The 144,179-nt window shown below is 40.9% G+C and overlaps 3 protein-coding genes, 1 long non-coding RNA gene and 1 pseudogene across 5 annotated transcripts; 2 read left to right on the forward strand and 3 right to left on the reverse strand.

Moving 5' to 3' along the window:
- Positions 1-11,923: 11,923 nt before the first annotated feature.
- Positions 11,924-13,695, reverse strand: LOC146256945 (uncharacterized; annotated as a pseudogene).
- Positions 13,696-19,318: 5,623 nt separating this feature from the next.
- LOC146256946 (nucleotidyltransferase MB21D2) lies at positions 19,319-58,662 on the forward strand. Of its 2 annotated transcripts, XM_084675202.1 has the most exons (4): positions 19,440-19,574; positions 43,316-43,376; positions 43,562-43,615; positions 56,201-58,662. In XM_084675202.1, the coding sequence occupies exon 4, from the start codon at positions 56,203-56,205 to the stop codon at positions 57,463-57,465; it is 1,263 nt and encodes a 420-aa protein (XP_084531328.1). In that variant the 5' UTR covers positions 19,440-19,574; positions 43,316-43,376; positions 43,562-43,615; positions 56,201-56,202; the 3' UTR covers positions 57,466-58,662. The 2 variants fall into 2 exon arrangements, with proteins under 2 accessions (XP_084531327.1, XP_084531328.1); XM_084675201.1 differs by lacking the exons at positions 43,316-43,376; positions 43,562-43,615 and having other exon boundaries at positions 19,319-19,574.
- Positions 58,663-64,049: 5,387 nt separating this feature from the next.
- On the reverse strand, positions 64,050-67,550 carry LOC146256947 (ventricular zone-expressed PH domain-containing protein-like). Its single transcript, XM_084674668.1, has 5 exons — positions 67,547-67,550; positions 67,003-67,139; positions 65,347-65,400; positions 64,984-65,162; positions 64,050-64,789 (listed from the first exon to the last, which is right to left on the reverse strand). Exons 1-5 carry the CDS (start codon positions 67,548-67,550, stop codon positions 64,786-64,788), a joined length of 378 nt encoding a protein of 125 aa, XP_084530794.1. The 3' UTR covers positions 64,050-64,785.
- A 14,655-nt stretch (positions 67,551-82,205) lies between these two features.
- On the reverse strand, positions 82,206-83,003 carry LOC146256948 (uncharacterized). The gene is made up of 3 exons (XR_014730006.1): positions 82,866-83,003; positions 82,589-82,705; positions 82,206-82,507 (listed from the first exon to the last, which is right to left on the reverse strand). It is a non-coding gene; the product is annotated as an uncharacterized LOC146256948 (long non-coding RNA).
- A 31,606-nt stretch (positions 83,004-114,609) lies between these two features.
- Positions 114,610-118,887, forward strand: LOC146256949 (uncharacterized). The gene is made up of 4 exons (XM_084674962.1): positions 114,610-116,528; positions 117,869-118,019; positions 118,176-118,311; positions 118,424-118,887. The coding sequence occupies exons 1-4, from the start codon at positions 116,396-116,398 to the stop codon at positions 118,865-118,867; spliced, it is 864 nt and encodes a 287-aa protein (XP_084531088.1). The 5' UTR covers positions 114,610-116,395; the 3' UTR covers positions 118,868-118,887.
- Positions 118,888-144,179: the final 25,292 nt, after the last annotated feature.

Consider the following 144,179-nt stretch of genomic DNA (forward strand, 5'->3'; position numbering starts at 1 on the left):
TTAGCTCCTGAATAGTGTTTTTGATGTATTTACAATGTTTGGCATGTAACTTCTGGGTGAATGGTTTTCTTGATGTTTTAACTGTTATAACATGTTTCTGTGGGTGTTTATACATGGGAAAAGTGTTTTGTGAAGATGTTAAGCCATCGGAGCCCATTTTGGAGACTTTCAGTTTTTTATTGCTTTAAAGTGCTTTTCAGCTCCTGAATAGCGTTTTTGATGCATTTACAATGTTTGGCATGTAACTTCTGGCTGAATGGTTTTCTTGATGTTTTAACTGTTATAACATGTTTCTCTGGGTGTTTATACATGGTAGAGGTGTTTTGTGAAGATGTTTAGCCTTTAGAGCCCATTTTGGAGACTGTCAGTTTTTTATTGCTTTAAAGTGCTTTTCAGCTCCTGAATAGCTTTTTTGATGCATTTACAATGTTTGGCATGTAACTTCTGGCTGAATGGTTTTCTTGATGTTTTAACTGTTATAACATGTTTCTGTGGGTGTTTATACATGGGAAAAGTGTTTTTTTCTGAAGATGTTAAGCCATCAGAGCCCTTTTTGGAGACTTTCTGTTTTTTATTGCTCTAAAGTGCTTTTTAGCTCCTGAATAGTGTTTTTGATGTATTTACAATGTTTGGCATGTAACTTCTGGGTGATAGTTTTCTTGATGTTTTAACTGTTATAACATGTTTCTGTGGGTGTTTATACATGGGAAAAGTGTTTTGTGAAGATGTTAAGCCATCGGAGCCCATTTTGGAGACTTTCAGTTTTTTATTGCTTTAAAGTGCTTTTCAGCTCCTGAATAGCGTTTTTGATGCATTTACAATGTTTGGCATGTAACTTCTGGCTGAATGTTCTTCTTGATGTTTTAACTGTTATAACATGTTTCTCTGGGTGTTTATACATGGTAGAGGTGTTTTGTGAAGATGTTTAGCCTTTAGAGCCCATTTTGGAGACTGTCAGTTTTTTATTGCTTTAAAGTGCTTTTCAGCTCCTGAATAGTGTTTTTGATGCATTTACAATGTTTGGCATGTAACTTCTGGGTGAATGGTTTTCTTGATGTTTTAAGTGTTATAACATGTTTCTCTGGGTGTTTACACATGGTAGAGGTGTTTGGTGAAGATGTTTTGCCTTTAGAGCCCATTTTGGAGACTTTCCGTTTTTTAGTGTTTTAGAGTGCTTTTCAGCTCCTGAATAGCGTTTTTGATGCATTTGCAATGTTTGGCATGTAACTTCTGGGTGAATGGTTTTCTTGATGTTTTAACTGTTATAACATGTTTCTGTGGGTGTTTATACATGGGAAAAGTGTTTTGTGAAGATGTTAAGCCATTAGAGCCCATTTTGGAGACTTTCAGTTTTGTATTGCTTTAAAGTGCTTTTCAGCTCCTGAATAGCGTTTTTGATGCATTTACAATGTTTGGCATGTAACTTCTGACTAAATGTTTTTTTTGATGTTTTAACTGTTATAACATGTTTCTGTGGGTGTTTATACATGGGAAAAGTGTTTTGTGAAGATGTTAAGCTATCAGAGCCCATTTTGGAGACTTTCAGTTTTTTATTGCTTTAAAGTGCTTTTCAGCTCCTGAATAGCGTTTTTGATGCATTTACAATGTTTGGCATGTAACTTCTGGGTGAATGGTTTTCTTGATGTTTTAACTGTTATAACATGTTTCTGTGGGTGTTTATACATGGTAGAGGTGTTTTGTGAAGATGCTTAGCCTTTAGAGCCCATTTTGGAGACTGTCAGTTTTTTATTGCTTTAAAGTGCTTTTCAGCTCCTGAATAGCGTTTTTGATGCATTTACAATGTTTGGCATGTGACTTCTGGCTGAATGGTTTACTTAATGTTTTAACTGTTATAACATGTTTCTCTGGGTGTTTACACATGGTAGAGGTGTTTGTTGAAGATGTTTTGCCTTTAGAGCCCATTTTGGAGACTTTCCGTTTTTTAGTGTTTTAGAGTGCTTTTCAGCTCCTGAATAGCGTTTTTGATGCATTTGCAATGTTTGGCATGTAACTTCTGGGTGAATGGTTTTCTTGATGTTTTAACTGTTATAACATGTTTCTGTGGGTGTTTATACATGGGAAAAGTGTTTTGTGAAGATGTTAAGCCATTAGAGCCCATTTTGGAGACTTTCAGTTTTGTATTGCTTTAAAGTGCTTTTCAGCTCCTGAATAGCGTTTTTGATGCATTTACAATGTTTGGCATGTAACTTCTGACTAAATGTTTTTTTTGATGTTTTAACTGTTATAACATGTTTCTGTGGGTGTTTATACATGGGAAAAGTGTTTTTTGAAGATGTTAAGCTATCAGAGCCCATTTTGGAGACTTTCAGTTTTTTATTGCTTTAAAGTGCTTTTCAGCTCCTGAATAGCGTTTTTGATGCATTTACAATGTTTGGCATGTAACTTCTGGGTGAATGGTTTTCTTGATGTTTTAACTGTTATAACATGTTTCTGTGGGTGTTTATACATGGTAGAGGTGTTTTGTGAAGATGCTTAGCCTTTAGAGCCCATTTTGGAGACTGTCAGTTTTTTATTGCTTTAAAGTGCTTTTCAGCTCCTGAATAGCGTTTTTGATGCATTTACAATGTTTGGCATGTGACTTCTGGCTGAATGGTTTACTTAATGTTTTAACTGTTATAACATGTTTCTCTGGGTGTTTACACATGGTAGAGGTGTTTGTTGAAGATGTTTTGCCTTTAGAGCCCATTTTGGAGACTTTCCGTTTTTTAGTGTTTTAGAGTGCTTTTCAGCTCCTGAATAGCGTTTTTGATGCATTTGCAATGTTTGGCATGTAACTTCTGGGTGAATGGTTTTCTTGATGTTTTAACTGTTATAACATGTTTCTGTGGGTGTTTATACATGGGAAAAGTGTTTTGTGAAGATGTTAAGCCATTAGAGCCCATTTTGGAGACTTTCAGTTTTGTATTGCTTTAAAGTGCTTTTCAGCTCCTGAATAGCGTTTTTGATGCATTTACAATGTTTGGCATGTAACTTCTGACTAAATGTTTTTTTTGATGTTTTAACTGTTATAACATGTTTCTGTGGGTGTTTATACATGGGAAAAGTGTTTTTTGAAGATGTTAAGCTATCAGAGCCCATTTTGGAGACTTTCAGTTTTTTATTGCTTTAAAGTGCTTTTCAGCTCCTGAATAGCGTTTTTGATGCATTTACAATGTTTGGCATGTAACTTCTGGGTGAATGGTTTTCTTGATGTTTTAACTGTTATAACATGTTTCTGTGGGTGTTTATACATGGTAGAGGTGTTTTGTGAAGATGCTTAGCCTTTAGAGCCCATTTTGGAGACTGTCAGTTTTTTATTGCTTTAAAGTGCTTTTCAGCTCCTGAATAGCGTTTTTGATGCATTTACAATGTTTGGCATGTGACTTCTGGCTGAATGGTTTACTTAATGTTTTAACTGTTATAACATGTTTCTCTGGGTGTTTATACATGGTAGAGGTGTTTTGTGAAGATGTTTAGCCTTTAGAGCCCATTTTGGAGACTGTCAGTTTTTTATTGCTTTAAAGTGCTTTTCAGCTCCTGAATAGCGTTTTTGATGCATTTACAATGTTTGGCATGTAACTTCTGACTTAATGTTTTTTTTGATGTTTTAACTGTTATAACATGTTTCTGTGGGTGTTTATACATGGGAAAAGTGTTTTGTGAAGATGTTAAGCCATTAGAGCCCATTTTGGAGACTTTCAGTTTTTTATTGCTTTAAAGTGCTTTTCAGCTCCTGAATAGCGTTGTTGATGCATTTACAATGTTTGGCATGTAACTTCTGACTAAATGTTTTTTTTGATGTTTTAACTGTTATAACATGTTTCTGTGGGTGTTTATACATGGGAAAAGTGTTTTGTGAAGATGTTAAGCCATCAGAGCCCATTTTGGAGACTTTCTGTTTTTTATTGCTCTAAAGTGCTTTTTAGCTCCTGAATAGTGTTTTTGATGTATTTACAATGTTTGGCATGTAACTTCTGGGTGAATGGTTTTCTTGATGTTTTAACTGTTATAACATGTTTCTGTGGGTGTTTATACATGGGAAAAGTGTTTTGTGAAGATGTTAAGCCATCGGAGCCCATTTTGGAGACTTTCAGTTTTTTATTGCTTTAAAGTGCTTTTCAGCTCCTGAATAGCGTTTTTGATGCATTTACAATGTTTGGCATGTAACTTCTGGCTGAATGTTCTTCTTGATGTTTTAACTGTTATAACATGTTTCTCTGGGTGTTTATACATGGTAGAGGTGTTTTGTGAAGATGTTTAGCCTTTAGAGCCCATTTTGGAGACTGTCAGTTTTTTATTGCTTTAAAGTGCTTTTCAGCTCCTGAATAGCGTTTTTGATGCATTTACAATGTTTGGCATGTAACTTCTGGCTGAATGGTTTTCTTGATGTTTTAACTGTTATAACATGTTTTTCTGGGAGTATATACATGGTAAAGTTGTTTTGTGAAGATGTTTAGCCTTTAGAGACCATTTTGGAGACTGTCAGTTTTTTATTGCTTTAAAGTGCTTTTCAGCTCCTGAATAGCGTTTTTGATGCATTTACAATGTTTGGCATTTAACTTCTGGCTGAATGCTTTTCTTGACGTTTTAACTGTTATAACATGTTTCTCTGGGTGTTTATACATGGTAGAGGTGTTTGGTGAAGATGTTTTGCCTTTAGAGCCCATTTTGGAGACTTTCAGTTTTTTAGTGTTTTAGAGTGCTTTTCAGCTCCTGATTAGCGTTTTTGATGCATTTGCAATGTTTGGCATGTAACTTCTGGGTGAATGGTTTTCTTGATGTTTTAACTGTTATAACATGTTTCTGTGGGTGTTTATACATGGGAAAAGTGTTTTGTGAAGATGTTAAGCCATCGGAGCCCATTTTGGAGACTTTCAGTTTTTTATCGCTTTAAAGTGCTTTTCAGCTCCTGAATAGCGTTTTTGATGCATTTACAATGTTTGGCATGTAACTTCTGGCTGAATGTTCTTCCTGATGTTTTAACTGTTATAACATGTTTCTCTGGGTATTTATACATGGTAGAGGTGTTTTGTGAAGATGTTTAGCCTTTAGAGCCCATTTTGGAGACTGTCAGTTTTTTATTGCTTTAAAGTGCTTTTCAGCTCCTGAATAGCGTTTTTGATGCATTTACAATGTTTGGCATGTGACTTCTGGCTGAATGGTTTACTTAATGTTTTAACTGTTATAACATGTTTCTCTGGGTGTTTATACATGGTAGAGGTGTTTTGTGAAGATGGTTAGCCTTTAGAGCCCATTTTGGAGACTGTCAGTTTTTTATTGCTTTAAAGTGCTTTTCAGCTCCTGAATAGCGTTTTTGATGCATTTACAATGTTTGGCATGTAACTTCTGACTAAATGTTTTTTTTGATGTTTTAACTGTTATAACATGTTTCTGTGGGTGTTTATACATGGGAAAAGTGTTTTGTGAAGATGTTAAGCCATTAGAGCCCATTTTGGAGACTTTCAGTTTTTTATTGCTTTAAAGTGCTTTTCAGCTCCTGAATAGCGTTGTTGATGCATTTACAATGTTTGGCATGTAACTTCTGACTAAATGTTTTTTTTGATGTTTTAACTGTTATAACATGTTTCTGTGGGTGTTTATACATGGGAAAAGTGTTTTGTGAAGATGTTAAGCCATCAGAGCCCTTTTTGGAGACTTTCAGTTTTTTATTGCTTTAAAGTGCTTTTCAGCTCCTGAATAGCGTTTTTGATGCATTTGCAATGTTTGGCATGTAACTTCTGGGTGAATGGTTTTCTTGATGTTTTAACTGTTATAACATGTTTCTGTGGGTGTTTATACATGGGAAAAGTGTTTTGTGAAGATGTTAAGCCATTAGAGCCCATTTTGGAGACTTTCAGTTTTTTATTGCTTTAAAGTGCTTTTCAGCTCCTGAATAGCGTTTTTGATGCATTTACAATGTTTGGCATGTAACTTCTGGCTGAATGTTCTTCTTGATGTTTTAACTGTTATAACATGTTTCTCTGGGTGTTTATACATGGTAGAGGTGTTTTTGTGAAGATGTTTAGCCTTTAGAGCCCATTTTGGAGACTGTCAGTTTTTTATTGCTTTAAAGTGCTTTTCAGCTCCTGAATAGCGTTTTTGATGCATTTACAATGTTTGGCATGTAACTTCTGGCTGAATGCTTTTCTTGACGTTTTAACTGTTATAACATGTTTCTCTGGGTGTTTATACATGGTAGAGGTGTTTGGTGAAGATGTTTTGCCTTTAGAGCCCATTTTGGAGACTTTCAGTTTTTTAGTGTTTTAGAGTGCTTTTCAGCTCCTGATTAGCGTTTTTGATGCATTTGCAATGTTTGGCATGTAACTTCTGGGTGAATGGTTTTCTTGATGTTTTAACTGTTATAACATGTTTCTGTGGGTGTTTATACTGGGAAAAGTGTTTTGTGAAGATGTTAAGCCATCGGAGCCCATTTTGGAGACTTTCAGTTTTTTATTGCTTTAAAGTGCTTTTCAGCTCCTGAATAGCGTTTTTGATGCATTTACAATGTTTGGCATGTAACTTCTGGCTGAATGTTCTTCCTGATGTTTTAACTGTTATAACATGTTTCTCTGGGTATTTATACATGGTAGAGGTGTTTTGTGAAGATGTTTAGCCTTTAGAGCCCATTTTGGAGACTGTCAGTTTTTTATTGCTTTAAAGTGCTTTTCAGCTCCTGAATAGCGTTTTTGATGCATTTACAATGTTTGGCATGTGACTTCTGGCTGAATGGTTTACTTAATGTTTTAACTGTTATAACATGTTTCTCTGGGTGTTTATACATGGTAGAGGTGTTTTGTGAAGATGTTTAGCCTTTAGAGCCCATTTTGGAGACTGTCAGTTTTTTATTGCTTTAAAGTGCTTTTCAGCTCCTGAATAGCGTTTTTGATGCATTTACAATGTTTGGCATGTAACTTCTGACTAAATGTTTTTTTTGATGTTTTAACTGTTATAACATGTTTCTGTGGGTGTTTATACATGGGAAAAGTGTTTTGTGAAGATGTTAAGCCATTAGAGCCCATTTTCGAGACTTTCAGTTTTTTATTGCTTTAAAGTGCTTTTCAGCTCCTGAATAGCGTTGTTGATGCATTTACAATGTTTGGCATGTAACTTCTGACTAAATGTTTTTTTTGATGTTTTAACTGTTATAACATGTTTCTGTGGGTGTTTATACATGGGAAAAGTGTTTTGTGAAGATGTTAAGCCATCAGAGCCCTTTTTGGAGACTTTCAGTTTTTTATTGCTTTAAAGTGCTTTTCAGCTCCTGAATAGCGTTTTTGATGCATTTGCAATGTTTGGCATGTAACTTCTGGGTGAATGGTTTTCTTGATGTTTTAACTGTTATAACATGTTTCTGTGGGTGTTTATACATGGGAAAAGTGTTTTGTGAAGATGTTAAGCCATTAGAGCCCATTTTGGAGACTTTCAGTTTTTTATTGCTTTAAAGTGCTTTTCAGCTCCTGAATAGCTTTTTTTGATGCATTTACAATGTTTGGCATGTAACTTCTGGCTGAACGGTTTTCTTGATGTTTTAACTGTTATAACATGTTTCTCTGGGAGTTTATACATGGTAGAGGTGTTTTGTGAAGATGTTTAGCCTTTAGAGACCATTTTGGAGACTGTCAGTTTTTTATTGCTTTAAAGTGCTTTTCAGCTCCTGAATAGCGTTTTTGATGCATTTACAATGTTTGGCATGTAACTTCTGGCTGAATGCTTTTCTTGACGTTTTAACTGTTATAACATGTTTCTCTGGGTGTTTATACATGGTAGAGGTGTTTGGTGAAGATGTTTTGCCTTTAGAGCCCATTTTGGAGACTTTCAGTTTTTTAGTGTTTTAGAGTGCTTTTCAGCTCCTGATTAGCGTTTTTGATGCATTTGCAATGTTTGGCATGTAACTTCTGGGTGAATGGTTTTCTTGATGTTTTAACTGTTATAACATGTTTCTGTGGGTGTTTATACATGGGAAAAGTGTTTTGTGAAGATGTTAAGCCATCGGAGCCCATTTTGGAGACTTTCAGTTTTTTATTGCTTTAAAGTGCTTTTCAGCTCCTGAATAGCGTTTTTGATGCATTTACAATGTTTGGCATGTAACTTCTGGCTGAATGTTCTTCCTGATGTTTTAACTGTTATAACATGTTTCTCTGGGTATTTATACATGGTAGAGGTGTTTTGTGAAGATGTTTAGCCTTTAGAGCCCATTTTGGAGACTGTCAGTTTTTTATTGCTTTAAAGTGCTTTTAAGCTCCTGAATAGCGTTTTTGATGCATTTACAATGTTTGGCATGTAACTTCTGGCTGAATGGTTTTCTTGATGTTTTAACTGTTACAACATGTTTCTCTGGGTGTTTGTACATGGTAGAGGTATTTTGTGAAGATGTTTAGCCATCAGAGCCCATTTTGGAGACTGTCAGTTTTTTATTGCTTTAAAGTGCTTTTCAGCACCTGAGTAGCGTTTTTGATGCATTTACAATGTTTGGCATGTAACTTCTGGCTGAACGGTTTTCTTGATGTTTTAACTATTATAACATGTTTCGCTGGGTGTTTATACATGGTAGAGGTGTTTTGTGAAGATGTTTAGTCTTTAGAGCCCATTTTGGAGACTTTCAGTTTTTTATTGCTTTAGAGTGCTTTTCAGCTCCTGAATAGCGTTTTTGATGCATTTACAATGTTTGGCATATAACTTCTGGGTGAATGGTTTCCTTGATGTTTTAACTGTTATAACATGTTTCTCTGGGTGTTTATACATGGTAGAGGTGTTTTGTGAAGATGGTTAGCCTTTAGAGCCCATTTTGGAGACTGTAAGTTTTTTATTGCTTTAAAGTGCTTTTAAGCTCCTGAATAGCGTTTTTGATGCATTTACAATGTTTGGCATGTAACTTCTGGCTGAATGCTTTTCTTGACGTTTTAACTGTTATAACATGTTTCTGTGGGTGTTTATACATGGGAAAGTTGTTTTTTGAAGATGTTTAGCCATGAAAGCCTATTTTGGAGACTTTCAGTTTTTTATTGCTTTAAACTGCTTTTCAGCCCCTGAATAGCGTTTTTGATGCATTTATAATCTTTGGCATTTAACTTCTGGCTGAATGCTTTTCTTAAAGTGATTTTCAGCTCTTGAATAGCGTTTTCAATGCTCATACAATATTTTGCATGTCACTTCTGGCTAAATGGTTTTCATGTTCTTTTAACTGATAGAATATGTTTATGTGTCTGTTTATACATGGTAAAGGTGTTTTGTGAAGGTATTTATCCTTTAGATTCTGTTTTTGAGTCTTTCATTCCTTTACTCCTTTAAAGTGCTTTTCAGGTCTTGAATTGTATTTTACAATGTTTTCCATGTAACTTCTGGCTGAATGTTTTTTGTTGTTGATTTAACTGTTATAACATGTTTCTGTGTCTGTTTATACATGATAAACGTGTTTTGTGAAGGTGTTTAGCCCTTAGATTCTGTTTTTGAGACTTTCATTCCTTTACTGCTTTAAAGTGCTTTTCATGTCTTGAATTGTGTTTTCAATGCTCATACAATACTTTGCATATAACTTCTGGCTGAATGGTTTTCATGTTGTTTTAACTGATAGAACATGTTTCTGGGGCTGTTTATACATGGTAAAGGTGTTTTGTGAAGGTATTTAGCCCATAGATTCTGTTTTTGAGACTTTCATTCCTTTACTGCTTTAAAGTGCTTTTCAGGTCTTGAATTGTGTTTTCAATGTTCATACAATATTTTGCATGTAACTTCTGGCTGAATGGTTTTCATGTTGTTTTAACTGATAGAACATGTTTCTGGGGCTGTTTATACATGGTAAAGGTGTTTTGTGAAGGTATTTAGCCATTAGATTCTCTTTTTGAGACTTTCATTCCCTTACTGCTTCAAAGTGCTTTTCAGGTCTTGAATAGTGCTTTACAATTTTTTCCTTTTAACTTCTGGCTGAAAGGTTTTCTTGTTGTTTTAACTGTAATAACATGTTTCTGTGTCTGTTTATACATGGTAAAGGTGTTTAGTGAAGGTATTGAGCCATTAGATTCCGTTTTCGAGACTTTCATTCCTTTACTGCTTCAAAGTAATTTTCAGCTCTTGAATAGCGTTTTCAATGCTCATACAATATTTTGCATGTCACTTCTGGCTGAAAGGTTTTCATGTTGTTTTAACTGATAAAACATGTTTCTGGGGCTGTTTATACATGGTAAAAGTGTTTTGTGAAGGTATTTAGCCATTAGATTCTGTTTTTGAGACTTTCATTCCTTTACTGCTCTAAAGTGCTTTTCAGGTCTTGAATTGTGTTTTACAATGTTTTCATTATAACTTCTGGCTGAATGGTTTTCTTATTGTTTTAACTGTAAATACATGTTTCTGTGGCTGTTAATACATGGGAAAGGTGTTTTCTGAAGGTTTTTAGCCAATAGATTCAGTTTTCGAGAATTTCATTCCTTTACCGCTTTAAAGTGATTTTCAGCTCTTGAATAGCGTTTTCAATGCTCATACAATATTTTGCATGTAACTTCTGGCTGAATGGTTTTCATGTTGTTTTAACTGATATAACATGTTTCTGGGGCTGTTTATACATGGTAAAGGTGTTCTGTGAAGGTATTGAGCCATTAGATTCCGTTTTTGAGACTTTAATTTCTTTACTGCATTAGAGTGCTTTTCAGGTCTTGAATTGCACTTTCAATGCTTTTACAATGTTTTGCATGTAACTTCTGGCTGAATAATTTTATTGTTGTTTTAAAGCAGTAAAGGAATGAAAGTCTCGAAAACGGAATCTAATGGCTCAATACCTTCACAAAACACCTTTACCATGTATAAACGGCCCCAGAAACATGTTATATCAGTTAAAACAACAAGAAAACCATTCAGCCAGAAGTTACATGCACTCAAAAAAATGATTCTTTAAACTAACTTAATTCAATTATGGACAGTGGTTCCACTCAAGCAAATTGCTTTTTATTAACATAAATTGAATGTTTTGAATCAATGTAAACTCCTTGTGTTGGGACAACACAGCTGAATGGGGTAGAATCTACGTGAAATAGTAATCTCGAACCAAATCAATGGAATTGCTTACCTGTAACTTAAATCGGTTAAGTTAAGTGAACATGCAGTAGTTTATTTAAAACTGTCCAAATAGGTTTTGTTCAACGAACACAGGATTTGTTTCAAATAACTCATTTAAATTAAGGACAGTGGTTCCATCCTATTATTTCTTGTTACTTTAACTCAATAGTATCTATTTAAAGTTACTCCTTTCAAAGCAGCATTGCTTGTAGAGTCATAAAAAGACAACATATGTAACACATTATCAAACTGTATTTGTTAAACAGTTGCAATAAACAGTTTTAAACAGCCTGCTCAGTCCTTACATCCAAGTCTTTAAACTTGTGCAAATATTACAGATATATAAATATATAATCAGCAAAAATTACTTTTACACATTTTTCAAAAAAAGTCAAAATACTTCTGCAAAACTCTATAACTGGGTAAAAGAAATACAAGATTATTTTTTTTTTAATACAAATTTACACAATGCAATAATGATAAAAACTAAAATAATCCTCCATGCAACCAAAGGCAATGTGTCTAAATTATCAATTGACATAACTTCTCAAATGTACTAGACATATTTCACAGAAAATAACAGATGCATGAGCACCAAATAGGCAGTTTGCAACTAAGTTCAACAATTTTGAACAGTGATAAAACAACAAGGTCACCATGCTGGTGCGCAGCGTGGGTCTGGTGCTGAGATGGTGTACTGCAAGGGATGATAACTACTGGGGGGTTTGGGGTTTGTTTGTTGGGGAGACACCTACATCTACTGTCTTTCCCTCCCCTCCCCTCCCCTCCCCTGCAACCTGTGTAACCTGCAATAGAAAATCAAAATATAGCTTTTTTTTTTTTCATTTTGGAATTCTAGGAACAGTCCTTAGACTCCTTACTCAAACACATCAGAGATTAGCTTGGTCTTCAGTGTTTGCACTTTATTGGACAACTTGTTGCCATCTAGCTCCAGAATGATTTTTTGAAGGACTTCGAATGTGTACCTGAGCTCAGAAGGGTAGCTCAGGTTCAGTCCAGCAACATGGCTGTTGCTTATGGGACACTGATGAGGTCCTGAAGAACCTTTTGACCCTCTAACACCACTCCAAGATCTGCTGGGCTGTCTTCCATGTCTGCACCTTCAAGTCTTATGACATAAATTCCCATCAGTCTTCTGGATCGCCTCCTCAGTGCTGGCAACGACTGTATCCTAGAGGGGATATTTTTTAAAGAATACAGTACTCATGTGTATTAGCTTCAACAAAACATTTAGAATCCTTAAAAATACAGCAACATTTTTAAAAGCACATACTCACCATATACTCCCCAATCAGACTGCTAGGGTCTTCGTTCAGGTATGCACAGAGAGATTTGATTATGCATGCTCTCTTCACTTCAATGTCATCAGTCTAAAGATGCAAATAGCTGCATTCATCTATTATTACTTTGCCTGATTATTTCCTTAAGGGTAATACAGGCAAGCAGTCAATATGTACTTCTAACAAACATTAGCCGCTTTGCCAATGTTGCCAAGCATTATTAAACCTTATATAAATCCTATCCATACCAGCTGGGCAAGATCAGGACAGAATGGAACAGTTAAACAAAGAGAATGGTTTGGTCCAATAGTGGAAAAGCAAATCTCTTTCAATACGATAAACAAAATGTTATATGTAACATCTGTCAGGTTACAGTGATACTTTGTATTTATTGTATCATGGTAATAAACCTTATCTTATCTTATTAAAGCTGTGGGTTGTTTTTATACAAGGTTTTGTTGAGTGCAGTTTTTCATACCCGTGTAGTGGGCACCAAGAAGTTTTTAAGTCTTTGTCCAAGGACTCCTCCTCGGTTTGCAAACATCTTCATCAGTTTTCCAGAGTATCCTTCCAGCTTGGAAAAGAATGTTGACACCAATGGGATAGTCGTAATTCTCTCAAATTCTGCACAAACCTACAAACACATGACAATGTATTTGTTACAACACCCAATATAGTCTAACAGCAAACAATAATTTAAATGAAACCTTACCTCTTCTGTTCTGAAAAGAGCAGGCCACCTGGTTTTGAAGGCTGCAATAAATGGCTCCTTGATCACCTTGTGTCTCCTAATTGAAAAACTCTTGTCCATCAGCATTCTAACATTTTTCTCATTGTTCTTTTTTACTTCATTCAGAAGTGTTTTTCTGACTGCCTCAAGAGTTTCTTCCGTTTCTCCTTGTGGATGGGGAGGGCAGTAATTCACCTCTGCTTTGCGTGTTTTTTTTTACATTGTATGCAGGACTGGATATACCACCTGGCTTGTGCTTGACTGAATTTATAGCAACTTCTTTGCAGCCAAGATTTCTCAATTTTGTTCTATAGTTGCGAAGTTTATACTTTAAACTGGCTTTCCATCCACTGTATCCAGTTATAGAACCTCTCTCAAGCAAGGATGCTTTTGAACGAGTGCTGCAGCTACCTGATCATATTCTGCATCAGAAGGGTAGACTTTGTACTTATCAATTTCTTCGGCAAGTCCATCTAAAATTTAGATTTTCAGTTACGGGTCAGGACTGAGAAAAGTGCCCTGTGTTTTGAAAGCTGCATTACATTGTTCCAGTTTGAGCTCTGAGTCATATGTGAAACGAGGCACAGTGTAAACAGCAGGCCATGCAGATGACTTCATGCTTGAGGACGACTCAGGAGAAAAACTGGTTGAAGATTGAGAGTGTGTTGAAGTAGATGGAGTTGAAAGTATAAGTGTGTCACAGGATGAGATTGACAGAGCTGGTGAGGAGCACACACTTCCACTTTGAGAGCACCTTTACCATGTACAAACAGCCACAGAAACATGTTATAACAGTTAAAACAACAAAGAAACCATTCAGCCAGAGGTAACATGCAAAACATTGTAAAACACAATTTAAGACCTAAAAAGCACTTTAAAGCTGTAAAGGAATGAAAGTCTCAAAAACGGAATCTAATGACTCAATACCTTCACAAACACCTTTACCATGTATAAACAGCCCCAGAAACATGTTATATCTGTTAAAACAACAAGAGAACCATTCAGCAAGAAGTTATATGCAAAACAATGTAAAACACTAAGACCTGAAAAACACTTTAAAGCACTAAAGGAATGAAAGTCTCAAAAACAAAATCTAATGACTCAATACCTTCACAAAACACCTTTACCCTGTATAAACAGCCCCAGAAAAAATTTATATCAGTTAAAACAACAAGAAAACCATTCAGCCAGAAGTTACATGGAAAACATTGTAAAACATTATTCAAGACCTGAAAAGCACTTTAAAGCAGTAAATGAATGAAAGTCTCAAAAACATAGTCTAATGGCTAAATACCTTCACAAAACACCTTTACCACGTATAAACAGCCACAGAAACATGTTATAACAGTTAAAACAACAGGAAAACCATTCAGCCAGAAGTTACATGCAAAACATTGTATGAGCTTTGAAAACGCTATTCAAGAGCTGAAAATCACTTTAAAGCAGTAGAGGAATGAAAGTCTCGAAAACGGAATCTAATGGCTCAATACCTTCAAAAACACCTTTACCATGTATAAACAGCCACAGAAACATGTTATAACAGTTAAAACAACAAGAAAACCATTCAGCAAGAAGTTACATGCAAAACATTGTAAAACACTCTTTAAGACCTGAAAAACACTTTAAAGCACTAAAGGAATGAAAGTCTCAGAAACAAAATCTAATGACTCAATACCTTCACAAAACACCTTTACCATGTATAAACAGCCCCAGAAAATGTTATATCAGTTAAAACAACAACAAAACCATTCAGCCAGAAGTTACATGGAAAACATTATAAAACATTATTCAAGACCTGAAAAGCACTTTAAAGCAGTAAAGGAATGAAAGTCTCAAAAACAGAATCTAATGGCTAAATACCTTCACAAAACACCTTTACCATGTATAAACAGCCACAGAAACATTTTATAACTGTTAAAACAACAGGAAAACCATTCAGCCAGAAGTTACATGCAAAACATTGTATGAGCATTGAAAACTCAATTTAACAGCTGAAAATCACTTTAAAGCAGTAAAGGAATGAAAGTCTCGAAAACGGAATCTAATGGCTCAATACCTTCACAAAACACCTTTACCATGTATAAACAGCCACAGAAACATGTTATAACAGTTAAAACAACAAGAAAACCATTCAGCCAGAAGTTACATGCAAAACATTGTAAAACACTATTCAAGACCTGAAAAGCACTTAAAGCAGTTATGGAATTTTCCGGCCACAGGAAATACTGCTAATATTTTTACCCAGTAACTGAAATCTGTCATTTCCAGCACTGAGAATAGCTCACTCGCATAAATTGGTGTCCTGGAATCGTCAAAGTCAGATATTCGAATCCAGCCAAAGCTGACAATCTTGTCATGTGTCTGATTCTCTGTTTAGCAAGACTGTAAGCCACTGCAAAAGAAGCCAGGTACACCGCAGTCACTAGATGTCGAAAGTTTATTCTGGGTCATCTGACCTGCTTGGCCACCACATAGCTGCTTGTAGCTATATTTTTATATGATGTACTTGTTTTATGTTTATTTTAACCATGTACAGTGACTAAAGTGAGTCTGACGTGACAGAGTTTTTCCATCGCCGCTCCCTCCCTTTGGAACTCACTCCCCAAACCCCTCAGAGAGTGCACCAACCTGTCAACTTTTAAATCATTAGTTAAAAAGTACCTTTATAGATCTACTTTTAATGTGTAAAAATGCTGTGATTTTATATGATGTACTTGTTTTATGTTTATTTTAACCATGTAAAGTGACTAAAGTGAGTATTTTGAAAAGCACTATATAAATAATATGTATTATTATTATTATTATTATTAATATCTCTGGGCAGTCGCGCGTCTCTTCTAAAAAGCAAATAGAATGGAGAGTAACGTGTAGATGAATGAACGTGGCTATTGTAGGCCATCACCAATTCAGGCAAGTGCTCCTTCCAGTTTTTCTTCTTGTTAGCTGGGAGAGACCGCAGCATGTCGTGCATAGTGCGATTGAATCTTTCGCACTGAGCGTTTCCCTGCAGATGGTAGGGCGTTGTTCTGCTTTTGGCAATTCCATATATATGACAACTCCTTTATGACGCCAGCCTCAAAATTGCAACCTTGGTCGCTATAAAGTTGGGCGGGGCACCCATAGCAGGCAAACCAGTGTTTAAAAACCTAGAGCGGCGGCTGTGGTCCGAGCTGTCTGGTCTTTGGTAGGCACGGCCACGGTAAATCGCTTGAACATATATGAGGACTAGGTCGTTTTCATATCCACCAGCAGAGGGCTCTAGCAAGGTGTAGTCCATAGCCAGGACCTCTAACGGGACTGTAACATTGCTGCAGACCATTGAAGCCTGTGTCTTCGGGAATGCATCTTTAGCTAGGATGCACCTTTTGCACTTCTGGACCCATACCTGGACGTCCTTGAAGACCAATAGTAGCCCCTCCTCAACTTGGCCAAAGTGCCCTTCACGCTAAAGTGACCACCATGGTCATGGTGAGACTCATAAATGGGTTGCTGTAGCAAAGTGGGCGCCATCAGCTGACAGATATTCACTCCGTCACGTGGATCTTGCAGGTCTCTGACCTGTATCCCCTGCTGGATTCTCAAACGTTCCCACTGTCCACACACTTTCCGCTGTGACAAGCTCATGCCTTGCAACTGTTGCTTGTTAGGCCTCATACCCATCTTCACAGACTCCAGTACGGGTCCCAGATCCTGGTCCTTCATCTGGAGTTCCCAGACCTCTTCCCAACTATAACCACAAACTCTGGTTATTCGGGCGGTATGCACAACCTGGACCTTTCCTGCTTCCTTAAACTGGTCTTTACAGGCAGGCCACAAGCTCTCACTTCGTCTTCCCTGATCACCAGGAAGTCTTTACCAGTGTCTTCGGACTCTGATTCGATGGTCACAGGTAGGCAGGATTGCACATCTGCGTTCTGGTGCGTTCTGGACTTCCCTGGCTTATAGTGGACCTCAAAGTTGAGTTCTGCTAACTGGGCCACCCACCTCTGTTTAACGGAGGTTAGCGGTCTCCAAATTCCGGAGAGGGTTATGATTCGTGACCACTGTGAATTTTTCATACATTAGCAAGTCGCGGAACTTCTCTGTGACGGCCCATTTCAGAACGAGGAGCTCTAATTTAAATGCGCTATCATTTTTATCATTCCTCTCCGAACCCTGTAGCCCCGACTTGCATATGCTATCACCCGCTCAATGCCATCCTGGCGTTGGCTTAGCGCGGCTCAAAGCCCCCGCCGACTTCCATCAGTTGTGACTATGAAATTTGAAAAGAAAAAAAATTGCCAAGGCAGGCTTTATACGATGATGGACAGATGATCAACAGTAACGTAATCAGCAACGTCACGAAAGAGCGCTTGGGTTGAATTTGTTTTCAACAAACAACATATTACGTTGCTATGATTGGTTGTAGGTCTATCCAATTGTGCGAAGAGGCATCTGTTTTACGAGTTCGGTTGAAACATTCCCAATAGTCACAGCCCAACGTAGAGTTATTAGACTCATATTCTGACTAGAATTATGAGTATGACAATGTCAGGCTAAGGCATTTGTAATGAGTTTTAGGATTTTTTGACTTTTGCGTGCAAATGGCATCACTTTGAAAATTGGGGCGTGGCCTGTAGCGCTTGTGTCTCACATGGGCCATGTTTGGTATGGTAGTTACTAATGCACTGCAGTTTCAACATTCAAAATTTCACAACTTTTTACATTACTGGTCTTGGTGCTGCCATTGACTGCCACGGAACAAACATAATAATATCTACCGGAGAAACCCTAATAATAATAGGAATACCAACAAACACAATTCCTGACAGAGGAATCCTAATAAAGTATATATATATATATATATATATATATACTTTGCTACAGCAATATATATATATATATATATATGTATATATATATATATGTATATATATATATATATATATATATATATAGACTACAGGTAAAGTGGGACAAGGGCTAATGTGGGACATGATATTCTATGTCTTCATGTGTAAATACTTGACTGATCAAACCTCATTACAAAATTCTTCATTGGAGGGTAAAGGACTAAACTGGTGGGGTTCTATGTTTGTGATGTCAGTTTTGGGGGAGTGGCATGCTTCTTTTCGACACCAGGATCTTGAAAATAAATGACAAGTGAAATTACATTGCAATATGAAGCAAATAGCAAAGTTATTAAAGTTAAACTTAGGGTTTGTAGTTACAACATATATTTTGGTAAGAAGTAAAAGTTAGCAGGAAATCTTGAAATGTATTTAAAATAATTGTACATGTTCCTATTGACAGCCCTTTTGTCTTTGTCCCAGTTTAACAGTAACCTATATGTAAAGTGGAACAGGGTGTTACTGGTAAACTGGGACAGCCACTCAAGTCATTTAAAGGGGGTTTATGTCTCCTTTTGTTGGGTTTATTATGAATTTACATGTAGACAGTGATTGTTTTCATTAATAGTAACTACTTTGGGATAGGCTATAATTGACTTATTTTCAGTATAATGTAAAACAGTTTAAAGCTTTTTTCAGGAAAGAACGGTAAAACAGATAGGGAGGAAGATGAGGAACAAGAAAAGTGAAGATACGGGCAGGGAGCAAGAGAATGTTGAATAAGCAGAGTGCATTAAAGTAGCCTGAGTTTTTATTCCGAGTAAATAAATTAAGTGTTATACTTAATAGTATTCTATATACTACATTATAATTGATTTAATGTTTTACAAATACTGACTTAAATAGACTGTAATGCTGTCCCACTTTACCAATATCACATGAAAGAATTTGGGTTTTGGTCAGTAGAGGTTTAAAGAAGGGTCATGCTTCCTGTGTTTGGTCTTTAATGTTTTTTCCTTATGAATAGTTTAAGGGAGACTTTAAGCTTTCCATAAAGGTATGGTGTTTGATTAAATGGCAATGCGTTCATGGCAAAAAGAGACATACAAAGGACTTTTTATGAAATTGTCTGAAACTTTACCTGTAGATATATATACAGGTGTATATATATATATATATAAAACGAGATAAATAAATCTTCTGAGTTATGGTTTGTGTACAGTACTTAAAACATCGTATCATGAAACACCTTGTTATTACAATATTGGGTGATCGGATCGGATATAGTGAGCAAATGCAAAACCAATGACCTTTGCGATTTCTTTTGTTAGCATCGGCCTTGGTTTTTCTTGGTGGTGGTGTCTAAACCCATGGTAGCGCGCATGCGTCTAAACCGCTGTCTTTTTCTTGTAATGATGGCGGCGCCTGCTCTGACCAGCCGGGCGGGATCCGTGAACAGCCTGGGAAGCAGCCCTACTGCAACGCCTTCCATAAATAATAATAACAAAATAGCTCCAACTTACCCTGAGCTCGATTTTAGATCCGGGGCCACTATCGAGGACATAAACAAATTGATTCAGGAATTTAGTAAACACGATCAGCGTGAATATGACGACCAGCGAGCTCTGGAGATCCATACCGCCAAGGATTTCATTTTCTCCATGCTCGGTAAGGAATAACCTTTTAAGCAATAATTTAAATAAAGAGCCTTTTAAGCAATCATTTAAATAAAGAAATGACAATGGGGGGTTTTATGCTAACAATGTATAAATATGACCAATTTCCAGAATGGACTTAGATGGACAGGCACCGCTGCATTACAATCGCTTGTGGTTTAGTAAGTTAGGTTTGTTTCTGCATAGTGTAACATTCCTCTTTATATTCGATAACAGTGTTATCATTTGTTCAACTGGCCATGCAGTCATTAATAGGCTACTTTGGAGTTTAGACAATAGGTTCACTGTAGCCTACATCAACATGCGTCAGAAGACAGACGTTTTAGTTTAGTTTGTGCCTAGATCACGTGAACCGTGATATTAGGTGTATTGGACTTCATGCAGCGCCGCAGCCGGCTGCAGCCATCTGACTTGAAGCAGTGAAACCTGGTTAGACTATTTGTCCGACTTGAGTTGGTGCCGAGCAAGCCCCCACCCCTCGCCCCTCGGCTTGAAGCAACGGCCCCGGTGGATGTAGGTGGTATTGCATTTCCGATTTGCTACCCGACTCGTCCGGTCGTTTTTATTCTATTAACTCCAGTCAACATATATAAAACTCTCACCCAACAATATTTGGCTCATATTACTAGCTTTTTCATAGAATAATTTTTCCTGATTTTTGCTAAGTTTGAAACCAATCCGAAATGGGTAAACTAGCACCCCATTTATTTGCTTACGTCAAGAAAAGTTGCCTGGAAACGTGTTCGCGGATACGAACAGGGGACAAGCACGAAAGGGAACATCAGCAAGTCTCTGATTTACCTGAGCTGAATGAGAAGAACATGGAGAAATGACTTGATAATCTAAAGTTGCCTGCCTTTATTGTAGAACGTTTTACAAATGGTTGCATACATGAAGGTTGTTTGTTGAGTTTATTTCCGTTAAAGCAGATTTAACCATTTTATAGGCTGATGAACGCTATTATGCTCATGGCATGACAAACGTAATTATAGCCTAATGTAATTAGTTATAATATCGTGGCATGTTACTGTGTCAATATAGATTGTTGACATGTTATTCTGGAGCAAAGACAAAGATGAATAAATCATGTCTGATAACCTTATTGTTATGGTCGTTATATTGTTAGAACTTTGTCAGGTAACACCATAACAATGGCATTGACAATAAACCAGTAATAGTGTGCAACACTCATTATCATTATAACATATGCTTAATTTAGCTTGTTTTGCCGTCCGTGCTAGAACAATGACGGAGCCAGATATTCAAGTTTACAGTGTCTTTAATCGGACACAATACTTAAGCAGTCAAACAAAAAACACAAAGCAAAAAGAACAACGTATAGGCAGTGCACGTATAGCTAATACTACAGTAGGCTTACTAATAGTATTAATTTTCGTAAAGTTCACATCAGCGGCGTAACAATGACTTGGCAGGCCCGAGTGCAGATCTCACCAACGGACCCCTTAACCGACCTATCGTCGGGTGAAATTATTGAGTGTTGATCTTAGCAAGGCGCATAGAAATGTACTTATTATCAGTGTTGCGTCTGAACACGTTCATGAACTTGCTCATAATTTTGGCGAACGTGAACTGTATGGAACGCCGAGTTAGTCAAAATTAAATCAATCAATAAATAGGTAAATGAATAGATAAATACATACAAATAAATACGGCTATGAAATAAACTCTAAAATAAAAAAAAGATGGTAATAAATATATAAATATAACATTATATAATTATATAGCCGAATCCATTTACCGACATCAATAAATAAATACATTTATTTATTTAAAAATGACGTTTTTGTAAAGACAACATGTATTTAATTCATGGGACTTTTATTTCCTAATGCCACATTTATTTATTTTTTGAGACTTTTACGCACCACATTTTTTTCCACATGTATTTCCACACCACATTTATTTCCACTCCACATTTATTTCAGTGCTGTATTTATTTCACATCTCACATGCAAATGAGAGGGGCGTGGTTATCGTCAGACCAACGCAGCAGATAGCTATGCTACCTGTATGGGGGTGACAGTGGCATCGCACTGCCGAAAAGCATACAATGTAGACAAGCTTTGCCCATAATGTCTGTGTCGTCTCTGCCTTTGTATGGGAGTGATGGCGGTGACTTAGTAGCCTACGTGTGGGGACTTGATCTTTGATAGCTATGAGGTTGCGCTGAAGTTACCTTTATAAACATGGCTTTCGCTCGTGTGACGAGGAACTCGTCTGCAAAGCTAACAATCACTGCCAAACCCGTTTTGTCACTGAATGGTCATTAAAACGAGTCCAGTGGCAGTGGTTTGATTTAATATTGAATAATTCCATAAACCTGTACCTAATATCTGGGTTTGGTTATTGTGTACCGTGTTGAATGGGTCTTGGTCTTGACACGTCTTGGTTAGTTGCAACTTTAAATTGCCAATAATAACAAAGCGTTAAGAAACTTGACTTCAATTTGAAGCAGTAGCCTACTGTAAATCCAAAGGTATGGGTAATGTCTGGAATGGTCTGGCTTCACTTCAGGTCTCGTCTCATTAAATGGTGATGCATGGCACAATGTTGAGGCTAGATCGTTATAATCAGGTGCCTTATCGATCTAGTTATCCACATAATAGCAGAGCGATGTAGCGGTGGTGGCAGTGATTGTCTTCTTTGTTGCTAGCTGTGTTAGCTAACATTACCTGGCACTTATCACCCCCCACTACCTGTACATCTTGCACACGAACAGTGCTCGATAAGTCTCAAACTATTTAAGACTTCAATATCTATGTTCCGTAGAGCACTTATCCGCCCAAGTACCTCTACAAAATCTACTATCTGTGCCAAAATAATATATCCTGACAAGCCATGCCGCTCGGAAGTGCGATTCCACTGTCACCCCCATACAGGTAGCATAGCTATCTGCTGCGTTGGTCTGACGATAACCACGCCCCTCTCGTTTGCATGTGAGATTTGAAATAAATACAGCACAGAAATAAATGTGGTGTGGAAATAAATGTGGCGTGGAAATACATGTGGAAAAGAATGTGGCGTGTAAAAGTCCCATGAAATAAATAAATGTTGTCTTTACAAAAACGTCATTTTGAAATAAATAAATGTATTTATTTATTGATGTCGGTAAATGGATTCAGCTATGTAATTATATAATGCTATATTCATATATTTATTGCCATCTTTTTTTAATTTCAGAATTTATTCCATAGCCATATTTATTTATGTATGTATTTATCTATTTATTTACCTATTTATTTATTGATTTAACTAACTTTGACTAACTCGGCGTTCCATATGGGGCTGAACGTAGCCTACTGTATTACTGCCTGATGAACGATACTTTGCAGTGGACGCATTCATTCTGGTGTCTGTGAATGGCGCGTTCACTCTTTAATTTTGTTTAATAAGGTGCCAGATTTCTCGAGACTTCCAGGCTAAAAACACACCGTTAACAGTCTTTTGTCCAGGGTTACCCAACCTGTCAATCGCTGCGTGTTCTTTCTTTCTTTCTTTATTTATTCTACTGTCTATGCATGGCAAGTGTGAGAACGCCGAATTGCGTAGAAGCAGAGATATTGCAGACGGCAGCCACATTGAAAAAAGAACTGAACTAACTTAGTTCATTATTTGGAGCATTAAACTTAGTTAAACATTTTGAATTATGAACTATGAACTGAACTAGTTCATGTAGAAAGTGAACTTTCCCAACACTGCTTATTACAATACACATTGTGAATTGATTGATTAGCCATGATGAGTGATTAGCCTATCTAGCGTTAACTATTTTCCAACAACATCCTGCACATTGTTTTCAATATCTATCGTGCCGCTTCCTGCAACCACTTTTGTGTTTTTGATTGAAGGGCATGGGGTAGCGTAACCGCAATTACTCAACACACAAGGCAATGCAACACAACAGGATGGCAAACGATCACAACGTGTGGAATTGCGTTCAAATAGTACCATAGGTTAACTGAAAATATGCCCCCCAAAACGTAAATAAGCTTGACATTTATTAAGGGGAAAATCACTCATTCATAAACATGTCAGTGGTAGCGATCATTGTCAGTAACAAGGCAAAATGCGATAAAGCCTTGCTGTGTGGAGAAACTACCCCGGTAAATTGTAGGCTACTACTAGACTGTCTTGGTAGCGATTGCGTTGGTTGAATTCAATCGTTACTTCCGTTGTACGGTCTAGGCTGAAATGAATTATTTTCATGAACAGATTGACAAAGTTTAGGCTGTGGCAATGGAGTTCAGGTTAGTAGTCACTAGTCAGATAGGTTCACCTATTGAAAGAGTTTTGATTTAAGTAAGGGTAGTGCCGAACATGTGCCGCCATTTGACTTCCTACTAGTACTGTCCTGTAAACAGCTGTGGAGACGTTTTTGTTAGCTACTAGACTAGGCTACAACGTTGCAGTGAGCTACACTGGTTTGAAACCACAGGTAATGATAATTTCACCCACAAATCGTTTACTTGTAATCTAATGTCATAATAAATCCTACAACGAAAATGTATTTGTGAGGAATGTTAATTTTAACGATTGAAAACAGATGCATCACAGACCGCTGTAGTATGTGTTGCCCGGGCAACAGAGGCGCACAGGTGTGTCATATTGAAGGACTTACATTTATGTGTCTATTCCAATATCTAATGATGGTATTTGTCGTCATCTGCCGCTTGTCCGGGGATCGGGTCACGGGGGCAACGACCTAAGCAGGGAGGCCCAGGCTTCCCTCTCCCCGGCCACTTCCACCACCTCTTCCTGGGGGACCCCGAGGCGTTCCCAGGCCAGCCGAGTGACATAGTCCCTCCAGCGTGTCCTGGGTCTTCCCCGGGGCCTCTTCCCAGTATGATGGTATTCAATGACACAAATAAGTGTTCTAGAAAGAGTGGTCTGGAGTCGCAGAGGTCCGATAATATCAGCTTTAATGCAGCAGTTGGAAATCAACAAGTACAGAGCTCTAGGGTTGTCTACATTACCCTACCCGCAACAGAGTTTGGGCTGGTTCACGAAGTCCAACTGGCTATCTGTCACTGCCCCAGCATATATTATACAGTGCAATTGAAACAGAAATATCAAAAAAGGGTTGAGCATGTATCAGGGAGTTTGTTCTTCCCCACGCATCCCACCTGCTCGGGTGCTGTCTCAGCCCAGATTCAAGGTTGCTTCTGAAATGGAGAGATAACAACACAAAATACAGCCTGTTTCCCACACCCTGAGCACAGTTCTAAGTTCATAAGACATACATTTAATAAGCACAATACGTAACTTTGATACATGCATCCATAAAGTCTTACGAGCATTGTTCCCGTTGCTATATAGTGCACAGTGCCCGTGATGCATTTGGTGATTAAGTTGCCACAAATATTAATAACTGGAATTATAGATAGTGCCATGCCCGTGATACAGCTAATGATTATAGTTCTCGAATTGTACTGTAATATATTATAAATTCTTTAATATGACAAAGTAAAATGAGCGAATAGTTATCATCTAGGCCTCTTTGCTTGTGGCGTTTCTGTAGCTGCCATGCAGTAAAGCAGTTAGCCTAGCCATCTCCCAGAAGTTAACGAGCTGCTAAACTAATGTTCTGCTGGAGATAGTCACGCGAGTTTTCGTGACGTTCGTGACGTTCGTGACGTTCGTGACGTTTGTGACGTTCGTGACGTTCGTGGCGTTCGTGGCGTTCATGGCGTTAGTGACTGTGGCTAGCAAGTTAGCCACCGTTAGCTTCACTTTTTGCCACAAAAACTTAATTTCTACTTAAACCGTGCAACGGAACGTAAATCCCAATACAAGCAACTCAATGGCTACCAAGAGGAAACGTTTGACACCTAGGTTGTCTGTCTAGTCCAAATATTAAAAAAGTTTTAGGGGGGCAAAAAGAAATAATACTAGAAAAGGCTGTTCCTGCGAAACAGCTGCGAGAATGCTGAAAACCTGAATGGGGATAGCTGACCATGCTAAAAAAGCTGAAAATTGTGAACATTTTTTGAAAGTTATAAGCTGAAGCTTCAAAGCGCCCGAAATGTATTTTAAATAGGGGCTGGAGCTGGATGAAGGCATACAACTACGAAAAAGTGAAAACAATCAGAAAGAAGAGAAACAATGCATACAAATTTGAACATTTAGCAAAAAAAAATTGCTGGAGTTTCAAAAGGCCTGAAATGTATGTTACAAAGGACCTGCAGCAAGATGAAGGCACAAAAGTACAGAAAAGAGGGAGAAAAATGCAAAAGTACTGGCAGTTGGAAGATACTGCTGTAAAAGGTATTTTTGAAAGGACCTGGAGCAAGATGAAGGCAGAAAACGGAAGAAAATAAGAAAAATGCAAAACAAAAAGGGGAACATTTCAGAAAGACGAGCTGCAGGAAAATGTGAGTCTGGGTTGAACGAATTTGAAGGTAAGAGGACAACACTGGAATGACTGGAACTTGCTGGAAAAACGTAGCAACCGCTGGTCATTGGCAAGAGACTGGCAACATTTCTAACCTAGAATCTCAAAACGGAGGAGAAACTAATCCTGCGTGCCTGCACACCCAGTCCTGTTCAGACAATTTAAGATTACATCAAAATAATAATTCATAGTGCAGGGTTGCCGATGTTGTCGTTGTCCCTGGTGAGTTTTTTATACGTAAATGGCAAGATCATCCTACATCTAACCAGCGGAGCATTTCTTGCAAGTGTGTCAAAGTGGCACGTATTAACACCGTAGGCTTGAATAATAACCGAAGGCGAGAAGCAAGAGAGGATGCAATAGAAGATTTAATACATAAGCTAGATCTACTACTTCAAATTGAAAACGGAGAAGATATTAAGAGTAAAGACAAGTTACTTTACATCTGTGTTCAATATCTTCAATTAAAAGTAACAACTTTCCAGTTACGAAGCGTTTGTTCGTAGGATTAACGCCAGCTGCAGCAAACACTTAAGCTACCCCAGCCCTGGTTTGGCTGTTCGTGACGGTCAGCTATGACAGTAGAGCCTCGATTTTTGCAGACTTCTGTAAAACTTGCTAAAATAAAAACGATATAGCTATATTATTAGGGAGGACAAACGTTCTGCTCTCGATGTAATCACAACGGAGGGTTCCAAGCGTCAACAAATGCAAAATGGAACGTATTGCTCATTTAACATTGTGATAAAAAAACACAATTGTGAGATGTAATGTACAATACGATGTACGCTGATATTATTAGTACATTTACTTTCGAAAACAGTAATCAATTTTCGTTTGATGACTGAGTCGTTAGCGTAATTAGCCTCTGTTGAATGACATATACGATAGCGGTCTGTGATACATCCGTTGCCTCACATATCGATGAACCTTTTTATGATTTATGACATTATATTACTAGTAAACAATTCATGGGTACAATTGTCCTTATATACCTGTAGTTTTAAACCAGTGTAGCTCACTGTAATGCTGTACGCGACGCGGTTTAGAAAAACTTGGAATTCTACTGTTCTTTAAAATCTCGGCACTACCCTTACAAAAATCAAAATTCACAGATGAGTTTTCAATTGGTGAATCAGCCTGTCACTCAAATTAGAGCCAATACCTGTGTGAATACCATCCCGTATGTTGCACAGAAGTTTTCTCATTTTAAGTAATTGGTTGAGAGTACTTTGGGCCATTGCCTACAAACCTGAACTTCAATGCCACAGCCTCGATTTGATGTCATTGTGTTCATGAAGGTCTCCTCTACATGACAGGGAAAACCGTGAACATTTCCCAGCTGGGGGACTTTTTATAATCAAACTTATGTCTGAGGAGTGCCCCTGAGGATGTAGTTGATTGGTTTGCCTCAAAGAACGACAACTCAACAGTGACTAGTTTTCTTTTTAAAAGGCTTCTCAGAACAATGGCAACAAAAATGGAGACTGGAGGGTTGGATGCTTTTCAAGCAGGACCAGGTTGGTATGGCCATCAGAATAGACACTGACTGGAAAGCACAAGTATGCTACTATAACTAGAGCTTGTTCATGGGAACAGAGATCATTTTGTCATTCTCCTTTTTTAATTCAACCTTAACACAATCAACACAATGTAGGATTGTTTTGTCCTTGGCAAATGCATGGACCAGGGGCGTCGTTAGACCCTTTTCACTGGGGCACAGTGCACCGTCACTTCAGGAGACGTCTGTACAGGATTGTGAAAGCGACATTATCAGCGGTGGAGCCTACATATGAAGATGTGTTATGCCAAAGCAGTATTCCAATTAAAGCAGTTAAACTCAAACCGATGCCCGCAGAATTCCATGTCAGCGCGCTCTTCTGAGCTTGCCAAATAGACACTGCACACAGAAGTTCAGGTGTCGGATTCGGCACACAAGTTGGACTTGAGGTAGGCTAAGAAAACATTACAAAACTAGATAAAGTTTCTAAATGATAGGCCTACCGATCATCTTATTTTGACTAAAACAGAAAAACAATATTACATGAAGCTCAAAAGTATTTTGCGCTCAAATGAATGCAAAAAAAATTATGCTCTCGCATTTACTAATGAAGTCCCTGCTAAAGTTGATATCAAACTTGCGTATCTTACTGTAAGTTGCTCTGGAGCGCCTGCTAAATGACTAAATGTATTTGAACTGTTGTACGGTGGGTTAAGCAAGGGGAGTTTCTATAGCCGAGTAGTGCATTGTGCACAGCAAGCTTGGAAGAAAAAGATGGATATGAATAAGGGCCTGTGCCCCAGTAGAGGTGTATGTCTAACAACGCCCCTGCCCCCTGGCATGGACATTGTCAATAAGATGCTTGCATTTGCCTTACTGTACTGAATCTGATCCAACTCCATCAACTACTGTTTGTCTGGCAGAATAATGTCTCGAAGCCCAAATCTCATCAGAATCAGAATGGGATTTATTTGCCATGAAAGTTTGCACAGACAAGGAATTTGCTTTGGCAGGAAGGTGCATACAGTAAACATAGGAATTTTAAATTTAAATAAGTGGTCTAACTATACTAAGGATACATAAACTAGCAATACTAAGTGGAATACAATTAAAATAAAATATACAATAAAGTAGAATATAAGTTGCCAATTTACAATATAAAATACAATATAAAATACAAATATTACAGGAGTAGAGTGTAGTGCAAAAAGTAAAAAAGTTTTTAAGGACATTCAGTCAGTGTGAGCTTTGGCCTTGTTGAGGAGGCCAACAGCAGAAGGGAAGAAACTGTTTGTATGGCGTGAGGTTTTGGTCCTGATGGACCGCAGCCTTCTGCCAGAGGGGAGGGACTGAAACAGGGAATGTCCATGGTGGGAGGAGTCAGCCACAATCTTCTTCGCCCGTCTCACGGTCCTCGAGGTGTGCAGGTCCTCGAGGGAAGGCAGATTGCAGCCAATCACCTTCTTTGCAGTGCGGATGATACGCTGCAGCCTGCTCTTGTCCTTGGCAGTGGCAGCAGCGTACCAGGTGGTGATGGAGGAGGTGAGGAAGGACTCAATGATGGTTGTGTAGAAGTGCACCATCATTGTCTTTGGCAGGTTGGATTTCTTCAGCTGCCGCAGGAAGTACATCCTCTGTTGTGCTTTCTTGGTGAGGGAGCTAATGTTCAGTTCCCACTTGAGGTCCTGGGAGAGGATAGTGCCCAGGAAGCGGAAGGACTCCACAGTGTTGACTGGGGAGTTACACAGGGTGATGGGGGTGAGTGGGGCTGTGTTCTTCCTGAAGTCCACAACCATCTCCACTGTCTTGAGAGCATTGAGCTCTAGGTTGTTCTGGCTGCACCAGGTCACCAGGTTGTCTGCTTCCCACCTATAATCAGACTCTTCTCCACCAGAGCTGAGCCCAATGAGGGTGGTGTCGTCCGCAAACTTCACGGAGTTTCATGGACGGATGACTGGAGGTGCAGCTGTTGGTGTACAGGGAGAAGAGTAGAGGAGAAAGGACGCAGCCCTTGGGAGATCCAGTGCTGATGGACCGGGAATCAGAGACTTGTGTTCCCAGCTTAACTGTCAGACAGGAAGTCTGTGATCCACCTGCAGGTGGAATCAGGCACGTTCAGCTGGGAGAGCTTGTCCTGAAGCAGAGCGGGGATGATGGTATTAAAGGCAGAGCTGAAGTCCACAAACAGGATCCTGGTGTAGGATGCTGGGGAGTCCAGGTGCTGTAGGGTGAAGTGGAGGGCCATATTAACTGCATTGTCCACAGACCTGTTGGCTCTGTAGGCAAACTGCAGGGGGTCCAGTAGGGGGTCTGTGATGGCTTTAAGGTGTGCCAGCACCAGGCGCTCAAAAGACTTCATTACCACAGAGGTCAGGGCGACGGGTCTGTAGTCATTATGTCCAGTTGGCCTGGGCTTTTTGGGCACAGGGATGATGGTGGAGGACTTGAGACAGGCTGGCACATGGCATGTCTCCAGGGAGGTGTTGAAGATGTAGGTAAACACCGGAGACAGCTGGTCAGCACAGTTCTTGAGGGTGGCTGGAGAGACAGAGTCCGGCCCAGCTGCTTTGCGGGGGTTCTGTCTCGAACAGTTTGTTCACTTCTCTCTCCTGAATGGAGAGGGTTGTCACTGTAGAGGGGGGAAGGGGGGAGGCCTCACAGGTGGAAAGGAGTTGTACAGGACTGTCCAATTGTCTTTCAAAGCGACAGTAGAACTCGTTAAGGTTGTTGGCCAGACGAGAGTCGATAGTGGAGTAGGGGGCTCTGGGCTTGAAGTTGGTGATCTGCCTGAGCCCACTCCAGACAGAAGCAGAGTCGTTAGCAGAGAACTGGCGCTTCAGCCTCTCTGAGTACAGTCGTTAAGCCTCTCTCTCACCGCCTTGCTAAACCTGTTCTTCGACTCCTTGAAACTGTCCCTGTCCCCACTCCTAAACGTGGCCTCATTGTCCAGCCTCAGCCTTCTGAGTTTAGCTGTAAACCAGGGTTTGTTGTTGTTGTAGCTCACCCTGGTGCGTGTTGGTATACAGCAGTCCTCACAGAAGCTGATGTATAATGTCATAGCCTCTGTGAGCTCATCCAAACTATTGGAGGCAGTCATGAACATATAGCCTCCATAGCCTCACTGGTCCACTGTTTCGATGTCCTCACAGCAGGCTTGCAGCGCTTAAGCTTCAACCTTCTCCCTTGATGTATCATACTCTCTCATCATGTCTGCTTTATCAAATATTTCTCAAAAGATTGCTACCAGTGCTGTAGGCCTGTTGTAGATGTTGACAACACCTGTCTTGTGTCTTAGAAGAGGTAACTGACACCTTAGAAATGTGTACTGTATAGGTACCATCACTATTCACTGCAGTTACACTGGTGTCTGTCTAGTACGGTGGCCCTGAAGTGCAAAACAACCCCCCCAAACAAATGTCCTGGTGCACGTAACTCTGCCAGGCGATTGCATTTTGTACTTCTGTCGATCAATTTCATATTTCTTGTTAGTTAGCCTACTGCATCCAATCAGCGCTGAAGTGTAGTACCTACCCTTTCCGTTCAGAGTTAATGTAATGTGTTTTTTAGTTAATGTAATATTGTTTTCCATTTGGGGGAGCGTGTTTTTGTATTGGGGGGAGGTGAACAAGTCATCCAATTTGGGGGGAGTTGACTCGTATTCAGGGGGAGTGTTTTCATTTGGGGGATGTACTCACATTAGGGGGTGTGTTTTGCACTTCAGGGCCACCGTAGTCTAGTGTGTGATTTAAAGTGTAAATGAGATTAGTTTCCTAAGCAAACTAATACACAGATGTACTGTGTCACTATTTAAGAAAATCCACCAAAAAACTCAATGCCACATCTTAACTTGATGTCAATCTGTTCAGGAAAATGTCCTCTACAGGACTGTAAAACTGCTAAGATTTCCCAGTTGGGACTTCTGAGATATTTGAGTTCATGCCCGATGAGTGCCCGCACCCATTCACTGCAATGAAAAGCTTAATTGAACTCCGACTCGGAATTTGAGCTTCAGGGACGCATGACAAAAAATGACAACATTTGGCGTGTCGGACGTTTTAGAGTTGTTTATGTGATATGTTCCCATCGTATTTAACATACAGCAGTAGTAGGGCTGATACAGGAAGACACGGCGACACTCTGGATCTGTGGAGGCAGACTATGTTAATTGGAAATACGCGTAATATAATAATGATAGTCATGCTGAGCAATTTTATATGACTGTTCTGCCAAGCAAAGTGTGCAGTTTGGGTCTGATCTAAAAAGTCAGTGCTGGATCTGTGCAATACTAGTCATTTCAGTGAATCCCCATTTTAGTCATGGTTATCTTTCCATTTTATCTTAAAGCTCAGCATTTAGCCTATAACTTAAAAAATGTGTGTGGTAAAGTTATTTTGAAGTAATTTACTGATTTTGTTCAAGATGTGAAGACAAAAACATTATTAGCCCACATCAAGCTCAATTAAGCATGGCCTTCTTCAGTGTTTTGAATTTTATCCTATAATTTTCAATTGCTGCCATGTTCTTTTTTGGGTTATTATTCTCAATCTCCTGTTGAGAATATCGGTCAAAGGCTAGCCTACTGTCAGAACGGTTTCAGACAGCTCATCAAATTACGCTAATTATTAGTAGGCCTAAATGCATATACATATATATGTTAAGTAGATTTGGTGGGTCTACAATTTACGCATTTTAACGGTCGTAATGGTTTGACAAGTTGTCTCCCTTGCCATGTTAATTGCGGCAACATTGCCCTTTTTGGGGACAACTCCCCAAAACTCAAAAAATCAATTTACGCTGCTGAAACAACACCTCTCGGCTGATTTACGCTTTGCCTTTTGCGACATAACTCTTCTTTTCGACTATCGCCTGATCTGGGCTGCAGAGTCTAAAGGCCAAAATATGCTTCTGCGTCTCCGTTTACGGATGGGCGGGCGCACGGATATGCACGAATACGGACGGATAGACTGCGTTTATGGTTCTCCGTAGGCTGTGGGTGCTGAAAACAATTCACCGCCAGAAGAGTAGGTGGCGCAACAATTTTTGTTTAGATGTCGTTGAGTGTTTATTTACCTAGGTTACCGAGAAGTCGGAGCAAATTTAAAAATTAGCCGTTTCATCAATAAAACACACACATTTTCAGCAACTACACTGCGCATTTTTCGTCACATTTTAATTCAGATGCTGATTTACATGTACTGTTTAGCTGAAATATGAATTGTAAAAACTTTACAAGCAATGGCGGTCAAAGGATTCTGTTTGTCCTGCTCTCACGGCAACTCCGCCACTGACGCAAGCGGTTCTTAATACTCACCAATCACAGCCAAGGCGGTCTCCGTAGCTCCCCGTAGCTATGACGGATAGTTAGAAAATTCAGGAGGTGCACGTCAGGCTCTCCAAGGCTCTCTGAGTAGTGATGGGAAGTTCGGATCATTTTACTGATTTGGTTCTTTGAATCTCGTTCAGTAAAATGAACAAATCTTTTTTCGAGTCATTCGTTCTTTTCAACGGGGGGGGGGGGGCTATACGTCCACTGCAAACACGTATCATATTCTCATGTAGGTTAGTGCATGACATGTGCAGCAGTAGATACTATTTTTTTTTTTATTCCTTGCGAGGTAGTGTGGCTCAAACGTCCAGAAAGGTGGAAGGCCAGGAGATTTGCAGGAATTGAGCATTTAATAAAGAGGTTCTTCATTCCACGAACCATCAGAAACAAAAGCAAAAAAGCAAAATACTTAGCAGGTTCAAATTATAATTAACCAAAACAAAATTACCTTGTTGTGGCAGCACAACCTTCCCCCCCATCAAGCAACCCTTCACTGGCTTTATAGGGTGGGTCCCCTACCCCTAGCCCTCTTCAGACTGCCAAGATGCGGGTGATCTCAGCCATCCGATGCAACAGACACATACATGAATACACACAGTACCCCCCTCCACTTGGTTCAAACCATGATGTCATCTCTGACATCACCTCCACCATAAAATCAGGAAGTGCTGGGCGGCCCCCTCCCAAACTGGAGTCCTGAATGGTGGATCAGACCTCATGGCCCCAACGTGACAAGTGGTGAGTCCAGGCATGTTCTCACCCACTTTGTCACACCCCCCCCCCCCCCCCTTAAGACAGTCACTCCTCAAAGGAACGTGACAGGAAGTCCGCCACAACGTTCTGGCGACCCGGCCTATACTGGATCCTGAAACGATAGGGCTGCAGAGAGAGATAGCACCTAGCAATTATTATATTAGTATCCTTCATCCTGCTGATCCACTGCAATGCCCGATGATCCGTCTCCAACAGAAATTCATCCCCCAGCAGATAATACCTCAAAGTGTCCAGTGCCCATTTCACCGCCAAGGCTTCTTTCTCAATGGTAGAATACTTTGTCTCCCTAGGGAAGAGCTTGCGGCTGATGTACTGCACCGGCCTTTGATTGACCCCCTCGCCCTGCAGCAACACAGCCCCGAGGCCCATCCCAGACGCATCCGTCTGCAGGGTAAAGGGACAAGCGAAGTCAGGACACTGCAACACAGGCTCCCTACACATACAGTCTTAAGTCCACAAAAGCAGCCTCACACTCCGGAGTCCAGTTGATCTTGTTAGGGCTAGCCTTACGAGTTAGGTCACTAAGAACAGCCGACCTGCCAGAAAAATTGGGGATGAATCGGCGGTACCAGCCAAGCCCGGGAACGACTTCACCCTTCTCTTGGTAGTTGGAGGAGGATAAGAGGCAAGAGTGTCAATCTTACTCACTTGAGGGCGGATGACCCCACCCCCAATGACGTATCCCAGGTACTCCACCTCCTTCTTGGCATTGTGACATTTGCGCGCGTTGCATACCAACCCAGCCTGGCGGATTCGCTGAAGTACATCAGAGAGATGTTGAACGTGCTCCCTCCACGTCCCACTGAACACCACGATGTCATCAATGTATGCAGCTGCATAGCCATCCGCTCCTCTCAGCACCTCATCCACCAGCCTTTCAAAAGTAGCTGGAGCTCTGTGCAGCCCAAAAGGCATTGTCCTGAAACGATACAGCCCACTTGGAACCCTGAACGTGGTTAAGTCCCTCGAAGACTCTGTCAATGGCACTTGCCAATACCCTTTACACAGGTCCAGTGTCGTCAGATACTTGGCCCTTCCCAGGCGCTCAATCAACTCCTCCACCCTTGGCATCGGGTAGGGATCAAATGCCGAAACTGCATTCAGCTTTGATAAATTAATGCAAAATCTCTGTTTTGTGTCATCTTTCTTGAGAACCAGTACCACCGGACTACACCACTCCCCCCTAGATGGCTCAATGACCCCCATTAGCTGGGATCCTGGAGGTGGTGTCCCTAATAGGTTGTTGGTTGGGACATCGCAGGCGTATGTCATGTTGGATGACGTCCGTGCACCCCGGTTTGTCGCTAAATAGTCCCCCTGTCATGATGCCCCTTAGTTCCTCCTGCTGGGCCAATGCCAGATGCCCCAGCTCTGGGAATGACTGCCCTCCACCTGCAGAGGGGAAGAACTGTTCCGGTGGCTCTTCTGTCTCTGCCACCGCCCGAGCCCATAACTGTGTTGATGCAGCTGGCCTGCGAATCCATTCCTTTAACAACTTAACATGAAACACCTGGTACTTCTTGCGGCGATCTGACATATACAGTCAGTAGGAAACGGGACCAACTTTCTTGTTGATCACATAGGGCCCCTGCCACTTGGCTAATAGACTGCTGTCTGATGTTGGCAGAAGGAGCAACACTTCCTGGCCCTCTTGAAAGTATCTCCCACGTGCCCCTTCATCGTAGCCCTTCTTCTGGCGCTGCTGCGCACTGACTAGATGAATGTTGGCTAGTTCCTGGCACTGTTCAAGTTTGTCTCTCATTTTTAGTACATAATTAAGGACACTACATTTGTTCCCGGGTTCTGGTCCCTCCCATGCCTCCTTCAGCACATCCAGTGGGCCCCGTACTGCACGACCATACAGGAGCTGAAATGGAGAAAACCCTGTAGAGGCCTGCGGTACCTCTCTGTAAGCAAAAAGTAAAAATGGAAGCCATTGATCCCAATCCGCCCCTGAGTCTTCCACAAATTTCCTCAGCATTGACTTGAGAGTTTTGTTAAAACGTTCCACGAGGCCATCCGTCTGCGGGTGATAAGGACTGGTCTTGATTCCTCTGATTCCCAGCATTTTGTAGATCTCCCTCAAGAAGGTAGAGGTGAAATTTGAACTCTGGTCCGTAATAATTTCCTTGGGGATCCCAACCCTGGAGAACAGTTGTATCAAACAGTCTGCAATCTGGCGAGCCTTGACCTTCCTCAGGGGGAATGCCTCTGGATATATTGTAGCATAATCACACATTACCAAAATATGTCTATGACCTGCACTGCTCCTCTCCAGTGGGCCCACAATATCCATGGCTATACGTGAGAAAGGGGTGTCTATGACTGGCATGGGTATAAGTGGAGCTCTATCCCCCTTCCTCCCTGGCGCTGTTAACTGGCACTGCGGACACGACCTGCAAAACTGAACTGTGTCAGCAAACTGCTGTGGCCAGTAGAAGCGAGTCAACATTCTGGCGAACGTTTTTTGTTGACCCAAATGACTTGCCCACAGCACTGAATGTGCCAGTTGTAAAACTATGGGCCTCAAACTCTCAGGAACAACCAACTGATCTCCAAACCTGCTACGACGATACTGTTGCTCTGCCTTCAAAAGAAACCTCTCTGACCAAGTCTGTGAGCTCTGTTGACTCAGGAACACACCTTGAAAACAGGACTGCTAGGGAGGGGTCTCGCTTTTGAAGCTCTGCTACATCTCCAGGTATGACCGCTAAATCATCACATTCTGGCTCTGGAACCAGCTCCACTCGCTTCGTTCCCCTCACCTTATCCTGTCTCCTCTGAACCCTGCTCTTCCTTGCAACACCCTGTCTGGCTCCCTCCACCTCCGGGACCTCTCCCTCTGAAAAAGGTAATACACTCCATTCTACATCTGGCTCCATGCACTGCTTCCTGTGTATGGATCTGGTGACTGCCATCATACCCTCACATGAAACAGTAGAGTCCTTATCCTCTCCCTGCACCATCAACTCCCTAAGAACGGACAGATCCCTACCTAATACCACTTGATAGGGCAGCGTACCTATTACCCCCACTAACAGACCGTACAGCTCGCCCTTCCACTTCCCTCTGCTGAACTTCCAAAGATTCTGGTGAAAAGCTCATATACGTCTTACTAACCTGCTGGCCCTAGCCTGGCTCCCGGTTGCAGATTGGTAACCTTGTCTTGGGTCCCTGAACCTCTGTTCATTCCCACCCATTGTTGTCCCTGCCAATGCAGAGCCTGGACTGGATCTGTTAGTGACATAACCCTTCAGTGGCCGTCGGGCAGCGAGGAAAGCTTCTGCCAGTTCCGCAGCTTGCTTTGGAGTGGCTGGGTTACGCTCTTTTATCCAGGTGCAAAGGTCAGGGTTGAGGACTCTCAGAAACTGCTCCATCACGATCACATCCCCTATTTGTTCCTTCGTTTTCTCTTTTGGCAATATCCATTTGTCATACAAGTCTCTCAAGCGTGTCTACAACTCCTTGGGGGTCTCATTGTCTCCGACCGTAGCAGAGCGGAACCTCATTTGGTAAGTCTCAGGGCTTATCTCATACTTTTCCAACACAGCACCCTTCACCTTGGCATAGTCCATTGTATCATCCATGTCCATTGCTACATAAGCAGCCCGTCCCCTACCATTGAGAAGTGGTGCCAAATGCACTGCTCACTCCTCTTGGGGCCACTGACACGACCTTGCAATTCGCTCAAACGTTGTTAAATAGTGTTCAATATCTTTTCCTTCGTGATACGGTAGAATTTTTCGGCCTTTCCACCCTGGAAACCTCACCGGACCGGAAGACTGTGCCCCCCCCCTGAAGTCTCCAAGGGGTCTATTCCTGGCTGCACAGGCCCCGATTGTCCCTCCGTACCCACTTTGTCACATTCCTGCATTCAAATAATGTATCATGACAGTTTTTATTACTTGGTCATTTATTATCACAACAAACAATTGTTTGTTGCACTAAACTGCAACACTGCACTAAACTGTAGGTGTAAACGTAAAGTGAAAATAACAAAACCAGTCATTGAATTGAATTGATGTTTATTTGCCATGAAGGTTTGCACAGACTTGGAATTTACTTTGGCAGGAGAGCCTACCTAGGCAGCCATTAGCGGCGCCAACTAGAAAGGTTACAGCAAAGTATAACATGAGGAGAGAGGAGTACAGTGTGGGAACAGGCAAAAACCTCAGCACATAAACCCACAAACATTTACAACACAACATTACAAAAACACTTGCAATGGGGGGGGGGGGTAGACAAGCAGCATCTGGACCTGCAGCCATGGTAGGCGCTGGACACAGACCCGCCAGCCACCCAGGGGAAACAAGCAGTCGAAGGCGTTGGATGGGGGTGGGGGGGTGGTGGTGGTATCTGTAGTAGGTGAAAGTTAATGTGTGAGTAGGTCTGGGTTGGCGCCCTCGACCTAGGCCACAATCAGTCCGAGTTTCCCTATGCTTGTGTTGGCAGGGAGACATCCTTGGTCATGACCCAGAGACCAAGCCACAGATGACGGTTGACTATGATGACTATTGGTGGAGCCCGAAAACTCCGAAAATGTGGTGGCCGGTAGATCACCAATTTTAAAAAAACTGTGCGAGTGGCGTCAACTGTGGCGCAGTGATACTGTGAGTCGAGATACTATTTGAAAACAAAAGCGTTTTGTTATGAACAGTAATCTATTAAAGTCTGGACTGATAACGAGGACGTAGAGTGTAGCGATTGCACGGGAGCTTGACGACTGTATTTCCAGTTTTTGACATATGAGGATATTTGTACAGTATTAAATAAATATATTTAGTTATACACTGTGGTCTGCAGTTATCTAAAGGTAGGATATGTGATGTTATCCTGTATTCCATGCAGTCGGGGAATCTCCCCCTCCTGAACTCCCGTAGTGGACAATCTGATGGTAAGGAAGCGCAGAATAAAAAAAAAAAAAATTTAGTTGGATTGTACAAGGTGTTTATGGAACAAGAATCACTCAGTACAAGCGCAAATAACACTGCTGGATGTAATCTTCATGATAATCATGAAATTGAATGAAAAAAACGTGTGTGAGGAAAGCAAAATATATAAATATATTACGAGTAATGTTCTTCCCACATTCAATTTCTGTCTGACTACAGTACGGTCATCTGCGTCGCCAATTCCAACTGTTTTCAAAATGTGCGTAGGCCTATGGGAGGGTCAGAGTTTGCGTGGAGGACCGCACATTCTCCCGTCAAGTTTGTTTTTTATAAATCACAACCTTTGCGTGGGAAGAGGCGTACGCACATTTTCAGCCCCTTTTTGTGCGTACGCAAGCTTTATAAATGAGACCCCAGCTAATTAATTCCACGAGACAAGACAGAGCAAAGCAGGGAAGTTCAGGGAGGGGAGGAGAGAAAAATGTGACCGCCTTCGTCGAGAGCCAAAGAGAGGATCATTCACGTCCTACTAAAACAGCGGCCACGCGAAAGGGAATGAGGAAACTGTTTCCTCTACTAAAAAATACAATGCGGGGTCACGTGAAAAAAGGATCCAACGACTCGTAGAAAGACCGAGTCGGGAAATAAACGAATCGTTTGTTTCCTCTAGCTACCAGTACAGAGCCTATGCAGATCACGTGAAAATTTTTCCAAAGACTCGTAGAAAGACCGAGTCGGGAAATGAACAAATCGTTCGTTTCCTCTAGCTATCAGTACAGAGCCTATGCAGGTCACTTGAAAACTGATCCAAAGACTCGTAAATGAACAAATCATTTCTGTTTACTTGGACGAGCCTATGCAACAGTGCTGATGCGCGGCCACGAGAAAATGAACGCATGACTATTTGAAAGGACTCGTTACTCCTGAGTCCTTTTAAGGATTCATTCAAAATGAACGAATCGTTCACGAACGACACATCACTATCTCCGCGGACTGACTGAGAACTCGTAGAGGGCGTTCCACGGAGACGAGGGCGTTCACATGTGTCCGTTTTTCAAAAAACGCAGAAGCATATATCGGCCTGAAGCTTTTTGAGGTCTAGCTTGAATTAGCGTTGCCTGTTAGTGGAACGGAACGTTAGTGGAACGGCTTGAGGCTTAAGTCTAAGTTGACGTTTACCCAAGTGAGACTTCGGGTGCTTTCACACCTGACGTGTTTGGTCCGTTTCAATTGGACCATGGTCCGTTTTCTCTGAAAGTTTGCTTCGTTTGGAGAGGTGAGAACACGCATTCGAACTCTAGTGCGGATCAAACAACTGAACCATGGTCCCCCTAAAAAGATGGGACTCGGTCCGGTTCCAGGTGAACCATGGTTCGGTTCGCTTTAGGTCTGAACGTAATTGGACTTAATATTGACCTATTCCAGGAAGCAAACCAAAATGTAGTGCATTGTGGGTTGAAAAAGGAATTTACACTTGGTGGAGACAGCCGTGCCACTCATTAGCAGCAAAATTAGTTGAGGGAAAACGTGGGGGAATGATGAAGTGAAGGAACGGCAAATATTGGCTGATCAAATATTGCAGAGATACTTGTGGTGACACATTAGAGTAGGGAGGTATTGTCGTGGAAATTTGAGAGAATCAATCGTTTAAGCTGAAGTCGGGTGAAGTACAGAGTTAATGTTTATTTGACGTAGATTTAAACATAATAACGTTACCAACATAACATCATCAGCACACAAACATAAGACAATAACACAAAGACAATTCCATACAGCTCCATCTAGAATTCTAGAATGGAACTGGGAGAATCCAGCCCACCAGCACTACTCAGCTGATGGCCCTGAACCCCCTAGAACATTCAACAGACCATTTTATAGATACAATAGTTCTCAAAAGTGATTGGTCCATCCTACAGACATGAAGCTATACCAAACCTCTTCTGTCATTGGTTAAATCCTTAGAACAATACAGTTGAATCCACAACTTCATCTTCGGAACAACTGTCTCTTCCCCCCAGGTGACAAGAACTCTTTCAGGTCACCCAGACTTCCTGTCTCCTAGACTTCACATCTCCTAGTTAGGTGTTATAAAACTACAGGTGGCATCTCTACCAAATGAGTTGAATAAACATACATTGTATCAAGCTTCTTATCCAACTGTAAACTTCTTCTAAAACATATTAATTGTACATACGCCCAAAATGTATTTCACAGTATTTAAATTATTTAGTGATATACTGAAATAAAGCGTCATTATTGCACAGTGGACCAATGTTGGTTGAAAGTTAAAAACTTAAACAATTAAACGTGCGTGATGTTCTATGGAAAAGTTGTAGCTTGTCAGACGAAAACATATAATTCCCATGGTTTGATAACCTGGATACAATCCTGAGTAAAAGACCAACGAGCAACCCAAAAAACGTGGTTGTGCAACACCAAATCATAACAATTAAAAATATTGTTGCTGTTGCTCCATTGTTGTTCGTGACAAGGAAGTGATTTTCCCTCACACATTTTCTGTCAAATAGATTAACAACCTGTATGACCGCGTGTCATAGTTTTTTTTCAAATGTTGGTTCGCTTAAAACGGGACCGTGTGAACACTAACCGGACCTAATAAAAAATGCTGCAAAGTAGCAACTCATCCACTGATTCGGACCAAGCAAACGGACTAATAGGTGTGAAAGAACCCTTATTCATGTTGGCACAACTTGCGTTAGCGACGTTGATGGAACACCCCCCCGGGCCTTACGTTCTAAACTGATATGTTATTGTTTACGTTCCAAAAAAGGTCTTCGCATTGGTTTTAATAGACAGCATTCTACACTGGAATTCAACCAATACAGTGCCTTGCGAAAGTATTGGCCCCCCTTGAACTTTTTGACCTTTTGCCACATTTCAGGCTTCAAACATAAAGATATTTTTAAAAAAATCAACAAGTGGGACACAATCATGAAGTGTAACGAAATTTATTGGATATTTCAAACTTTTTTAACAAATCAAAAACTAAAAAATTGGGCGTGCAAGTATTTTGCCCCCTTAACTTAATACTTTGTAGCGCCACCTTTTGCTGCGATTACAGCAGTAAGTCGCTTGGGGTATGTCTCTATCTGTTGTGCACATCGAGAGACTGACATTTTTGCCCATTCCCTTGCAAAACAGCTCAAGCTCAGTGAGGTTGGATGAAGAGTGTTTGTGAACAGCAGTTTACAGTTCTTTCCACAGATTCTCGATTGGATTCAGGTCTGGACTTTGACTTGGCCATTCTAACACTTGGATATGTTTATTTGTGAACCATTCCATGGTAGATTTTGCTTTATGTTTTGGATCATTGTCTTGTTGGAAGACAAATCTCCGTCCCAGTCTCAGGTCTTTTGCAGACTCAATCAGGTTTTCTTCCAGAATGGTCCTGTATTTGGCTCTATCCATCTTCCCATCAATTTTAACCATCTTCCCCTGTCCCTGCTGAACAAACACAGGCCCAAACCATGATGCTGCCACCACCATGTTTGACAATGGGGATGGTGTGTTCAGGGTGATGAGCTGTGTTGCTTTTACGCCAAACATAACGTTTTGCATTGTTGCCAAAAAGTTTGATTTTGGATTCATCTGACCAGAGCACCTTCTTCCACATGTTTGGTGTGTCTCCCAGGTGGCTTGTTTACTTTAAACAACACTTTTTATGAATATCTTTAAGAAATGTCTTTCTTCTTGCCACTCTCCCATAAAGGCCAGATTTGTGCAGTATATGACTGATTGTTGTCCTATGGATAGAGTCTCCCACCTCAGCTGTAGATCTCTGCAGTTCATCCAGAGTGATCATGGGCCTCTTGGCTGCATCTCTGATCAGTCTTCTCCTTGTATGAGCTGAAAGTTTAGAGGGACGGCCGGGTCTTCGTAGATTTGCAGTGGTCTGATACTCCTTCCATTTCAATATTATCACTTGCACAGTGCTCCTTGGGATGTTTGAAGCTTGGGAAATCTTTTTGTATCCAAATCCGGCTTTAAACTTCTCCACAACAGTATCTCGGACCTGCCTGGTGTGTTCCTTGTTCTTCATGATGCTCTCTGCGCTTTAAACGGACCTCTGAGACTATCACAGAGCAGGTGCATTTATACGGAGACTTGATTACACAGAGGTGGATTCTATGTATCATCATTAGTCATTTAGGTCAACATTGGATCATTCAGAGATCCTCACTGAACTTCTGGAGAGTGTTTGCTGCACTGAAAGTAAAGGGGCCAAATACTTTTACACGCCCAATTTTTCAGTTTTTGATTTGTTAAAAAAGTTTGAAATATCCAATAAATTTCGTTCCACTTCATGATTGTGTCACATTTGTTGTTGATTTTTTCCCCAATTAAAAAAAAAAAAATCTTTATGTTTGAAGCCTGAAATGTGGCAAAAGGTCAAAAAGTTCAAGGGGGGCCAATACTTTCACAAGGCACTGTAGTCCAGTATTTTTAAGAAATGTAATCTTAAGTATCTTTAGTGTTTGCCGTACACATGTTATCACCGTTAATGTGTTACATCAATGTAAAGCTTAACTCTTTAATACTGGTACAAATTGCTATCGTAATTTGGTAGATACAACCTGAGCGAACTGAACCTATCATTTTAACATTAGGCTGTTAGCTAGATTGTCTTTTGCCATTTGTGTTCATAAAGTTTAATGTCCGGTGGCATTTTCATCTCTTTATATATGCCGTTACTGTAGCTATATGCATAACGTTAGAAGATATTTAGAAAATGGTGTGTAACTACAAGATGGAAAGTACTGTAACTGCACCTTTCTAACTTCACACGCAACGTCTTTTTGTCAAGCAGTATCAAGATGCAGAAAAGAAAGAGGCAAGAGAATATTGACACCTTTTTCAAGAGAAATCCTGTAAGTGAAGTTGAAAGCTGAACGTTGAATTTTTTTTACATTATACAACAGTAGCCTATTTCCATTAGATGTTGTTTGCATTTACTTCATGACATTACTTTTCAATATTCACTGAGGTTTGCTAGTGCAACAGCTGTAACTGTTTGGCCCTATTCCTTTACCACTGCCCATTATTACCACTTTAGGAGAGGAAGTTGCTGGAGGCATCAGTTTCAGAGAAAGCACAGGAAGGTTCACAGGTGAGCAATGAAATGAATGTAACAGTTTGTGAAAGAGGTCTATGAAGGAAGAGAGTCCATGTGTGTGTGTTTGTGTCATGGGTGGTGCTTATTTCCATCCCAGGTGCAAGCATATGAAATTCACAATTTCATTTTAAACGGTTTGATTAGGGTGTATGTGATGTGGCCAGGAGTGAGGAAGACAGAGATGAGAAGGGAGGAAAAGGCAGACACGAAGCAGACAGACACAGAGAAGACAGACCAGAAGCAGGCAGACCAGAAGTAGACAGACAAGAAAAACTGAGTCAGGGAGAGGTCAGGGAGGATAAGGATGAAGATGAAATGGTAGAGAGAGGAGCAGAGAACTCAGACATGGCTTTTACTCGCCATCAGTTCAGTAAGCCCAATCAACCAGATCCTAAATTATTTGCTGAACAGTACTTGGCCAAATATACTCTGAGTTTTCAAACTCAGTGGTACCGGAAATTCCCATGGCTCCATGTGAGTCCTGGTGTTGAGGGTGTATTGTGCTTTTACTGATCCAAAGCAGCTTGAGCTGTAATTCCTGTATGAAATGTGCTATATAAATAAAGTCTTACTTACTTACTAACAAAGCCTTTAACTCAGAGACATCACCTCTTGCCAAATGCTGAATCAGCATTTATTTCATCTGGGTTTAAAAATGGGAAAAAAGCCCTTGAGCGATTTACTTTGCATGAGAGATCTGATAGTCATAAGACAGCCATGACAACGCACATCTATGATGATCGATCAGTACAGGTCCAGCTATTTAGTGTTAGTGTGAAACAGCAAGAGGAAGCAAGGGGATGTCTTTGCAAAATGATTGGTGCTGTGCAGATGTTGGCTAGGCAGGGCTTACCTTTTAGGGGCCATGAATGTGGTGAGGGAAATTTTGAACAGGTTCTGAAGTACAAGTCAGAGGATGACCCCTCTCAGGTGGCTGAGCGGTGAGGGAAACGGGCTAGTAATCAGAAGTTTGATTCCCGGCTGTGCCAAATCTCGTTGTGTCCTCGGGCAAGGCACTTCACCCTACTTGCCTCGGGGGGAATGTCCCTGTACTTACTGTAAGTCGCTCTGGATAAGAGCGTCCGCTAAATGACTAAATGTAAATGTAAAATGAAATCCTGACTTTATTCAGCAGCGTGATCATACGCGAAGTAGTTGAAAACATCAGATCACTTCCACACCTGCAGTACTCTGTGACACGTGTTTGGAAAAGAGCAAGAGGCAGTGTGTTTGAGATATATTGACAAGGATTTAGTCCCTTGTGAAGTATTTATTGGATGAGGTTTCTTTGACAACAGGAGAAAATCTAACAAAAGTCGTCATGGATGAACTTGCTGGGTCACTGGGTTGTGTGGCCAAGCATACGACGGGGCATGGCAAATATATAAAATATAGCTGGCAAATACAATGGATCACAGGCCAGTGTAAGAAAAATACAAACTCTGGCTCCCTATGTTCATTGTGCTGGCCACTGTGTTAACCTAATTACAGAGTTCCTGTTTATCCGGAATTTTCTGGATTGGGTCAATGAGTTGGGAGTGTTGTTTGGGCAGTCAGGGAAACTGAAGGACATATTTAAGGGAATTTCAAGGTCTGAGGAGGGTGAGGGTTCATGTCACACTTTAAGACCTCTGTGTCCAACAAGGTGGACAGTCTGCACTAGTGCCATCCGCACTGCTAAACCAGTACGAGTGCATAATGAAGGCTTTAGTTGAGATGGCAGTCAGTGAGTCTGATGCGGCTAGTAAAGCCCAGGTAAAAAAAATAAATGCTAAGTATACTAAATCTTAGCATACTTGAGTATACTTAAAGAGTGATTAATCATCAGTATACTTCAAGCTATTGAATGATTAGTTAATTTGAAGTGTGCTATTTTGGAACAACTTATTTTCGTTGTCGTCGTCATCTGCCGCTTGTCCGGGGATCGGGTCGCGGGGGCAACGACCTAAGCAGGGAGGCCCAGGCTTCCCTCTCCCCGGCCACTTCCACCACCTCTTCCTGGGGGACCCCGAGGCGTTCCCAGGCCAGCCGAGTGACATAGTCCCTCCAGCGTGTCCTGGGTCTTCCCCGGGGCCTCTTCCCAGTGGCACGTGCCCGGAACACCTCACCAGGGAGGCGTCCAGGAGGCATCCTAATCAGATGCCCGAGCCACCTCAGCTGGCTCCTCTCGACGCGGAGGAGCAGCGGTTCTACTCTGAGCCTCTCCCGGATGACCGAGCTTCTCACCCTATCTGTAAGGGAGAGCCCGGACACCCTGCGGAGAAAGCTCATTTCGCCCGCTTGTATTCGTGATCTCGTTCTTCGGTCACTACCCATAGTTCGTGACCATAGGTGAGGGTAGGAACGCAGATCAAATGGTAAATAGAGAGCTTCGCCTTTCGACTCAGCTCCTTCTTCACCACGACGGACCGATGCAGAGCCCGCATCACTCGTGAACAAGACCCCGAGATACTTGAACTCCTCCACTTGGTTCAGGATCTCCTCCCCGACAACTTTTTTTGTACTTAATATATTTAAATTGTAATTAAATTGTACTAAAGCACAATTTAAAGTACATTAAGTGCACTTTTACATGCTAAAGTGAAACAACTTCAAGTATACTTAGTACACTTTAAGTATACGGCTATGTCCATATACTTAAAGGGGCGATTGACTGCGAAACCGATTTTACCTTGTCATAGTTGAATAACTACAGTTCGGTGGGTAAAATGAACATACAGTGAATATCAAAGTCCATTGACACCTCTTTCCTATACAAATCTCAAAAAGAAAAAAATGGGCTGTAAAACGCTAGCTTTTCAGCAAAGCTACCCGTAGGACGGGGGACCTCCCTTTTTGGCTCTGGTCTGTATCTTTGTCACGCCCCAAAATGTACATCCAGACCAGCTCGAGGTAGCGTCTATCTCTGATACTAGTTTAGCTGCGCGCTGCTCTGTGTATGCTACTTATAAGGAATTACAAAGAAGAACGTTCTGAATTATAACAGGATATTGAAAATGGACCACGGTCGTAAATGCTGTGTTCCAGGCTGTACAGGGAAGGCTAACACTCAGTCTTCCCAAGGAGCCAAACATTCGATAGGCATGGCTGCTGTTGTCGGACAGCAGTCTGGCTTATTGCTAACGCCTGTCTAGATAATCTATTTGAAAGAACTGGAGAAAGGCAGGTGCTAGATATAGGATATGTTTGCATTGCTAGTAACTGTTACTAGTAACAACTAGACTGTAGTAGGCAAGGTATGTACAGTAAACTAGTTTAGCTTGCTAACGCAAGAGCATAGTTAGAATGTGTGATAATTTAGGCTAGTCTATTGGCAATGGCGCCAATGTTGTTTCATGTTCCTGACTGTGTTTCATTCAAATAAATAACCTGTGTCATGTAAATCTACAATTAACGATGCATGTTTGTCCTAATCTTTGTCAGGTTAGTTTTCAGTAAGATATCTAGAGCTAGCTAACTGAAGCCGAGTTGAATCACGATATGGTTTGGTTGCTAAGCTAAGCTAGGGAGGACAGACCAAAAATTTCCTAACAGTTTTGCTCCGTTTTTCTTTCAATTCCGTATGTAACCTAACGTAACTTAAACTAATCCGAAGTCAGATTTCAGTTACCTCTATTAGTTTTCTCACAAATCCAGTTTTTAGGCGTGATTTTAGGTCATTTTATGAAACGTTCCACCGCTTTAAACCTTGAGTTTTGTGGCACCGAGAAGCTGTCAAGCTCCCTTTAAGAACGCCATTGTTCTGCGTCACAGAGGTCTGCTTCTAGCCAGGGCGGGAAATATGACTTACATTTGTCATTTAGCAGATGCTCTTATCAGATTCTCTGATCTTATCCAGACTTACATTCTTTGTACATTGCGAGCTAATGCGGTGTCCAGTACTTCGCTATGAATAATTATGTTAAATCGAGACCACAAATATGCAAATGTTTGTCACGTTTAGCATTACTGCTGTAATGTACATTTTTGGCCACTTGGGGGTGTATTTAACATTGAACAGGGTATTTGTGTGTGCTTGTTGTGACATTGCCATTATTATTTTCAAATACCTTGATTTGAACACGTCTGTTTGTTTATGACGGACAAAAAGTATACACTAATCGTATTATAAATAATATACTTTATTTATTGGGATATGAAACTTATGGTCCAAAATGTAGTCATTGCCTGTGAAAAAACCTACAGGTTGATAGCTCTCAGAGGACAATTGGGCACCTCTGCATCCATGGTGAAGGTTCAGGGGAGCAACTTGTATCTATTACTTTTATACTAGCTATGACAGTTTGGCTTAACAGGGAGTCACCCCATTACAGGGCCCCCTGTCTCATATCACCAAACTGTACTACTTCTAATCGTATCTACTTTTATAGACATAGTCCGTTTTAATATTGCAAAGCTAAGTCTGTCCGTGCCGCACAGGCCCACTTGATCAGACAACCCAATGCTAAAACCAAACAAATACTACTACTACTTACCCAATGCAGCTATCAGATATTATGGCAGACCATTTGGCTTAACAGGGAGTCACCCCCTACTGGGATCCCCTGTCTCATATCACCAAATGGTCCATCATGAATATCCTCAAGCTACCACAAAGCCTGAATATTACATACCAATAGCTAAATGACACACTGCAAAGCTAAGTCTGTCAGTGCCGCACAGGCCCACTTGATCAGACAACCCAATGCTAAAACCAAACAAATGACTACTTACCCAATACAGCCTTTATATTACATACCCATCGCAAGACTACAAACCTATTTATGAATCCTAACCTCATTCTCGTAATAATCTGTGAGTAATGGGTATTCTACCACTGAGCTGGCTACTCTGTCATCTTCCTCCTATTCTATCTATTAAGAACCCATCTTTCCCATTAAAACTAACTACTCTGCCTGGCCACCAACATACACTATCGTCCTCACTGCTAATAAACATATGCGCTATTCTTTTCCCTACAAGATCCTCTGCACTAACCAGTATTAATACTAGTTTATTTTCCTGGTATTCGGTCCATAAGGGCAACCAGTACTTTTTTCTATAGCCATCATATTTTATTTTGAACAACATTTCATCTTTTGTTCTTTTACAATCTATAACTGTCCCATTAAACCACCTATCTAACCCACGCTCTACATACAAATGTTTAACTCTCTTACCAAGTAACTGCTGTGGCATTTCAATACTTGGAAGTCTGACTATACTCAACCCTCCCCTCCTCTAAGATGGGTCCTCTGTGGATGTCTACATCCTCAAACAGAGTGACCTCACCCTTCATAAACTGCCTGCTGTCTGCCTGCCACTCTCTAAGCTTTATAACAAGCGTTCTATACCTATCATTCATTGCTAATACATGTTCTTTCTTGGAAAGAACTCTCCAGAACAGTTCTGTAACCTGTTTGGAGATGATCCTTAATGCCCTACGACCTGCTATAAACTGACTAATATTAAGGTCAGCATGGACAACCTGAACTAACCTGTTCATTTTGAGATAACCGTGTAAATTCCAACAAGTCAGGGTAAAGATAGTAAACTCCTGCTGCATTATGGAACATTACATTAATACGGTTACCTTTGAATGGAACCAATGGAACATGATCAGAACCGTGCTTATTAAACAAGAAGGTTCTGAACTGGACGGGTTTGCCACTCTTCTCACAGCCGCGCTCCTGCACGGTCTTACAAACAGAACGGATGAGCCTCACGTTACCGCTCTCCCCCCCTGATTTAAGGGTTGAATCTAACTTTACGCAACCTACCTTATCTCCCTTAAAAACTAGTGTCTCCCACATATCTAAAGTAACACCTGTTTGATGTGCCAGTCCATCAATTACATGCATCCCACAAAACAATTCATTGACTACAGCAAGTTTAGACTTTTCTGAGTCAGGTAACTGAGTATAACCATCGACTATTTCTGGCAATATTTGCATATGGTACTGAGAGAGTATTTCATTAAATTTCTTCTTAGTACTTGCTTTATCGCCTATCAAATTAGTAATTTTTGAAAAGATCCTGTCTGAGAGCCCACCCCTATCGTCCTCTACATGCACCGTGTTGACTACATCATGCACCATTTCAACAATTGTGTCGAAAGTGCATTGGGCAGAGCCTACTTGCAACTTCCCTTTGAGCTTTAAGGTGATCTATTTGAACGTCTTTCCTCTTAATTTTTCTACCAGACTTTGTCTTTCCGTAGATTTGATTAATTTAGCTCTAAGCGATTTTATTTCTTTCTCAGCCTGGTATATTTTAAGCCCCATATCTTTACATCCCTTAGTTAATTTATCTATATCTACTTCTACTTTTTGGTACTCTACTGTTGTTAACTATGCTAACTTGTTCATGTAAACCAATCACTAAATCACTCGCTTCTCTAACATCAAAAATGTCATTTTGACTTGTCTCACAGGCATCATGAGACGCGCAGGGTGGAGTTTCTACAACTTCACGCCCATATGGAGGCGGTAGCTCAAACACCTCACCTAGACATGAGTCTTCACTAACTCTGACTAAATTATTAAATCGTTTTATCAGCTTACTTACCAAAGTATGTATTCTCTTCCATATGTTATCATCGAAGTCACATTCGTGGAGTTTAAAGTTATTTTTAACTATATTAAACGTTACAAGGTGCGCAGGCATTTTAAATGCTAATTTGTGTCTACGGGTAATAATCTCGATCATGATCCCATTTGTTAATGTTTCTAATGGTAATTTGCCACAAACCCTACTATTTGGATCTAAAATGATACCTAAACTTTTGCAAGTGTTTTGCTCCCCCTCACCTGCGAATACAATTTCAGTAGTTCTTGTCTTTTTATCTGCCATATAATTTATTTTCTTGCTAAATTGATTGCTGGAAAGAAAGAAAGAATATTCGCGCTTGTTTTTAAATAGATTTGCATTTCCTGACAGACAAAAAAGTTAATGATTGGTTCCAATTGGTGCTACGTGACAACAACATTTGCATATCACTACCATGAATCATTTCGGTAGAAAAATGTATTTAAAAAGTCACCAAGAGAGGGGGTTTTATATGACCAATGTTTGTTTTTTGTTCTGCACACTGAAAAGATGCATGTAAAGTCTAAATATATATTTATTTTTAAACCAGTAACCATGATCAATACTTGCATCCACATACGGGTATATAAATATGGGCTAGCAACTATTTACTGTGTAACTCAATCGGTGTGAGCATTTGAAGCAGCCTTGTCTGAGTCCTGCGCGGGAGTTTCTGAGGTACAGCAGGGTCTGACGTCATAGGTTGCAGAAAGACTCATTCAGGGAGCCAAAACACAAAATGTATGTCTTTCGATTTTCTTTAAAATTTGACTGTTGACGTCTTTATACGTAAGCTTGCTTTTCAGGAAGTGTCAGGGTGGTGCCGACATGCGGGAAAAAGTTACAAGGGAAAAACCAACCTTTTTCTCAATAGAACGTTCAGATTTCAATGCATTCCTATGGGATTTTCATCAACATGTCTTCAACTTGATTTTTCTCAAAATGTATATGATTTAAAATTGACTAAATATACCTTATTTTGAAGAAAACAATCTACTCTTTCATTTAAGATATGTCTCCCGGTGGTGCCGACCTTCTATGAAAGGTAGCCAAAGCACCAAAAACTATAAACATTATTTTCATACACTTTCTCAATATGTATTGCAACCAACATTTGATAGCATTAAGGGGTAAGTGTCTACATGTTAACTGGCATGTTTGTTTTTAATATCTCGATAGTAGTCGCTAGTTATAGAGCTAAGAAAAGGATGTGGACCTTAAAATTCCGGTGCCAGATTTCTCAGTGGCGTTCTTAGCTACATTCAGGCTAACTTAGCATTCGATTCAATGCGTCTTCTACCGGCGTTCCACAGTATTTGACAATTGGTTAGCCTTGGCCAAAAATGACGCGTTCTATTGTCCTCCCTAGCTAAGCTAAGGTTGCTAATGTTCTACCCACCCAAGTCAATCCAGTTTGCTTCAACAACAGAAGTGGAAACAAGTAATGTTATCATTTCAAATGATATGTAGTCAATCTGTTGAAAACAGTGTTGTGTAAACATCATAGATTTATTTGCGCGTTTTTATTTCAAGTCTCGACCTTCGGTGTTTCAGTGAGTGCTGCTGTTGGATGTGTTGCGTTTTTGCTCCCCAGCTTCACTCGTTGAAAACCAACCAATCAGCGCGCAGCTTATCTAAATATTAATGAGCATACCATAAAGTGTACTAAGTATACTTGAAGTTGTTCCACTTTAGCACATAAAAGTACACTTAATACACTTTAAATTGTGCTTTAGGACAATTTAATTACAATTTAAATATATTTAATACAAAATAAGTTGTTCCAAAATAGCACACTTCAAATTAATTAATCATTCAATAATTTTAAGTATACTGATGACTAATCAGTCTTCAAGTATACTCAAGTATGCCATGATTAAGTATACTTAAAATCTACCTTTTTTTACCTGGACCCCCAGAGGGGCATTTCGTCCAAATCCGAGTACAACCCGCACTGGAGTACAAGTCGCACTTTCAATGCAAATGTACCAATGTGCAGCCAACGTTGGGCGAAAGTTCCACTCATAATGGATAACTTGCATATACACTTGTAGTTATGGATAGCTATCTAACTAGACAACATTCACAATCAGAGTGAACACTCAAATTATCTAAACTATAGACTATAGCATTACACATATCAAAACAAAACAAACACAACAATAGAACTCCAAACAATGCTTATTTAACCAAGCTAATGCCCTTAACTTAGTAGCTTTTCAGCTTGCCACAGGGCATTCTGGGTACCAAGAGCAATGCACGAGTATAGGCGATCTTACAGCATTGTGTAACACACTTCGGTTGTGGATACTTGTATGTCCAGAAATAAAGCCACTCATTTAGTGGCAGAATCCATTGTTATGTCTACGAAATTATTTTTTTATACGTTTAGTTAGCTACCTTGCAAATCATGAGGATAGCCTATTGTAGCAGACCTTTCTATGTGATAAAGGACAAGGGTGTTTTGTCCCTCGGGAGTTGCTTTAGGCTTAATGCTGAAACCATTAATTTACGTGAAATCAGTGAGGGCTGTTCGAATGGCTATGTCAAGAAGACCAGTGGTAAAATACAAGTTTTGAAAAGATAACGCGTCTCATGGTCCACACGATCATATACAATTACATCTAAAACGAGCTTAAAAAGAGCTTGTTTATACACCAAAGTTGAATTAGTAATGTTAGCGATGCTAGCATTTTCTTGCTAGCTAGCCTATAACATTTCACTGGGTCTTGCAGCTGTTTGATTAACTGAAATTATTATTAAATGTTATGTTCTACAAGCCATTTGCCTACTTTAGCAAGTCACTGTATTTCCAAGCCCTGATAGTGCAACTGAGACAATACCGAAAATAATTCTTTAAGTAATAAGCCCCCGTTCAATTGTTGAGCATTAAATGGAGATCTTGAAAGAAGCCAGAAGAAGAAAAAAAGAGGTACTTTACTCTACTACACACTAGAGCGGCGGTCCCCAACCCCCGGGCCGCGGACCGGTACCGGTCCGTGGGTCATTTGGTACCGGTCCGCAGAGAAAGAATAAATAATTACATTATTTCAGTTTTATTAAAAAAAAATGCACTTTAAATATTTGTTTTTGTGTTGCGTCTTATTTTGAAGGCATGTTTAAATGTTACCATAGCGACCAGAGAGTGTTTGGGGCAGAGCGGGGCAGAGCCGCAGAGACATGGACATAATAAGGGCAGAGAGGATTCATGTTATGTTGTTGGCACGATGTTACGAGGCCGCTGCTAATAAAGTTGCATAAGAGTACACAGTGGATTCACGTTTATTATTGTATTTAGAAAATGCCACCGTTTGTATGCCGGTCGTATCATTTTATTTTATGTATTTATGCGCCACGCCTTAAAGGCCGGTCCGTGAAAATATTGCAACATTAAACCGGTCCGTGGCACAAAAAAGGTTGGGGACCGCTGCACTAGAGTACAGCAAATGTATACCAGAACACTGAAGGCTGATGAAGGGACTTCGAAAGTAACTTAAAATATCCTAACATTTCAGCATATTAAAATGTTTATTTTTAAAGTAAACTTTAAGTGCATTGTTACAAAGAAAATGTTTAGCATGCATTTTAAAATATACAAATAATATGGTTAAACACAAAGTTCCAGTTGTACACTTTTGTACACAAATTACATATACGTTTTACTTAAAGTATATTTTTGTATAATATATTTACTAAAAGTGTACTGTAGTACAATTTTTTAAAAGTGTGTTCAACGTATTAAAGTTAAAATTGGTAAAAGCATGATGGTAGTATACTTTTTATATATTCACAGATAGTACACTTTTTCTTAGTATATTTAAAATGATCTATTGAAAATGCGAATATGCTTGAAATACTCTGAAGTATACTTTTTTTTCACCTGGGGGCACAGGGGCTGTATGATACATTTCAGCAGGGAAAGGTTGTCATTGGTCTTTTATGTGCTTTGGAGATCACAGGGGAGTTGGAGGTTTTGAATATGTCCCTCCAGAGCAGAAGACTGACCCTAGATGGTATGTTTTCAGCTGTTGCCTTTGTTAAAGAAAGTTTCAGAAAAAAGAGAAACACAGAGAATTTTCAGGCTCTTTACACAAAAGCAACAAGGATGTGTGAGACACTCCATCTCACTCCTATTGCCTATCCTCGTGTCCGTATCCCACCTCAGCGCTTCACAGGTAATGCTCCTGCACATGTACGTGTCCCCTTCTTACTACTACAGGACTGAATTCTACAAAGTTCTGGATGTTGCTGACATGCAGTTTAGAGAAAGATTTGAGCAGGAGGGAATGCAAATGTTAAGGCACTTGGAACAAGTTCTCTTAACTGGAAAGATACATGGGGTTGTCCAACAGTACCCAGAAATCAACCCAGACATCCTCAAAGTTCAGCTTACATTGTTCAGAATGAAGTACAGCTTCCAGTCTAGTACTGAAATTGTTGCTGTTCTTCAAGGGATGACCCCAGAGCTCCGTGGTCTCTTTGACCAAGTCAAAACAGTGACCCGACTCCTCCTAGTTGTGCCTGTGTCATCAGCAGAGTCAGAAAGGAGTTTCAGCAGCCTCGGAGGCTGAAAACATGGCTTTGCAGCACTATGACCCAAACCCGCCTCAACAGTGTTGCTGTGTGCAATGTACATAAAGACAAACTGGACTGGGTAAACAGAAAAAATATTGCTGAACAGTTTGTCTCCTGTCAGAAAGAGCACTTTCGGTTCTTTTATTCAGACCGAGCCCCGGTAAATTGAAGAGCTAGCCAACTACTATACTTCTGCTGTATGTTTACTTTCTTCCTTTTTTTAAACTTCTCCATCAATTAGCTACCTGCTGCTTCCCGGACAAATGTTACATTACTCTGCCAGTCACTATCTTACAGACACTCGACAATGGCACATTATTTGTAGATAATAATGAATAAATGTTTATTTTGTAAGACTAAGTGAAATTGGATAATTTATCACGGCACACCTGACGATCTCTCACGTCACACTAGTGTGCCGCGCACAGTGGTTGAAAATCACTGTCTTAGACAATGACATTTTACGTCCTGGTGCATAATCATAATGATACGTTTGGAATATATATTCATCATTATCATTACACATTTTGATCTGAAACATTGATTGTATTTGGAATACATGTTCAACATTATCATTAGGCATTTTGATAAATCTGAAGCATTGATTATATTTGTATTCAACAGAAGCATAGGTTAAATGTTCATCCACTCCATGTTAATTTTCAATGGGAAAATCCATAAATAGAAGCAAATTCTATTCAATGCAATTTCATGCCACCGTCACAACCAATGGCATTTATGTTCCTGTGTCTCCACCCCTCTTTTACTTTGTCTGACGTTCCAAGCTATCAAATCTTTGTAGCTTTTCAGGGCTGCAAGTAACTACTTTGATCTAAGCGTTTGTCGACAATATCTCAGATTTATTGATGAATCTAGAGGAAACTTTTAACAACATTATTTTATGCAAAAAGTACACATTTTATTCCAAATTGACAATAAATAACATACTTAAATGTATGCTATTACAGCATGTGCAAAATAAATACAGACGTAAAAGACGAGAAGTAAACAGGCTTTGCTACATCAAATAGCATTAACAACAGGCCATGGACTATGGAAATTGTTGCTGCAGTGATATATTCTCACACTCTCTGAGAAACTCACCCTTTTACACACACTATCTCTTTTAGACACACTTTCCTCATCAAGAAGCCACTCATGGTGAATTGTTTTTTCCAAAATGAGAAAGACAGTATGTGTCTGCATAATCACATTTTACTGAAAAAACAATGGATTAAAACAAGATGAGAATTTATTATGGTTTATGGTGTCTGTTGCCTTTGCAACATTGATCACATTGATTTCTATAATATTTGTAAATTGTTTGTTATTTGTATTTGTATGTATTTTTTGGTGATAACACAATACTTGTTAGGCAGAAATGTAACTATACTGTGGCATCTATTAGTATGCTAATCATTTGCCCCTTTCAATCAGGTATGGTGCAAAAACTGGACCAGAAGCTCCCTGTTGCTAACGAGTACCTTCTGTTGTCTGGTGGGGTACGGGAGGGAGTGGTAGACATGGACCTCGATGACTTGAGTGTCTACGCCCGTGGAACAGACTACGACATGGACTTCACCCTGCTGGTACCTGCACTCAAACTTCATGACCGCAATCAGCCTGTTACTCTGGATATGCGCCATTCTGCACTGTGCCATTCCTGGCTCAGTCTGCGCCTCTTTGATGAGGGAACCATCAACAAGTGGAAGGACTGTTGCACCATTGTGGACCACATCAATGGAGCCACAAATTACTTCTTCTCACCCACGCTGGTGGCAGACTGGTTCTATGAGTCCATCAGTATGGTTCTGGTGGAGATCCAGAAGAAGCCCCAGCGTGGTATGCCAAAAGTGGAGAAGGTGGAGAGGAATGGCACCATCATATCAGTCATTCTTGGTGTGGGCAGCAGTCGCATGCTGTATGACATTGTGCCCGTGGTGTCTTTTAAGGGCTGGCCAGCAGTGGCACAGAGCTGGCTGATGGAGAACCATTTCTGGGATGGAAAGATCACAGAGGAGGAGGTCATTAGTGGCTTCTACCTAGTGCCTGCCTGCTCCTTCAAAGGCCGTAAGGAAAATGAGTGGCGCCTCTCTTTTGCCCGCAGTGAGGTGCAATTGAAGAAATGCATCTCTGCCAGTCTGATGCAAGCCTACCAGGCCTGCAAGGCCATCATCATCAAGCTCCTGTCCAGGCCAAAGGCCATTAATCCCTACCACCTGCGCAGCATAATGCTATGGGCCTGTGACCGACTCCCAGCCAACTACCTTTCCCAGGACGACTTCTCAGCCCACTTCCTACTTGGCCTTATTGATGACCTACAGCACTGCTTGGTTAACAAGATGTGCCCCAATTACTTTATCCCACAGTGTAATATGTTGGAGCACTTGTCGGATGAGACAGCGACGCTGCATGCCCGTAAGATCTCTTCTGTGCGCTCTGATCCTGCAGAACACCTGCGTACCACCATTGAGCATGCCAAAGCTGCCAACTGTCTGACCCTGGACTTGCAGTGGCGCAGTAGTGCCTCAAACCTTCCCTCTCCCCAATCGGACGCAGGTGGGGAACACCAGCCAGATGATCGGCTAGCTAAGAAGTTGCAACAGCTGGTAACGGAAAACCCTGGGAAGTCCATCTCTGTCTTCATTAATCCTGATGATGTCACCCGGCCTCACTTTCGCATTGATGACAAATTTTTCTAAATATTGTCCTTACCGCACCTTCTGTTTTAATTAATAAGCCTATTTGGTTTTATATTTCCCACACTGGCCAAACAGCATTTAGCAGTGTGTGCAGTCTGCTGATTTTGTTATCCCCTGACCACCCCTATCCCACTCTTTATGCCCTTTGTCACCTTAAAAAGGCCTTTAATGGAAGCCGAGGCAAAAAGGCATTGCCTCAGACTGAAGATTAAGGAATGTCAACATTTTCTTTTAGAGGTAATTATGGTACTTACACCATGTAACTAACAGTAAGAGGTAGAATTAACTAGTGACTGGATTTTTGCAAATGAATGGAGAAAAACACAGAATTTTTATCATGAAAAATATCCTTTCAGGGGAAAAGTGGACATTGTTTTAGAAAGACCAAATGCAATTTGTCACCTTTTTATCAATGAGTTAAATATATAAATCTTGTTTTAGTGTTATAATGTATTATAATGGTGTATCTACAATTCCTTATTTATATGTTGATGACAAGAGAAAATTACATTTTATTTGTACAGTCCTGTTTATTGTTATGTGTAGGGTAAAACCATCCCAGAAATATCCAGATAATCTATGCCAAAAACCTGCAAAAAAACAGACTGGCAAAGTGATTTTCTCTCCTCAAGTGCAATTAGTGAAAATACTCATACACATCTCTCTGTGAAATGTTAATGTAATTGTGTAGTTGGTATAATCCCAAAACCTTGTTTGTTTAACCTTTTTATAGAACTGTCAAACGATTGACTGTTCAATCAATATTTGCTGCTTTATGTTATAGAAATGTTTTATGACTGATTAGTTATGCAAATTAGTCAACATAGGTTGCGATGGTCTGTATTTGCTGTATAGACAGAACTGAAAACATTTGAGAATAATCAGTCTGGTCTTTTATTTGTACCAATCAGCACCCATATCTTTACCATCCACCATGCACCCCTATGTCAGTTTTCTGTTTAGTCAATTCTGTTAATGACATCAGAATAGGACCAAACTGGCAGCAGCAGCATCGGCAGGGAACAAAAACACACTGCTTCATCACCAATTTGGTTGTAATACCAGTTGTAAAGGAAATACAATGCATATAACAAAATTAAATCTAAACACATTGTTAACAACAATCTGTCACTGGGCACCTATCAATGAAATCGTGCATACACCATTTACGTGATGAATAAAATGTATAGTATCCCACGCTGCTTTTCCCTTTTTGTTTCCAAATGGTTTTTAATTTATTATAACGAGTAAGCGAGAAAAATATTGCCAAAGTATTATTATTGAACCACCTATGACAGATCTTCATCTTTATGCCAATCTTCAATCATGCTCTTCTTGTCCAACCCAGTCTGGAGAGGGCTACTTTTTTATATGGACTTTCAATATGCCATTAAGAATTCACATGTCCCTATTGCAAGTTCAAGCTCTTATTTTGAACACTTTAGAAATGAAGTGAAGTAGCAACACCTGAGTAACACAAACATTAAAATGTGAATATTTTCACTCTGGTATCACCAAGTTGATTGACATATTCCAGTCAACGAGCCCACAAGAAAACAATTGTTTTAAGGTGACGCAATGTCATCCGGATTTATCACATAATGGGGCTTGTTGGCACCTTTGCAGCCAGTGTGTTCTTGCCGTTACATTGCCCTCAGCAGGGGATAAGGGGTGCTCCTATCTGTGAGCTTGCATTCACAAGCCCTTGTGTGTGTGTGTGTGTGTGTGTGTGTGTGTGTGTGTGTGTGTGTGTGTGTGTGTGTGAAATCTATTACTGTGGGTAATAAGTTTCATATTAGGTTTAAACATGACTTGAACATACTTTCCTGTGTGGTTATGCATGTTTTACATCCTGTACCCACTCTGCCAGTCCTGCCGTTAGACCCTCATTAAACAAATCACATCCATGACTAAGGAATCCATCATCTGCAACAAGGCCTGGGTGAAGACTCATTCAACAGTTTTTTATTTTCATTGTACACGAGCCAGTCTGACTGTCTAGTCTGGCATACCCATAGATTAGATTTATTTGCCAGAATTTACAGGGAATTCATAGGTTCATCACAAATAACGTGATCTCCCTGGCATTTATCACTAGAGTGTTTTTTCACATGGGGACATGGGAATCCTTTTGTCCACCAATGAAATGCCCCGTCACACAAACAATAGCTGGTGAACCAGAAGAACAGACGGGTCCAGCTCATGGCAGTAAATAGCTATGGCTTTAGGTCACATGGCAAACAGTAAACTCAAGTGATTAAACTTTTAATGCAAGGTCTATTCACAAAGATGAATAGTGATAATGCATTAACATTGAAAGTTTTATAATTGTTTTGGTTCTTTCAAATTGTAAGACACACTATTCTGGAGTGGGGTGTGTTCGTTTACGGCATTTACCACACCATCGTTGGTGTTTCCGGACTCTGTTTGAGAAGATCCTTTTCATTGTCAATCCTGACGGCGCTTACTGCTTTTACGTTGTGGCTATCACTGGATTCAAAGATGGATTGTCTTCTTGAAGTTTTTATAGAGTTCAGAGTGCAGGAGTAGTCTGTCTCTGAAGTCAGAAGGTGATTGTTCAAGATGGAAGCTGGGTTGTCCTATCTCCCCCTCCTTTCCTTTGCACCTATTGAACAACGCAGACTCCAAATAAAAAAAATATGGCTTTATTAACTTACAAAAGATAGTTGCTGCCCATATTAAACCGTCCAGCCCAACAAAGCACCCCTTCATCGTCACATGCAGATTAGCAAGGTCCCCCACTCTATTGTCTTTTTGTATGGCCATTTGGTGATGTGATAAGCATACTGGAGGTAGTGAAAGAAGACTCATTGTGTTCGACTGATGTGGTTGGATGAGATTACAATTCATATTAAATCAATTTTGCACTCATAAAATGTATTCTTAGTCCTTTAAAACTGTAATTGAAGTTGTTGTCAGTCTAATTAGTGCATACATGATACGCATGCAGATATTATATATAAGCATTATTTAATTTAAAAGAAAGTACAGTATTTCTGCATTCCCTTGTCTGTACCATAGAAGCAAGGACATTACATACATGTGTGTAATCTATGATTGCATCCAAATGATTAGGATGTTGAGATTGGTTTAGACTATTCCTAACAAATATATTTTAAAAAAACTAAAGCAAATGAATGGTTAATAAGTCAATCTAGCATTAGAAAATATTACATTACTTCAATCTGTTCTACCCGCACACACAAGGTTTTACAAAAAATGCCTTAATACTTCAACGAATAATGTGACTGTGGGTGGCATTTTTCTTGGTGCAACATGCTCCCCTAGATAGCTTACACATTCACAGTAGAGAAATTTCCAAGAGTTTGGTCATTGGTCATTTTCAATGGCGTCCTCTAATCTAACAGCTTTAGAGACTGTGAAACCATCCCCCAGATAAAAAAGTTAGAGCACCAGAAAGGAGAGGGAGAGATCGGGTGTTGGGAAGTATCTGAGAGAACGATGAAGGGTAAGAGAGATAAAAACAAGAGAGAGGCACCTCCCATTGCAGAGAGACGTTAGTAGGTGTCAGTGAGAAGGAGGAGCATAAGTCCAACACCCCATATTTACACAGCTGCCTGGAGATGAGTTCCATTTCGAAGAACGACACACATAGACACACAGGCAGTCATGGCCTGCAGGGCCTGGAGGCCAGAGGAATCTGGGGCGATGAGGCAGTAATAGTTTATACGGCTTCTTTTAGAGCCCTTGACCGGGATCCGACCAGGCGTTTATTTCAAACATCCCAGGATCACACCAAAGTGGCAGTTAAAAGGTCAGCCTCAAAAGATGTCAGCCTCATGGAAGAAGGGCTAGTCAATGTTCTGGACTAGATGTTTGAGTGGACAGCTTTATACAGTTAACAGATGTGACATGGATGGATGCAGAGCCACTAGGTTGAGCCATGGCTGGAAACACTGGGCTGCTCTCGATTGATAGCCGACAGCAGCATGATAGTGTGCAGCACACTTTGGATGGTCCAAGGAATACTGCCAAGGTACAACTAACTCCCAACTAACATCCTTGTGAGTCAGCTATGTAGCTGGGCCAGGGAAAAAAGAAAGAGAAGATAGAAGGGGATAGGGAGAGATAGGAAAGAGGGAGAAGGAGGTATGATGCAAATAAAGTGTGGGCAAGTGTGTTGCTCTCTGGAGGAGGAGGACGTCAGTTTGAGAAACAAACAGCTGGGACCTGAGCCTGGGAAACTACGTCTCTCTATCTCTCTACCCATCTCTCTCTATCGTTCTCCACTTCTTTCTCTCGTCATCTATTTCCATCTTTCTTTCTACCTCTCTTTCCAAATCTCATTGGAGTCTAGTCCATTCAGAAGGTGAACTGAATTCCATTCAAATCACAAAGAAGCAAATTCACCAAGCAAAACTCAAGTATTCTAATGTCTTTGATCTCCTCCTTAAACGATGATGTCACAAAGCTTCTATGGCTGCTTAGACACATCCTCACATCCCATAATATGCCCAGCCAAGGACACGGAGCAAATGGTGTGTGAGCTTTAATGAATTTTCCCTGCTGTCTGGACTGAGGAAATGGAGGACACACTATTCAACACGGCAGCAGACACAGCTTATCACAAGTCACCTGAGAAGGGTTAAGATTTGTCACAAAAACCTTAAAAAAAAAAAAAAAAAAAATTAAAAAGAGGCTGATTTGAGTGAATGTTTAGGTTTTTAAATGGTCAGTTTCACGTCTTCATGTGGGTTTTTGTTCAAATTCCAGTATTAGGAAAAAGTTTCCAGAGGTGGACATGTCAGAATTGTCAACAATGTTTGTAATTGTAAAACACACACAAAAACACTTACACATTAACCCGAGTGTGATAACTCTTTTCTTGGATGTAAAAGCAATCCACGTTTGGGTGGACTAATAACAGGTGGACTTACTTTCTTTCTTATTCGAGAGAAAGTTATCCCTCCTGCACGGATACAAACCCTCACACTTTTTCAATCATAGTTCTTCAGAGGGAAACAATCAGTTCTCATCATGCTAGTTCTGCTTCTAAAGAGGGGGGGGGGGGGGGGGGGGGCTAAGGGGGAGATGTTCCCTGTGCCACCCCAACCAAAATAAAGGAAAAAATATGATTTTGTTTCCTTTTTTTTTCCACTGTATTTTGTCTATTTCTGCTCAGCCAATCATAAAATGTCTTAATATGTCATATATGTCATAAAACGTTTTACCAAATGCTGATTGGTTAATTGAGTGGTATAAACGTCGAGGACAGCATTGAGATACGTTTACTGTGAAGTTTCTGGACAGTTGACAGCCTCTTGTCACATCTGTTGGTTAGCTAGCTAAATTGTGTTTTTAGTCTTGGAGAAAAACGAGGGGAGAAAATAGATTTGTAGTTTTAAAATCCATTTGCATTCCAACATTTGTTTTTGTTTTGCTTTGCTTTTTGGGAGAGGGGTGTTAGAGTTGTTGGATTGTAGGCTGTTGCACGTGAGGAGCAATTTGCTTGCATATCAAATCTGGCTAAAGCACACAGCTGCAGCATAGCAGCACTCCTGTCAGGTTCGCTAGCTTCACCTCACTGGTTTTAGCAAATCAAAGTTTATCTCAGATTGTAATCACCAAATTGAAGCTTTAAACTGGATCTGGTTTATGTTGCTGTTTTTATCATGTTCTATTATTGCTGTGACATCATTGCAGACGGCTCTGTGTGGCAGGACATGGTCACTGTGTCAGAGGACAGTCAACTCCATCCTTGTAAGACATGTAGGTCACAGTAAGTGAAAAACTTTTTTACTGTGGATTTTCAGAAAGATCTTGACAGGACTTGGCTTTCAGAAGAAAGCTAAGTCCTGTTGTGTCCTGTTATGTCTGTGTATATATAATCTAATAAATATAGCTGTCTGCCTGATTTGATGTCTACTGGGGGGTATTCCAGGTAGCGGGTTTAACAAAATCTGAGATTAACCCTGAACTCTGAGTTGAGTTACTCTAACATGGGAAACTCCGAAGCTTCGGTTAAAGAAAAGCTGATATGAATTTGTTAACTCAACTCGGAGTACGGCAACTCTGAGTTTAGCGCGTGCATGAATACTACCAAATCCAACATCTATGGAGCTCCGATACTAGGATTCACCATGGCAACCGACGACAAAAAATGTTTTCCTACTTTACGACACTTTAGATATAAGTTTTATTTTGTGTTCATGGTCAATTGGTCAATCGGTTGTAGCAGCGTAGCCTATAGCTACAATTGGCGTGGGAGACAATTGCTGCTGAGTCAATGGATTCACTATTTGAATGCAATAGCCAGTCCATACATTGAACATTTAACCCCACTGTCCGTTAATATTACAGGAGAAAAAGTGGTGGACTTAATAAAATAGCATGTTCAATGTTATATTACATATAAAAACATACTACATCATATACGACATGATACAAAGTTTAAATATCAATTGGTGCCTATTTCAACTTGTAGTAGCAGTTTCCCTCAACAGAATGCTTTTCATCAAAGGATGATGATGATGATTAAGATGACGAAGAGACATTAATGACTGCTGCCGCAGAAATGGATGCAGAGAATTATGTATGGTAGCTACTGGTAGTTCTCTCTCCATGTAGCCTACTTTTATTTACAGGCTTTTTTGTAATTGTCAGTTACAATGACATTATGAGAATAATGAATATAAAAACTATTTGCACATTCTGACAATAGGGCATGCTGTATTCAGTGAGATGTTCATTAAATGGCAGGTGAAGTTTGCATATGGAACAGTGAAATGTAGCTAATGCAATCTCATGTATACCCAGTTACAAGTAAATTAGTTGTACAAACTGCACCTCGTGAAGAAAGTGCCAAAACTGACCAAGAGATGGTGTAGGCCTACTTCAGGTAAAATAATAAAGGCTAATCTCAAAAAAGATTTATTCACCAGTTACGAGAGAATACATGGTCACAGGTGATGTTAATTGTGGAACAATAACCTATATGAATATTAATAGTTGAATTTTCAGAATTTCTATTTTGACCAAGAGATGGTGTACTTAGGGCAGAAGAATAAAGGCTGATCTTGTAAGGCTATCAACCTGCCCTCACCTTTCATATGGTAAAACATGGAGAACTGGATGGAGTCTCAACTTGATGGCTCTCACATCTCATTGTGTAACTTACTGTAGCCTTGCTAGTCATGTTGATAAGTATGGGTCAAGATTCTGGTTTGATTGTAGTTGTTCTTAAGGAATTGTGAAGCATTGTTCTGTGGATTATTGATCTCCTGAGACGTTCTCCTCAGCTCTAGCTTGTCCTACTCCTTCTTCTTCACCTCTTGCTTTCTATCTGTGGTTTAAAATAATCATGGTAGAGTAGGCATAAGAGTTAACCTTCATTGATATCTTTGCAATATGATAAAAATGATTTAACCTTAATTTGACCATTCTTGCTCTGATTTAACCCAAAAATCTAAATAGTCAAATAACTGTAATTCCATTGGTATTGGAATTATTTGGTTAATGTTAATACACTGTCCTCACAGGTAGGTGGTAGCCTCGTGGTTCTCTCTCTCTCTGGCCTGAGCCACAGCCACGTTGATGCACCGCAGCCACTCCTCAGCATGCTTCTCATCCCGGGCTTTCAGCACACACGTCTTATTGTCTGTGAAGATCTCAAATGCCCGTGGCAGACCGCGATCACGCCGCTTCTTAGCCACCACCTAAACACACACACAAATCTGCAAATTCTATTTTCACTTTTAACAATATCTCCATCACCAAATGGTCCTACAAAGGTGCTTTTTGAATCCCAAAGTGTGTGTCCGAGTAGTAGAGTCAGTCTCAAAGTGAGTGGATTCAGTTCTGTGATGTTCATGTTTCCCCCTGGTGTTTGTGGAGGCCCACCTTGACACTCTGCACCTTGCTCAGCTCAATAGGGCTGTCATCCAGCTCATCCTTCTGGAAGAACAGAGAGTGTGTAACAGTTCAGTTTCAAATGTAGAGATATGGAGGAAAACATATGGTCTCAACATGTAAGACACACATGTTGAGTGTATCATTGCCATTGGCACAAGATCTGCTTTGAGTATGTTGAAACTAACCTTTTTGATTGATGACATACATTTCAGGGACAAACTAAGCTTTTGATAGAATTCCAACCTCGTTGCTAGAGGGAAACAAAAGGCCAGCACAGTATTTGTGATGTGGCCAAGTTCTGGTTGGAGTGGGATATGGATGGAGAGAGGGAGTTGAGGGTTTCATTATCTTGGTGCTTATGCAAGGTGAAACAAAAATGATATTGTAAGCCTGTGAGCATAATGAACAAATCTCTACCCCACACATGCACAGTTTGCCAGTGTGTATACCAGGATAAGAATGTGAATTAATCTCCTAAGTCCTGGTAGACCAAAGGATATGGCTATGGTCTATAAAACAGATAACCTGACACATGGATGGATACACAATACAACCACAACCACACAGCTCCAGGAATCCCTCGACTGAGCTTGGAAGAGACAAAAAGGAGCTGCTTCCATTGGTTGAAGGAAAAGCTGGGTTTAAAAAGTTCTGTGTTGAACAAGATTCTACTGGTTTTGTCAAGCATCTAAAATTATTTCCCATTCATATGTGTTCCTCAAAGACAGAGGACCTTAACATAAGGAAATGATTAGTTTGTTTTAAATGATCCAGGGGAGCCCTCAGAAGATCCCTCCTTTCTCCCTCGTTTGTCTCCCTTTGTATCTACATCAAAAACAAAGTACAAAATAGGTATGACAGCCACTAAACAGTACAGGCATGTACACACATACACAAAGCCACTCACACACACGTGCACAAAACAACACAACAAATAGACAAGCAGCAAAGCAGATCTAATTACCTTATGGCTAAAGTATAAAAAATATAAATGAAAGTCCAAGACTTTGTTTGGCATTGGCCTTCCTGATGATTAGTGATACTCAATAGTTTTGATTATGCAACATAATTTGCACAATATGCACAATAATTCTTTATGTCGTGAAGTCAAATGACTTCACACTTACTCTGGCCTCAAAGTAAGACACCCTTACTTTGGTGCCTTAAACAGGGTTAAGTTGGAGCGGTGTGAAGTTCTCTCATCAGAACACATATATTCCATAAACACACACACACAAATGCTATCTTCTGTTTGTTTAGACTCTTATCTTGAGTGCTATATGGCAGAAATTACTCATGAAGACTGAGCCAGAATTCAGAGTGATTTTCTGGCCCGGGGCTCCCCAAGAATAGTGTTCCGGAGCCAATGGTATTGCGCTCAGCTCTGAGGGTTCTGCTGAGAGGCTTAAGGCTTTGTCACATGACAGGGGCTCCACAACTTCATCATCACTCAGCTGAAAACTGGTTATTACCGAGGACATTTCCAAAACACAAGGCACAGTAAGTTGACAGCAGTTTGCTGGATAGCCATCTGATTGTATGTGTGTGCTATGAGTGATTGAAAGCGTGACATAAAACAGAGAAAGAAAGAGAAAAAGATGGCGAAGACAGGGAAAGAGAGAGAGAAGACGGCCTGGAAAGTACCGACTTGCTCTTCCTGAAGACCAACTGCTTTCCTGCCAGTGTGAAGTAGCGGGTCTTCCAGCGCTTGATGAACTTCCAGCATACCTGCTTCTCCTTTAGCTTCCCTTCCATCAGGCGCTGGCCCTCCTGGTTTACTACTGCACACACACAAATGCCCACACACACAAACACATATATACAGTACATGCCCACCCACACACATGCCCACCACACACACACACACATACAGTTCAATCATGAAAGTGGAAAGTGCAATACAAACTCAAACAATCAAATAACGAACTCAAGAACTAATTCTCAATTTTGAATATTTGTCACAGTGTGATTAATTAGATATTATAGCTCATTAGCATGATGAAGAACCCAATTAGAAGAGGGCAGACTTCAGTTGATTTATCTTTGCTATCCCTTTGCTAAGCTTGTACCTTGCTCAGGTTACCATCTACTGAGAGTCATAAGTGAATACTCCAATCAACTCTGTCAGAGATCCCAGGCAACACACATTATCTTGCAGGTTGGAGACAAGGTTCCCATCAACACACACCCATGATCACACTCACTCACTAACACACAACTACACACTCACCCACACAAACTGAACCTGCATATCAAATTGTAAAGGGACACAGGGAGGGTGAAAGGGCCTACACAATGGTTTGTTGTTCATGGTTGGTTACACCTGGATGAATAAAAGTATTTTAAAGAGTATTTGATATGAATAATCATGAAGTCATCTAGCAGACATCCAGACACACACACACACACAAGAATGCACACACACATAATGCACTTTCTCCCACGTGCACACAGCGCCAGGTTGGATTTGTAACATCCTGTCCACATCACACATCACACATTCTGGTTCAACCCATGTAGTGCCAGTAATACATGAAGATTGTAGACACCAGAACCAAACAAAGCAGAGCTTTGTTTCAGCCCCAATGAGTAAAGCAGAGTTTGTGTGTGTGTGTGTGTTTGCATGTAACAGTGTGGTTGAGTGTGTGTCCGATAAACTGAGTTGCTTTGCCCAATGTTAAACAGGAAGGATCTTTTATGGACACAGCTCACCCCCTGGGTTCTAGAACTGAACAGAACATTAGAGCCGGACCAGACACAAACTGGGGTATACATGATATGAGAGTGTTTGATATGGTCTTAAACGTAGAATTACTTCAACGATGCAGTCTAAACTGGGAGAAGATAGCAGGCATGTTGCTGGCTATGCAGTGCTGACATCCTGCTATCAGTAAGGTAGACTGAAGAAGGGAAGGATCAAAAGAGAGGCGAGCTAAGTGTTGGTATTATGGCAACATGCAACCACAAAGAGGGCTTTCTGTTTTCTTCTCAGTTCAGTTCAGAATGTTTTATTGGCATGACAGTTTGGGTTGAGCAGTATATATATCGTATATATACCATAGTGAGTTGGAGACTAGAAAATAAACAGATAAGTGCATGTTAAGATACAGAAAGGTATAGAACAATCACACAAGGTTGATTCACTGTCCCTTGTTGTGACATTGAGATACATATCTAGCGGCAAGACTTGCTGTAGGCCCTTCGCCCAGAGATATCCTTAATTTCTTGTATACATCAAGCTCTGTGTAGTCTTAAATTTACTGGTTACATTTTTTGAGATATTGATCTCTTTTATTTTTATACTTGTAACATTGAAGTAAGAAATGTGTTTCTGTTGGTGTTAGTAAAGGGGTGATGGACTGAGAAGGAGGTGTGCCAGGCAGTAACTGGTTTGTTAATCTCATAACCATCTGGCACAGGGGGCTCTTCTCTGGGTTAACTTCATGGACTGCAAGGGCTTTAGATTGAAGGGTTTCCTCAGGACTGGTTTTTGAATGGGTGTAAAATCTTAATGATCTTTTCTGGATTTTTTACGTTAATGGAAATTGGCCTAATTCTGCACGACATGCATTTGTGGGAGTTTTCCTTTGGATATTTAGTATAGGTATAGTCAGGCTAGGGCTTAAAGGGGAGCCAGCCCAAGGCCGCAGGGGGGAGAGAGAACCAGAGAGACAACCCTGGAGGAACGTTGCTATTAACCTTTCCCTCTTCTTTGACCCCCCAGAACCGCACTCCGTGAAGGACCACAAACCCCGGATGGGAAGACCCCTAATTTAATTTAGTTTGTCACACTACCTTTTAGCAAAAACCCATTTATGTTAAACCCTGTGTCTGAGTCCTATTTTATGATGTATCGGGCCTTCAAGTCTCCTGGGTTGCTACAACTGATATCAAACAAAATTAGCTGCTAAAGGAGTTTAGTTAAAACTGTAGACGTGCATGGAGTCCATTCAAGGCTAATCAGAGAAATGCAGGATGCAGCCATTGTTGCAGGTAAAGCAGTGTACACATATCCCTAGGTTTCAAGTAAGCTCCCAAAAACACTTGGTTTTAAAGGGTGTATACCCCTTCGTCTTAGCCCTACCCCTCAGTCAAAAAGAGTATTGGGACACCACTTACTCTCAAAACTCTCAAAAAGCACAAAACTAAGGGAGGGGTAAGGGATAGGGGTAAGACAGTGTATTGGGATTCGGCCTAAGTCTAGGAAGTGAGATATGGTCCCATATCTCACTTCACCCAATATTTTACACCAAATCTTAATTGGGATGTTAAAAAAAAAAAAAAAATGTGTTTGATTGCATAGAAAGCTCAACCAGCTTTTTCTTTAAGTGCATTCACTGCCAAGCATTTTTTGCCTGAGTACATAGATGTAATAATCTCAAATGTCTTTCCGCCAATGCTAAATTGAAGAAGTCTGTAATAAGTCCCTCATGCCAAATGGAATCAAAAGCCTTTCTAAAGTCCACAAAACAAGTAAAGTTTTAGCTGTTTTCGTTTGGTGTACATTTTTTTAAATTAGTGGTAAGGTGTAAATGTGGTCCGTGGTGCTATATTTTGGAAAGAAGCTAATTTCGTTTTTGCTCAGTGCACTGTGTTCATTAAGGAAGTTTAGAATTCTATTGTTTAAAATACTACAAAATAACTTCCCCAGATTACTACTCACAAAAATCCCTCCATAGTTGTTAGATTCACATTTGTCTCCACTCTTATAAAAAGGTGTTATAATCCCTTGATTCCAAATCCTAGTGTCCAGATTTTAGTATTAAATTGAATAACTTGAGTTCTCCTGTCTGCATTTCTAGAGAGCTACTTTTAAGCATTTCATTTCTAATGCGGTTGGGACCACAGGCCTGGCTTTAAGGGGCTGGATCTTTGTTACCAATCCTTCCTTCTAATCGGGAAATCAAGTGGATTTTGGTTGTTCTTAATTGTTGCTTCTAGTTTTCTTAGTTGTTTGATTTAACAGTTGTAAAAACACAGTTTTTTGCTGCAACTTTTAGGAACACGTTCTGCTGCGATTGCAGTACCCCTTTTAATTCTTGGACAATCTGCTGTTTTTCTTTGAGGCTAAACATTTGACATGTTTTATATGTTCTATTGTAAATAACATAATAGGTTTATGAGATTTGTCTGTGCAACACAGTCCTGCAAAAAAACGAAAAATATCTGCCTATCTCGCAGGCACTTTTGCAGCCGCAGTGTATCACATGCAAAACACTGTCAGGGGCCGGATTTCTGATGATCCAGGTGACATGCCAACCATATACATCCATCGTGCCACTCTGTTGACAAATATCAGCTACCTTATTGGTATAAAACTATCACGTGTCGAACCGTGCCACCAAAATCCTATTACGCTCTGAAGAAACTAGTTCTGCATAAAACATAGACGCATCGACAATCGACTGTAATTTCGACAACAAACTTTTTTTTGGTAGCTTAGCATGACTCATTATTTTTTATGCGCTAAAGATTGTGTAGATGCCAGACTGTGGAGCGGGATGAAACAATAACAGGGTTCACCTTACGGCCTATAAGAATGATTCTGTGTTCAGAATTCCTTGGGTGCAAAGAGGCCTACCCCCACCTCAAATTCTGGGTAAACATCCAAGACCCTTATCTTGGGGCTGAGGACTAAGAAGAGGTTTTTGATTTGGTTCTTTTAAAGGTCACATTACATGAAAACTTCACTTTAAGAGGTTATTTAACATTAATATGAGTTCCCCTAGCCTACCTTTGGTACCCCAGTGGCTAGAATTTTTGATTGGTGTAAACCAAGCCCTGGGTGTTCTTCTCCGCCTTTGAGAAAATCAAGGCTCAAACACTCTGTCAGAAAATCTGCTCCCTGTGACATCACAAGGAGCCAGGCTACCGCCCTTCTCTCTGCTTTGCCCGCCCAGAGAATCTGGCCTGCCCATGAAAAACGATTGTGAAAAGGCAAGTGCAATATCGTTTTTTCCTGGAGAGACATTATGGCTAGCAAACAAACGAAGCATAACAGTTGCTCAGTGTTTGTATGTACATATCAAAACAAAAGTATTTTTTTCCTTCGTCCAAGCCTCTGCACAACCAGTATCTTACTTGTATTTTCGCTGGAAATGCGCCGACACAACTTCCCAAAGTGTTGTATGTCTGCGCCAAACATTTCAGCAACTACTGCTTCCTAAACTTGAGCCAATACAAAGCTGGCCTTGCTGAAATTAAATTCTGGATCATTACTAACTCTCCTTGGTCAAGCTACAAACCTTGGACAAGTAAGTTGTGAACGCTATATCATTTTGTTGCCTTCCTGTAAATGGTTACCTAGCTTGCTACCCTTAGAATGTGGCTGTAACATTAGCTCTGCAGCTAACAGCAGAGTCACTGTTGCTAATGTAAAGGTAGATGGCATCAAGTGTGTGTGTGAATACAAGCGCTGTAACGCCAGTGCTAAGCATTCTCACTATTGCTTTTCAACTTCTCAGTTATTCCGCTGTTTTTTGGCCTTTAACTAGTCCTGCATACTTTCACCGATTCCTACAATTTTTGTATCAAAACGTTCAGCTCGTTCAGGAGATGATGGCTATTCTGGTATTTTATACTTTTATACTTTTTAAAGAATTAAGGTTTTTGTGCAAATTATTGTCCCATTAAAAGTAATGGTAAATCCTTTCAAATCATTAAAAAGATTCCTCCTCTTTCAAACTTAACTACTTCAGCATACTTTCAGCTAGAGACACCATTCAACCTTTAAAATGTTCACAAGACATTCAGCTATTCCCAAATGACTCAGATTTTTTCAAATATATTCAGCCAATTTTCAATTGTGACAGTTTTAAATACTTGAAAAATTGAGCTCCTTGATTTTTAGTATTGAGCAGCCAGCAGAGTGGCACACTGCTGGCTGCTCTTTTTCTGATCTTGGCTCGCCCACTGGCAGTGTGTAGTAGTAGTAGGCTACAGTACTGTCTTCAATGCCACAGCTATGGCTAAACTTTATTATTATCAGAAGATATCTTGAATGGGGCTTCCCAACGTTCTGCGGTCAACAATTTTCTCATATTTGACCATTGCTATGCATATTTGACCTTTGCCTGAAGTGGCCTTTTTGCCTCGGAGTCACGTCTTTTGTAGCACTCCGCAGTAGTCCGGTAATTTTTCAACCCCAGCATACTCTGTTGCTTAGCGACGTCAGCTGATTTGAAGCCTCAAGAACGTTCAAAGTCTATGAAGTTCAACGTCTTTGGAAAACTATTTCTCTGCTGATCAACAATACGAATGGTCGTCGTCATCTACCGCTTGTCCGGGGATCGGGTCGCGGGGGCAACGACCTAAGCAGGGAGGCCCAGGCTTCCCTCTCCCCGGCCACTTCCACCACCTCTTCCTGGGGGACCCCGAGGCGTTCCCAGGCCAGCCGAGTGACATGGTCCCTCCAGCGTGTCCTGGGTCTTCCCCGGGGCCTCTTCCCAGTGGGACGTGCCCGGAACACCTCACCAGGGAGGCGTCCAGGAGGCATCCTAATCAGATGCCCGAGCCACCTCAGCTGGCTCCTCTCGACGCGGAGGAGCAGCGGTTCTACTCTGAGCCCCTCCCGGATGACCGAGCTTCTCACCCTATCTCTAAGGGAGAGCCCGGACACCCTGCGGAGAAAGCTCATTTCGGCCGCTTGTATTCGCAAATACGAATGGTAAAAAAAATATTGTAAAAAGACACACTGTTTTAAGTTATTTTTGTTGGCACGTAGCCGTGTAATAAGCGGGATAATGTATAGAACGACGGTTATTATTGGGAAAATAAGCCCCGACAGGGCGTACAGCACCCCGACGCGAAGCAAAGGCATTTTGCTTCGCCCTGAAGGGGCTTATTTCCCCAATAATGACCGGCGTTCTATACATTATCCATTACAAAAGAAACGTTCTCATTTCCGGCACTTTCGTACAATCAGTGAAGTGTGGATAGCAACAGCAGCTAGCTTGCCTCTAGCAAACTGCTTTTTAATTAGCCATGTCTCCCTAAATTAATATCAAACTTATTTACGTTTTGGGGGGCTTATTTTCAGTTAACAGACGGTACTATTTGAATCGCAATTCCATCTGCCACTGACAAAGTTGTTACAGTAGCTTGTTTCAAAGGGGGTTTCTTGTTTCAAAGGGTGTTCTTAATGAATAATGCAATAGGCTCTGTGCACAATCGTACTGATGAACTTCCGCTGTAGCCAAAATTCGGGAAATCAGTTTCCGGTTCACTGGAGACCATCACCTGAGTTTCCAAAATGCTCAGCTTTAGTAGATGTCTCCAAGACCTGCATTTTATAAGCGTCAGTGACGTCCATCGCATCATAAATGCTTTTTTCCCCTGCTCCAACAAGCAAGCGGGACAGGATTCAAACTGTACATATCCAGTTATCTGCACAACTATGAGCGTAAGTAGTATAATGAGGTGTTCCGGTCGGCTAGCGTCTAAGCTAGTTAGCGATGTGTTAATTTGAGTGTAGTATAGAAGCTTGTTCTTCTTAATTGAAACGCTAACTGTCCGTTTTTATGTATTATCATTTGTATTTCTGCCCCTCTATCCATAATCGTTTTTCTTTGAAACATGATAGCTTAATATAGCCCGATAGCCCGAATTTTGGCTACAGCGTAAGTTTGTCAGTACGATTGTGCACAGAGCCTATATGAGTAGGCTAAATGCTTGAATATATCACTAGATGGGAAAACGGACCCACCTGCAACCGACAAAAGCACACCCTACAATTTCCCCTGAAATTGTACCCTCTCTAGTTGAAATTATTATGAGTGTGCACCTCTGCAAACCAGGGTGATCAGATGAGAATGGGCAAATTCGAGGCATCTTACAGCAACTGGGCTACGAGCCAGCTGAGTTACTGTCGCTAATGTAAAGGTATATGGCATGAAGTGTGTGTGTGTGAATACAAACGCTGTAACTCGAATGTTGTACACTTCTTTGTTATTTGGATAACTGTTCTGCTGTTGGTGTTATGGCGCGCAATATCCGCCTTTCTCCTCATTGAAATGACTATGAGTGTGCACCACTGCAAACAGGGTGATCAGATGAGAATGGTTAAATTCGAGGCATCTTACAGAAACGGGGGCTACGAGCCATTGCGATTCATCCGTTGTAAACATTAGCGCATGTTGCCGCCCCTCTCCTCCTCATTAGCATTTAAAGCTACAGACACAGAAACGTTTTGAGGAAAGCTCATTGTGGAACTGCTCGTATTGGCTGTAATTATGCACCAAGGCTGAATTTTGGTAAAAGATACTTCAGATACAGTAATAGGGAACCACTAAGGCGCTAAAAGCATTCAAAAACAGCATATCATGTGACGTTTAAGGAGATACTTTGAGACAAAGACGTTTTAACCGTCACCATCACTGTAAAGAGCGGTTCTGTTCAAATAGCTAGCTAGCACAACATGCTAACAGACAAACTTTGTAGCACAATTGCGTATGATGTTTAGTCTCCTTGCGGCCGCAAACAATTAAGTTTTCTTCACTTGTTCACCAACTGACTGTGCAATGCAGCAAATAATTGTTGTTTAAAAAGAGTTGCCCTCCAATTAGTTTTTCCCTGGGGGATGGAGGGTGACGAGATTCTGGACTAGTTAGTGGCACTGTTTGCAGGTGGACAAGGTAAGAATAAAATTGTATATATAAATATATATTGTGACGATTCGTTCCCCCCCCCCCAGGTGCAGGACAACAAATGAGACGCTGAGACGGACGGTTTGCAGCAACTCTTCGGTTATATATATTTTTGTTTTGTTTTTCTTTTGAGCGGAGCCAGAAGACCAGCAGGCACACTGCCGTACTTGGTAGCCAAAATAACGGTCAACAAAAAGAAACACTTTGTAAATAATGCATGACTGGTTATCAATTCCGCAGACGATCCTTCCACCGCCGTTGCGCCAGTCACTCTCCGGCTCCACGCTCCCTCCTTCATCTAATCGGGACCTTTTAAAGCAAGCACAATCATGAATGGGTTACACCTGTTGGTTGATTGCCCAATTAAGCGTCCTTAGGCCTACCTCCCCTGTACCCTGTATTCCACCTGACCCCTCACAATATTTTAGTGTTCCAATTTGAGAAAAACTCCACAGTGTAGTCGTTAAAGATGCACTCTGGTCCTATGTTCCAATATTAGTTGAATCAGTCCGAGAGACTGAGGTACGAGTTGAACCAGTCCGAGAGACTGAAGTACGAGTCAAACCAGTCCGAGAGACTGAAGCGCGATTTTTGTTAAGGGAAAAGGTACTGCATAAATTTGTTGCTGTTGAGATGATTTGTTGAAATGTGTTGGGTTTGGTGGTATTAATATTTGCCTATTTAAATCAACATGCTGAAGGCCTGTCCAACCAGAACTCTTGATATATGTGTAAACTGCCATTCTCTGAGAGTAATCCAACGTGCATATGTAGACTTTGGACCAAGTTTTATGTTGAAATTGAAATAGTACTAAGAGTTGATAGAATTGTAAATATAACCATGAGTAATTGTTTTACATGTTGTAAGAGGGTGAAATTGTCCCTAGAAAGAAATCAGAAGGCTGACATGATTCTAGCGAATTTGCCAGTCCGCTGTCTGTTGAACAAAGACTTTTACAAATTGCTATGATAGCTTTGGGATCTGAAAGGACATATCCAGGTTGTGGCTTTGTAAGATAATAGCTAAAGGCCTATTTAGGGTACTCAGTTTTACTCAGTTTTCCAAAAAACAGACACATGGGAACGCCTTCCGTCTAGGTGGAACGCCCTCTCCGAGAGCCCCGGAGACAGGCACCCACCCCTCGGCTTGAAGCAGTGGATGTAGAGGTAGTCCTTGTTGGACTTCTGGCTCTTCCGGTCGTTTTTATTCTATTAACTTCAGTCAACATTTACAAAACTATCTCCCCCAATAATTTTTGTTTGATTCTTGAACCTGGCTCATACTACTAGCTTTTTCATAGAAAACTTTTTCCTGATTTTTGCTAAGTTTGAAACCAATCCGAAATGGGTAAACTAGCACCCCATTTATTTGCTTACGTCAATAAAAGTTGCCCGCAAATGTGCTTGCGGATACTAACAGGGCACGAGCACAAAAGTTCACATTGGCCGATAGCCGATTTACATGGAGTTGAATGAGCCATAGACTTATATTGAATGGGAGAAATGGCTTGAGTTGCCTGCCCTGTTCTAGCAAGTTTAGCAAATGGTTGTCACACATAAATTAAATGTGATTAATATAGTTTATTCCCGTTATTTTAAAACAGATAAACAGATTTTTCTGTCATGAACGTTTTTACGTGTCATGAACGTTTTTACGTGTCATGAACGTTTTTACGTGTCATGAACGTTTTTACGTGTCATGAACGTTTTTACGTATCATGAACGTTTTTACGTTCATGACATGATGGCAAATATTATAGTATGTTAAGCGTGAGCATAGATTGTTGACATGTCTATCTGGAGCAAAGACGAAGATTAATACTTTAACTGATAACAATAATATTTTTATAGTTATGCTATTAGGTTGGGTATCACCACAACAACACTCAGACGCTTTTGTTAATGTATGTAGGCTACAAACACACACATTATTGTTTCTTTTTTGAAATGGTATCATTAAGCCAGACTGCTTTTGTGGGAGAATGAAGGTCCATTGTGAGTGACACTTTCGTCCCCACTTATGTCTTGTATATAGTTATGTTAATATGCTCCTTTTAAAGGCAAATGTTCAAGGCACACTTCTCGAGCTTTTATTTATTACATTATTAACACGTCTTGTTAGATCACGTTATATCCATTAATAGACGTTTGGTTTTCTAGGTTGAACATATAAAACACTGGTCCCATTTCAACACTGATGTGGCAGTGTGAATTTCGTGGCATTTCGTTTGAATATAAAGTTGACAGTAAGCTATGGTAAGTCTGCATTATGGAAGATTTTGGTTACCAAAATAACTATTAAGCTTTCTTTGCCTGGCGAGAACAACGACAGAGCTGTTCACGTTAACAGTTTATTTCATCCGATACAATGCGTTGGAAATCATACTCATATCACGAAGAAAAAAAGCAAAATATGTGATGAGTTCCATTTAGAATAGCCCTATATTTAGCCCTATAGCCTATTTCTAAAAAACAAATGAAAGGAATACTATACAGTGACATAATACATTTGCGTTAAGTTTTCATCATGTGTCTGATTCTTATCGGACTTGTACCCCATTCTGCCCATAGATTCTGCAACTGCAATGCCTTAGCTCACACGCTCGTAACCATGTAAATCTATACCAACTGGTTGTCGCAAAGTATGACGTGTACAGCTAGTTACAAGTGTGCACGAGGTCTCGGGGCAAGGGAAAAAAAGAGCCACTGGCTGTGTCTACTACCGCGCACTTGTGCACTTTGAGCACTGACTTTCAGTGCTTAGGGCGCTTCACTCACAAAACCGGCAGAATTCAGTGCACTGAAAGTACTCGGATGGCACACTGCAAACGGTCCAAAAAAACTGTGTACAACGATGGACACTACTTGCCCTAAACGGATGGCATCTTGGCAGCGGCGTAACAATGCCTTGGCGGGCCCGAGTGCAGATCTCACCAACGGGCCCCTTACCGACTTATTGACAGGCAAAATTATTGAGCTTAGCGATGCGCAGGGAAATTTAGGCTACTTATGATGTACAATTATGGGTAGCGACTGCTCCTTCTATGTGAAGATAAATGACGGTTTAAAAAGTGAACGCCTCTGACTCGCGAGTCTCTGGCTCTAGATATGCTTGCAATAGCTAGGCCTACAACACGGAATGAGCATAATGCAACAGTCAGTGATGAGCAGACATATCTGCGACGTTTGAAATAGAGCACAGAGATGAGAAGAAATCTGATCATTTGCCGATGCTTATCCGACGTTATGAATGATGATTCGATCTGTCATGTGTGCTATCTGGGTATTAGTCTAAAAAAACTGTCACTTCAATGGTGAATATTTGATTTTATGTTCGTTAGATATGCTAGTTTACTTTAGTTTATCCAGCTTTTGCTATTTTCCGGCTATCCTGCACATAGTTTAGCTACAGTATCTAACCTGGCTGCTGCCTGGTATAGCCTAGGCCTATATTTGCATTTTTATGATATTTAATAGCAATGTCAACTGCATACACCAGACAGTAAACATGTAAGGGATAATGTATAGAACGCCGGTCATTATCGGGAAAATAAGCCCCTTCAGAGCGAAGCTGTTCGCCCTGTCGGGGCTTAGGCTATTCCCGATAATGACCGGCGTTCTATACATTATCCTGCTTATTAAATGGCTACTTGCCAACAAAATTACTTAACACAGTGTGTCTTTTTACAATTTGTTAGCGTAAGGGGTCCCATTATCGTCCACCTAGCTAGCTAGCTCTCGACGCTCGTTAGAAATGTTACCAAAATGTCGTTATATTTCAAATTAAAAACGCTGTGTCACAGCTTTGTACTTTAATATATAGATACACACCTATATTATAACATTCCGGTATTGAAATCCAATCAGGATATGCCTAGAAATGTTACTTTCCTGATTTTAGCAGTTAGCCAGGGGGTCCCATTATCGTCCACCCAACCACTTTCAATGGATAAATGTCAGTTTGACGCTGCGGAAGGCAGATGCTACACATACGGTTTGAGAGCGTATTTACATACTCAAATCTCAAAGTAAGAAGCTGTAATTTGGTGTGCAGCAACATAAGATGTGTACATATCGATGAGTTACTTTCTTTCGTTGCTGCTGCATATCTTCTTTAGGAAATTAACGGAAGAAACGGTTGTGGACGATAATGGGGCCCCGAACGTTGGAGATTTAGAGTGGACGATAATAGGGCCCTTTACACTACCATTGGTATTTGTTATGGTATTTGTTACCATTCGTAGTGTTGATCAGCAGAGAAATAGTTGGCCAAAGACGTTGAACTTCATAGACATTGAACATTCTTTAGGCTTCAAATCAGCTGACGTCGCTAAGCAACGGAGTAGGTAGGCTTGAAAAGTTACCGGACTACTTGCGGAGTGCTACGAAAGACGTGAATCAGAAGCAAAAAGGCCACTTTCCTTGACAGCGGTCTGTTATTCATAGCAACGGTCTGTTATCAGAAGATATCAGACTGCAGAACGTTGGGAAGCCTCATTCAAGTGAATGGAGCTTTCTACAGCGTTAAGAACAGCCGTGTAATAATAGGTAATTAGCCTACCCTGGTGGCTGAGTTTCATACATTGCTGTTGCCGGGCTGGTGGTCAGACATAGCGTCCTCTTCAACACGCTTCGCCAAATGAGGATAGTTTTGACAGCTTTGCCACCCTTACATCTTGCTCTTTTCGTTCCTGCCGCTTTCTGGAGCCACTTTTATGTTTAGTGGGCATGGGGTAGCCTAATTCGCTTCAAAACGCTAGTGCAACAGAACTGTAGTATCCCAACAACAACTGTCTGGTATTCCAACAACTGGATGGGAACAATCGTGTGTGGGTGGGCGGGAATCTTTGCCAACAATATTACCCAGACATCCTTGCGATTTTTCGAGGGCAATATTACTTATTAAAAACGAAATTTGTTTCATTCAGCAAAAGGCAAATGAGGAAAAATCTATTATTTACTGTTGTTAAGACTGACTGTCTGAACTGTAAAATGTTTATTGGGCAGGTGATAGCTCATAATTATGAATAACTGACACCATAATTGGTTTAAGAGAAATGTTAAGAGAAATGTTTGCGAATTGATGGGAATATTATGTAGGTTACTATTTGCGGTTTCAAAGCGGAGCAAGGGGCCCGGTCAGGTGGCCTCAAGGGGCCCGGTCAGGTTGTCTCACTTTTAATATGAGATCGAGGACGGCCCCCCTTTCGCCACGGGCCCTAGTGCAGCTGCACTCCCTGCACTCCCTATATTTACGCCACTGCATCTTGGCTACGTAGCGGAAGAGGCTTTTCAACAGCTTTTTCCACTTGGGGTGGAGAAGCGCGTTCATTTTGGCAGGTTTTGCGGGTGTCGCGAGCAGATTTGCGTCTGTCACTTCCGCCAAGTGTTTAACATAAGTGTTCCATTTCAGACAGCACTTATCAGCGACGGAGTGCACTGAATATGTAAGTGCACTGTTTTGCAGTGCACTGTATTGCAGTGTACTTTGTTAAGTGCTCGGTAGTAGACACAGCCACTGTTTAAAGCTAGACCGGAAGACACGGAAGTGGAAAAATGGCCACGTCCAGTCTCGCGCTCTCGCTAGCCTCACTGCGCCACTGAGCTCTTTTCATAGAAATGAATGGGGACGCCATCTTGGAAGACAAAAGTAGCTTACTCTAATTATATTAACTCTATGCTTAGCTCTCATACTGGCGACCATATAAATATATGCTCGCGACTAGTTGTCGCAAAGTATGAGTATGTGCAGCCATGGACGGATTATGAAACCACGGGCCCCTGGGCCTGGATGTGTCAAGGCCCCCCCGCAAAAAAAACATTTCTCTTGGCAAAACATTATTTTATTTTTTGTCAGGAATAATATTGATATTGTTGTTTAAAAACGCAAAAGTACTCGAGTAATCAACAAAATAAACAACGTTTATATTCCAAAAATATTTGATAGTTGTAACCATAGACTAGAGTGTACATTTGTAGCCCACAGAACCCTCTTCTTGAAAAATTACTATCATAGGCTTAACAATATAATATCTTCAATAAATAGTGTGTCGGGGGTGTTTAGACACAGCTCTAATGCTATTGTTTTGCACTTGCTTTTTGGATTTCTCCCTTAAAAGTTGAAGGGCCCATATTGCATGGAGTACTCAGCCCCTCTAAAGTCCTATAGATAAACTGAGGGGATAAACACTCACTAGAAAGGTATCATGATGGTTTCTTTCTTGTGACATCTTCAAAGTGAATGTTTAGGCTATTTTTTTGTTTTATCAGTAGGACTTTTGGGGCCCTGTTAAAGACATTAATGACTTAAGCCTAGCATATACCGGCTACGGCGAATATCATCATATCAATACACTAATACATATCAAGTTAATAACAGCAACGTCACACAGAGACTCTGGGTTAGGGCCCCCCTGAGCTCATGGGCCCCTGGGCCTGGGCCCGGTATGCCCGTTGGTTAATCCATCTCTGTGTGCAGCTAGTTGCAAGCGTGCACGACTCTCGGAGCTAGTGGCCAAGAAGACGGCTTGAGTCACGCTTCAGTCTAAGCTCTGCACATCAACTTTTTGTAACACGGTGAAAAGTTTACTTTAATAGATGAAAGTTAGTATTCTGCCAGCTTACAGCATCGGTAGTTAATGTTTGAAGCTATATCTAAAAATGTCACACAGAAAGAGAAGCAGCGGATCAAACACCTCGGCTAGCAACGCTAGCATTGCCCAAGTCCAGGAGTCGCGTAACACTGCTGAACAGGAGGCCAATGTCTTGATTGATACTTGCCACAACTAGGCCGACTCGTGTCCGAGTGGGACTGTGTCTGAAGTCAGTGGCTGTTGAGGATTTCCCCTCCCTGCCTGTTACCCCGAGCAAGTCTCCGCCAATCCAAGAAAAGCATAGTTGAACAGCGCGGTGTTGATTCTGACATAATTGCAACTCTCTCCACGCTAATCAACACGAGGAGCGACGCCACAGAAAAAATGGTTAGTATGAAGATTAAGGGATTACAAAAGACAATTAACTTTGCCTGTTCAGAAATTAAGGATATGAAAAACAAGGTGAATGTAACCTGTCACGCTTGTGACAATTATTATTTAAACTCAATGTATACAAAAAATGTTTGGACTAGTAAAGGTTCGTCTACTGAGCAGAATTTGAGAATTAATCACAGCACACAGAGGTAGATTTTTTTTTGAAAAAGGGTGTTGACTTGTATTTCTTTTGAATAAAATAATAAATGGCATATGTAGCAATATACAGAGTGATATTATACAAGTCAGATGGTAAAAAAATTAAACAATACGATTCAAAATGCCTTATCTTATTACTTTGGGTGCACCCTATAACTATGACTAATTATAGGTCATAAACAAAAGAAAAACAGATCTCAGATCAATTATGCAAAAGTTCTTATACACAATAACAAAATCAGTTTCAAGGATCTGGGTTAGCTCGCCATCAAAGGTGTTGAATGTTCGAAGACTGTTCTGCTCCAAGAAAAAACCCAACCTGTTATATAAAACAGGCATCATTATAATCAACAATATTTAACATACGAACATCAATTATCCATTATCTACGATTACTTACACAACTGCACCAACAGAGTACGTTTTCATTAACAAGACGAAAGCTCACAAATCCAACGCTGTCCGATTTGTGCATTCACCCAAGCACGTAATGGCAGCGCACACACATGCACACATACTGTACACGTGATGCAGAGAGAAAAGAATAAAGTGAGGAGAAATCGGTCGCTCTCTCATCTAGCTTGAGCTAGCTAATCAGTTGTATGTGGCTGATCTTTCATTTAGCTTCAGCTAGCTAAGAAATCATATGTGGCTAACAACTTTTTGAGTTTACTCACCGATTCAAAGGAACAAACTATCACTGGTATCAAATCAGCTCTATTATACATTAGAACATGAACTTCTATTTATTCGGTTTCAGGTCTCTCTTAATCGGCTGCTTTCTGCACACTGAGCGTGAGCGGAACTCTAAAATTAGCAGGGTTTGTCTAAATTAGTGCAGCGCTGATGATTGGTTGGGCTTTTGACGGACGACCAGTTATGCCACTAAAATAAGGGATTTGTGTTTGCGTCATTCTTCGTTTTTTTCTTGCAGATTACATTATTATTATTATTATTACACATACATTTTGTTTCTAGTGACCCAAATTCACATGGGTTACATGAAGCTCGTGGGAAAGCGCGTGGTTAAGGAGGAGGAGAAAATGGCTATATGCCAAAGAAAAATCACGGTCCTTGAAAATTACTACAGTAGGTGGAATCCGCGTCTTTATGGAGTTCTCTAATCTGAGAATGAGAACGTGAGACGGGAGGTTATCAGAGTTTGCCAAATGATGTTACCGGAGAAGAAGGCTAAATTAGCAGATGTAATGGACACTGTACATCGACTCCGTGCTACAAAACCAAACGCTTCCAAGCCCAGGGGTATCATCCTCCGGTTCACCTCACGATTCTACAGGGACGCCACCTGGAAAGCAGCAAAAAAGTCAACCTTTCTTCGTGACAACAACTTGCGCTTTGCTGAGGACTTATCAATTGAAGACAGAAAGGAGAAATACATTTTGGCCAGCTGTAGAAACGGCTCGTGAAGAGAGGATTTCATGGGATTCTGTCGTTAACATTCCAAACATTTCTTCTACTCTTGAGTTTCCACCTTTTGCCAGTCTTCATAATTTTGAGCTGGCCAAATTTATATTTTTTGCTAATTGATTTTTAAGCTTTCACACAGTTTTAAGTTTAAATGATGTGCAGAGCTTGGGCTCATTTTCACTCGTGATTTGCAACTGCAAACCAACTTGGTCTCAATAAATTCTTAATTGTTCATATTGTCATTGTCTAGTCTCGTTGAATGCAAGGGGAATGTTGTGAAGCACAAAGCACTTTTTTTATTTGCCAAACAGTTTAAGACAGACTTTTGTTTTTTCAAGAATCTCATCCAATTACTTCTGATGCCAGTTTCTGGAGATCTCAGTGGGGTATTGACCTATGGTTTTGTAATGGCTCTGAGCGCTCTGCTGGAGTCATTATTTAGAAAAATAATTTTCATGGTAGTATTTTGCACTCAGAAAGTGACCATTCTGGTAACTTTCTTTGTCTTGTTGTCAGTAACAACAACACTGTATATATATCATTGTCAACATTTATGGGTACAACTCAACACTTCAAAATGACCAATTATTTGTCTCTATTGGAAGATGTATTCTTCATTGGCTGGGTAAGTTTCCAGACGCATCACTTTTGATAGGATTAATGTTGCTCCTATTAGCTCAGTTGACAGATTGCCTCCGGGACAGTCCACTGTGATGAACACACGTTTAAATGAGTTTACAGAACTGCTTGACATTACAGATATTTGGAGTGTTAAATTTCCTAATGATAGATCCTTTACATGGAAACATGTACATCCAAAACATTCTCTAGGCAGTCGCGTATAGATTTTTGGTTGGTGTCCAAATATCTTAATAAGGACACTGGGCCTCATTTCACCAAATGTTCTTACGAACAAATTTGTTCTCAAACCCCACTTATGCAGTTTTCACGAAGATTCTGGCATTCACCAATGTTTTCTTATTTGATATTTGTTCTTAGGTAAGAACAGAATTTACCCACACCAAAGAGCACTCTTACGTACAATTGAGAGCTGACATGTTTGCGCAAAATAAATAGTTATACCTTTTTCGTCCGTTCAAATTTAAAATTGAATATTTCTCTCCTTTATAATTTTCCAACTAATAATTTTCATAATTTTACACTTTTTTTGTTTGAATAATTACACACTCCACTTACACTTCTGCTCATTTGTAATGCACTTGGAATTTCCATTGTGTATGAATTGTGCTAGGCCTAGATAAATACAGTATTTTACAATCACTATGAACGTTTTTTCAATACCTTTAACAAGTTTCCTAAACTCTTAACACAGTGAGTACAACATCCGTCTGTGTAGGCTGTACAATTAACACATTTCTTGTTGCTTTGAAACAAAATGCATAGAGTAAACACACATTTTAAATGCTTGAACTTCTTTTACATACAAGCTTAACCAAGACCAAAACAATCAATTTTTACAGCCCAATTTACCAATGCTTTCACACTGTCAGCAAAACAGATAACACCATGTTCAAAACCTAAATTATTGGCTAAAGTCAAAGTGAACAGCTGTTTATATTGTGAATTGAAACAGAAATATATCCCCTGAATTGTATTCTATTGCTACTGAGAAACAGCTTAAGTTATGCAAATACTGTACATCACAGCTGATTCCCAACTAGGAAACACTCAGGTGTTGATGTTCTTTCAATTGCATGACCATATGGTATAGACAGTAAAGAGAACCTCTTTGGGCTGATCTGGTGTGGGAAAAAAACAATATAGAGCAACAAAAAAAGTAAGAATACAGTAATGCCTGCACAAGGGAGAGGAAGACAAGTACCAGGACAAGGGAGAGGAGTGGGACAAGGGAGAGGAATACAAGTACCATGACAACGGAGAGGAAGACAAGGACAAGGGAGAGGGACAAGGGAGAGGGAGAGGAGTTAGAATGTGTGGTGGCTCTCAGAGAAGGGCCGGAGCTCGGGTAATACTGTAAATGGAAGCTATATTGCATATTTCTTGCCCTGTTGCAAATGAAGCCTTTAGTGCAGCAATTATGTTATGTCTTTTTTTTTTTTCAATACAGTAACCGTACATTCTATAAAGCTACTCTGAGATGGGTCATTCAAAAAACTGTAAACTTGCCTTGCTTTGCCTTCAATTCAAATCAATTATGTTAACAGGGATCTTTGCCATCGAATAATAAGTGACTTATCACTGTATTTATAGACCAAAAGTAGGCTTATTCCATACACTAGGACTACACCACACAATGGTATTTATTGCTGCTGCAAAATGTTGCAGATCGTTCCCTGAGGAGAGATCACATCTCCCTTGACCATACCGATGTATTTGCAGAGAGTGACGAGTAGGCTACCTGTTCGTTTTTTGGTTTACGGTTTTCTGTCTTTTGTCGAGGCCTCCACCGTCTTTACCACGTCGTTTTGACATTTCTCTGAGTGTGCACACGGCCCTGCCAACGACCCTTTTATGACGGGGCGTTTACCTATAATAAATAGGAGCATTGGGGCACGAGCTTTCAATTTACGAAATATTGGGATTCATCATTCTAAGAACACACCTGCGAACAATTCTGCTGTTTAAGAATACTTCATGAATCACACAGATTTTTCTTAGGAACTTTCTTAAGAACAAATTTAAGAAATAACTGAGGAAGATATTGGTGAATGAGACCCATTGATGTTAAGATTTGTTCCCCTGTTACTGGCAGGGCATCCTACTGGAAACTTAACAGTTCTATACTTAAGCATGAGCTGGCCAGAATAGAAATAACTAAACTAATCATATTTCTGGAACAAAGCTGTCAAAGACAACTCTTACAGAAATAGCTGGGAGCTGTTTAAATATGAGGTTGGGATGTTTCTAAGGAAATATAGTTCTACTCTTGCCAAGGCTAGAAGGGCTGAAGAGGAGGATGTAATTACTGGGATTACTGCCCTTTGTCAGAAGCCTGCTGAAAGTCTACCAGAAGAAGACAAGTCAAGTTTATCCAATTTACAATTTAGTTGGATGAAATTTACAAAGCAAAGGCAGATGGAGATTGTATTAGGTCCAGGAAAAGATGGTTAGAGGAAGGTGAACAAAATTCCTCCTACTTTTTTAGATTAGAGAAACATCACTCGAAAGATAATAATATTCAACAACTAAACATTAATGGTGTTATTACAGATGATCCTAAATTAATATCTAACCACTGTAGTAGCTTTTATAAAAATCTGTATAGCTCAAAGTTCTGTAAAGAATCCTCTTCCCGCTTCTTAAACTCCTTAGGTAATGTGAAGTCAGTTGGGCGAGTAGAGAAGGACATGTGTGATGCCCCCATTAATATTCAGGAAGTTGTTGACTCAATTGAGCACCTTAAAAATAACAAGTCCCCTGGGACAGATGGCATAACAGCTGAATTTTACAAAGCTTTTTCTGACCAGTTAGCACCGTTCCTGTTAGAAGTACTCTCAGAAAGCATATCCTACATTTCACTACCTACCACCATGACTCAAGGTTTAATCACCCTGCTACCTAAAACTAGGAAATATTTGCTTCTCCTTGATAATGGCGTCCAATCTGCTCGCTCAACAATGATTACAAAATGTTTGCTTCCATCTTTGCTAAGCATATGAAAGCTGTTCTGGAGTTAATTATAGATGAGACTCAATCTGGTTTTATGGTAGATAGGCACATTTCCAACAATATCCGTCTGGTACTAGATCTGGTTGATTACTCAGATCTGATCTCTGAAGACAGCTTCATTCTCTTTCTGGCCTTCTATAAAGCTTTTGACACAGTGGAGCACTTATTTATTTTTCAATGCCTTGAGAAATTTGGATTTGGTGAATCTTTTAGAAAATCTATTAAAACCCTTTACACAAATGGCAACTGCTCTATTAAATTACTACACGGCTCATCCCCCAGATTTACTCTGAATAGGGGAATAAGGCAGGGGTGCCCAATATCGCCTTATTTATTTTTGCTTGCTTCCCAACTTCTTACGTGTTTTGTAAAATCCAGTGATTTGCAAAGTATCCATATTGCTCACAGAAATCTTATAAGTCAACTTGCAGATGACACAACCCTTTTTCTACAAACAGCTGAACAGATTCCTAGAGCGATTGATTTGATCGATCATTTTTCTAAAGCCTCTGGTCTTTACCTTAACGTAAAGAAATGTGAATTGTTTGCTATTAAGTCTGCTGCCCTCCATTTGCAATATCCCAGTGAAAGAACGTGTAACATATCTTGGAGTTACAATTTATAAAGGTCAAAAGGACAGATGCTCGTAAAATTTGAAGTAAGTTAAATCACTGGCTACTGAGAGATTTATCTCTGAAAGGTTGAGTGTTGCTTACTAAAGCTTAGGGCGTTTCTATGCTTTTTTATGTTTCCCAATCCATACATGTTGATGATAAGGTCGGTAAATCAATTGATCGTTTGTTATTTAACTTCATATGGAAAAACTGCACACACTATGTAAGAAGATCTGTCATTATGAATACATATGAGTGTGGTGGCCTAAACTTCTCAGGTTTCTCCACTCTGAACAATGTTTTTAAAATTAATTGGGCCAAACATTTCTTAAAAAATCCAACTTCAATATGGAACCTTATACCTAATTTTATCTTTTCCCATTTTGGAGGCTTCAATTTTGTACTGCTCTGTAACTATAATATTGATAGGATCCCTGCAAAATTGTCTGCTTTCCATGGACAAGTTCTGTTAGCCTGGTCTCTGTTATACAAACACAACTTTTCTCCACATAAATACTTCATTTGGAACAATAAGAATATACTATACAGAAACAAATCTTTATTCATGGAAAAATTGTTTAACAGCAACATCCTATGTCAACTTTTCAATGATGAGGGTGTACTACTAAGCTATGAGGATTTCCTGACTCTTTATAATGTTCCCATCACTCCCAGAGAGTATGCTAAAGTGTTTGATGCTATCCTGCCTGGAACTCTAATGTTGTTTAAAGGTATACCTAGGCCTCATCTTCATGAGTTGCCCTCTCTCTATCCCATTGATTCACCCGTTGGTGAAATGTGTTTCTCTTTACTCCCCCAAAATAATAAGTCTATTCGTGCCCTGTTTCAAAAGAATGTTGTTTCTATACCATCTGTTTATACCTACTGGAATGTTTGTTTATAACTTGTGTTGGCGGAAGGTTTGGTTCTTACCTCATGAATACCTATTTGTTAACAAGATCAGAGAGGTGTCCTACAAGCTGATTCACAAATCTTACCCTGCAAGTCATTATTTGAAGAAATATAAAAAGGTAATTGATGCTAACTGTAGCTTCTGTGGTAAGCATCCAGAAACTGTCTCACATTTGTTTTGGTACTGCTCAAGCGTGAAGACATTTTGGCAAGATACTTGCAGATTTGTGGTGGACCATATTCTGGCTTATTTTGTATTATTATGGGAGAATGTACTGTTTGGTTTTTATGGTTGTGATAAGAATAAGGAAAAACAATTTTATCCTATTAGTTATGTATTATTAATTGCGAAATATCACATTCATCGATGCAAATTTTCTAATAGAAAACCTCTCTTTTATATATTTTACAAAGAATTAGAAATATACATTCAAACTATATTGTATTCCTTTAATGAGAAAGCTCTCAAAACAATTGATGTCTGCACTTTCTATAAGGTCTTTGTATATTTTTTCTGTGTTGTACCCCCTTGCATTCTTCTATGTGTTTGCATACTCTGTAATTGATTGTATTTCTGCCTTCATGCAATAAATACAAATGTAAAAAGTCTCGGAGCAAGGAAAAAAGCGAGCCACTGTTTAACGCTTGACCGGAAGTGGAAAGATGGCACGGTCCGGTTTCATGCTCTCGCTTGCCTCACTGTGCCACTGAGCACTTTTCATAGAAATGAATGGGGACGCCATTTTGGAAGACAAAAGTTGCTTCTCTAGTAATAATAGGTGTGTTCGACTTCATGCAGCGCCGGTGTCGCCTGCAGCCGCCTGCAGCCTGGCTGACTTGAAGCAGCCAATGGCATTCTCAGCTTCAAGGCAGCTGACTGCAGCCGACTGTCGGCGCCGCCGGCGCTGCATGAAGTCAAACGCGCCTATTAACTATGCTCGGAGAGCTTGACGTGCACATCCTGAATTTCCTAACTTTTTGGATAGTTACGGAAACACCCTTGGCTGTGATTGGTCCGCTAATGACATCATCACTGTTGCTCCACCTACTCTTCTGGCGGTGAATTGTTTTCAGTACTCACAGCCTACGGAGAACCATAAACAAAAAATGGTCTATCGTATCCGTCCGTATCCGTCCGTATCCGTCCATATCCGTCCGTATCCGTCCGCCCGCCCCTCCGTAAACGGAATCGGAGTAGAATATTTCGGCCTTAAGGGCTAACTACTCTCCGGTGAAAACGTGGAGGAAGTGCATTCTGCTCTGTCTTGAGACAAAGAAGAGTCCAGGAAGTTAGATTTGTAGGAAGTGCATTCTGCTGAAAACAATACTTAAAGCACATGCGCAGACGTAAATTTAGAGAAATATACTAATTTGGTTACTTTTGAAAGATGTTACGTGATGAGCATTTTGCTCCATTTGCTATCAAGATTTTTGTTTGTTTGAGTATACCTCAAATGAGTTACAGAAATTCAGAGAAAAGATGGAGAGGGTGGGGCTAAAAATAGAGTCCCGTTACATTTAAGTTTTACAAAGGTGATCCCAGAGGGTAATTCTGCATAATTATGTGAGTATTAATGCTGAAAGATATGTTTGTTTAGATTAATTCAAAGTTTGGTGGTTAACAAGTGCGTGATCAACATTTGTTATAATTCCTAGCAAAAAAAGGAGGTAAAGCCTTTTCGACCAGAACTTGTATTCAAAGTGGCAAATTGTGATATGTGACGGTAGTCAATTAGAATAGTTTCTAATTAAATTGGAAGAGTTATACTTGAGCGAAATTAAGTGTAGAGAAGGTAAATGCCAACCACGTGTGTTGTTCAAAGAAAAGAAAACAAATTAAAGGTTTGTGACAGCGCGTGCTGTTTGTTTGATTCGAGTTTGAAAAGCGAGCTGATAGACAATTGTTTTGATAGATTTGAGTTCTTGGAGTAAAATTTTTGAGTAATTGAGAATGGTTACATTAAACCATATACAAGCTACAACATATTCAACTTAAATATTTTCATTTTGGGTTAATTTGGTCCGCAAATTTTGAATTAAGAAAGTTGACCGTGCATTACGCATGCTGAGGGCGTAATGGCTGGCAGATAATACATGCATATTCAAGGGAGTATTCTGTATTAAATACTTTGATAAGACTTTTGAGAAGTTAAAGAGTAAGGTTGTGTGTCTTATGGGTTTATGTTACATTGTTTAATTGTGGGTTTGAAAAAGGAAAAGGGAGCATTTTGAGTTATATTTTCTTTTGTCTTAAGGGAATTGTTTGATTGACGTGATTAGGAGTCGTAGTGTAATTCTAGCATTAATTACTAAGTCTAAGAGCAGTTTTAACTGTCCGAACATGGATTTTATGAAACAAAGTTATAATAACGATAGTTTAAAGCAAATTCAAATGTGGGTTAGATAATTAGTAAAAAGTTCATTTTTAAATCATACAGCGAGATTCATTTGATAATTGCAACCTTGTGTGTTATGGGAATTTATGGGAAGCTTGTGTTCAGTCAGGAAGGTTGTTTTTATTTGGCAAAGGAATATGGTTTGTCTAAGGGTTTGATTTAATTTGAAATTGTAACTTTATTATTATCTACATCTGACTTGAATAACCATGTGCACATCAAATATCCATTGACATGGAATCAATTGATGGCATTTTTTCCAGTTTGGGTTATTTAAAAGTGCTGTGTTTTTCACACATTAGTTTATTTTAGTTTAAGGAAATGTGAAATATTATGAGGAAATGATTAGAAGGGTACATGAGAGAGTTTAGTTGAAAGTGGATCATGAAAGATTATGAAATAATGCAAGAGAACAGAGATGATTGACACTTTGATGTTCTGAAAAAGGGAACTATGCACAATGTACTTTTATTTGGATTTTAATTGTAATTTGGTTTTAAGTTTTATTTGAGAGTTTTATCAGAGCCTGGCATACTGTTTGGGATAAACAGTTAGGCTGTGATGAGGTAGTATTAATAGATGGTATTCGTGCATATAACCTTTGTTCTGAAATAATTTGGAAAGACTCAACAAGTCTAATGAACTGTGGTTACGATGGTTTCAGCTAATTAGCTTATTTTGAACTGCAGAAAAACGAGTTATGAAGTTCTACATATCTAACCTAGAGAAAATATTGTTGGGGAAAATGTTTTGGTTAATAGCCAAATTAAGAACATTATTTGGTCTATATTTCATTTAAGAAGCATACGATTAAATTCTGGTTTGGGATAATGACAATGGTTTTTATTACATATTCAACAAAAAGAGGTGTGATTTGGTAAAATAGAGAATGTAAAGCAATTTAAGTCTTAAATTTTACTGTTTTAAAAGAAAGAAAAGGTTTTTTGGAGTGAAATAAATAAGGTTTTTGGAGTGAAATAAATTAGACTAAAAGTTGATTTTGTTTAAAAGGGAACAAGGAAACAGATTTCTAGACATAACTAATAGGAGTTGAATATCAAATAATGAGGTATTGTCTTATTATATATGTTTGCTCAACAATGGATAAATAGGGCAATGATCACCTGGAAAGATAAGAATTCTGAAGAACTTGTGTTTGCTTACTGGAAGTCGTTCAACTTCCTGAAGAGGTGGATCAAAACGCTAAACGATTTTATAAAAACTATAAAACTAGAAAAGATAAATCTTCTGCCAAATTCTTTTCCAGGTGAAGCAGTAAACATGGGGAGGTCATTTTGGAGGGGCGGGCTTGTCACACTGTAAGAAAGTAAGGGACATTGATATAGAGTCAGATTAGTTACTCACCACCGTCTCTTGAGGCACAAGTCTGACAACAAAGGGGAGTCTTTCTTTTATTGAAAGGCCCGTCTCAGCCTCAGTGAAGAAACCAACCGGCCAAGAAAGAGACATACGGTGTAGACTAAATAGGCTAAAAAGATAGGAGACAGTAAGCAGGGAAAGGTGGAAAAGATGGAAGACCTCATCCGATGGATTTACTCATCCATAGTATTGTGACATCCGTGGTACCATATGTAGCTTACTGTTGCTAATATTCATAATAGTCTTGAAATACTATGAAATAATATGGTGAAAAGATGCAATGTTTTAACTTCTGACTATCTACAAGGAAAGATTACGATTATGAAGAATTTGTTTGCTCTACTAGAGATTTATACTGAACATTGATTTTATTTTTCTGGGAATGCTAAAGCAGATGTGGCAGCAAAAGAGGCAGCCATACAGGATGTCTTAATGATAGGAAATGTGGATGAGACTGTCTTGAGAGATATGCAGGAAGTGTCACCAAAATGATGGGTTATGTAAATTCACAGGAGGAACTTATGTTACTAAACAATCTATTTTGTTATGTGCTGATTTGAGCCATAGGATGAATCATTTCTCAAACAGGAGGGATGGAGATAACAACAGAGTGTTTATAGCATATGGATTTGCAAACTATTAAAAACAAAACCTTAAGAAAATACTTTTTTAGCATACCCTATTTGAGAGAAGACATAATATGCATAAACTTTATTGAGCTGAAGAAATGTTGAAAAGATTCAGGAATGGGCCAATGACCTCTGTGAGAATTAAATTTTAATAACTGTATAGTCTACTTCGTTCTGAAATTCACAGAAAGGCGAGAGGGATGCTGATCACCCTATATATGTGTATTTGCATGTAGGCCTATGTGTAAATCCCTCTTTGATTTCATTGACTGGGGCATGGCCAGGAATATGATCAATTGATTGATCAGCTGGTTAAGCGCCAAGTACACTTTTCTTACACCAACGCATGCTGTGGCTTTGCCAATGTTTTCTGCATCGCCTATACTGTATAAAAATGTAGCCTACCTGACACGAAAAACCTGAAGGCTATGCAGAGAGTCTGAAGCACAGTAAAAGTTTCAAGTAGCTTTATTGTCCATTTCTTCACGTCAAGACATAAGAAGGAATCTATATGACGTTTCCCACTCTACCACAGTGAAACATAAAAAGCACAGGCACAACAGATAAGACATTTCTTAGAACATAGCGTTACATATTGACATACAGCAGCATAAGCTCATAAAGCATAGCTTGCTGCGGCGTGTGATATTTGCAATGTACGGCCCGAGAAGGTCTTGCAAATAAATGAGTCCTTGTCAGCTGAATCGATATCACTCAAACAAGAACTCATCCGTGTGAAATAAAGGATCTTGGCGATCGTGAAGAAGTCTATTGGTATGGAAAGTTAATTGAACTATACCTCCTTGGTCAGCTGGGTCTCTCAAAAAGGGAGCTGCCAATTATTTTCCGGGGGTGTGGCAAGCTTATCCAGCTACACTTAAGTTAGCCTGCTCTCGAGCAGGTTAGTGCTAATTGATATGTTACTATGGTGATTTATCTAAACTTGCTTCTACGAACCAAAAATAGGGGCGTGTTTTATTTTAGCCTGAAAATTAGCTCGCTAAACTGCTTAGCGAGCTACGACGAATACCCCCCTGGTTGCACTACAGAAAGTTGATATTAATTTGAAAACAAACAGAAATTGAGAACATGTAAGGAGATTCCAGGATGTGTGTCTTAGCAGCAGGCTGGAGAGAAATGTCTGTTGACCTAAGGTCCTAACCCATGATCACCTTCGGGGGAGGGTGAGCTTCTTTTTCCATCTATAAAATGGAGATCAGTTTGCGGGGGAGTACATCTGGAGACAAAATCTGGGGTGACTTAGGGGTTAAACAGGTTCTGTTTGGTTAACTAAGGGTTATGACTCCCTGACCAGGAGAGAAATGCTTATCACCTAACCTGGAGAGGAAGAGCACAATCAGGGCTTGGTTTATTCTGTCATTGAATAGCGTTTACTGAATGGTTGATTATTTTAGAGATGACCATGTAGACAACAAGTAGGCATGTTCATAGATAATTTCTGTATTGATTTCTTTGTTGCAATGTTTGTTTTTATTTGATTTTATATGGTTAAGGAGATCTGAGATGAAGTCCAGGTCTGCCGGTGAATGCATCAGACGTCGAATGACCACTCTGCTGAGTGATGACAGGTTTTTTAAACCATGGGGTTTCCTGTTATGTCCAAGCATTCACATTACTGGACTATAATAGTATATCTAAAAGACTATTGTAGTCTTATTGATAACGTTTTTGAATTTTTATGAATTCTTTATTTTTTATTTTATTGACTGTGTGTTGGTGTGGTTTTGGAATAACACATTTCATTCAGGATAAACAGGAGGGATATGTTGGAAAAATTGAAGTTGTTGCAACTGTTATCCTGTATAAGAATGATTCTGTGTTCATTATTCCTTGGGTGCAAAGAGGTCTACCCCCAACTCTGAATTCTGGGTAAACATACAAGACCCTTATCTTGGGGCTGAGGACGAAGAATGTTTTTTTTTAAATTGTTTTAAGGAGATACTTTGAGACAACGACTATAGGTGGAGACGTAAGGTCTAGTGACCATTTGCTTGACACTTATGTGAAGGAATTACGACAACAGGAGATCTTGTTGTTGTGTTTCAATCAGGGTTTATGTCGTAAACACGCACGCACGCACACACACATGCCAGGTCTATGCAAGGGAGCCAATGAAAGAAGGGCCATGGAACATTTTCATGCATTGTTTTACCACCATTTATCACTTTAAAGAGTGGTTCTGTCTAGTCTCCTAATAAAACTTTCTTAACTTGTTCACCAACTGACTGCGCAATGCTTGATAGATGAATATTTCTGACAGATGCCCAGTGTTTGATCTAACAGATATAGGATTTACCCTGTTTCACTGGTGAGATATGATGCAAGACCTTCTTTATACCACATGAAGATCTGCCCCGATGTTCTGCCCTTGCGTATGTTAGTTAGTTTCATAGAGGGCACCATGACTTCATTGTATCCTGGGGGACAGTGAGTGAGCAGATTATGTTGACACCATGTTTCTGTCAGCACAATTATATCAACATCTTTGATAGAGTTAATGAATTTAGGGTTTCCACGCTTCAGGTCTAAGGTTGAGGAGTGAAGACCCTGAATATTCCAGCAACATACATGAAATGAAGGCATTTGAAAACAATCAAAATGAACCTGGATAGTGAGACAAAAATTAAAACACCTACAATTATTTCTATATTAACAACTAAATAGTAACTGTATATGAATTTTATGGATGCGTACTATTTTCACAAATATTTATGCTGTATGGGTTACTACTATTCAATTACTGCTACAAACAGTATAGTTCCATGTTGTCCGGTTTCTCAAATGGGAAGGTGTACAGTACAACTTAGCTGGACAGAAGCCTGGTGCACAGGGTGTGCAACATCTCCCTGATGTCTCCCAGCTCAGAGGTAGCAGGGAAAGGGGCTGATGCAGCAGCCTGGGCTACAGTTGCAGCATAGCTCCGCTGCTGTGGGTGTGGAAGGGGACAAGGGGCTGCAGCATAGCTCTGTTGCAGTGGGTGTGGAGGGGGACAAGGGGCTGCAGTTAACTTCTGCTGCTGGTGCTGTAAATGGCGTTGGTGGGCAGAAGTTGGGGAGGGGGAAGGTGGCCTCTTCTGGTTGTGCTTAAGGTAAGGTTGTGGGTGTGTGGGGAGTAGGATGTCCAGTCTTAAACAGGTTTAACCCTCGTTAATTTCCAGAAACGCAGGCTGCAGAAAGTTATTACAAGGTAGCAAAAAAGTATTGAGTCGTAGCCTACAAAGCGAGTCTTTGCTACAAACAAAACCAGCAGAACGCTGCCCGAACGTTTGTTGTATTTCTTTCTGGAGGAGGTGATAAAACTACAAACTACAAATCCAGGGATAACTGCAATACCTGCATGCGAAATACGTCTGCGCTTCTTCAGAGTTTGTTAAAATTCGGCTATGTGTGGAAAATGGGAAAGTTTACTTTCAACGAGACGTGAGTTGCGTTCGACATGCACCGACTTCATGCAGCGCCGATCTCCGCTGTTGGATAAAAGCAATACCCAGCTCCAGGTACGAGGCTCGCTGCAAACTTTGCCCCAAAAATTTTCAATTTGGTTACTAATGTGATTGCTTTATCTGTAAATTAAATGTATGCTTTTTTTATGAATTCCATTCATAGAAATGACATGTTTTTTCCAGAATGTCTGTTGATTTAAATATTTTTGGGATAATGCGCTGTGTAGGTCTGTCCTAGGGAGTGGAGACCACAACTTGATCAGTGAGAATCTCTTTGGAATCCCTAACCTACTGGAGAAGAGGAATAGCTCCTTCTATTTCTCTATTTCTATTTCTTTCGCATTCACCTTTCTTAACCCTTTCACACGTACGTTCTAAATTTCTTGACTGGTCCCCCAGAGTAAGTTTTTTATGCGCGTGAGTTTTGATTAATGTCAATGTTCCAGAAATTGATTATGACGCATTGAAATCGAATTGCTATACAATTTCATCATTTCTCGCTTCGCATTTTCCATTGACCTAGTTTGCACCCCGTATTAGTGACGACTACTCCATTCATTGGTTGTTTTGTTTATCCCGCCTTCTCGTTACATATTACTTCCGCTTCAGGGGACTGGTGGAAACTTTCAAAGTAGATATTTTGGCTATGATTCTGGTGCCCAAAGTATTTTTACAACTCAAATTATACAACCCATATATATTTTGCATGCTACGGGTATGAAAGCATGAACTGTTGTATTTCACGATGTGATGTTTTTGCCAAACTAGCTAGCTCGTGGTGTCAAATCAACAAGTTAGCTGATGCTAATTTACGAGGCTATGTTACGTTGTATGTGTGGTCGGATTATAACAAATACACAATAATTAAGATACATCCAGTAAGTCTAACTATCGTTTTGTTTTCTCTACCTGGCTTCCATAAAACCTACTGAGTTGGCAACACAGCCCGTGTTCACAAAAAGTAAGGAAAATAAAACGATGCATTACAATCCTAGCACGTTAGTCTGTCTGGATGCACCTGCATTATTTTTGTACTCGTTTTAATCTGACCACTCAAACAACGTAACATAGCCTAGTAAATTATCAACAATGTCAACCAAGTTGAGCCATAAAGGCGAGACTGGAAAATGACTCCCGGACCCCTTGATCAATAGCGATCAAGTAAGCTCATGCTGCTTGGATACTTCCAAACCTTTCTGGTTGGCTTCTACTTTTCTGGGAAAACTTTTCCGGTGAGTAGATTATTTATACAAATTATACACATACCTGTGGCATGATATTGAGATGACAGCATGACCTGTTGTTGATTTCCACGATCAGATGTTTTTGCTAGCTAGCTCGTAACTTGTTATGTTTAGTCTAATTAAAGCAAACACAATAATGCAGACATCCATTCTAAATTGATGGCTATGTTTTGTGATCTCTTGCTACCATCTACTGCCATTCATTTCCGTGTTGATGGAACTTTTATTATTCCTCATTTACTGTCAGGCCACAGTTCAAGTATTGCAAAAATGTGAAAGTGTAATTTGTTTGGAAAATCTAGGCTTGAGCTACTTGGAAGACATAGAATAAACCAGACTTTATGCTTATTCAAAATAACAACTTATTGAATTCACAAGACACTAATGTATGACTGTAATGTTTCATAGGGTTATGAACATACCTCTTGTCATACCACTTGACTGCTTGCTGTTTACCGTTTTCTATATGTTGAACATCTCCCTTTCTAATTTTACAGGTGAATGTGAATGTTGGCCTGCACAGACCCCATTGCAAGAGACAGAAAATGTTGAAAGAGGGTTGCACTGCTGTACAAATTTTCCATGTATAGTACTACATTGCCATCTCTCAGGTGTGCAGAGCAAGTAAGGTCAGCACAAAGCAACCCATCCCTGCTGAACATCAACTAAACCGTTGAACACCTTATTCCTTGGTATACCTGCAGTGGCTAAAAGCCCATTTCCCATCCCACATCTTCACCCCATTGTAAGAGGGACTATAGAGAGCATCCCGAGGAGCTGCATCACAGCCTGGTTTGGGAACTGCACTGCTTCGTACCGCAACTCAGCAGAAGATAGTCAGGACAGCCAAGAAGAAAGTTGGGATCTCTCATCCCTCTCTCAAACATCTATACTTAACGCTGCCTCCGCAAAGCCACACGCATTGTGGACAAACCCATGCACCCCACACGCACCTGTACATCATCAGACTCAGATATTTTGGCATATGGCTGCTACCTCAATAACTGATGTCCACATATTATGATATTAGTATGTTATGTTTACATTCACAGTTTCCTTTGACCTAGCCCTACTTGTTAACATTCACAATATCCCCACTTAAATGTCTTGAGGCATTTGTGACTAATTTAATCTCGTCTTTTATTGACCTAATACCACGCAGTTGTTGTAGTTGTGTAGGTTCTGTGTAGGTCTTGGAAAAACGTTGTTTAGTTTCATTGTATACTGTAAGTATATGTAAGGGATAATGCCCGACGAGGTGTCCAATATCATCTGATAACAGACTCTGCGGAGGCGTGAACCGTCCGACGTTCACGCCTCCGCATCGTCCGTTATCAGATGATATTGGACACCTCGTCGGGCATTATCCCTTACATAATGTACACCCCTGCAGCCAATCAGAATCGAGTATTCACCCAGACCATGGTATAAGATGACAATAAATGCCAGTTGACTTGTCATGACAACAGATTCAGAAATCCCAAACTCATCATGATCCTTGATATCCATAGTGGATCCTGTGTAAGGATCATGTCCTAAATATAGCCAGTACATCACACAACTCAAACATGCTGTACCTTTCTGCCGATATGTTAACAGAAGCCTTTCCTACCCCTACATAGCATCAAGGTTTTAGATTTTGATGTTTTTTATAGCTGTGTACTAATGATATTCCTTGATATGTAACGTGACAATGACAAGATTGTACCCTTTCCTGGACATGTAGCTACCTGAAATGAATGAAATGATACTGTGGTAAAAATTAAGAAACGTGTTGGTGTGGGTTTTTTTACTTATTAAAATATTGATTCAAATAACTTAATTCTATCATTACTGTTCCGATTTTCAAATATTCACTCAAGTGAATCCACGGTGAATGGATATGATATATTATCATAGTGTAGCTGTCGACAAGCTAACTTGGCTAATACAGATAATGGTATTAGCTATGTTTTTTGGTCAGTACTCAATGCATTGTGGGTGTGAAAGGGTCAACGAGATAACCTACTCTTCTCACGAGAAAATACTGAGGTGTACGGGGTCAAGTGGTACATCATCAAGGGTCATATTTGTTGCCGGAAGATTAAAAAATCAAAAGATGGCTTGTAGTAGCTCAAAACGAGACGAAAGACAAACTATTGTCGGATGTTTTAGATGCATATTAGTGAACGTATATCTATTATTTCGATATGTAGTTGGTTGTACAAAAGTAACATGTGTTGGAAGTGATAGCCAAGTCAAGGAAAATGTATAATTTTATGGTTTACTAGGTGACATGAGTAAAGCGTGAGTTATTTTTGGTTAGCTATTAGCTAACATTAGCTAAACTAATTTGTGAAAACAAACGTTTTCGTATGGTTAATAAAGGTAAACTTTCTCAAAATATACAGTACATCAAGACTTATGTTTATAATGTACACGTAGTCTCATTTTGAAGAGTTTATTGTACGTAATAAGCCAAACTGGACATTCTAAGGACGCGTTCTCATTACGTTTTATGGCCTGGTACAAGAGGTCATTTTTTATGACAAAGTGAGGGTAGGAAGGAGTCAACCTGGGTCCCACTAGAGTTCCTTCTAGGACCTGAACATTTCTTAAGGCATTGCTAAGGGTGAGATCCTGTAGCTGAGCGGTTCCGTACTCACCTTGGAGCGGTGGTATGGTTCTAGAGCCCCCACAGTCATCTTCCATTGGCCCCGATTCTGGTTCCGAGTTACCCGAGTCATCCCTGGCCGATTCCGCGTCACTTGAATCCACCGCAAAGGCTTCAGCTAAAACGGGCAGCAGAGCGAGGTTTAGCAAGATTAACCCAGGTTGTATTCCCTTTACGTTTTATTTTTTCCTTATGTTTTCGAGGTTCCCGACTGTGCTTCCTTTGAGATTCCTCCCATAGCAGTGAGAAGGCCGGGCAGTCTCGTCCAATTAGGACTGAAATTGGCAGTTTCTTGACAACCCCCACCTCCACTGTAAACGTTCCCTTGGTGGTGGTTAGTTTCACCACGGTACTCGGGCACTCGTGGGTGTCTCCATGGACACAAACTACTGGAATTGGTTCCCCCCGAGCCGGGGAAGAGGCCTCCAACACAGACTCGTGGATCAGGGTCCTGGCACTTCCCGAGTCCAGCAATGCTTCTAGGTTCTGTTTATTTACTGTTACTGGGCACGTTGGTTGGCGGTCTTTACTTTCCCCCAGGAGGGCCGCAAAGTGTACATGGGGGCAGCTGGTGGCCTCGGCGGAGGGCATGGGCTCATCTGGCTTTCCACACACTGCCAGGAAATATGGCCAAACTCACCACATTGAAAGCACTGGCAAGGCTCAGGGTTGGAGAACCCCCGTGGCTGTGTTGGTTAACCAGCTCTGTTCAGGGGGCTGGACTGAGGGCTGACCAGTTTGGCTCGTTTTGGTCGCGTCCCACTGGGCTGATCAGGGACCGGAGATATCCGCTCTTTAGGGGGTTGGACGGAGCAATTCTGAGGCAGCCTGGTACTGCTCTACTGCTTCCACTAGCTCCATGGTGGTGGTTAACCGTTGGGAGCTAACTATCCTTTTGGCCTCATACGGCAGAGCTCTCAGATACCGATCCATAACCAGCGTCTCTATAATGGCCGCCGGGTCTCTCCTGTCTGGTTCCAGCCACTTTTTGGTTGTTCGAATCAAGTCATGCATCTGTGCACGAGGGGTTATCCCAGTCCGGAAGGTCCAGTTATGGAAACGTTGGGCCAGGCTAAATCTGGTAATGCCATGTCGACTCAGGATCTCTGCCTTTAGCTGGTCATAATCTTGAGCCACACTGGTCTCTAAATCCTGGAAGGCCTTAAGTGACTCCCCGGAGAGAAAAGGGGCCAAAAGCCCAACCCACTGCATCTTTGGCCACCCCTCCCGAGTGGCTATAGCCTCAAAGGCATACAGGTAAGCTTCCACATAATCCGTTGCTCCCGGTTTTGGGATAAACTCCCCAGTCTTTGGCTTTGCCTTGGCCAATTGTTGAATCTCCAGCTCTTTTAGGCGATTAGCCGTTGTGTGCTGTTGTACCAAGGCGGCATTGGTTTCTTGCTGAGCCCTCAGGTTTTCCACAAGTATCTGTAGCAGCTGCTCCATGTTTGTGTGGGGTTTGCTTGCCTGGAGTTTTGAAAAACGTTTGGTCAAGTCGTCTATATCCTCCCCACTACTCATCTGCACTCCGCCTCACTGCCCGCATTCTCCACTATCTGTAGCGTCACGAGAAGATCTGCCTAGGGCAGGCAAGAGTGAGGCAGTGCACTGGGGTGGGAAAGACCAAGCAAAAATAGGTTCCAGAAAAAAGAGGCAGTTTATTTTCTACAAAAAGACAACAAAAATCAACTCAGGCAGGGTTTTACTTCCGACTTCCACCAGCCAACAAAAATCCACAAAAGTTTAAACAAAAATGATTTTCCCCTTCAAAAAGCCATCTGTCACTCACCCAACTTTTCCATGATCCAAACTAGCCAGCCATGTACCCTTGGTCTCTCCTCCTGCTCTGTCCCCTCCCCCCCTTTTCTAGTCCTAACTTAATCAGGGGTTTCACACACCTACACCTGTCCACTTGGTGAGGGATTCTGGGAGATGTAGTGTGGGCCATTGCCACCATTTTGTGGTGTTGCCCCCTCTCTGGTCCAGGGATGTAACATCCCTCCACTACCTGTCCCCTGGTGATGTCACACCTGTTAATTAGTAGCGTCATACATGTGATCGTTCGAAAGCGGGCCCCACAGAGTCCCGTTGCACGTGTGATTCTGAACATTCCAACTGACTGTTTTCCGATAGACAAAAACGACATGACAAACGCTATATTATGGCTTTAAAATGTACAATTAGGAGGCTAACAAGTAGCACTAGCAGGTAGTAGCATAGCTATGAGTATTATGCTAGGTTGCTAGGTAACGGAAGATAACTATAGCTAGCTAGTTTTGCAAAAACAACTCACTCTGGTGGAAGCGTCGGAAATATTTAGAACTCACTCGTTAACAGGTTAAAATATGTTGACAAAAACAATGCCCGCACGCACGCTCAAGTCTGCAAACAAATAGAACGCTTTCTGTGGTGGGGTTGTATTATATGAGTATTGACAAGTTTATTAAAGAGTTGTCTCAATTCTGCTATGATGCTAAGTCCCTGAGGTTTACATTACCATAAACCTAAGGGACACTCACTACAGGGACCCAGCCTGAGAGCCCAGAAGAGATGGCTGTCATATTCACTGAGGGAATGAGACTGTTCAATTGAGGAAGGCTTGTTGGGAGCATTCCATCCTATTGGCACAGGGATTGTTTTCCACTGTGTATCGATGTGAGGGCCTTTGTGTGCGTGACAAAAATAAAGGGAAAAAGAGCAGCTGTTTGGGTTCCAGGCATACATTGATGCAGTCTGATTGTAAAGTAAAGCCTCTTCCAGTAACCCCTGTGGCTAGATTGCTCAATGTTGACTTCACTCACTGAGGACTATCGACAGTAGAGGGAGTGGTGAGATGGAGAGTGAGGGTGAGAGAGAGAAGTTGAGAGACAGAGGTTGGGAGAGATGGTGAGAAAGAGGGAGCATGCTGTAAGCATTACATACCCACACGTCCAGTCAACTCCGGAATTATTGGCACCCCTGGCAAAGACAAGTAAATGAGAATTCAGCTTAATGTCACATTGGAAAAAATGTGAACAAACCAACTTTCAATTGAAGTCCTAGTATTTAATGGATTTTATGATGCCACACAACATCACAAAACCTCCATCGTATTTCACCATAGGGATCAGGATATTTTTGCTATAATCATCCTTCTTTTTATGCCAAACTCACCTTGAGTGTTTGTTGCCCAAAAGCTTGTTTTAGTTTAATCTGACCATAGAACACTGTTCAGGTCAAAGTTCCAGTAGTGTCTAGCAAGCACCAGGGGGCAGATGTATGAAGGCGTGTACGCATTAAAATGGGAGCAGGAACATGTGTATGGGAGTTTGTACGCCGAGTTTCAGATGAGATGGGAATCTGTGTACCTTCTGCATAGAACCCATACTTACGACAGATGTAATACACACAGAGTGAGCGAAAGGCAGAGAGAAAGAAAGAATCTTGCTTCAGCCTATTTAGCCAGAAAGAAAACGTGTGAAATTGGGCAACAAATTAGTTATGCCAATATATTTGTCATAGCCTATACGGTGCACAGTGCTTTAGCGATTTTGGAGGACATTGCCAATGGGAGATTAAAGGCAAGCGGGAGTTCAGGGATCGTGCCGATTTATTGGCCCACAATGACGACTGGTTGATAAATCGTTATAGATATCTGTAGCGGGGTCTCGTCGTGTTAAAATAGAAATACTTAATTTATCATAAAGTTTGGGGCACCACCCTAATATTGGTTTAGGACATTAGGGAATCCTATATTTAACATGTAATAATCTCATAGTCTCATCTTTAGGAATGAATTCATTCTTAGTGTAGAGCCAATTGTAACATCAGTGAACACGCACGTCAAAATATCTTTACAATGAATTTTTTCAAGTAAGGTAAACGGATCTTATGAACAAGTTAGATTATGGATTTGATATGAGTTATTGGTTTCAATGAACAGAATGAAATGGACTAACTTAAAGAAATACAGAAATGGTAAGTCAATGATTACATCCTTACAAATCATAAACAGAGCTCACGCCAATGCCATGTCTGGGAGGAAAGAGCGTTAGCCATAGTTACGTTTGATCAGGGGTTGATCAATGAGGTTGAGGGCGGTTTGCGCCAAAGGTCCATTTGAAGAATCGGAGGTGAAAGCGCGGCTGCGCTGCCGGGTCATGTGGCTGAGTCTGGGGGATCTCAGTCAAGTCGCAATGATAATTGCGTTTTTGGTTCTTCTGTTGAAACGTCCAGATAGTGTCGCAATCACTATAAAGTTGAATCTCAGGAGAAGCTTGGAGACGTCCTTTGGAACGCCAATCCCAATGGCATTCATGCCATGGTTGGTTTCACTGGAGTCCGAGATTGATGGTCATCTCAGATATTTATACAGTTCAGAGTTCGAGGGAGGACCTGTCTGGGGTCAGACGTTGATTGGGGGAAGCTGGGTTGTCAACTCCCCCCTCCTTCCTTCACACCTACCAAAGGTGTGATCTGGTCTCTGGCTGGTTCAAAAGATCATTCAAATATTGTTCTGGACATCTTGGTACAGTTACAAAATATAGTTGAATGATTGTTTTATTAAGAGAGCTTTGTGTAGATACCAAGAATGACATGGTTATCTTTCAGGAAGAAGGAGTAGTTACTAGAATCAAGATTTCAGTGAACACAACATTAAAACAAAGTAACAAACATGACACAAATATCCCTCTCATAATTCTCCACCTTGTACTCTCGTGGTAAAGGTGAAGTCTGAAGAACTTTCCTCAAATGTTCTGATTAAGGTATGTTCTTTGTTCAAATGCCGCCTAAACGGATGCAAATGGTTGCTGGAGACGTGTTGTCTCAAGCACGCCCTTTGAAGCTTGCAAGCTAGCAGGAGGGCTGAGATTGGGGAGGTCCCCCCCCCCAATTCTATGGTTCCTTTGCATCGGCGTTTGGTGGGTAATCAGCATACTGAGGGTGTCACAAGGGCTGATTAGGTTTGTCTGATGTGATTGAATCACTCTTCAAGTGTGGCAAGATGTTGGCTCCGTGTGGTCTTGCTGACCTCACTACAATATCCGAGAGCCATTCTTTTTTATCTCTCTAGTGAGTGAGCTGGGCTGATCGCAGCCATTCTGGTTCATGGTGCAGTTCACACCAGACGCACCACGGCGCGTTTCAGAAGCGTCCCAGACTTGACCTGTAGTACAGCCACGTCCAAGCCGTAAGTTAAAATACAAAATAAAAGGCCAAAAATCAGAGGCATGTTCCATAAGGCAAGTTTACTCAATAAACAGGAAAGTAACTGAAATTGAAATGTGTCTGAAATTCGCCTTACGGAACATGTCCCGCCCCCGGTATTTCACTAATGTACTTTCGCTACATCGGCGAAAGGAGGCCAGAAGTTGAACAATTTTACATTATGGATGATGAGAGATTCATTGTAAAAGTATAGCAACACTAGTTGTATGACACAACAAATCCACAAATAGCACACACCAATTCGTATCTCGCAAACTCACCTATACAGATTCTCTTCTGAATGCTCTACAAACGAAACTTAGCGCAAGTTGGGTCAGGCAAGACCGATCCCTGCACATGGGCATACTCGATAATGTTTCACTACTTACTCCCCCTGCTAAGAACGCTTTACTTTCCCTCTTCCTATGTCGGGTTGTCATCTGGGTTCCAGTTTGATTAGCTCTCCCATCTACCAATTAAAGCTGTCAAATGATTACATGATCCCGTGCCTTTAAATACGATTCTCCCCCTGTGTAGTTTTTCCATGCTATCAAGTGTGCGATAGCTACTGTGTGTCGTGTTGGCTGGACCTTACCGTATCTTGTTTTTGGGGCTATGTCTGATTCCGAGTTGGACTTGTTTGAGGAAGCCATCCCGGTTCGGGGGTTCCGCCTCTTCCGTCGCTCGACGTAGCTTTCGGCTCGCTGCCAGTTGGGGCTCCGACGGGTCTGCGGTCCTGGCGGGGCTGCACGCTATGGGTATCTTTCCTGCGCCTGGGTCTTTCCCAGCTTCACGCCCTGGCTGTCGAGGCAGACTGCGTCCCTCCTGACAGGGTCCTGTCGCCCATGGCTTCCTGCACCATTGCTGCTCCAGGTTGGAAGTGTTCCAGGAAGTTGCGCCGTCCGGAGCTCCTGGATTCAGACGCTGGTGCGTCTGCCAGCTCTGCTGTCGCTCCACTGCCTGTTCCTGCTTCCAATCCTCCTGGGGAGGCCCTCGCATCTACCCTATTGGTCCTGGTGTCATCCTTGCAATTGATCGATGCCCGCCTGCAGTCTCTGGATAGCGCCGGGGCTTCTACCTCTGCTGCCCTCTTCAGTGGCCGCACACTACACACTCACTACAAAGCATGAAACGCTTCAATTGAAGGTTGGATTGCTCACATTTTTTATAACGCAACATTAAGCTGAATAACAAAAAGGTGATTTTTTTATAATATTTTTAATAGGTCTGCCACTAACGACTATTTTTCTATCAATTAATCTGTAGACTATTTTATCGATTAGTCGATTAATATAAACGATTAATTTTCCTCCCCAAAATTTTTTCAGTTCATTTATTTTGAAAACAACAAACTGTATATATCATTGAGTAACAATCAAAGGCTTACAAATTAAAGTGCAAAACCGTAGGTTTAAACTATCAACTCCGACGTTAATTTAAATATTTAGATAAGGTACATAACATATCCCAACATACACGAACACACACCCCTTTTAAACCAAAAATGCCAAGGTGCTGGTGCACCTTGCACCAACACCAGCCAGTTCGGTAATGATTCGATAGCGATACTCGCCAATTATCTAAGAACCAGGTAGTGTACATTTACCACACACTAGAGCCGGAGTAGGGCTAACGTCTTTAAATCACTTCATATGCCTCCATTGTCCTAGCAACGTGTCATGGTTACGGTTAACAAGTTAGCTAAATAGCAAGAGCTAACCTAGAGAGCCATCCTATCAACCAACGTAGAATAAACCCAGATTCTAACCTACCTAAACATTTATTCAATGGAAACTCTAAGGTAGCAGGCAGACGACTTTATAGCTTTAATAATGCGTGTATTTAGCAGCTACAATGACAACATATATTAAAAAGGCTCTGATAAACATGAATAGACAACACCAGACAACGGTGGTTTTGCCTTTTCTGGCAGTCAATCATCCAGTATAGCGCCTGTATGTTTTCTTTTCAGGTGCTCGTGCATAGGGCAAGTGCTGCTGTGGTATGCCATTGCAACTTTGCACAGTGTACAAAACCACCTTATTGTTTGGTGATAGCGTTAAGTCAAAGTATTCCCATACTTTTGAAGCCTCGGGTATTTGGGGACTCGGTTTAAGTCGGACTCTGCTGCAGCTGCCATGATATTTAAGTATTGATTGGAGCCGACCAATGACTTGAGCCAACAACGACTGACGTCATGCAAGCAATTACGTTGTGATATTGAAGAAGAACACTTGTTATAAAGAATTGAAGCGTTTTTTGTATTTTTTTATAATAAAAAAAAAAGATGCGTCAATTTAAAATATTGACGTTGACGCATTTTCACGACAATGTCGACGAATCGTGGCAGCCCTACTTTTTACTCATCTTTGCCAGGGGTGCCAATAATTCCGGAGGTGACTCACAGCGTGAAAGACATTCCAATGATTAAATGGTAGGAAAGTAACATGATTACTTCAAAACAACATAACAACCACCACACCCTCACACACACACTATTACACCCAACCCCTTAACTTCTTGCTCCAGCAACATTAGAAAACTGAACCAATTTTTCAGGGGAGGTTGCCGTCAGTGTGTGGCTCTCAAGGTCTTAACCATTCTGTTTTTGTTTTCATTATGTTCCAGCAGAACACTATGCTGGAACCTCTGTTAATGTATGAGCTGCCAAGAGTAAAGAGGACTTCTTCCAAGGCCAAGTCTCTGGCCAGGCCAAGCACAAAGACCAAATACAACACTCCCCCCCAACACACACACATTCTTGCCTCACCTTAGCTCCTGTTTTTCTAAGTTAATTTATTCTCTTGTTCTATAAAACCCTTTCTCTACTCTGACTAGATGTGTGTGTTTGTGTAGTGTAGTAGATGCCATTCAGACAGTGATGTGATCACAATTCCTCTTTACACGGTTTAATGACACTGTTTACAGCTCAGCAGTTATAGTCCAGAGGTCTGACTTAGCACACACTCTCACTATTAATGCTGCACTACATCAAGTGTGTGTGTCTACTATATCATAGCAACTACAAGGCCTCAAAATAACTGATTGCTCCAGTTTTAAATGGAGATCACTCATCCACTTCAGATACGCTCCTCATAGCCATTCATGCTCTTATGATTGCACTGGTATGCACTAACCAGTGGTTGGGTTGCTGGCATTTGGCTTTGCGTTCTGTATAGTAGCAGTGGTGTGTGTGTCCTGGGAGATATATGCCACGCACAGGGAGCTGGAACAGCAATGGCAGAAGCAAAAGAAGAAAATAAAGAATGGCAGAAATGTGGTCCTCTTCCTTAACTGTCCTTACTAACACTATGCTGTCACCATTCATAGCAAGTTTTTACAGTCATCTTAGCATTTCCTATACAGTCATTCCATACAATTTTTAGGGCTGTTTCCAGGTCTGAGACAAAACTCTGTATCTACCAAGCAAGCTATGGGGGATGATTAGATCAGTTACAAAGAGATGCTTCATCCCTGAGCTGGCTCAAAGTCATGTGAGGGTCCATGGGTTTGTTGAACACTGTTTTACATTGAATCAAGCTGTTCCAAATCAACTCAGATTCTAAACACTATGTTTTATTCAGAACTTGATATAAACACTAGGCCAGCATTTCTGCATGTGGGTGAGTGGACCGGGATGGTCACCGTGGGGAACATTCTAGGATAGTGTTCTTAAGTGGGTTCTGATACGTTAGTTAACACGGTCCAGTGAGAACCTACTCCATCATACTTAGTGAGAGTGTGTGAGTATTAATCATGGTTCTGTCATCAGGACCCATGACTGAAGCAATGCAGACACAGAGCATGATCATGATCACCATAATACAGAACACATGAGACTGGAGATTGGATTTAATTTGTTTAGGTTCAGATGTATCCACATTCAGTGCATATTACAACATACAGACTAATACACAAACTAGTTAAAGTCAGGCCCTCATCCAACTGTCCAGGTAGTTTTAATCAGTTTGAGAAAAGGAGTATTTGGTTTATAAACTTCTGACATGGAAAGTTCGGAAACTTTTTAAAACCATCTCCTGGAGTCAATACAAGATGGCAGTTGTAATACTAACACCTGGGGAAACCAGTATGGATCCGTCTATCAGATGAAGAAGGGAAAAACTGCTGTGTTTGCTTAATTCAGGATTTTTCATATTTGGCTGTGGTCTGTTCCATAGCTTTCTCTCTTCCTCCTGGTGTCTGCCATTGCTAAACAACTTCCTGGGCAAATAAGGACAGATGTAAAATATCTGGTAGCTTCTTGTTAGAACCCCTTACAGCACATACAATTCTTCTCTGTGTGAGACCCTGCTATTACCATTTCACTCTCTCCCCATCCATTCTCTCTCTCCTTGTCCTTTTGTCTCTACCCTTTTCTCTTTTTCTTCTCTTCAATCTGTTTGTCCTTATCTCTTCATCTCAATCCTTTCAAAAGAGCTGCACTAAACATATGCTTCAAAATACTTTATGTAAGCAGGCCCACAGGAACCCCACCTAAGGACGGAAGTTCTGAGCATAAAATAACCTCCGCCTCCAAAGTTACAACATTCTACTCCAAAGTTACAACATTCTACTGCTTGTCTTCTCAACTGTGTCTCTACTCAATCTTAATCTGTTTCTCTAATCAGCTTTATACCAGGCCTGGTTTCTACTGTTCCTCCTCAACTCTACTGTGTGAGATCATGGCTCCTGTCTGTCCTTGTGTAATGATGGAGAGCACATCTGGTCTTCTCATGCTTCTCTGATGACCATCTATGGCTCACACAGGGCTGGTTGTCCTCCAGATATAGCTCTGAAATCGGAAAACCCATTCAAAGGAAGCCAGGTCACTGAAAGGGTCCTAATTCATAGTCTTGGCTGATTAGCGCTGAGTCATGGAACTGGAGTCATGGAGAAGGAGGAATTATGGGGTGGACGTGAAGTGGACAGGTTAATAGCTTTACAACTGATTACAGTGATTGACAGACCCATTCTTGTCACTTGGTTTCCGTAATGAGTGGCTATGTAATGTGTGGCCATTCTTCATCTTAAATCAATTTCCCTTTTCCTGTTCTGGGGGAAGCTTAAACAAATTACATGGGAACTGAGATACCTCAATAACTAATAATCTTTGTGGTTCCCATTAGATAATAGGTTAAACACCTTGGGGCAGACAGCTTTCTGACTTTCTGATCAATGTCACTGATTAGTGATCGGTTGCTGCTAAGTTATAGTTTTTTCAACCTATGGTTGTAGTGTGTATGTGTGTACCTGAAGCCTTGTCTGGGTTGTTGCACATGAAGCAAAGCCAAGCGGCCTCGTCCTCACTGTAGCCAAACAGGGGGGTATTCGTCGTAGCTCGCTAAGCAGTTTAGCGAGCTAATTTTCAGGCTAAGATAAAACACGCCCCTCTTTTTGGTTTGTGGAAGCAACTTTCGATAAATCACCATAGTAACATATCAATTAGCACTAACCTGCTTGAGAGCAGGCTAACGTAAGTATAGGTGGATAAGCTTGCCACACCCCCGGAAAATAATTGGCAGCTCCCTTTTTGAGAGACCCAGCTGACCAAGGAGATATATTCTAGTTCGATTAGCTTTTCATACCCATAGAGTTCTCGCGATCGCCAAGATCCTTTATTTCACACGGATGAGTTCTTGTTTGAGCGATATCGATTCAGCCGACATGGACTCATTTATTTGCAAGACCTTCTCGGGCCTAATTGCAAATATCACACGCCGCAGCAAGTTTTAGGCTTTATGAGCTTATGCTGCTGATGTAAATATGTAAGGCAATGTTTTAAGAAATGTCTTATCTGCTGTGCCTGTTTTTGTTGTGTCAGGTACATTTTTATACAGTATAGGCGATGCAGAAAACATTGGCAAAGGCGCAGCATGCGTTGCTGTAAGAAAAGTGTAGGCTATTGGCGCTTAAACAGCTGAGGAATCAATTCATATTCCCTGGCCATGTCCCAGTCAAGAAAATCAAAGAGGGATTTACACATAGGCCTACATGCATATACACATATGATATCAGGTCAAATGGGCCATCAGATAAAATGGGCCATTTAAGATTTGGGGGTCCCAGCCCTGACAAGTAACAGGGGATTTGATTGCTTTATGGTTGCTATGGTGGGCGGGCCAATAATTCAAACAAGACTGCAGAAAGCTGCATGGTAAGTAGCCTGGCATACCAAATCTAACTTAACTATTATAAGGATGATAAATCTATAAAAAAAAAAAACATGCACATAAAAAAACTGCATAATATCTGTCTTGATGGCATCAATCAGAAATAATGTTGTTAGTTAGGTATGTTAACATATTTTTTGCAAAAGTCATATTTTTCTTGGTGGCCCAATTTACCTTAAACCACTGAGGTAAAATGAGCCATCATCTGTGTCCCTCAGAAACACACATACAAATGTGTTGGAGTGTGTGAGGGTGTGTTTTTGTGTCACACCATGACCCCCCCAACAGTAATAATGGTAGTAGATATTTTATGTACAGTGAGTATGGCGAACGAGAAGAAAGCGAGAGGAGAGGAGAGAGGGAGAAGGAAAGGGAGAGAAAAGAGAGGAGGAGCAAGGACCAGAGAGGAAAGGATACAAAGATAAAACAGGGATGGAAAGGAAGGCCAAACAATTACAATCTGTGGAAAGAGGAGAGGATGAAGGGGGGCCTTAGATGAATACATGGAGGGAGAGATAAAAGGAATTACAGTAAGTGTGCACCTCTTATCAAGAGCATGGGGTGTGCCACGATCCACACTGCAAAGACGCATCAGTGGAAAGGTGACTGGCAGTGAACATGTGTCAGGGCGGAAGCCCTACCTTCCACAGGAGGCGGACAGGGAGCTTGCTGTCACCCTCAACACATTGGCGCAGAGGGGATTTCCCTTCACAAAACGTGATGTCCAGCAAGTGGCCTTTGATTTTACAGCCAAGAACAACATATCTGGTTTCTCCAAGACAGCAGGGAGGGCCGGATTTTACTGGTTTAAGAATTTTCTAAAGCGCAACCCAGAGCTTGGGATGCGCAAGCCAGAGATCCTGTCTGCAGCATGGGCTGCTGGACTCTAGAAAGAGGTGGTTAGCCAGTGGTTTAACCAGTATGAGAGCCTTTTGGTCGAGCTGGGTAATGAAGGCACACCGTAACATAAATATGGAACAGTGACGAGTTTCGGCTTCAGGATATTTTTTTTTATTATGGCACATATGAATATGTTTGTTTAATGCAGTTTAAATGTTATGTGGCTGTATAAGCAACTGTGTTTTAAAATTAAAATTGATGATAAATTACTATTTCCCTTTGCAGTTTCACTGGCCCATTTTACCTGAAGAGCTGGTCCATTTTACCTGAAACTGCTTGTGCAAAAAAAGTTGGCACAGCTGATGTTTAAAGAACTGTCGGGCCTAAATAATTTTATTACATCATTTCAACAAAAGATGATCAAAAACAGTCATTAGTAATCATAAAAACACATGGAAAAGGCATGGTATTGTAGCCTATTATTGTCCCAAACGATTTAAGTGGCCCATTTTACCTGATATCACCCTAGTACATGCGCTTTCAGTAGGCCTACATATATCCTCATAAGTGTCTATGAGTTTGTCTCAATTAGATACTCTTTGGCCTTGTTTTTATACTTATTCTGAAAGAGTTGAAATCATAATTTTCGCTAGCAAGATCTCATTTGATGATTAATTTCCATTAAGCCTACTGCCAGCAGGCACATTTAACCCTTGTGTTCTCCTCGGGTCATTCTGACCCATCAGTCATTGTGACCCACCGTCGTTTGCAACAACTTTACCGCATACTAAAACAAAGTGAAGCATTTTCTTTTAACCGTTGGGCTGTCTCAGACCCCCCACATTGCGAAGGTAAAAAAAAAAAAAAAAAGCTTTTGTATTGGGTAAAATTGGGTAAACACAACGATGGTTCGTTATGAACCTTTTGGTCATGTGACCCGAAGGCAGCACAAGGGTTAAAGAAATGTGATCTGATTGATCGGGGTAATAAGGCACTAAAGATGAGCATATACATTTTACCAAAATATGCATTTAGTTTATCGGCAATTTTTTTGCCAAGCTTGCTCTGGCAGCCGTGGCGGTGTTTGGTTTAGCCATAATAATATGCTTATTGTCTTCGTAGACTCATTATAATAGTTTGCTCAGATGGCGAGAATATCACCGCTCTCTCTTTAGTCTTTTCCGCCATCATACCGTTACAAAATCACGGTTTTGGTGATTGACCTTTCCTGACTTTTGAAGTAGGACGTGCTCGTGCACTTGCCCTGATAAGTTTAGCCTGATTGAAATTAACCACATGATTTGGATGCGGATCAGCCGTCGACGAACCGATATTTGCGGTTCTCAGTTAGCTCGCTAATGTTAACGGGCTAAAGGGACAATTGATTAACTTAGCTTCAACCCTTACGACGAACGGGCCCCAGGTCAAAGAAACGCACCTCCTCCAGGCGGATCTCTAGACTGTCCAGGTCCTGGAGAGAGGGAGATAGTGGAGAGAGAGAAAAGGTGGAGACAGAAAGAGATACGGAGAGAGAGGAATAGAGAAAGGTGGAGAGGGGAAAAGAGAGAGTGGAGAAATTGAGTGGTTGGAGAGGGAGAGCTATATAATTATTGATGAAGATGATGATAAAGAATGATGAACACTAACCAGCCGCCTCTAGACTACCAACTACCAAACAATATCCCGCGGTTATTATATTGTTGTTAATACATACATACACTTTGACACACTTGCAAGAAATGATCCGCTGGTTAGATGTAGCATGATCTTGTTATTTACGTATAAAAAACTCACCAGGGACAACGACAACATCGGCAACCCTGCACTATGAATTATTCTTTGACGTCACCTTAAATTAAGTGTCTGAACAGGACTGGGTGTGCAGGCACGCATGATTAGTTTCTCCTCCATTTTGAGATTCTAGGTTAGAAATGTTGCCAGTCGGTTGCTACGTTTTTCCAGCAAGTTCAAATCATTCCAGTGTTGTCCTTTTACCTTCAAATTCGTTCACCCCAGACTTCAGCAACTGGTTTTCTGTTCAATTTTCAAATTTTCCTGCAGCTCATCTTTCAGAAATGTACCCCTTTTTGTTTGGAATTTCTTTTCTTCTGTTTTCTGCCTTCGTCTTGCACCAGGTCCTTTCAAAAATACCTTTCACAGCGGTACCTTCTAACTGCCAGTACTTTTGCATTTTTCTTATATTTCTGTACTTTTCTGCCTTCATCTTGCTGCAGGTCCTTTCTAACATACATTTCAGGCCTTTTGAAACTCCAGCAAATATTTTTTTGCTAAATGTTCACATTTTTATGCATTGTTTCTCTTCTTTCTGATTTGTTTCACTTTGTTTAGCGTTTTTCTTCTCTTTTTTGTAGTTTTATGCCTTCGTCCAGCTCCAGCCCCTATTTAAAATACCTTTCGGTCGCTTTGAAGCTTCAGCTTATAACTTTCTGAACATATTCACAATTTTCAGCTTTTTTAACATGGTCAGCTATCCCCATTCAGGTTTTCAGCATTCTCACTGCTGTTTTGCAGGAACAGCCTTTTCTAGTTGCTGCTTCAGCATTCCAAGTATTGTTCTTTGAATCTTTATTGTTGGAATGCTGCTTCAACTTGGAGTGGTTGGAGATTCAACTTTTTTTTATATCACTGATTATGTTTCATGACTTTTTCAAACCGTTTCTGAGATTTACATGGGTGTTTACGAGAAAGCCCACAGTGCAGACTGAATCGCTTAGAGCGGAGGGAAGCTTCGGGTGTCGTTGAAAACATATTTCTAGTTTGCCACCATTGCCACAATTTTTGCTCCTCATGCTTCGTTTTTGGATCAATAGATAGCTAATTTTGTGCTGGTTGTAGACAGTTGTCTGTGGAATCTAAAAGACTTACACATTTGTTCAGAGCCCCACGAAAGCGAGACAAAGTCCAACTCTCGCCCCATAGAGTCCAATGCAAATGTGGTGACAAATTCGTCACAGAAAACAAAAAATAACAAGATTTATAAACTGCCGTTATAGTCTTATTTCTGAACGCACAGATATAAAAAGGACATCTCTGGTTTCGGCAGAGTCTTGGGTCTCGGAAAATATCTTTATTTTTTGGATTAGACGTATAGTTTTGCGTCTACGTTAACTTGTTTGAGGTGTGGATTCTTGCTAAATTTCTGGTATTCTCTGCCCTCAGCGCATTAGCAGCCATAGCTGCACCATCACCGTGGCAACCACACAAACAAGCGCCTGTCTCTTACGCCGTGGCTACACCAAGTACGGAAATCTTGCCTTGCGGACGCGGTGTGGACTCAGCAGAGTTCTAATACATTGTAATCAATGAGAGTGGCTACACCAGACGCGGAAACGAAATTTCCGTACGGAAAATGTATAGACTGGCTTCTATTTTTATTATTTTCCGCAAGGTTTGTGTGGCCCTTTCTACATAGAGTCTGGTAATAAATCTATTAAATGTAATCGCTTATTATATATGTTGCTGTAAATAATGAACGAAGCAATAAATCCGATTATTTCCCAAACCCTCAAGAGCCGTTTCAATGGAGATTTAAAGTTTCTAACGACTTTAACTTAGCTTTTTTTATTTGAAGATACGACAGTTGTAAGTAGATTTAAGTAAAAGTGTTACTAGTATAAGAATGGATGACTTTATATTAATCCATGAAATTGAGAAACGAAGACAGCTTTACGACCACGGTGACTCCAATTACAAGGACAAGCGACAAAGAGATGTCGGATGGAGGGCTGTTTCGGAGGCAGTTGGGATAACTGGTGAGTAACTTATATAGTGCTACTATAAACAGCTATTGAACGGGCCAATAACGGTCATTCATTCTTCAAATCATTGTGTAGCATTACTTTAAAATTGTGTTACTTAATCTAGTGATAATTCTGAGAATGTATTTTTAAGTGGAAACAGATTAAAATGAATCATGTTGTCAACAAGAAAGCTTTAATGAAAATACATTCAAAACCAAAAATATCTAGAGAGACACAGGAAAACAGACACTGAAAGAACGAGAGAGGGAAAGAGAGAGAGAGTTTATAGTCAATATATATTTACAAAAAACTAATGTACAATGTTCATCATTTCATCCAAACTTATTAAACAAAGTTATTTACATATTATGTACGCTATTTACACTTCCTTCTGGGGAGTTAAAGAATTCACAGAGCAACTCCCGAGTGTGAAGGGCTTCCCTGGGTCCTCTATTACCACCCATGTGTCTGACACTCTCTAAACTGCTTTCTCCGTCCCTTTGACTCTCTATCAGCTCTCTGTCCCTAGGGTTAAGCAAATAGTTGTGGAGCACACATGCTGCCATGACTATCGTGTCCACATGACACGGCAGCATGCATATCCTCGTATGGAACACCCTCCACCTGGCAGCAAGAATGCCGAACGCACACTCCACAGTCATTCTTGCCCTTGATAGCATGTAATTAAAGATGTTCCTTGGCCTTGAAAGGTTGCTGCCAGGGTAGGGTCTCATAAGGTAGTGTTTTAAAGGAAACGCAGCATCCCCTACCATCATAAAAGGAACGTCACCGTGCTGACCATATCCAGGCAGGGGGGTGTCTTCAGGCACATTCAAACTTCCTTCCTTCATTCCCCTTCCCAGTGCTGAATTGGCGAACACCCCACCGTCACTAGCACGGCCAAAATCACCAACTTGAATAAATCTAAATCTTGAATCTGCATCCACTAATGCCATCAAGATTATTGAAAATGTTTGTTTATAATAAAAAAACTGGCTACATGATTTTTTAGGAGCTTGGATGACTATATGTTTCCCATCTATGGCTCCGATGCAATTAGGGAATTGCCATCTTCCCCAAAAGCCCTCTGCAATCTCTCTACATGCTGCCTCTGTTGGTCTCGGCATTTGTGTTTCCATCATCTTGATGACAATTGCCCTACATGTCATATAGACAGAGTCTGCCACAGTTTTGCGTCCTAGCCTGTAGGCAAAAGCCAGACTCCTAAAGGACTCTCCGGTGGCAAGGAATCTGTAGGAAAATAGATAATTTGTTAACTGGTGTGCAACATGAGTTATTGTTACTGAAAACAAATGTATGTTATTTAATTATCTGGCAATTTATGTCAACAGTTGTGAAGTGCCAAGGTCTCTGGAGGGACCTAAGGGACCAATTTTCAAAAAGAAAAGTTCAACCACGGAGTGGATCGGCAGCAGGACCCCAAAAGGAGTGGAAGTACTCTCAAGCCCTTTCCTTCCTTGCTCCCCACCTTCAACCCAGGAGGTACAGGGCAAACACAAAGGCAGTGATGGCACACTGATACCCAGCACACTATTTTACATATGGCACAAGTTCCAAAGAACTGAATTTTTTTTTCATTTCAAGAATCAACATACATTTACCTAGACTATAAATGGTCGTGCATTTAATTTGTTTTAGCTCTAGAAGCAGCCTACACCAGGTTGATGTGGATGATTGGGAGGCATTGGACCTGAGCCATGGAGAGGATGTCCGGGATGAAAATGACCAACAGGCAGCTGATAAACATTTTCAACCTGGTTCTTCAACCAGTAGGGTAGGGCTGTGCAATTGTTTTCCAAATCTAATCAATAATTGTGTTAAATAATTGTAATTTCAATGTTGATTACAATAATTGTGATTATCATTTATTTTCCGTAATCAAGCAGCCCTACAACAGACCTGCCCCACGCAAGAGGGCCTCAGCAGCGGTGTCTTTGGAGGATAGGCTGCTGGCTATGGTCCAGGAGCCTCCACAACCAATGTTCCATCGTGTGCCACAAGAAGAAGATGAAATGTTGCATTTTGCCCTCAGTCTGGTGCCGTTGTTAAATAAATTAAGTGGCTGGGGTAAATTAAGGGCAAAAAATGCCCTCTTAGAGAGTCTTCAGAGTGTCCATGACCTGGACCAAGGGCACCGGAAGGCACAGATGCAGGGCCCTGGTCTAATGAGGCCATGGGATCAGACATCCCACCAGAGCCACCCGAGTCAAGGATATGCACCACCCTCGCATGCACAGTTACATAGGTACAGACCAAGAAGTGAGGAGACTTGGGGGGAATGTGGTGAAAATACTGTGCCTTCACCCATCCATCACTTTACAGACCTATAGATAAATAAATTGACTTTGTAAATCAGTATTTCCTTTGTGTTTCTCTGTAACTTTTCAACACTTAAGCCTATGCAGTTTGTCTGAAATTAATGGAGTAAGTAAAGGCGGTACAATACCCCCCTGGGCCTTGAGCCTCCAAATAGAAGCCCATTGAGGACCACCCAACTCTCTCCCCAAAACCCCTTTAACAGTGTGTTTTGTCACTTGGTTGTGACATTAACAAACATGCTACCAGGAGCAGTAAATATAATGTGTACATACATAATGAAACTATAATTTTTACTAGTTGCCCATGGATAATAATCATGGCAAAGGCTGGTGTGTTGGCCTACCTCAATGTAACCACAAGTCTTTGCTTTGGTTCGACTGCCAGTCTGTAATTGGTGTCCTGTCGCTGGAGATCTGCACCTATCAGTGACAGGATGTGGTCCATCTGCGATGGTGTCATTCTCAAGTACGCTCGATGATATTCGGAGTTAAAACGCAACTCCTCCACCAGGTTGTAGAAAGCCCCTTGCTCTCGCCTGCGCTGGTTGATTGCAGTCACCCAAGTTTGTTTCTTCTTTTTTATTCTCTGGACGATGAGAAGTAAGGCAAGTGCCTTCCGCCTATTCACTGCAGGCACTGTAATAAAACAACTCTGTTGATGTTAGATTATTCAACAACGCAAAGCTTTCATCTATGCTACTGTAGCTACAACTAGCCTCTCTGCAATTCCAAAGTTTAACATAACTTGCTATATAACCTACTTAGTAAGACTACTATATTATATTGATCGTTGGTGGAAGCTGAAAACCCTGAAAACTATTTCATTTGCAACTAGCTAGTTTGTATCACACCAACGTTATGTATTATTTCATAGTTAGTTTGTATCAAATGGTTTAGCTATGTCCGTTGGTGGTTTCTTGGTAACTACTCAAACACGTCTACATGATTCTTTTTATTAACCCTTGTATGGTCCACGGACAAAACGTGCACCATCATCCTTCTGCAACAAAGTGTCGCCGTGTCTTGCTGTATCAGCCCTACTACTGCTGTATGTGTCATTCAATCAAAACATTGAATCCCACTAAGAAAGACGAGTAAACACACTCAATGATAGGCTACATCTGCTACTGATATTACTATCCCAACTATAATTTCAGCTGTTAAAACTATAATCATTCTCGTTACAACAATAGCCAACTTCTTCTGTTTAACAGTTCAACTTTCAGCTTCTCCCGCATTGTAGGAAATTTAAGCTCTTATAGCTTTGATGCAGTTCAGCTTCCACACTACCTCTTCAAATTCAACTTTTTCTTCGATTGCTCACAACGTTCAAACGTATTCTCCCGCATAGTTTTTAAGCACTGAGCTTCGTTAGATGATGCAGTTCAGCTTCCACACTCCCTCTTTTGAGTAAGTCATACATTTGTTAAATTAATTTCAGTTGGAAGGTATTTTCTCATTTCTGTATTTTCAGCCATTTGAAAAAAAAAAAACAGATTTCAGCATTCCAACGCATTTTCAGCAGGAAATGCATGTTCTAGTTCTTCTATTTCTTCCGCGGCACCTTTCAGCGCCTTCAAATCTTCAGCTATTAAAACCGTTCAGCTATCAAAAAATTCTGCAGTTTCAGGCTATGACTGCTATGACTTTTCAGCTTTGTACCTCTTATGCTTGAATTAATATAAATCAATATTCATAATATTTTTAACATGGGTTTCCAATGGAGTTTTCTTTCAAATCCTTTCAAACTTCTTAAAACTTCTTCAACTTCCAAATCCTTCTTCTTCCTCAATCTTTCAGCTAGAGCCACCATTTAAACTTTAAAACGTTGACAAAACCCTAAACTATTTTTAAATAATTCATCTTTTTGATATCTATTCAAAAAAAAAATATATCACTGATTATGTTTCATGACTTTTTCAAACCGTTTCTGAGATTTACATGGGTGTTTACGAGAAAGCCCACAGTGCAGACAGAATCGCTTAGAGCGGAGGGAAGCTTTGGGTGTCGTTGAAAACATATTTCTAGTTTGCCACCATTGCCACAATTTTTGCTCTTCATGCTTCGTTTTTGGATCAATAGATAGCTAATTTTGTGCTGGTTGTAGACAGTTGTCTGTGGAATCTAAAAGACTTACACATTTGTTCAGAGCCCCACGAAAGCGAGACAAAGTCCAACTCTCGCCCCATAGAGTCCAATGCAAATGTGGTGACAAATTCGTCACAGAAAACAAAAAATAACAAGATTTATAAACTGCCGTTATAGTCTTATTTCTGAATGCACAGATATAAAAAGGACATCTCTGGTTTCGGCAGAGTCTTGGGTCTCGGAAAATATCTTTATTTTTTGGATTGGACGTATAGTTTTGCGTCTACGTTAACTTGTTTGAGGTGTGGATTCTTGCTAAATTTCTGGTATTCTCTGCCCTCAGCGCATTAGCAGCCATAGCTGCACCATCACAGTGGCAACCACACAAACAAGCGCCTGTCTCTTACACAGGTGATTGGTATAAGCTGATTAGTGGAGACACAAGACAAGCGATTCAGTCAACTCGTCTCATTAAAAGACTAAGAGCACCACAACACAACTACTAGGGATGGAGATTTGAACTGATTTCACTATTCGAATAGTATCCGAAATTATTTTTGAATATCTGGATAATCTATTTTATTAATGTGGTTCCGTTATGTAATTAGCCTGACGTGACGCAAAGCATACAGTAAGCACATGAACCACCACCCATTCTGGCAATAATTGGGACTGTTAAACTATTAGATTAAATAAGGGTTGAATAAAGAAAACAAATGAAAGATCAATTTATTAACATGACGAAAAGACAATTAACTTGAAAAAACGCTGCGTCTTCAGACCTGTAGGCTCTTAATTTGGCGGAAAAGCGATTAGCCTATTATTATGTGAAATAAAAAGTAGGCTACATTGGACTAAATTAAACACATTGGATAGGCTATCCTCCATAAAAACGAAAGACACACGGAGAAATATTGCATATTAACTTGGATATTAACTTGGAACCGGAATCCTATAGGATACGGTGCGCCACCACACATTGCGAACATAAACAGCCGATTACGCTAGCTCTACATGGCTACTGGTAAGAAAATAAATAAGCCACAACTGCATTAGCCATACGCATTTTTATTTAGGAGAATTAGCATGTAAACATGCTCAGGGGACAAGCTAGTACGGAGTCGATTTACGAGCAGGCCGGCGTAGAAAAGACTGCAGGAACTGAGGTTGTTGCGTGGTACTGCTTAGCCAGGACACTATGCTTCTTGTAGCGCCAAATGAAATGAAAGGAGACTAGCAGCAGAACGCAGGCGTAGCCTACCTTTTTTGATGGTTTTCATCATTTTCTAACGTCACAACTATTAGAATTCACAACATGACGCGACGGTTTTTCCAAAAAAAAACTACGCTCATAAGTATTCGAAAAAAGTATTCGAATACTAACTTACTTTAGGATATCCGGATATTCGATTAACCACGCCCATCCCTAACAACTACTACCACTATTGATACTGCTATATCTTATGCCACACTACAACTACTAATTCTGAAGATGCTGCTAATATCTCTTTTGCTAACTACTATGCTAATGCTACTGTTTTGTTCAACTACGCCACTGAGTGCGTTCACTTGACCATGGTGAGAAACCCGATAGCAATTGTCAGATTATGCCAATAATACAATTACTACATATACATGTGTAATTAGTAATGTGATTATTCAAACACGTCTACATGATTCTTTTTATTAATCCTTGTATCATCCTTCTGCAACAAAGTGTTGCCGTGTCTTCCTGTATCAGCCCTACTACTGCTGTATGTGTCATTCAATCAAAACATTGAATCCCACTAAGAAAGATGAGTAAACGCACTCAATGATAGGCTACATCTGCTACTGATATTACTGTCCCAACTATAATTTCAGATGTTTAAACGATAATATTCTTGTTACAACTATAGCCTACTTCTTCTTCTGTTTAACAGTTCAACTTTCAGCTTCTCCCGCATTGTAGGCAATTTAAGCTCTTATAGCTTTGTTGATGCAGTTCAGCTTCCACACTACCTCTTGAAATTCAACTATTTCTTCGATTGCTTCACAACGTTCAAACGTATTCTCCCGCATAGTTTTTAAGCACTGAGCTTCGTTAGATGATGCAGTTCAGCTTCCACACTCCATCTTTTGTGTAAGTCATACATTTGTTAAAATAATTTCAGCTTGAGGGTATTTTCTCATTTCTGTATTTTCAGCCATAAAAAAATTTAATAATCTGATTTCAGCATTCCAACGCATTTTCAGCAGGAAATGCATGTTCTAGTTATTATATCAACTTCTTAGTTCTTCCGTAGGTTTTTTGGCCTTTAACTAGTCCTGCATACTTTCACCGATTCCTACAATTTTGGTATCAAAACGTTCAGCTCCTTCAGGAGATGATGGCTATGACTTCTGGTATTTTTCACTTTTATGCTTTTTAAAGAATTAAGGGTTTTGTGCAAATTATTCTCCCTTTAAAAGTAATGGTAAATCCTTTCAAATCATTAAAAAGATTCCTCCTCTTTCAAACTTGACTTGTTCAGCATACTTTCAGCTAGAGACACCATTCGACCTTTAAAATGTTCACAAGACATTCAGCTATTCCCAAATGATTCATCTTTTTGAAATATTCAGCCAATTTTGAAGCGTGACAGTTTTAAATACATGAAAAATTTAGCTCCTTCTTGATTTTTATGGTTGAGCAGCCAGCATAGTGGCACACTGCTGGCTGCTCTTTTTCTGATATTCAACTAAATTGTCAAACAAATTCCTCTGATGTTCATATAGTTTAACTTACAGAAACAAGTTATACCTTAAAATGTAGGAAAACTTGTCCTCTTTCAGCCAATGTAACTATTAAAGAGTTCACATTTACAGATTTTCAGCTTTGAGCCTTGAAGAGTAGAGCCGAGAGCAGCCTTTCAAATTCTCTCACTAACTTCAATGGAGAGGTGGGTAAAATTCATCAGAGAATTTCGAAAGTAGATGTGTTTTTAAAGTGCCGGTAGAGTCGTATTTTCGACTGCACAGACATATAAAGGTCATCGCTGGTTTCGGCAGAGTCTTGGGTCTCGGACAATATACATATTTTGTGGATTGGACGTATAGTTTTGCGTCTAGGTTAACTTGTTTGAGGTGTGGATGCTAGGTAAATGTTGGTTCTAAAACTGGTTGTTCCCATCCTTGATTGTGATTGGCTATATCGCGTTCCCTGCCGTTGTAAAATCCAGCACAACCTCACAGGTTGTCCTCATTACATTCTTTAACATTCCATATTACTGTGCATCGAATATTTCAAATTGAAAAAGACGGCAAAGATGTCCATCTGGCTGTTTTGTGGCAACGATTTATGTAGGAACTATACTTTGTAGTAGCGGAAGAATTACGGTTTATTATTAAACTATTTTGTTTCTAATTGTTTTTATCGATGAAACCATATAAAATATTTGTAGTAACAGTTTTAGAAAAGCAATAAGCCCCGCGTGGTTTACGCCGATTTTAGAATAGGTAAGGGGGTTTTCGGCCCTTCGCCTCGTGCCTAACAATGCTCCACGGACGAAACTTGCAGCATCATCCTTCTGCAACAAAGTGTCGCCGTGTCTTCTTGTATCGGCCCTACTGCTGTATGTTTGAATCCTACTAAGAAAGCCGAGTAAATACACTCAATGGTATGGCTATAATTTCAGCTGTTAAAACGATAATATTCTTGTTACGACTAGCTAGCCTACTTCTCCTGTTTAACAGTTCAGCTTCTCCCGCATTGTAGGCTATTTTCGCTCTTAGCTTTGTTAGATCATGCAGTTCAGCTTTCACACTGCCTCTTTTGTGTGACTCACACATTTTTGAAATTCATTTCAGCTTTCAGCTTGCGGGTATTTTTTCATTTCTGTATTTTCAGCAATAAAGATAAAAAATAAAAATAAACGTTCAGCTCCTTCAGGAGATGTGTTTTGGTATTTCTCTCTTTTATACTTAAAAAAAAGTTAAGGTTTTTGTGCAAATTATTCTCCCTTTAAAAGTAATGGTAAATCCTTTCAAATCATTAAAAAAGCTTCCTCCTCTTTCAAACTTAACTACTTCAGCATACTTTCAGATAGAGACACCATTCAACCTTTTAAATGTTCACAAGACATTCAGCTTATAACTTTCTACAAAGTTCTCACTATTTTTAGCTTTTTTAGCATGATCGGTTAGCCTCATTCAGGTTTTCAGCATTCTCACTGCTGTTTCGCAGGAACAGCCTTTTCTAGTTGACCGTTGCTATGGATATTTGGCCGCTGTCAAGGGAAGTGGCCTTTTGCCTCGGATTCACGTCTTTCGTTAGCCGGGCTGCCAGCCCAACTTCTCCCCACCCACAAAAAAATTTGGTTGGGAAGTTGGGTCTGGAGGGTCTCGTATTGGGAAACAACTACAGAAAACCAGAATCTGGGCGTACCAATGAAATTGCCAGGGCAGGCTTTAAACGATGATGGACAGATGATCAACAGTAACGTAATCACCCACGTCACAAAAGAGCGCTTAAGTTGAATTCGTTTTGTACAAACAATATATTACGTTGCTCTGATTGGTTGTAGGTCTATCCAATTGAGCGAAGAGGCATTTGTTTTCCAGGTTTGTTTGAAACACGCCCCGTAGTCAAAGCCCAACGGAGAGTTCTCAGACTCATATTCTGACTAGAATTATGAGTATGACAACGTCAGGCTAGTCTTTCGTAGCACTCCGCAAGTAGTCAGGTAACTTTTCAACCCCAGCGTACTCTGTTGCTTAGCAACGTCAGCTGATTTGAAGCCTAAATAATGCTCAAAGTCTATGAAGTTCAACGTCTTTGGCGAACTATTTCTCTGCTGATCAACAGTACGAATGGTAACAAATACATTGTAAAAAGACACACTGTGTTAAGTTATTTTTGTTGGCAAGTAGCCGTGTACAGCGGCGTAACAATGACTTGGCGGGCCCGAGTGCAGATCTCACCAACGGGGCCCTTAACCGACCTATCGTCAGGCGAAATTATTGAGTGTCGATCTTAGAGAGGCGCATGGAAATGTATTTATTATCAGTGTTGCGTCTGAACACATTCATGAACTCGCTCATAATTTTGGTGAACTGAACATAGCCTACTGTATTAGGCTACTGCCTGATGAACGATACTGTGCAGTGGACGCACTCATTCTGGTGTCTGTGAATGGCTCTTTTTAATTTCGATTAATAAGGTACCAGATTTCTAGAGACTTACAGGCTAAAAACACACCGTTAACAGTCTTGTGTCCAGGGTTACCCAACCTGTCAATTGCTGCGTGTGCTTTCTTTCTTTCTTCGACTGTATGCATGGCAAGTGTGAAAACGCCGAATTGCGTAGAGGCAGAGAGCGGTATTACAGACGGCAGCCACATATTGAAAAAAAGAACTGAACTAACCGAGTTCATTGTTTGGAGCTTTGAACTTACTTCAACATTTTGAATTATGAACTATGAACTGAACTAGTTCATGTAGAAAGTGAACTTTCCCAACACTGCTTATTACAATACACATTGTGAATTGATTGGTGAATGTTTGATTTTATTTATATGCTAGCTTAATTTAGCCTATCTAGCTTTGGCTATTTTCCAACAACATCCTGCACATGTTTTCAATATCTAACCTGGCTGCTGCCTTATGCCTATCCGTGCATTTAATGATGTTTAATAGCCATGTCTAAATGCTTTCAATAGGCTATACCAGACAGTAAACGTTAGCCTACCCTGGTGGCTGAGTTTCACTCATTACTGTTGGGCTGGGGGTCAGACGTAGCGTCCTCTTGAACACCTCGCCAAAAACCAAAATGAAGATAATTTTGCCACCCTTAAATCCTTTGCGTTTGTGCCGCTTCCTGCAGCCAATTTTGTGTTTTTGAAAGAAGGGCATGATGGGGTAGCCAACTTACCGCAATTACTCAACACGCAATGCAACACAACAGGATGGCAAACGATCACAACGTGTGGGTGGGCTATAGAATCGTTGACAACATATTACCCAGACAATATTACTTAATAAAAACGAGATTTGTTTCATTCAGCAAAAGGCAAATGAATTATTTGCTGTTGTTAAGACTGACTATTGTTAAAATGTTTATTGGGCAGATGAGAATAACCATAATTGAGAAATGTTTGCGAATTGATCGGACTGGATCATATGTTAACCTTTCTGTGATTTACGTAGAGCGAGGGGCCCGGTCAGTTCTTCTGGTAGAGTTCTCACTTGAGATCGAGGACGGGCCCCCTTTCACCACGGGCCCTAGTGCAGCTGCAATCCCTATAGTTACGCCACTGGCCGTGTAATAAGCGGGATAATGTATAGAACGCCGGTCATTATCGGGGAAATAAGCCCCTTCATGGCGAAACTGGAGAAAACTCTGCTTTGCGTCGTGCCTAACAACTCCCCTTACCTGTTCTAAAATCAGCGCAAACCACGGCCTCATGGGGCTTATTGCTTAATTATCCCTTACAAAAGAAACGTTCTAATTTCCTGCGCTTTCAAACAATCAGTAGAGAGTGGATAGCAACGGCAGCTAGCTTGCCTCTAGCAAACTGCTTTTGAATTGGCCATGTCCCCCTAAATTAATATAAAACTTATTTACGTTTTGGGAGGCTTATTTTCAGTTAGCAGACGTACTATTTGAATCGCAAGTCCATCTGAAATACTGACAGTGACAACGTTGTTACAGTAGCTTGTTTCAAAGGGTGTTCTTAATGAATTATGCAATATGAGTTGGATAAATGCTTGAAAATATCACTAGAAGGGAAAACGGATCCACCTGCATCTGAAGCAAGCAAGCACACCCTACAATTTCCCCAGAAATTGTACCCTCTCTAGTTGGGTGTGCTTTGCCTTCGGCAAGGGCACAACCATTGTTATCTCACATATATATTATTATTGGGGTGTGCTTGCCTTCAGCGAGCACAAACCATTGTTATCTCACATATATATTATTATTATTATTTATTTTTGCCCCCCTAAAACTTTGTTAATATTTGGACTACATCGACAACCTCGGTGTCAAACGTTTCGTTTTGGTAGACCTTGAGTTGCTTGTATTGGGATTTACGTTCCGTTGCACGGTGTAAGTAGAAATTACGTTTTTGTGGTGAAAAGTGAAGCTAACGGTGGCTAACTTGCTAGCCACAGTCACTGACGTTGCTAACGTCACGAAAACACGCGTGACTACCTGTTGCACAACATTAGTTTATCAGCTTGTTAACTTCTGGGAGATGATAGGCTAACTAGAAACGCTACAAGCAAAGAGGCCTGGGTGAACTATTTACTCATTTAACATTGTCATAAAACAAAATTAGGAAATGTAGTGTATAATATGATGTATGCATTGTTATTAAGCTAGTACATCTATTTTCAGAAAGAGTGGTCTGCGGCTGATGCGTTAGCATCAACACTACCCTTACTTAAAAAGTCTTTCAATAGGTGAAACTATCTGACTAGTGACTTCTAACCTAAACTCCATTGCCACAGTCTAAACTTGTCAATCTGTTCATGAAAATAATGCATTTCAGCCTAAACCGTACAACGGAACGTTAAATCGAATTCAACCAACGCAATCGCTACCGAGACAAAGTACTCGGTAGTACTGTACTGTAGCTAGTAGTACTACAATATACCAGGGCAGCTTCTCCACACAGGGCTATTTTGCGTTTTTACTGACAATGATCGCTACCACTGAGCTTTTTGAATGAGGGATTTTCCCCTAAATAAATGTCAAGCTTATTTACGTTTATGGGGGCATATTTTCAGTTAGCAGATGGTACCATTTGAATCGCGATCCAATCTGAGATAGCTATATGCCCGGTAATGTCGTTGTTACAATAAGCTTCAAAGGGGGTTCTTTATTAATGAATGAATGCAACATGAGTAGGCTAAATGCCTGACAATATCATAAGAAGGGACAAACTTAAAATTATGTTTAAATCATAGAGATTAGGTCCAGTTTTACACTGGTCTGCCAAATGTATTCGTTTTGATTCAACTATGAGGCTGCTCCCTCTAGCAGGGAAAATGAGAAGACAACTATTTCATTCTACTCTTCACTCTCAATATTTTGAGTTGTAAATGAGCATAAAAAAATATGCTTTTAAATCTATTTAATCTTTAAAGATAATAAGTAGGCTATGCATTTTTTTATATAAAATATAGCCTACAGAAATATCAGTTGTAAAAATGTCATCAAGTTACTTTTGAACCATATGACCCATTGTCCAAAATGAGGTATCGTTGGGTTCCCTGGATCAAGACGAGTTCAACGCACTATGACATCATACCCAGCTCTATAGATTCTCCACCATTTTGAATGTAAAGGAAAAGCGTTTTTTCGCTACCCCTCCTACAATTCTTGTCGAATCTTCTTCAAAATTGCCACAAATTATCTTCAGACCAAGCCTCACAAAAGTTAACCCCCGGAGCTTAGATTTTCGCAACCGTTTGTTAGTTACAGCCACATCTAATTGATGTGGCTGAATTGATGTGGCCGCCATTTTGAATATACCGTTTTTTCGCTACCTCTCCTATGAGGTTTGTCCAATCTTCACCAAATTTGGCACAGATCATCTTCAGACCAAGCCTCACAAGTCTTTTTGATTATCTAAACCTATTGACTGGAACAGCCAATCAAAGTCGTCAACCAAGCCACCATAAAAGAAGTGAGGTCATATCTCAGCACCTCTTTACTGCATTGACACCAAATTTGGTATAGGGACACTGTTCTAAAGAGGGCCAAAATAGGTCATGCCATTTCACCTCTAGGTGGCGCTGCAATAAGCAAAGATTTGGCACCATTTATCTTCAGATCAAGCCTCACAAACCTTTTCACCTTTTGGTAAAGCTGATCAAATTCAGTGATGAAGCTGCCAAAACAAGAAGTGAGATCACATCTCAGGAAATATTTGCTGAAAAGACATCAAACTTGGTACATATGGAAGCAAATCGTGACCAAAATTCAAATGAAAATGCATTTCCAGAAATGCTTTTTCATTTTAAGAATATGGCTGCATTATTTGACTCATAAATAAAATAAGTAATCAATCATTCTATTTGCATTTCAATTTTCTTCTTTAAGACTGCTCATTCTTTCACTTAATTAAAATGAAAACAAAAAAGACATTTGAAATTTAATTTTCAAAATATGCCCCAGCAAATAGATACCAAAATTCGATTTGAAATGTAAAATTCGAAAATGCGTTTTCATTTTAAGAACGTGGCTGCAAAATCGTGACCACAATTCAAATTCAAATGCATTTCCAGAAATGCTTTTTCATTTTCAAGAACATGGCTGCAAAATCGTGACCACAATTCAAATTCAAGCCTCTTGTTGCCGTGGAAACAATAAACAATAACACGAGCCAGCTGTTGCTGCTGCAAATGACCAACGGAAAAAATGTGATATTCTAAAATGACCACTAGATGTCATAGAGGTAAACTGCCAAACCTATTTTCTATGCTTGCCAGGGGCAGAACAATGATCATGTTCGTAATGTTAGCAATACGTAACGCTAGCCGCAATGCTAATTTCCGCTATGTTAAACACTATTGACTTATGCTAAAACCGAAGTTCAATGTAAGTTAGCCTATTAATATAAATAGCCTACAGTATCCTCCGACCAGCGGTGGCGCTAATACCTCGGATACACATGAAAAAAGGGGCCTGAGGAGAGAGTTCCGGCTTCAGGGGCCTGAGGAGAGAGTTCCGGTTTAGAGGGGCCTGAGGAGGGAGCACTGCATTGGGACCCTATTGAAGAAGTCCACAAAAGGTTGTGTCATCTAACCGCTAGGGGGCGATCCTGTGTCTGATACATGTTAAATTGTGATACCAGCTGCATTGATGTGGCCGCCATTTTGAATGAATGAATCGTTATTGGTAAATATCAAATATTCACCTAATTTGGCACAGATTATCTTCAGACCACAATCACTTTGACATGTCAAATAGAACTGAATTACAGCTGTTTAAACTTTGGACAAATCAAATTTTTACCCTGTAACTGAAATCTGTGATTTTCAGCACTGAGAATAGCTCACGAGGATAACTTGGTGTCCTGGCAATGTCAACGTCAGAGGTTTAAATCCAGCCTAAGCTGACAAGCTTGTCATGTCTCTGATTTTCTGTTTAGCGAGACTGTAAGCCACTGCAAAGGAAGCCAGGTACACCGCAGTCACTAGATGTCAAAAGTTTCTTCTGGGTCATCTGACCTGCTTGGCCACCACATTGCTGCTTGCAGCTACATTTGCATTTTAGATTTCTTTTAATCATACCTCACTTACAACGAAAAATATTAAGTTGTTTTATTAGTTAGATTTCATACATCAGATAGGTAGAAAATGTAATGTTGTGAATGGAATTCAACTGTGTTTCCTGCTACATTTTGCCACCCACTCCATTACAACTTTCAGTTCTGGGTGATTTTGTTGTTCTGCAGCCCAGTCAGCAGGCTGGTCCAGCCGTAGTGCCCTGCAGTCAGCCTCGTCCTCCTTCCCCGCTTCACGGTCCCTGTTCTCTGCCCTGCTGCAATGCGAGCACTCTGCTGGACACGGGCGCCTGGACAACCCATCTACGTTGGTGTGGGCCTCATCCTTACGGTGGACGATAGGGAAGTTGTACTCTTGTAGCCGCTCTATCCATCTTGCCACTTGACCCTCTGGCTCTCGGAACGACAGCAACCACTTGAGGGAAGCATGGTCAATGCGAATTAGGAACTTAAGGCCACACAAGTAGTGTTTAAATCAATTCACTGCTTCCACCACTGCCAGGAGTTCTCGGCGCGTGACACAGTAGTTCTTCCCCGGTCTTGAGAAGGTTCTACTGTAGCAGGTGATCACTCGTTCCCCCTTGGTCGTGACCTGACCCAGGACTGCTCCCAGCCCCTCATTGCTGGCATCTGTATCAAACACAAACTCCCCTCCAGGCTCTGGTGTTGACAGTACGGGGGAATGGCACAACAAAGTTTTGAGTGTGTCGAATGCCTGCTGCTGCTCTGGTCCCCATGTAAACCGGATGTTCTTGTTCGTCAATTGGTTAAGTGGGGCTGCTTTTGTAGCAAATCAGGCGATGAACCGACGGTAATACGACGTCAATCCTAGGAACGATCGTAGCTCAGTAAGGTTTTAGGGAGTTGGCACATCCCGAATAGCAGTGACCTTGCCCTCTTCCTTGTCCACTCCTTGTCCACTGACCTTATATTACGCATATTACGGCTGAAACTGTTAGCTGCTCCTGGCATTCTCTAATCCCTGTTCTCCTCTCTGTCCCTCCCACACATCCCCTGTGGTGTGGGGGGTCTGACCTGTCTGGACCTGCCTGGTCGTCGGTCTACCAACGCTGGACCAGGTTGTCAACCGGAAACCAGCCTCCATGACGGTCAACAGCGAGTTTCCAGGTCCCATCCAACGTCTATAAAGCCGAACAATGGATTTTTGGTGTTTCAAAACCCATTGACATTGTATGACTATGTTTAGCTTGTGTTCTGCTCCTCTCTCTTACCAACCGTCTCTGGAGGAGGGGATCCCTCTCTGAATTGCTCCTCCCAAGGTTTCTTCCATTTTTTCTCCCGTTGGGAGTTTTTCTTGTCTTCCTTGAGGGTTTAGGTTGGTTGAGGGGCAGTTCTATGGGCGTATGTGAAGCCCTCTGTGACATGCTTGCGTGTAAAAAGGGCTATACAAATACATTTGATTTGATTTATAGCCCAAGAAGACCAGTTCCTTCCTCATCAGCTTGCACTTCTCTGGGTTCAACTTGAGTCCAGCCTGTTGGATCTTTGACAACACTGTTTGAAGGGCTGTTAGCACGGTTTTGAAGTTGATTCCGTGCACCAGCACATCATCTAGGTACACCTGCAGGTTGGCCGGGACCCCCGCCAACACCCTCTCCATTAGCCTCTCGAAGGTCGCTGGTGCGTTGCACAGTCCAAATGGCATGGCAGTGAACTGCCATAAGCCTGTTGAGACTGCAGTCTTGGGGCGGGCCTCTGTACACAGTGGCACCTGCCAATATCCACTTCTCAGGTCCAGCTAGGAGAACCACACCGACCCGTTGATTCGGTCCAGTGACTTGTTGACCCGGGGCAGCGGGTAGGAGTCCTTGACTGAGATGTAATTTAGTTGTCGGAAATCAACGCAGTAGCGCCAGGTTCCATTTTTCTTCTGCACCAATACAACCGGCGACAACCATGGACTGTCGGATGGTTCTACCACCCCTGCTTTGCGCATGTCTTCCAGGCACTGGTCCGCTACTGCTTGTTTCATGAGTGGTAGGCGTCGTGGCCGTTGACGTATTGGGTGAGCTGTTCCAGTGTCGATCTCATGATGTATTGTGTGGATACGACCCATGTCTGTTGGCGCTGTTGCAAACGCTGCACGGTGTTCATAAATGATGTCCCACAGCTGCTGTTGCTGGATGTTACGTTCCCCAGTCCTATGTTGTTGGGGTTGTCTGTGTTTCCCTTTTAGGATCCCCCTCTGAGTGGTGCTCTGGCTCCTCCCCCCCTCATTGATTGCAGCTGGATCCAACCTCCACCTCTGCATAAAAGCTCCACGTCTGTGCCAAGTGACAGAGGGGAGAGCTGACTGTTGGCGGTGGGCTATGGTCTGGTATCGTGTTGTTCTCTGTGTTAGATCCTGTTTTTGTGTTGAACTGTGTTACGCGTTTTGCTTCTGTGCCAAACATATTTTCAGTCTATGTGACAGACCTAACCTGTGTTCTTTTCTGTTCCCAGGGGGAAGGGGAAGGCACCTTGGGAGTGCTTAGGCAAGAGGCCCATGGGCATACGTTACCCGTAGCTGAAACCTTGTCTATGCACACGAGGTAAGATCTGGGCGGACCACCCCCTGTATTTTTGTTTAGTACGCCGACTGGCGCGTCAGTTAGGGGTGTGATTTCTTTTACTTTCTTTGCTTTGGTTCCATCCAGCCCTTTCCCCCATATTACTGTGTTTTGGCGAATAAATAGCCCCGTGAACGGGTACCACAGTCTGTGTCCTTTCCTCACACCTACGACCCCACACCCGTTCTCTGACTCCACTGTTGGGGCTTACTTGGTTGCCAGTGCACTGGGCAATCGAGTGACGTGGTCATGGGGCTGTCGTTGGGCTTGGTGCATTCGAGAGCCTACTCAGCGGGGCTGGTGAGACCATTTCTATCCTAGCTGGCAGCTCTGTAGAGGCTTGGTGGGACAGAAGGGAGCATACCTGGTCTGATGTTTCAAGCCGCACGTGTGCAGTCAGACTGGAGTCTTCCACTTCACTGGTACGTGATTCTCCATTTTGGAACAGGCCTAAAGCATACTAGGGAACAGATGTTATTATCTCCCAGTATCACAGTGTTCTTGACCAGATCTAACACACAGCTGGTGGCCCTCAGAAAATCTATACCTAGTAGACATGGTTCAGGAATTTTGGCTACCCAGGTCAGATGTGGGAAAGTCTGGTTTCCGATCTCAATGTTGACCTTGCTCTGCCCCAAAATTTCGGCCTTGTCCCCAGTGACTGTGATCATCGGCAGCGTTGTGGGAAAAAGCACCTTCCCCTCCCCTACCAGGTCAGGCCGGATGAGCGTGACTGTTGACCCTGTGTCTACCAGCGCATTAACTGACCTTCCTTCTATTTTAACTAGCAATCGGCACTCCTCCGCTTCCGGTGACCCCAGACCACTAGCCCCTACAACATAATTATTTCTAGCTGACGTGGGTTGGAACAGTACTGTTTCGGGGACAGTGGTACTGTTCTTTACACGGCCCCCGGGCAGTTTCCCTGCGACAACCTGAAGTTTTGTTTGTCATCCTGCGCTGTGAATCCGGTATTGGATGTGGCCTCTTTGTCCACACCGCCAGCAGGTCTGATGGGGTCCAACCTGAGTGAGTTATGGCTGCTGGACTCGGGGCTTGGGCCATTCGGGGCCGGGTCGGCCACTGTTGGTGGGTTATGGTCTCCCGTCCTTCTTCCAAAATGTGCTCCACCTCCTGGGCTCGTTCTAGCGCTTCTTCCCAGGACCCGGGGTTGTTTAGCCGTACCTGTTGTCTCAAAGACAAGGGTGTCCATCCACTGATGAATGCCTCTTTGGCTAGGAGGAACCGCTGTTCCTCCTGGAATTTGGGGAATGCTTACCGGGCTAGGTGTCACAACTGCGGCGTAGACCCCCAACTTCTTCCCGTCTCTACGGCCCCTCTCAATACATTTTCACCTCGCCACTGAACATTGGGTCTCCAAACTGGCTCTCTATAGCCCGAGCGATTGCTAGCGGGTCAGTCATGTCTACGGCAGTGAGGTCCAACAACACATGTCGAGCTTCGCCTTCCAGTGCAGCTGCCAACTGTACCGCACACTCTGAGGCGTCCCACCAGTTGGCACTGGCTATCAGCTGAAACTGAGTCCAATAAGTCTCCCACACTGTGCTACCGTCATAACGTCCTACTTTCACCCTCCTTCCACTACGGTGTGTAGCGGCCAGGTTGGTTGAGGACACTCCAACCAGAGCAGCAGTGATAGCTTCAGTCAAAGCCGCTATGTCCGTTGTGGAAGTATCATTGGTTTGTTGGGTCACATTTCCTATACTTCTCTCACTATGAGTTGCCAAGCCACCAGGGTTGAGCACTGTCAGGGGAGTTACAAGTCCGGGGGCCATAATGCTAGCTGTTGCTGGGACTGGCTGACTAACTGGAGTACTCTGGTACACTGGCGGCAAGCTATAACTTACAGTAACAGGCACTAGCCCAACTGGGTTTGTGTATTTGAATGGGCTACTGAGGTCAGCAACATCATTGGAGGTATTAAGTCTACTGTGGTTAGCCTGGCTACTGTGACTGTCTGGATTAAAGTAGCTAGCATGGCTAATGTAGCTGGTGGTGCTGCTAACGTAGCTAGCGGGGCTAACGTAGCTAGTAACGTAGCTAGCGGGGCTAACGTAGCTACAATCCACTTGTCGGCTCAAGAATAACATCCTGTGGCATGGGTAATTTAGCAGTAGAGTCATGACTGCTACTCGCTAAGCCAGTATCTTCTCCCTTAACAGCTTTGCAGTAGGTTGATCTCAACCACTCGTTGAAGTTAACTTGCTCTGCGATATTTTGACGGGTGGTCCCCAGTGACTTGCTAATAACACATGCCGTTCTGCCTACCTCGCTCCAGTTGGTAGTTCCCTTCAACTCCCCATCATGATGTAGTGAGGTCAGCAAGACCACACAGAGCCAACATCTTGCCACACCTGAAGAGTGATTCAATCACATCAGACAAACCTAATCAGCCCTTGTAACACCCTCAGTATGCTGATTACACACCAAACGCCGATGCAAAGGAACCATAGAATTGGGGGGGGGACCTCCCCAATCTCAGCCCTCCTGCTAGCTTGCAAGCTTCAAAGGGCTTGCTTGAGACAACACGTCTCCGGCAACCATTTGCATCCGTTTTGGCGGCATTTGAACAAAGAACATACCTTAATCAGAACTTTTGAGGAAAGTTCTTCAGACTTCACCTTTACCACGAGAGTACAAGGTGGAGAATTATGAGAGGGATATTTGTGTCATGTTTGTTTCTTTGTTTTAATGTTGTGTTCACTGAAATCTTGATTCTAGTAACTACTCCTTCTTCCTGAAAGATAACCATGTCATTCTTGGTATCTACACAAAGCTCTCATAATAAAACAATCATTCAACTATATTTTGTAACTGTACCATGATGTCCAGAACAATATTTGAATGATCTTTCGAACCAGCCAGAGACCAGATCACACCTTTGGTAGGTGTGAAGGAAGGAGGGGGGAGTTGACAACCCAGCTTCCCCCAATCAACGTCTGACCCCAGACAGGTCCTCCCTCGAATTCTGAACTGTATAAATATCTGAGATGACCATCAATCTCGGACTCCAGCGAAACCAACCATGGCATGAACGCCATTGGGATTGGCGTTCCAAAGGACGTCTCCAAGCTTCTCCTGAGATTCAACTTTATAGTGATCGCGACACTATCTGGACGTTTCAACAGAAGAACCAAAAACGCAATTATCATTGCGACTTGACTGAGATCCCCCAGACTCAGCCACATGACCCGGCAGCGCAGTCGCGCTTTCACCTCCGATTCTTCAAATGGACCTTTGGCGCAAACCGCCCTCAACCTCATTGATCAACCCCAGATCAAACGTAACTATGGCTAACGCTCTTTCCTCCCAGACATGGCATTGGCGTGAGCTCTGTTTATGATTTGTAAGGATGTAATCATTGACTTACCATTTCTGTATTTCTTTAAGTTAGTCCATTTCATTCTGTTCATTGAAACCAATAACTCATATCAAATCCATAATCTAACTTGTTCATAAGATCCGTTTACCTTACTTGAATAACTTCATTGTAAAGATATTTTGACGTGCGTGTTCACTGATGTTACGATTGGCTCTACACTTAGAACTAATTCATTCCTACAGATGAGACTGATTATTACATGTTAAATATAGGATTCCCTAATGTCCTAAACAAATATTAGGGTGGTGCCCCGAACTTTATGATAAATTAAGTATTTCTATTTTTAACACGACGAGACCCCGCTACAATGAGTAGACGTTTTGCCCTCACTGAAATGCAATAAGAAGCGTTCTCCTCTCCCCTCCGTCTCTCTGTCGCCTTCTGCCATCTTCCGACTCCAGTGGTGTTAGCAGGCCCTTGGTCATGTTTCTGTTTTCGGCACCGGGAGTGTACCCACACTTCTGACACCAATGTAGCATGCGGGGAAACAGACAGGACTCAGAACACAAGAGCCAGAGACCACGTAGTCAGGTTGATAGCTCGAAAGCCCAGATGTATTTTCACACACAGCTACCCGGGGTTGAGATACAATAAACCCAGGTTGGTGAGTCCGCCAGAACAAGAAAACATCCCCCCTCTTTTTCTGTCAGGTTCAAAAAACAAGCCCTGTATGTTAACCCTCCCCCTTCAAAGTTTCCACCAATAACCAAACCAGGCTAGACATCTCCGCCAATGAACAAATGACACTTGAAGTTGTGTAAACCAAACCCTCCCAACGTAACAATATATTACACAAGTATTTTTTATTATGCTTTTTAGTGTGTGTGTGTGTCTGAGTCAAAACTCAGTTCACTATGCTCTGGGTGAGACCACCCTATGTGCCATGTAGGGGCCTCACATACAAACCATTGAAGACCTTTTGCCTTTCACAAAAACTACTAAAATACAGTACATACTCAATTATATTGAGGGTCGCCCTTAGAAAAGAGCGGGGAAAACCCTACCTGCTCAAAGTAGACGCTAGCTTTTATTTTCTCATGGAGACATGGCTTTGGCGCATTGCTCATTGCCGATATAATGTTGGTTAGCATAGCCATTGTGTTACAGGTTTTAACTGGCTAAAATGGTTAAGGTTAACGTGATTTAAGTCATTTTGTTTGAAGGAAGACAAAGCCTTGCTGCACATCTAGGTCAGGTTTTTCCTGAGGGGAAGGTGCCCACTGCCACCTACGGTCTTCTTTAGACAACTGCCTGGTGGTCCCACCGCTCAAGACCGCCCGGTCCCAACACAAGCTCTTCTCCTGTCTGGCCCCCCAGTGGTGGAATCAACTCCCCACCTCCATCAGAGACACTGACTGTCTCTCCACCTTCAAGAAAAGGCTCAAGACACACTTGTTCGGGGAGTACAACGGTACTTAGGAATGGTTTGCTCGACCCGATGTTAGTTTCCTCAAGGATCACAATGACTCTTGCTTGGAGACTTGTTGCTCTTGTGGTTAGTGCTAACTGATTTAAATTGTTGTACTCGCTGTGATATATTGTTTTTTTTGTTGCTTGTTTTCTACAGGTACACTTGCACTTATAGTGGTTCATGTTGTTTAATTGTAACTTGTTTAACTACATGCTCTTATGGTTCTTCCCTTTGGCACTTATTTTGGTTGTTCACAATATGTGCTTCATGTTTTGGCTACTCGCAATGTTTTTGGGGCTATCTTCTTGTTATTATCAGGGACCTATGCACTTTGTAAAGCTCTCTCTTGGAAGTCGCTTTGGATAAAACCGTCTCCTAAATGAATACATGTAAATGTAAGAGGTGTTTCGGGGCCACTTTGACCACCTTGTCCGTGTGAGCAGACCATGTGAGATCATTGCTGATGTTCACCCCCAGGAACCTGAAGCAGCTGACCTTCTCCACTTCAGATCCGTTGATGTGCAGGGCTGCATGCTCCTCTTCCTGCTGCCTCCTATAGTCCACAATCATCTCCTGAGTCTTGCTGATGTTGAGAGAGAGGTTATTGTCCTGACACCCTGATGTCAGGGTATCAACCTCTTCTCTGTAGGCTGACTCGTCACTGTCAGAGATGAGGCCCACAATGGTTGTGTCGTCAGCAAACTTAACAAGGATGTTTGAGCTGTGCATAGCCGCACAGTCATGAGTGAACAAGGAGAACAGGAGAGGGCTGACCACACAGCCCTGGGGGGTGTTGGTGATCAGTGTGGATGAGGTGTGGTCACCGATTCTCCGTCAGGAAGTCGAAGATCCACCTGCAGAGGGGGGTGTTAAGTGTTGAATGCTGAGCTGTAGTCAATGAACAGCATCCTCACATACGTTTTCCCTTTGTCCAGGTGGGTGAGAGCGGTGTGCATAGTCAGAGTGATGGCATCGTCTGTATACCTGTTGGACCGGTATGCAAACTGCATAGGGTCCAGGGTGGGAGGCAGCGAGGAGCAGATGAATGATTTTACAAGCTGCTCGAAGCACTTCATGATGACAGAGGTCAGTGCTATGAGGCGATAGTCGTTCATGCAGGTGACCTTGGTGTTCTTGGGCACAGGGGCAATGGTGGTCCTCTTGCAGCAGGTGGGGAGTACAGACAGGCTGAGGGAGAGGTTGAAGATGTCACTGAAGACACCTGCTAGCTGGTCAGCGCAGCCCCTGAGGGCCCTACCTGATATGCCGACTGGGCCAGGTGCCTTGCGAGGGTTGAGGGTTGGGTGTATCTGGCCTTCCTGTACTGATCAGGGTCCCCAGAGTTAAAGGCAATAGACCGGGCTCTCAGGTTTGGCCCGGACCACGGCATCAACCCAGGGTTTCTGATTGGGAAAAGACCGGACAACCTTCTTGGATGTCATCAATGCAATGTTGAATGTAGCTGGAAACAGTGTCCGTGTATTCGTTAATGTCCCCATCTGCTGCCTCCTTAAACATTAGCCAGTCAGTGGTATCAAAGCAGTCCTAGAGGGTCGCCACACTCTCGTCACTCCATAGGTGAAGTGATCTCGCAACCGGTTTGACCTGTTTTAGCTTTTTTCTATATGCGGGGAAGAGAAGAATGGAGGTGTGATCAGCCTTCCCAAAAGAAGGGCAAGGAGGGGTTTGTAGTTGCAACTTGAATGCTGTATAACAATGGTTGAGGATCTGGTCTCCGCGTGTGAAGAAGTCAATGTGCTGATAGTATTTGGGTAGGGCCTTCTTCATGTTGGCTCTGTTTAAATCACCAACAACTATGAAGGCTGCCTTTTGGTGCACATTTTCCAGACCATTGATAATCCCATACAGTTCATCCAAAGCAGTGGCCTTATCTGCCCGGGGGGGATGTAGACTGCACTCATGACAACCACAGTGAACTCCCAAGGCAGATAGAAGGGTCTGATTTTTACAGTAAGCAGCTCAAGGACCGGAGAGCAATGAGATGCTAGTACCGCTCCATCCGTGGCTCATAGAAAGTTAATAACACAGACCCCTCTGCTTGCCTGAATCAGCTGTCCTGGCGGTATATGTTGAATCCAGATGGTGTAACCGCTGTGTCGGAGATCTCCGGAGACAGCCAAGTCTCGATGAACACCAGTACACACACAGCAGTTCCTGATGTCCCATTGGAATTTGACACAAGCATTAAGTTAATCCATTTTGTTGTCGATGGACTGAACGTTAGCAAGTAGGATGGTTGGAAAAGCAGGTTTGAAGCACCGTTTCCGAGTTTGGACAAGAACTCTAGCACGTCAGCCTTGTTTCATCTTCCTTCGTCTTGCACGTAAACACAATGGCTGAAGAGCCCGCTGCAGTCCGAGCTCGTACATCGGAAAGTAGAATTAAAGTTAATAAAATAATGCTTGCCAAGTGAAAACCTAATATCCAGAAGTGTATGCCGGTTGTACTGAATGAGCGACAATGTAACATGGACAAAACAAATTTACGAACACTAACAAACAAACTAAATGCTCTGTACTAGCGGAGCTCTCGTCAGTTCGGCTGTCCTGCAGGCGCACCAGAAACATACACTACTGAACACCTCTCACGTATACTAGTGAAAATGGAAGCTCACACAATGACAACTGAAAATGTAACCTCTTACACACCCCACTGAGAGTGAAACCTCTCACATATCAGTGAAAATGAGACATCTCACATTTACACCCTTTCATGAAGTAGAAGTACAATTACTTTTTAAACAGGAAGCACATCTACCCCCTAGTGAATTCTGGGAGTTACAAAACAAATGCACAAACTATCTGGCAGTTCATGACTTCAAAAAACATGCTTTTTACAAAAGTACTTATGCTTTTTCTATATATTGTAAACAGTAACAATGAAGACATTAACAACCTTTTGAGAAATACTTAAAAATACTTAAACTGCATTAATTGCATTCAAAGTGAAAGATTGGGAGATTATTTTGAATAGGAGACACTCTACCGTGCTTGAACTTCTTACAGAATCCAGAGCTGGTAATAACTACATTTTGCCCATGGATTGGGTTATGTTGAAGACTTTATATGGATGTTTGTAGTCCATTGTAACGTGATATGACGTGATCATTCCATAACAATGGACAGTGATGCCACCAACAATTTAGAATAATTTGCCTGGTCGTCCACGTTACAACAGCAAATTTCACACTGCTTATCAATGGGAATGAATTGTAAGGCAATTGCAAATTGCTTTGGGATCAGCCGCCACACCCTGCACAGGCACAGGCAATACCTTGGAGTCCAGGGTTTACAGTACACCATCATGGCCACCATACAATGTACAAAGTGATAATCGGTTTAATAAGATTAACAAGCAATATCTCACCTACATGCTACTAGACGACATTGCTCGCGATCTCAAGGAGACAATGTCTGCTATTATGGCAGGTTGTTGTAGTCCACATAGACACCTTAATGTGATTGGCTAAAATTGGAAGAGATCTGACAGACAGCAGAGAATATATTTTAGAAAAAATGCATTTGTGAATCTAAGTGCGTCAGGAAAGTTCCAAAAATCCACACAAATGAGGGATTTGTAATTTGTGTTTGTCCGATTTGTAACTCGTGTTCGTCAGGTTGCAAACAAATGTAATAGGGTAATTTATTTGTGAATCATAAAATACATTTGTAAAATCACGTTAGATTTATTTGTGTACCATGAAATACATTTGTGAATCGTGTTACATTTGTTTGTGAATCACGAAATACATTCGTGAATCACGTTACATTTGTTTGTGAATTCTAAAACTAATCTAAGCATCTGCTAAATGACTAAATGTAAATAATCCTAAACCTGCAATGATTCTGTAACAGTGTTGCTACAGCACTGCAGTGTTACTGTGACGCACCACACAAGCTTGAGTTAAAATACATTATTTAATGTGACATTACTTTCTGTACATGCAAGTCTTAAATTGCTTAAATGTACGATGCACTTGTCAGTCCTACACCACGGCAAGATACTTGCTGAGCAACAGCCAAAACACAGGGATACAGTAGCTAACAACGCTAGTGCTAAGTAAGTATTTAGCTGCTCGGCTCCATGACGCCAGGTAAGTAGGGCTTGTGAGACTGCTCACCAAAATAATGAACGGGAACCCACTTGTCTAGCAGATTAAGACATGTTTGTAGGTACCTAACGAACAATAGCCTCAACTTTCCTAGACTTTCAGCTAGGGTTTTAGGTATGTAAAATAGCCTCAACTTTCCTAGACTTTTAGCTACGGTACCAGTGGCGACTGGTCATTAGGGGCAGGTGCCCCACCTGTTATCAACAGAAATAACTGCAACAAAATTGTTATTTTTAATTTCTCAAACATTTATTTTCGTTAACTTCGAATAATTTACTATCTATGAATATAGCGTCTTCCTAAATAGTTTTGTTTCATTTGTTTGTGTTAAGATTGTATTTCATGTTCATTGGTCCCTGCCTTGTTGCTTCAGACTGCGATCTGCCAATTCGAGTTAGCATAGGCTAATCGTGAAGGTGGGGCTCTGGTGTATGGAGGACCAAACCTGCCATATTTACAAATGAATGAATGAATAAATAAATGTCCACATCCATGCATTTAGACAGAAATAAACGACTATATATATTAATTAATGCACAATTGTCAATCAATAGTTAGATATATTTTACATTTATGTATTTATTTATTTTGCATTCATTTATGTATTGATTTATTTATTTATTTATTGATTCATTCATTTATATATTCATTTATTTATTCATTTATTTATTTATTTATTCATTCATTCATTCATTGTTCCCAATATGATAATGAGAGGAGGCCAGTAGGCGTGGAAACTGATGTTCAGACATTGCAATCAATCCAGAGCCATAGATTCAATCTAGCTAACGCCTGGGACACACTGGCTGCGAAGCGCCCTGGAGCGCCACAATATACTACGAATGGCGCAATGCTGACAATCAACAATCAGGATTTTTTATTTTAAAATGTTTACGTTTTTATCGGGGTAAACACATGGTTGGCCGGTCAGCGTAGTGAAGTTGGGTGTTAAGTGATAGCCCACAACTAACGTAGTAAAATCTTTATAACATGTTTGTTTATCCAAATATCATATATGGTGAATTAAATCTTTGTTTTCAACAAGGTCGGCCAGCCTGTCCATGTAGGCTATGTTGTCCATGACAGCAAGGATGGATGTAAGGCTACATAATCGAATAAAAAGCGTGGAAAACGATTAGCCAATGGTGTGTCAAATACCGCCTACCTATTTTGATTGACACATCTCATTAACATATTGAGAAGAAGAAATACAGGAATAAATGAATGAATAAATGAATGAATAAATGAATGAATAAATGAATGAACACATGAATTAATAAATGAATGAATACATGAATGAATAAATAAATGAATAAATAAATGAATACACAAATAAATACATAAATACATGTAAATTATAAGGTAATATTGATTGACAATTGTGCATTAATTAGTACATGTATTCATTTATTTATGTATAAATGCATGGATGTGGACATTTATTTATTCATTCATTCATTTTTAAAT

The sequence above is a fragment of the Hypomesus nipponensis genome, chromosome 15 (genome assembly GCF_054491055.1).
Source record: "Hypomesus nipponensis isolate SF chromosome 15, ASM5449105v1, whole genome shotgun sequence".
NCBI classification, from domain to species: Eukaryota; Metazoa; Chordata; class Actinopteri; order Osmeriformes; family Osmeridae; genus Hypomesus; species Hypomesus nipponensis.

What these genes read in the sequence shown, in the direction of transcription:
- LOC146256949 (XM_084674962.1), top strand. Translation starts at nt 116,396, where the DNA reads ATGGATGACTTTATATTAATCCATGAAATTGAGAAACGAAGACAGCTT. An exon ending in CCCCACCTTCAACCCAGGAG is followed by an intron (nt 118,020 to 118,175) that starts GTACAGGGCAAA and finishes AATTTGTTTTAG; the next exon opens with CTCTAGAAGCAGCCTACACC. An exon ending in CTGGTTCTTCAACCAGTAGG is followed by an intron (nt 118,312 to 118,423) that starts GTAGGGCTGTGC and finishes GTAATCAAGCAG; the next exon opens with CCCTACAACAGACCTGCCCC.
- LOC146256947 (XM_084674668.1), bottom strand. An exon ending in TCTTCAGGAAGAGCAAGTCG is followed by an intron (nt 65,401 to 67,002) that starts GTACTTTCCAGG and finishes CTGTTCTTCCAG; the next exon opens with AAGGATGAGCTGGATGACAG. An exon ending in GCAAGGTGCAGAGTGTCAAG is followed by an intron (nt 65,163 to 65,346) that starts GTGGGCCTCCAC and finishes GTGTGTGTTTAG; the next exon opens with GTGGTGGCTAAGAAGCGGCG.
- LOC146256946 (XM_084675201.1), top strand. Translation starts at nt 19,319, where the DNA reads ATGATGGCGGCGCCTGCTCTGACCAGCCGGGCGGGATCCGTGAACAGC. An exon ending in TTTCATTTTCTCCATGCTCG is followed by an intron (nt 19,575 to 56,200) that starts GTAAGGAATAAC and finishes CCTTTCAATCAG; the next exon opens with GTATGGTGCAAAAACTGGAC.